Source organism: Tyto alba, unplaced genomic scaffold (assembly GCF_018691265.1).
Source record: "Tyto alba isolate M040663 unplaced genomic scaffold, T.alba_DEE_v4.0 Super-Scaffold_13, whole genome shotgun sequence".
NCBI lineage: Eukaryota > Metazoa > Chordata > Aves > Strigiformes > Tytonidae > Tyto > Tyto alba.
This window is the reverse complement of record NW_024881275.1, coordinates 3,985,728-4,129,906: the sequence shown is the minus strand read 5'-3', so window position 1 is coordinate 4,129,906 and position 144,179 is coordinate 3,985,728.

Here is a 144,179-nt window from a genome sequence, read left to right as displayed (position 1 = left end):
TGCAGATTCTTAGATGATGCAATATGTATCACACTTAAACCCTTTGCGTTAGCACCCACTCTATTAGTGATCCTGATGTACGATGGAAAACTTTGTGCTGCACTGCTATTGTCAGACTAATGTGGCAAAATGTTTCTGTGAGAGACAGAAACAATGCGGGCTACAGCATTAGCTGCTTGCAATACGTGTGACGGCTTCAACTTCATTGGATCATAGAGAAGCTTGGACAAACAGAAAAGCTAGATGATGTCTCCAAAAAACCTTCATATTCTGCTAGAGAGGGGAGAGTCCCGAAACCTTTGTCAGCCTTAATTTCCATATGAAGGAAATCGCCATGTAAAGAGTACAGGGAGAGCTCTCTAACAGGTGCTATAAGTGAGTATTTATTTTATTTTGTTGGTGACAATTGCAACGTGTGTTCTAGTCATACATTTCCCATTTCTTTAACAAAAAGGTTCATGCAAAAGAAAAAAAGAAATTGGCAGATCAGTATGTCAGTAATTGGTTATTCACCTATGTTCATTTATGTAACAGAGTCAAATCTTTGCTGCATTTTTAAGGGTTCAGTCGTCGGTTACACAACTGTCAGTATGTAAGCCTTGGTTAAATTTACGTTATGAATCTGTGATCCTGTGAATAATCAGATGTGCGCATAGATTTGTGTTGTAGGACATAAATGCAATTCCCTCCCCTCCCCAACAGTTCTTTGTGACATCTTTCCAATTTTAATTGATACCACAGCAATCAAAGAAAGACCACAGTGAATCAGCAGTGTTGACAATGTGCCAGGGTGTTTAGAAAATAGGCATAGCTAGGGAAGAAGAACATGTCAAAATACATTTTGAACATATTGGAATATGTTATGAAATAAAATGTGTTTACCTTTTTGAATGATGGTGTTGGGTAGTGCTGGCGACGCTGAGGAGGAGGAGGGGGTGGGTGATGGAGCCCTAGAACTGGACCACGTTCCCATTTTGTTATGCAAGGTACAAATACGCAGAGAAGGAATATGACACTATATGACAAATCGCTTCTCTAATTCATTGGACTTGTCAAACAAATTAACTTCAGTAAATCTACTCTGGTGGCGGTGGTGGTGGGAACATTAGTACGAACAAAATGTTGGTGGCTGCTTAAGTTCTGCCATCACATAGTTTAACCAGGCTTAGACAAGTTTAGACATCCGAGTGCTAAAATACAGAAAGATAGTAACATCTGCTGTAAAGCAAAACACGTGATGATGTTACCACTGGTAGCAATGAACTAAGACATTTGGCATGGTGAGAGAAAAGGCATCCGAGGCCCACATTGAAACATCTGAACACAGAAGCAAAGGAAGCCACCCCGCCAGCCTAGCACCCTACCTCCCCCAACCCCGAAATACCACACCCCCCCCCCCCCAAAAAAAAAAAGGACATAAAGGAAATATCCCAGAAACTGATGAAAGGAATGATGCTCTGAAATAATTCCCAAAGAAACTCAGTTACAGTATTGCTTATCCACTGGTAAGGTGTTGTTAAAAGCCTGAGAAACCACAGAAGTTAAGAATGTTGCTTGAGTTTAGGAATTCTTTGACAGGAACCACTTGTCATATTTGGTACCCACCTATATCAAGACTTGATATTTACCATCAGAGATAAAACAGAAGGAAAAAGTTCATAAAAGTCTTGTGTTTCAGCTTCTCCTTAAATAACCAACAAAGTCAGCCATTTTAGAGCCCAGATAGCCTTTCCTTACATTGAGTAACCATTAAAAACACCTCTTAAACTTTCTGATATTTTCTGCAATTTTCCTGCATCTTCCTCATACATTCATCGGCATAATTTGTCTAGACTGAGTCTGGTTTTAAGAGCTCTTAACCTTTTAATAAACTTTTGTCTTGTTATTGTCCCATCTCCCTAATTCATCATCTGTCGTATTCTGTAATCTGATCCTCAATTTGGAGACATGAACACATTGGAATACATACACCGTCTAACTGGTTGAAAATAGATATGCTAAATAAAACCCATTATTTCTGTAAACAGTGATACATGCTATTACTTCTCACTGTCTCTTTGTCACAGCTACGTTACAGCCATCGTAATTTTTTTCTTGCTGTTCTATTTATATAGCTAATGGAGATTATTATATTTTAAAATATTTTGACATCTGCATCGGTTTCAGGTATTTTTCGCATGATTTTCTCCTGCATCTTGATCCATAGTTTCCTGATAGGGCGTCGTGGGGTTTGGCAAGACATGCAGATCACTCGTGTCCGTATGCCCGTTTCTGCATGTGAGAGCCCTGCAGAGCTGCTTGGCGAGACGGGCAGCATCTGGTGAAGAGAGGACGAGGTCTGGAGCAGCAAGGGCAGCGTGGAGGGCAGGCTGTCACTTCGCCGGTTGAGCTCTGCTGCGATACTCATTTGGGTCTGGCTCAGAAACTTGTCTCTCACTTTCATGTCAGCTAAAATAGTTGCTTGCCTGCATTATGGATGCTTTTAGGCAATGCATAAGAGGTGAGTGTGGTACATAATCTTGGCCAATAATGCTTAATACTGGTTTATTGCACACCTCTAGGACACCAAAAGTCGTACTTGGATGCCACCAACTTCTTTCATCCCAGCTGGGAACACAGAAGGTGAATCTCGCTCTTGCAGTATCTGACATACCGTATACCAACTGTTGTTTTCCTGGGAACAAAAATTGAGCGTGCACCTTCTCACAGACTTAAATACAAATCTCTTTGTGAACAATGAAAGGAAAAAATATTGCTTTGCTCTGAGGAAGACCCAGGCAGGGATGAAAAGGTGGATCCAGGGCAGGCAATAGAGAGAGAGGAGTGAGCCCATTTTCAGCATCAGAATAGGTTGCCAGGGGAAGGGGTTACCACAAAATTCAGTACTACACTCGTGAAAATCCAGACTTTTCCATTTATTTCACTGAATTTAAATTTGGGCACAGATGACTGACATCTGGGAGTAAGCGGGGCAGTGGGGGGAATTATTGATACTGGTCTCCATGTCCAATCCTCTCTTTTTCTGACAAAACACTCAGGGCATTTAAATACTGGAGTGCAAATAACCAAAATAAGTAATGGTATAATTATTTGAGACAAATTAAAAATGTTGCTTTCCCCCTCAGAGCAGCCTGAAAATAGGACGATTCATTGGTTAAATTTTAATGGAACAATCAAAGAGCAGTTAGTTCCCCAGCATGGGGTACCCTTGGTGGGCAATTATAGGGTTAGGAATGCTCCGTCTCTGTGTTGACCTGATTGGTGTAAAGTCCCTTGATGGTTTGCAATGTTTGTTAAATTGGCGATAGTCTGTACTGAGATATACCCTATTAGCCAAAAATAATAGACAGTTTGTTTGCCAGTTTTAATGTTCATATGTTGCAATCAGCAGGGTTTTTTTTCCTTTTTATATCAGTGTTTCAGAGGTTAATCTCTGTTATCATCGTTTTAAACTCACTCTTATTCTTATCAGTTATATTTAGTGGCAGATTGCAAGCTTTCCTTATTATCTTGTTAAATCAGTAGGTGAAAGCCTTTCAAGGCATTTCTTTTTAAACATCTTTTATTAATGTTAATATGCCAGATGGGACAAATTAAAATGGTTCTGTTCTTCATGCTGCCACTACCCACAATTTTACCACATCATTTGCTGGTTAAGGAAGCATATGAAAATGATAGGTACAGAACTCCTGTAATAAAAGTTCAGAAAATGATAGTATAGCCTCTCTGGAAAAATGTTTTTTCAGTTAGATTCATACATAAAAAAGATGCCATTTCTGTGCATGCAGCAGCTTTGATTTTATCATAGCTGAGAAGTTCAAGACTCTTTTGATCAGAACAGTGTGGCAATATGCCTTTTCTGCGCTCATGTTGGGGTCAACGGAAAACTTCAATACCTTTATCATCACAATAGCACCTGTAACTGGTGCTATTGCCCTGGTGATCTTTGTGATCTCTGTGGCATCACGTGTCCATGTTGGCATTCCCATGGACCACACCGAAAATTAACCTGTCCATGGTCTCCTAGGCTGGGTCCCTAAGAAGGACAAAAGTAAAAATGCTTTTGGAAGCCATTAGTGTGTAATTGAATGTTCCTCCCAGGGCAGCCTCTTCTAATTTTGTTGATTGGTAAGGCACTTTGGGGACAAAACTCTTTGTCATATGTTTTTATAGTACCCAGTCACTGAAGAAAGCCTAGAGTCTCCCCGGAAATAATATTAATAATTTTAGCAACAATGATAGTGAAACTACTTATACAAACAAAATCAACTCATTGTTGGGCAGATGCCTCTTTTCTTTCTCCTGTTGAAATGCCCTTATGGGGTAAATGGTTCCCTTCTCTGCTTTCAGTGAGTTGAGATGAGACTTTCACCACCAGGGATCCTTTATCCCACCATCAGAATGGCAGAGCTTTATAACTGTGCTTTTCACTGTTGTGACTTCATCCAACTCTTTCTATGATGCAATATCCAGAGCAGTGGGGCTTCCTTAGTTTGCATGGAGAGCTTAAGAATTGTTTTATGTTTTTCAGTGATAACATCCACTATAAGACCACAAACCTGGACCTGGACATAGTCAAATATGTGCAATACAGATGTCTGGGTATTCCATGTCAATAGTCATTTCAGGATATTACCTGTACTTGATCAAATAGACATAGAGATGACACTTTAAACGAACATATGCAAAGATTGCAGTGGAAAGAGCTCTTTCTAGGAAGGGAGTGCCTAGGGATTAGTCCATCATCTAATTCTACTGTAAATCTACTTCTAATATTAAAAACAACTCAGTTTCTTTATCTCCCAGTACCAGCTAGAAGGATTTTAGTTTTCTCTATCCACTGCTACTTCAGGCTGCATACTGAATCTGATGTGCATGAAAATCACTTAGCATGAATATAATAGAAAATTAAAGTAGTGCTGAATTATACTTAGCTGCTAGAATTCAAGTAGGTAATGTTAGGATTTGCCCATTTAAAACATATCTGCCTATTATAAATTGCTGTAAACAATTTGTGTTTTTATAACAAAACATTGTATTGTTTAACGTATGTTCTGGCAATTTCAGGGCTGTTTTTCCCTGTAGTCTTCTTTGTGAGCAACAGTAGGAAAAAATAAAAACTGCTATACTTGCTGTCACTGGAGAAAAATGATATATATATATATAAGTGTATATATATGTGTGTGTATGTGCATGTGTGTGTGTATATATATACACACACACATAATTTTATATATTGTATCTAGCCACGTGCATGGATGGTAACGATTGTGACTAAACATAGGGTCCAAATCAAGGAAGCTGCAGATATAACAGGATGACTGGAGTTTTAAATAGGGGAGATGGGGATTGTGCAAGATTCTATGCAGGCTTTGTGCTTGCCACAGGCTTCAGGACCACAGATGGAAGCACAGAGAGTGGACTAGAAAAGAAAAAGGTCCAATCATGGAAATGCCTCCCATATTTTCTAAGATGCCATAAGCCACAGGACATTGTGGCCTTCTCTGTCTTACATGATGGAAGAAGGAGAACTAAAGTGGAAATATGCATTTATATGGCTTATCTCAGTGAATTATTCAGATCAGACTCTGAACCATTAATGATTAAGAGAACAGAGTAATAGAACTGCTCTGAATGAAATAAAAATTTGTTTTGTTAGTATTTCCCAGTAACTAGTTTTCCCTACAATGTTTCTTTTGATATTCAGGAAAAGCTTTCTTCACTTCTTTCTGTAGTTTTCACTCCATATTTATTTCTTGCTATACAAAACAGAAAGACAACTAGCAAAATATCCCAAGTATATTTTTTTCTATAGTTGTGTGATCTGCACAGGTTCAGAAATGTTAACAATTACATGGAAATTCCTGTTAAACTCCACCAGTTTTTATTAATTCCAAAGCATTTATCCGAGGAAATGTAATTTCTAGAACTTGTGAAATTTACTTGCCAAAGCCAGGTAAACAGTTTTAGATTTAACACTAGTTTATGCTCTGTTGCAAAAGTCTGTGGAGATGTTACCACAAACTTCAAAAAATAAGACAAAATATGTAACTTTTTTTAGGCTGCTGATTTTATGTTACCATTAACAGGTAATATATGGATATGCATAATTTAACTTGCCTGTTTAATCATTAGAGACCAAAAAATGATCTTGAAAGATGAGCTATGCCATTTGTTTCTCCCCATTATATTACTCAGATTATATGTAAAACATGAAAATGTTTCAGATGCAGCATGGACCACTTCTTTAAACATCAAGAGTATCTGTATACTAAATACACACAACACCTGACACTGCAAATAAGCATGGCTGTATAGAGATTTCAGGTAGAGAGGACCGGGATGATCACTTAATTGGCCTAGAGGTAATGGAGTTTCACCACAGGATCCATTCCCAAAGCATACAAAAGACCCGGTGAATATCTTTCAAAATCTTTCCATTTTGACTCAGAAATATCATATGACAGTGAACATTTCATTTGTTGCACCTATGGTTAAATAACTGGAAAAAAAAATGCATCTTCTACTCTGAACAGCTTTTAGTGACAGGGGTCTTGTCATGTCTTTGCTAGATTGAAAAGCCTTCCCTGGCAATTTTTTTATGGACTTTGCTCCTTAACCTTTTGTTTGTTAAGCTGGGTAGACCGAGCTTCTTCAGCCTTTCGTTGGGAAGCAGGTTTACGTATGTTCATTTCTAAATGACAGCGGTGTAGAAATGAATGTTTTTTCTAGGAACCCTCCCACTGAGGCAGACACATCTCAAAATTCAGCGCCTCGGCGGCTTGACTGCTATGACAGTACAGATGACTTAGCTTGTTGCTGGCTGAGAAGATCTATCTTAATTAAGATAAAAATAGTAAATTGCCTAAATATTGAGCACATGTAGAAGAATATATAAGTCAATGACTAATACGTGCTTTTGAAAGCCTGGATAAATGTTTAAAATGTTTCTTCAATTAAAATCAGCACAAAATCTTGAACCTATAAATAACATGATTAGGATGGGCCTTTGTTTTCTTTTCCTTTTTTTTTTTTTTTTTTTTTTTTTTTTTTTTTCCAGTGATGGATATTTTTTATTTGGCATGTTTTTTGGCGAATACAATTATCTGATGCCCAGCAGCATGTTCGAGAGAAGACAAATGTTTGTAAGGACAGAGAGAGATGCTGCACAGGATTGACTTACTGGAGACACCTTGGCTCTGCAAAGGCTTGGGGAGTCAGCCCATTGCTAGGAAGTGTCACTCCCATAGGTTTATATAGGAGATATATAGTATCACAGGCCATAACATGAGGAACTCTGTTATCATCAGGCTTTAAAACCTTGGGCTGTGCCTTTCCCCTCTGTTCAGCTTACTCCTTACCTTATGTTTCACCAATATTAAAGGGATACAGGTTTTCAACTGATGTATGATTTAGCCAAATGCAAACCCTTACAGGCTTCTTTGTGCTATTATAATATGAATGATAATAAAACAGGAAATCAGTGGGAGGAGTAAGAATAGCTAGTGCCTTAACCAGTGAGAGAAACTAAGGAGGTATATGGAGGTGGATGATGTGGCGAGAGGAATTATTATTACAAACATTCATCCTCTCTCGTCATTTTCACATGTCCACTATAAATATAACAGACAAATTGCTTCTAAATGTACTTGGGAGTGTCTGTGAGGAAAACAGGCTTGCACTTTTAAGTAGCATATCACTTCCAAGCTTGTGAAACTGTTAGCTTCACAGCACGGCAGAGTCGTTTCCCTTATACATAAATCTCACAGATGTATTTACGAGGTGTCCAGGGCTTACACCTAGGAGGTTAAAGGAATCCTATGTAATTCTTACACAGGACCACACCAAAAATGTAAGGGGATGAGAATATTTTCCCCTCTTCTTTGTTGTATGCATGCAAGGAAAACCAAAGCATTGCCCTTAATGTTTGTGATGACACAGTCGTTCTGCAAGCAACATGCTGTCTAAAGCTGTGTGCATTTTTTTCCAGTTTCGGTTCACACAATCATGAGTTTCATTTTGAGTTTCATATGAACTAAGAAACTCAAAGCAAAACTCAGCTGGAACACTCTTTTCTGGTTTATGGTGGAAGGTATGCAAAAACAGAGACAGACATCATTTCCACTCAAAACTAACTTGTTCCAGGTTTGAAATAAATTTAGCTTAGATCAAAACTCAGCACTCAGGTTCAATATAGCTTTTCAGTGAATCTAATTTGATTTTTCTGATTTATTTTTAAGCTGAGGGCACTCAGTTGATGACCTGGTAACATCCATATAAGGCTAAAATTTACTTGCATAACTTTGCACTGTTTCTTCAGTATGGCTATTAAGCAAAACAATAGATAAGTGAGAGAATTTTCTTGTACATAGAGAAAAAAATCACATCTATTGCAAATGTGTTGGCTCTAACTTGTTTTGTTCTCATTGAAGAACTGGGATTTTTCCTTTGTTCTGACCTCTGCTCCACAATGTACTTAATCTCCATATGCAGAAAATCCAGAAGGAACACCAAATTTCAACGGCTCATTGTGTAAAAAGGGTTTTTAAGCCATGATTGTGGCATGAATCACTGTTGTGCTGCCAGCCTTCCACACAGGTTCCACACAGTAAAAATGGAACAAAAGGTTTCTCTGCTACTGCTACCTTGATAAATTTGAAAAGCTGCCTAATTGTTTTATTGCTTACTGCAATATAAGAGTATAAGAGAAAGTAATTATATTATGTGGACCAAATATATATCCTAAACATCAGTGTACTTCAACTTGCACTGCTACAAACACTAATTAAGGGAATGCTAACATTTGTATATTAAAATTCCATTTACAGAAGCATATAATGCATCATTTAAACTTTGCTCTTCACTGAAACTGGTATCAGCAGTCAGGAAAGAAGCAATTCTCTTCAATACTTTTTTTCCAGCAATATTTTTCCTTTACCACTACCTTATAGAAATAGTAAAGCTTTTTCATATATAGAATTTATATTTGGGATTCTAATCTAAATCTCAGTGCTCTTAGTGGAATTTGTCTCATTTTACATCAATGCAAAATTCAATGAGAATGAAAATCCAGGCCATCATGTGTATGCATTAGAGCCAAACAGAGAAGTTAACTGGGAAATAAAAACAACACATAGTGTAGCTTTAATTATGATGTAGACACAGGAGAAAACCCTAAACCCAGAGACTGATGCGATTATGGCTTCTTGGTTACCATTACTTTTTCTAGCTCTCATTCCTCCAATTACTTAGATACTTACATACAAAAATCTTTAAGGAACACTTTTCATAGCTGTATCTCAGCTTGCTTTTAAGTACAAAAATAAGGATAAGTTATAGAATAACCAGTATCAAACAGTGAGATTAAAAGAAAACCAACACAAAAAGAGAATATTTTCTTCCTTTACTGTGTTCTTAGGACAAGATCAAAGTTGACATGTTTCTGTCTGCATTTTGCAGTTTCACTTAAAGTTTCCTCTCCTCCCTAAATGATTTTAGAAAATTTGAAATATCTGGGCAATATTAGGCACAGATGGCAACACATGGAGCAACACTGCATTTCCCAAGTAAAGGGGATTTCATCAGGGTCTGATGAAGAATCACATCCTAAAGTCTCATCCTGAGGAGCTTTTATCCTGTCTTTACTACACTGAAACAAAATCTTAGCTATATAGAAAAAAAACATATCTAGTTGTAATACCTTACAAAGAAAGACTGAAGCTCTGGTGGTGACAACATCAAGATGTACTTGAGTCTGCTAACGGCCTGGAAGGGTAACATCTGAGAGAGGTCTATTGCCTGGTGTCTTCTCCAACATTCACAGACACAACAATATCCAGCATGTCAGCAATGTCTGAGAGCACTCACCCTTCCAGAAGGGTAACACCATTTTGCTTTTATATTGTAATTAAGGAAAAAAAAAAAACGACCTTCCCCAAAATCAATACTGACCCCCCCACACAAGAAAACCAAACCAAAACAAATAACAGAAAACCAGGTTGTGCTCACAGGCAGTGTGCCAGCGCTGCCAGTGAGGAGAGCTGAATTCAGGGACCTGAATCCCAAGCTGGCAAAAGCTTGAAGTCTGTGGGAGCAGTGCGTTGAGCATCTGACAGAAAGTGCACTCTCGTAGCACGATTTTGCCAACAATTGGAGCAGATTGGCAGAACGAGCCAAGCAGAATCAGGCAGATCATCTGGGTGCACAAGCACATGTGTATTAGAATGACAAGCTCCAATAAACCCTAAATAATCAATATCCATTAATCTTTAATTATCCCATCCTGCTGATATAGTAGGAGAGATATATCAAGAAACTGCCTTCTACACGCGTTCATTAGGAATTCAAAGATTTAGTAGCTGGTGGTGATGTTAGGATAATTAGCAGCAAAAAAATGGAAGAAATGTAGGTTGCTATAGCAACACGTTCATCATGATCTACAGCATAAACACCCAGATTAATTTACAAGATGCCAGGTAGATATCTGCTTGGCTGACTGGGGTACACACAGACACCACCTTATTTGCTTTTATTAAGTCTTAATCATCAACATTAGAGCTTTCAAAGTACGTGTGCTATCACTGTCAATCACAGAGAAGCTAGATGATTTTAGGGGCAAATCCACCAGCACAGTCTGTTTGCTCCTCTGTCTGCTCTGCAGTGAAAGGGGAGGAAGAATAATCTTCCTCCAGAGACACTCTGAAGCCACTGCTGTGGATCTGGAGATGCCGTTGTTCCTGTGGGCCACCCATGTGGTATAGGTCATCATCTTTCTGTGTAGAAAGCCAAACCCAGTACCATGAATCTTAATGATATTTTTCCCTGGCAAGCTGTTGGGAAGATAACCGTCTACATGAAGCAGCCTTTGGTGGTGTTCAGTGGTGCATGATGAACAAGGGAGGATCTCTGTCGTGGTACATGAGAGGGGATATACACTTTGAGTAATCCAGGACTCCATAAGGTCACTGTCTCATTGAAAAAGTTAATTGTCTTTGTCAAAACTGTAAAATAGACCTTAGAAGCAGGAGAGTTAGTAGGACAAGCAGCTAACATTGTGCCATGATGAGTCCAATGGAAAAGCAAAAGGAGGAGAACTAGTACACACTGGATTACCAAAGCAGAGCTGTCCCTCCAAAGTAGCAGTTCATTGAAGGCAAAGTTTATAGACATGCTGTGAATAACACAGACAAAAATGAATGGCTAGGGTCTCTCTGTCACTGTTTTTCTTCTGCTAGTGAGGTCAACACTCATGTCCCAACCTCTTTTTAACACTTGATAAAAAAGATCTCCTGTTTCCACACTGCATTTCCAACATTATTCTATCATCTTCTCCAAGAAAGTACGTGATGGAGAAAATATTTTGGTCAGTGGTAACCGTGCTTAAGGAGCAACACCAGAGGTGACAAGATATGTTAGGAGGAAGACGGTAAGGCCCAAGAGCATCTGCTGACAAACTGTGCCTGTGGTCGGGACGTTAGGTCATGCTCATCCCTCATTTCACGCTGTTTTGCCCTGTCTGCTTCACCACTGGTCGCACGTTGCCTCCACCACCCTGCCTCCCGGACAAGGACGTGTGTTTCTGCGGGCGGCCCCAGCCACCATCCCATGCTGGCCCGCGCCGCTGCCTCCCCCGTGGCCCTGCAGCTGCGGGTGCAGCTGTGTGGAGGGCTGTATTGAGGAACTGGCTCAGCTGCATGACTGCGTGGCTGCACAGAGCCCTGCGGCAGCAGAGCGGCGGGGGCAGCACACGTGGAGTCTCAGAGGCTGAACTGGGTTGAGCAGCATCGCTAGGAGATGGTTGGCTGGGAACTGTGGGAGACGGAGTCAAAGCTCTCCTTGACCCCGTGGTCCTCACTTCCAACTGCCCATCCACAGGAGGTATGTACAGTCCTTCCTTTTAGGGTCTGTTTTCTGACACACGCCCCAAAATCCCCAAGCTCCAGTCCACTAAAAACCATCAGAGAATACTTGCAACCGGCCAGGAAAGACATAGGAAACCTGACAAGCAAGGACACCCGTTGAGCAAATGAAGACTAAAAATAGTGGGTAGTAGAATAGTAGAGAGGTAAATATCCTTTAACTGCTAAAAGAACAGAAAAAACATAGAACCTATATTTCTGATCCATCTCTATGTTACAAAGAACATAGCTCACTCTGCACTGGACACCCAAAGCTGGTGACACCAACATGGCAATTTGACCATGTTGAAATGAAGAAAATATTTGCCTTTTACTTCAATGGCCTCATGATTTAAAGAGAAAAGTCACTGAGGGACAGGAAAAAAATCCCAACAAACAACCACCACACAGAGCAGGGGACTCGATCTGCTGTGAGCATCCTTCCTCACCAGGAACCCTCATTGCGATGTAGGAGTTCCAAGCAACATACGACATATCCCCACCTGAGTTGCTGAAAAAATGCCCTATACACACAAGCTTCCTTTTTAGATATATATAAACATCTCTATCTATCTAGCATAAGCAGCTAGCCGTATTATAGTGGTGACAGTTTACTTTAACTGTCAATATATTGTGTAGTACCTACAGGGTCCCTTTTTTTTCTGGCTATTCTGAATTAAATAAACCAAGACTCAACACATGTCTTAAAACCACTATAGTTTATTTATAAGGAGAAAGACAGGCCATCAAACTTTCCACAGGAATTTAAAAAATTCATCAGGGAGTCAAAGTCTTTACTTTCTTTCCATTCATATAATTTTGGTTTTGGCTTAACACTTAGCACAATATCCAGTTCAAAAGAATATCCTTTGCATTTAAAGTAAACAATGGTTGTTATACAAAGACTTTTAATTTTTCTTCTCCTGCCCTTTGTCATTTTATTTCCTTATTACAAAGCTCTGCTCAAATAACATTATGCCTACTCCATGCCAGAAACAGAACCTGCTTTTCTAATTCAGCTTTTTTTTTCAAAACAGCCAGTTCAAGTCATTCCATTACAACTCTGCCTCTAAAGTTCCCCAAACATTTTACTATTTTAAATGGGGGTATAAATTAGATTTTAAAAATGGGGAATTAGGAGAGAAAATAAATATAATTAAAATGTGATGTGTTCTGGTTTAGAAAATGAAAATAAAATGGACAGATCTCACAGAAAATCAAGGAATGCTTCTCAAGCCCTGGTTCTAATCTGAGTCAGGTTCATAATACAAAAGTGAATTTGATATTTTCTGTCTAATTAATAGTAGAACTTAGCCCACAAGACACACACACCCCACCCCCCACCTAATTAGGAAACATTTTACTTAGCTCTTATTTAGCATTTCATAAACATTGGGCCAATTTCATCTTTGGGGTAACTTTATTGAAGCCAATGAATAAAGCCAAATATCTAATTAACTGTAAAACTTTGGCAAGTATACAAGTATTTGGCAAGAAAATATATATTCATCAAACAGTGCTGTGCATATGATGAATTACAGAATTATGTGATAAACTGCCTTTATTATGCCAATAAAACTTTTAGAAATAACTTTTCTCTAAAACAAATTACACTTTTGGAGAATAGATGACACAGCCGCCTGGTAAAAAGGTATTTCTGACATCTGGTTGAAGGGACCTGCCTTATTATAGTTTTGACATCTGTATGAACACAGCAGTTGCAAAGTCCTCCAGCAGAATATTTCTGTCCTATGAGAACAATTTAGCTGCAACTACACCACCAATTTGAATCCAACCCCTATAAAAGTCAGTAAAAGGATTTATGGTTTCTCTCCTCATGGTACAGATGAATATGAACAGAACAGGCCTCTACTATGTCAATTTTTAGAAATAATACCACACATAATTGAAGACTAGGTAATATAATATCAGTATGTACTTATTGATTGAAAGGATGTAACTTACAAGTGAAGTATATAATGACAATATTTTGGCTAGACTATATCACTGTATAAGAACTACTGTATTTCCTATCAGAAAATTCTCTCTCTGCTATGTCTTCCACTATCCTTCAATACCAATGTCTTGAAGCAGACTTCACAGACAGACCAAAGAAGCTGCTCTGAATTATAAGACTCTGCATGGGAAACTACCCACTGAGCCACGGGGAAGGTCTTGCGAAGTTGCTATTCCCCCACCCTACAAAAACTGCAATAACTATCGAAAACAGAAAAACTGTGGGCAAAGATATTTGCCTTTCCTGAAATCTGACCTGCAGAACAGCCAATTTTAAAAACTAAATGCAAAGGTGAATACAGTAATAGAAACCTCTTCACATTTGTAAGTACTAATAAATCTTCTCCATCCAGACAGACTACAAAATCTGTGGTTACTATTTTTAAAGGACTAGTGAAAAGAAAACATATACATTAAAAAGTATTAGAAGAGGTTTTCCTTCTTTAAACATTTGACATAAATATTTGACAACATTTATTCCTGATCTCACACTTTTAAACAGAATACAATAATGTTCTTTTGGTGAGTATATAGGGACAAACTAATATTTTATGGCCTCAGCTTAATTTTTGGACTTTATTGTGGACTATATTTACTTATTTTAAAATATTGTTTCTCTGCGTGAGCATTATCTTGTACTGCTGAAAGGACTGATTCACATACTGTTGAGATGGTGGTCATCCACATGCTGGAACTAAGTTAGGCCACAAAGGGTCTTTCCACTGACTCCTCAAGTCTACCCATGAAAACTTTTTTCTACAACAGGCAAATATTTGACTTCCAGTCATCACAAAGAAATATTCTAAGGTATAAAAAAGCTCCATACCTAATAAACACATGAGATTTGCATCTGTTCTGCCATACAGTAATGAGATGTTACGGGGGATTACTATTGTCAAACACCTGCTGTTATTTCCCATTGTTTTTTTGTGCAGCTCTTCGGTAGGGTAAAGACTAAAAATATCTGCCTGTGTTGGCCTGGAGAGACCCCATGCTTGTGTAGAGGATCCTAAACAGTAAGGTGTGGTTTGTGTACCTTTGTAATGTATGGATGCTCTTCATTCCCCCACTAGCCCCATGCTGGCTAGTGCAAGGCAGGGAGATGGGAATTGTCTCTAGCAGGGATTACACAGCTGTGCATCTCCTCAGCTTTGGGACAGGACTTGTGCAGCTTCAGTTTGAAGCCTGTCTCAAGTAAAATAGGGTTAGGGGGTCTCAGCAGGTGTGAGGATTATACCATTATCTCTTCACTACCCAGCCACGGGGCAGATTTTTGTGGTGTGAGGTGAGGTCATTATACCAAAGAGACTAAGATGCAATGCTCTTATCACCCACTGGAAGTGACGCAGCTGGGATGTAGCTCTGAAAACTCTCATAAAAGTCTTAGAATAGGAAATAAGTTACTGTGGTGTCACTTTGGTACAGCTTTTGTCTTCCCAGACATCACCTGCCATAAAATGGTTGATTTTTTTCGTTTCCTAAGATGATATTGGTTTAGGCTTGCTATGTATTTTTTCTAGTGCAATTTAAATTCCAATTTAGCATAATAGTTAATAGCAACATTTTTACAATAGTAACATTCTTTGCATATAGATTCCTATGTCAAGTGTATATAGCTAAGAGGTATATGTAGATAAGAAGTAAAATGGTGGTAATTTAAACTGTCAGCCAGAAAACCGCATTTGAGATTCAGAAGACAAGGGTTTGGCTTTTTTGTGTGTGAGGCAGTCCCACTCTGGAGGCAGTAAGAAAGGAAAAGTAATAATAGCATTGTGCTGCAACTACAGTATCTTTCAAAGATGTTGCACAAGAATAACTGATTATGACTTAAGCATCACAAACTATGTTGAAGATGCACAGGAAACCAAAACAAAATAGAAAAAAAAAAAATCCCCAATAGAGTAAAAAAAAATAATCATTAGAATTGATAGGTTAGATCCTAGAGATCTTAACAAATAGGTCCTAAAGCAAATCTGCTGAGTGGGCATGCATCTGTGTTTTGGTACTTTCTCACAGAGGTAAAAGTAATTTTCTGGGTTGAGTTTCTTCCTGTCCCTAGGGCCAAACTGTGTCTGCGCTATGGGTCTTGGGTAAGAGGCTCTACCTGCTCCTGTTGCAACTATCAAGACGAAATTTGGATGGCAGGTGCCATTTGGGACTGTTGGGAAGAGAACTGCAGCACAACTGCGTGTCATCCCGAGACAAATCAGGTTTCTTAGTGGCACTTTGGGCAGCAAAATCAGCACTTCACTCTCTTCTCACCTCCCTTTGCTGATTATTTTTTTTTGCCATTGGGACCAGCGGCCACAGCTAAGCTTGCTTTTTGATGCAGTTGAGTTGAGCAAGTATCCACCTCACCTTTAAACATCAACACTTTTTAAAATTCAGCTTAAACAATGTATTTTGTGTATAACAAGTGATTAAACATTAGACTCTAGTTCTGAACTCTTTGTTCTTTCCTCTAAATACTAATTATTAAGGTGTTTATCTGCAGAGACAAACATTTTCTCACTCAACCATACTTCATCTTTTTTTCTTCCTGACTGAAATCTTAATTCCATGTTTATGATGTTTGAAATTTTAGCTAATGGCATACAGTAACTACAGACTATGCCTCATAGAATAATTTGAAAAGTAATAATAATAGAGAAGAAAAAGAGTATGTTATCTAGGGCAGATAATGTGCATTTCACCCACATGTATACTACCTAGCAAGCTGCAGAGCTATACAAATAAATAAATAAATGGTAAGGCTGATAATAATAATATCTATAATTAGATAAGAGTTTAAGCACAGATATCTATATTTTTGAATTGAGAGAGGAAGCAAGAGACCTTCTGCAGTTTGTAACTGTGATATTTTACATTCATAGTCTTTCTTTTCAACAGTCCTGGGCTTTGACAGTAGTGGTTCTGTAGCCCTCTTTTCAATAGGTGACTCGCGGTGTTACGTTTTCTTAATGAAAGACAAATACAAATGTTCTAAGACTGAGAGTATCTTTTCAAAATGGTACATGGGAGGCATACACAAATCTTATTCACAAACACGAATTTATACAGTACCACCCATGCATCACCTTGAAAAGAAGCTAACTTCTTAAGCCTTAAGTACCTTATTTTGCCTTCTTTATTTTCTTTGACATTTTCCTATTGCTTACTTTAAAGTTAATGTATGAAAAATGAAAGAGCACAAAGGTTTCCTTGTGTATAAGATTCATCTGTATCAGATCAACTACAATTGAGCATTCAAGTCCCACGCTGCTTTTGTAATATGTATTTGATGAATCCACGTTAAAGCCTTGTAGGCAAACTTACTCAGAAAGGCAGTGGAGAATTTAATAAATTCATTCATCCATACCATCATCAGCTATTACAATGCCGCAGGCTAAGCCAGACTACTGAGCAATGTGAACTCTGGCAAACAGACAGACAAAATACCTTGTATAGTCTTAGCTGCAATCTCAAAGCTGTTCGGGTATTGGAAAATTTGTGTGCTTGGCTGTGAGGATGACAACCTGTGTTTGTTTAGCTTGCATTCTCTTACTTTTGTAATAATATTAACTTTTCAAGTATTTGTAGATCCCATCTTTGTTAAAATAAGTACTTTGTACAATAAGTAAAACATTAATCTGCACAATGATACTTTTTAAGTTTTTCCCTTCTGATATGGACTATAAATTAACTTAAACTGAATGTTAACCTGCCTGCCTCTTGGACCTGTTTTTAGTGGCTGGCCTTTGTGCCCCTTGCACAAAATTCTGGATAGGTAAATCTCAGACGTCAAAGCCCTTAAAAACACTTACAGAAAGGAAGCATTTCATATGTAGGGACTTGTATTATTGAAAAGCTCTAACACTTCCTGCTGTAACTGAGCATATTTAAGCATATACTGTAATTCTTGCTCTTGACGTTGGTATAAAGTAAAAAAGAAACACCATCACAAACACCCAAAATTTATATATTAGAGATTCAGACTCAAGGATATGGGGAGATCAAAGGAACTTGTTTGCCTCAATGGATCAGAGGGCTATCTTACTGAAAACGTCTTTACTCTCTGTAGAAATGTGCTATATATTTGGAGGTGGCCAACAGTATTCATAATGCCATGTGTGATGCGTTAAAGCCAATGGGCTGTAATGGAATATACTCTTTCTCTCAAAATTTTCTCTCTCAGCCAAGTTGAAAATGTAAATAATCCAACTGTCTTGAACAGATCTGTGCCAGTCTACATCAAAAAAATAATTTGTCCACTGTCTGCTAAAAGCTACCCATAGCCAGCTAGAGTCTCATCAAGAACTAGACAGGGACCTGCTTACTGTTGTTTCTGGGAAAAAAAAGTGATGGGAAAACCGGCTTGCATATGGCTTTAACATATCTGAAGGCACATTCTTGTATTTTCCTGTGGAAACACTGGGAACAGTAGTAGACAGATATACCAGAGTTCTTAACCCAGCAATTTCCATGAGTAGTAAATGCACAAAAAATACAGAAGAAAAAAAAAAAATCCAAACAAAACTCACCCAAACCAAAAAAAAGTCATCAGTAATGAAAAGAAGAGAAGCTGTTAGAGAACCAAAGGCTTGCTGAAATTTTTATCTTACCCTTGCAGTGCTTTTCCCTCTAATGGTCGTAACAAGCAAGAATAAAGGGCACTTACACCAGCCTGTGAAATATGAGTTTTATTAACTTACCATATGATGGGTGTCATACTGGACAAATCAACAGTCAAGCATATGTCTGATACCTTTGATAACTTAAAAATATTACATGCTGTTTTGAAAAGTAGATAAGTACCATATCAATAAATTAAGAAAAAGCATGGAGAAAATGAAGGGGAAAAAAAGGGAAGCTCTTTTTGAAGCCTATAAAAGCAAACTGAACATAATAACTGAAAGCACTGTTGACATGCACAAAGGAAGCATTTCTTAACAGGAAACACTGTAGAACTCAGTGAGTCAGAAACTTTGTCATGGGATTTAGGTTTTGCATATATATCATTATTTTGTATGTAAAACAGTATTGTAAAGCACCATGAAATACCCACAGTTTCACCTAACAAGTAACATGCTTATTCAGATCTTGAATTATCTCACTGGCCATCTTTCAGTACCTCAAATCTCATTCAATGTCACTACACCAAACAGTGACAGAAGGTCCAAAGCCAAATGGTTTTGCTCTGCTGTACTTTTTCCAGGCTGGACTTGTTTTTATATTATACAATAGCTCAACATTTGGCCCTGAACCACTTGTAGACTTTGAAAGAATTTGAGGATTAAAAATATGAAGACTGAATTGCTTATAAAAGTATTTTTTTTAAAGAACACTATAAATATATTTCCAGTATAAAACAAAATCCTTGCCTGCCCTCTGTATAAGCTTCAGCCTGACACAGAGCAGGGGGCTTATTAACTGAGATGGAAAATATCTGGCAATTGCTTCAGTTTCCATCTGATATTGTCACCCTCATTGGCTGAACACTATAAAAAATGTGAACTGCCCTAAGCAGCATAGCCTAAGAAAAGGAAATCATCAAATTTTGCCTCCTCCGCAATTCCCATTAATTTAAGGAAAATTTCTTATTAATATTTCTGAGGCCATAATCAAACTATGTAGCATCCACACACTGGATTAAGCAAAAACAACTATGGAAAAAAAAAAATAAACAAACCACTGAGGCAGAATTTTCCAAAAAGCCACCTTTTACCAAAATAATAATACTTCAAAAAAATAAAATGGAGTAGAGATGAAAATTGGAGGAAATTATATTTTTATGTAATGTTTTAGTGTTAGCTTTCAAAGGTCCCACAGCAGCTGCAGTTATCAGCAAAATGGAGTGGAGGAGAGCCAGAGACATGCCAGATCTGAAACACATTTTGAGAGGAAGAGAAATCAAGGAAATAAGGGTTCTGGTGATGCTGGCAGATGAACTGCACAGAATTTCATCATCTCAGACATGACTAGAGGACTGTACCTCAATCAGAAAATGCTGGATGTAGAAACAGACAAAGGATTATTAGAAAAAGGGATTCTAGGTTTTATTTATTTATTTATTTATTTTTAATATTTTGTGCTTCTAAATATTCTTAACATAAAGTTAAGAAGCTGGTAGGACCACTGTGAGGAACTTCAGAGGGTTTCTTGTATGGGAAAAAACCCATGAAGGAGTTTTACCTTTCCAGAAACCTGGAGGTAGGATAGAAAAGCAAATCCAGGTGAATGCTCGTCCATAACAGGTATCCATCCATACAGCCATCATACAAATAAAGGTACTACAAAAAGAAGGCAAATCCTCTGCCTGAAGATGGATTTCAGATACTAACATCTTGCCAACTGCAGTAACAGTATAAATTTAACGTAATGACTGGATCAACAATCACAGTGTTAAATGATTTCGTTAATGAGACTATACATCAGTTACTTCAGTTATGGGTCCAGTTAATATTTGTTCAATGAACGATTGATTTCTGGAAAATGCTCAGGTGCTTTCCTAAAATCATGTAGATAAAAGCACGATCTAAAACTTGGTAGACAGGGAGAAAGCTGATATGCTTGATGCTGGTACACTATCTTGTTAGCACAAGTTTAAACTAATGTATTTAAGGGAATCAGTTGGATAAATAACACTGAATCTCTTCTTTTTTTCCTTACAAATCATCTGGTTTCCCTTTTAAAGTTAATTATCCTTGTTAATTACTTCTGAATCCATAGATTGTGTCAAACTCATTGAACTTATTACTTTTTAATTCATCCACGTGGGTATTGCTACTTAGAACTGAAGTGGCAGGAGCAGCCCCCTTGCTCCTTGGGAAGCTCCGCTTGGCTGGCTTCCAGCCTTGCGGTTGCCAGGATGGGGGGGAGAAGCTGGAAACCCTCTTTCTCTTTGCAAATCCCATGTAAAAATCTGCCCGCAGCTGCAGAGCCCGGGCTTCGTGGGTCTACAGAGACTCCTGAGATGCTCCTGAAGCAACGGTTGCTCCCAGCTGGTGCAACTCAACCCGCTTTACTTCAGCGTTTCCCTGCCATGTGCTCTCTAGCCTCCAAAAGTGAGCTGGGCAGAAAACAAGACGGGATCTGTCATCGCGCTTGTGCACAGGAGAGATGCCCTTCGGATGAACAACGCTGCAACTGATGTCAGAGCATCCCGGGGTTGCGTGTTTATTGTGAATTTTCCTACATATCTACTTCAGATGCTCTTAACAAACGTGGACAGTGCAAGAAGCCACACGAAGCGGACGGGACGGGTGCAATCCCACCGCTCAGCGACAGCATGCAGATTGCATGGCCACCCTGGAGCTAAATAGAGAAGGGTCAAACTCTGGCTCTGTCTCTTTGCCTCCCTGTCCAGTCACGTTCGAGGCACAGAGCCTGCAACCTTCGCTCTCACTCTCTTCACCGAGGGCCCAATTCTGCCAGCCTGGCTTGCTGTGTTCAGTTGCACCTTACTCAACAAGCCTCCGCCGCCGTGAAGAAACAACACAGCCCTTGCAATGGGATTATGTGGAAAAGGAAGAGGAGAAATGTTTTATGAAAATCGCTGAGCACAAAGGTGATGTTTTAGAAAGTGGACACGAGGCTCACAGTGCTCCCAGAGGGAGCAGAGTGGTTCTTTGCCAGGGATATCTGGATTTTCTTTTATGGCCTGGTTATTTCTCTATAGCTGGTACTCTTAGGTCATGCCGTTCTGTGATTATCACTCAAAAATTCAGTATTTTTACTAAATATATATATACTAAAAATATTTTTAACTAAATATTCAGACTACTTTTTAAATTAAATATTACCAAATTAAAAAAAAAAAAAAATCACCCTTACTCTAATAGATTCAGGCTTATTTACCTGAGAATATTACATAGCAGAGAACTGGGAAATTTGGACTTGAAACAATATTGAAGCTAGTGATAAGCCAAAAAGCAAACCTGTTCTGAGGCTCGTGGCCACCTGAGTTCAGGTGAGGAAGAGGAGGATGACTGTGCTCTGGTACAGCAGGCATACCTTCCTCTGGATTGCCCAGAGCTGGGAAGAATGCTGGGGAGTGGAGGGATGGCTTCACTTGCCCTTGGCTCCTGCCTGGCCATCCCATCTTTACACAGGCATGATATCTGGGGTGAAGAAGTAATAGAACAGAGAATGACTTTTTCCTCACTCTTGAAAGTCCATCTGACCAGACAGATTTTTTGTACCTGAAAGTCAATTTATTTGGTGAGAAGAAAAGGAACCTGACTGTACACTGTTTTCTTCTTTCTGTCTGTTTTCTCTCTGAAGGTTTGTGACCTTACTTTGCCTGGTATTATGCTGACAACATCCTAAGCCATCCTTTACACTCATTTCCCATCAGACATATGCATTTTTTAAAAAGCTGATATGAAGCATGTCAGTAAGTACCTTGGGAAACTGCTTCTTTTCCATATGAAATAAGGACCTGATCCGGAAAATCATGCAAGTACCTAACTCATGTTTGATTTCAATGGGCTTCAGAGTAACAGGGGGGGTTAAACTCCTAAATACCTAGCTCTGGAACAAAGCAACTTCAGAGATACTCAGCAAGGTAACAGCAGGAAAAATAAGCAAAACATTTGTAAAAAATGCTAGCCTTTAAAAGCAGAATGAGAAGCAATGATGCCATGATCAATACAGCTAGGTTTAGCTGAGTGGATAGGAATTGGAAAGGGTTTCAACAATAAAGAAATGCAGGGGCAGAGTGAAAATGGACAGAAATGAGTGCTTGTCTTGTCCCACCACTCAGAATATAGATTCATGCCATCAAGTCCTTAAAGAAGGGGAAAAAACTAAAAAAATTTTTGAAATTAGAGGATTTATTTGGAACCAATTCTGTCACCCTGAGTAATGAGACGCTTTCTCTACAAGCACCTGGCTTAAGTAGGGTTACTAATAAGTGCAGATACTATTTTACAGAAGAGGAACAGGATCTGAATTGCATGTCACAGACAGAGGAGTTGCCATATTGATCCCACTCCCATTAAAGCCAGTAAGAGTTTTAGCATTGATTTCAGAGGGAACAAGGTCTTCAAGTGCAGCAAGAGACATCCCCTGGAAGCAGAAGGGAAAGGCACAAAAGTTTTTGAATGTCAAGGCCAAATATTAAGCTGGAAGATCTTTCTAGCCAAGAGCTCTGAGAGTTTTCACTTTTGAACTGCAGGCAGCAGTTCTGGTCAGCTGGGGCCAACATGCTCACAGTCCTTGGGTTCACTCAGACTTGGCCCCAAGGCAGAGATTTCTTGCTTGAGACTCCTCAGTTGTAGAAATTCATCCTGGAGGAGATCCACTGGAATGTCTCAGTGACTGTCATCAGTGCCTGCTTCTTGCCTCATTTATTTCAGCTGGCCTATTTTGTCCCTTTCTTACTATTTGCTGTTAAACCTTCTGCCTAGTCCGTTTTTCTTGCAACTTGGTGGCAAGGCAGTCTGGGTAGCAGCTACTTATTTTGTGCTATTTTCACTAGAGTTGCTTAATTTTTTTGTAGTTTGGGATATGGGAGGTTTATTCTGTAGTTTCTGGATGCAACTGAATACAGACGTGCTGCAGCAAGTGACTTACAATGGGTTCAATGCATGAATATTCTTAAAGTCTATAGCTTGGATCAGCAAAAGGTAAATTAAGAGTTGATGTAAACTGATACATAAAATCAGTTTCATCTTTCAAGTTCAAAATATTTTGTTCACTCTTTTTTCCCCTTGTCTTCATTTCTATGTTTCAGAAGGACTCCAAAGCATCAAGATGGCAGAGAATGATCTCACAACATTGACAATACTGTGAAAAAGTTATTCACATGAACTTTTCAGCTCATCTTTGGAAAAATAAATGAGATTGCTCATGGAAGTTACTGCTTTCTTGGCTTTGAATAGAATATCTGGATAGAGTTTATACTCCAGAATTTTCACTCCAGAATTGAAAGACAACAAATTCAAGGCCAACAAAATGCATTCATTTCCTTCACATGCCTTTCTTTATCATGCTGATAAATTAACAAAATGAAGATTTATGGGGAGACCCATTCACCATGTCGGTGTTTTAGTTTACAGTGCAATATTTTTATTGATACTTCTTTACCTCTTCTAACATAAAACGGCAGCCATGTCATAGTGCAATGGGACAAGTATGGCAGCTATTTTGCAGATAAGCTTGGCAGTTATCATGCCAGTATAAGTATCTCTATAAATATCCCACAACATATATTTTTTTATGAATTGAACTGGTATAATACTATTTTGTATAATAACTTGTTTTATGCAGAACTTAGAAGCTAATTTCTTCTTTTAAGAAGGTATGTTATGTATAGGTCAACAAAAAAGCTGCTGTCAAACTTTGTGAAAGCCTAATTCATTGTCAGTTAGACTCCATTCATCCTAAGAATAGAACACTAATCATTTCTGCCTGCAGAGACACTTGAGGATTTGGTTCTTAATGAAAATGAACCAAAAAAAAAATCTGAATATCTGGCATTTTCTTCTATTGAGTTCATTCAGGATTGACTTTCCATGTTTAGGTCTTGGCTTGGCTTTCAACAAAAAACCCAAACAAACAAAAAACATAAACCAACCAACCAACCAACCAAAAAACAACAACAAAAAAAAAGAAAAAAAAACAGATAGCTTTTTACTTTTTATGCCATATTAAAAACATAAAAATGGTATAAGAATAGAATCATGTTAAAAATGTAGATAAAAGATTTACAAGTCTGTTACAATACACATGAAACAATTTTGAATGATACAAAGGTCAGGTTTGACAATGATACCCACATAAGCAGTTTCCCCAATTATCCACCTTATTGGACAATTTCTCATCTATAACATTGAGTTACTTCTGATCTTGTCCATCTGCAGCACCAAAGGGAAGGCTGGAAGAGTCAGGGACTTCTCTTAAGAGTAGCCAAGTTAAGTGCTCTCATCATTATGATTGGTAACAAAAGTACTCCTTCAAGTGTTGTAGGCAAACAGCATTAACATCATGCTTAGAGGAGGCTCCATCTTTCTATGACTGGCCACTTGTCCTAAAAGGACAAGGAAAATGAAGTAAACAAAAGGTTGTTCAAACCATCCAACTGGTAGCTGCTGAAAGGCTTAAAACTGTGTCATATCAAGGGTCCCCTCAAGTTCTTAAATTTTCTTTGTCCCTTTGTGGAAATGATCACACCTGAGATGGAGGAAAATGTCTCTCCTTTTTTGAGTGCAGAGACTACATCTGTGAGGACTCCCAACGTATCAAAGCAGGTGAAGTTCTTTCCTTCTTTCCAGCACTCAACATCCTTTGTCATGAATGAGTGTGAAACACAAACCAAATTCACAAAGGGGTTGTGTCAGGTCATGCGTCAGTGACCTGCAAGACCTGAAATTGGTGTCTTAATCTTCTTCTACTGTTGCCTAGTCCAACTCATTTCATCCCTCACTGCCTCATTTACCCCACTGAGAAACACAGAGGATGAGACTTCCTTTCTCCTCCTTGATCCACAGTCAGTTGTCTCTCCAAACTCCTAAGACCCTTTTAGGAACAAGGACGATGTCCTCTGTTTGCTTAGCACAACAGGGCCCAGATTTCAAGCATTGTCCCTATTATAATGCTATTGATGGCATTCATTTTAGGGCAGATTTTATTTATTTATACATAATTACACTATTTTTTGCATAAATACTGCTCTTTATGCATAATAATACTAAGGCTGACTTTTCAGGATCCGGTTCACTATTCATCTTCTGTTCTTCTAATCTAAAGTTTAGGGAAAACAGAGTGCATAATATCTTTGTGTCTTTAGCTTACAAATGAGCCAATCCAACCTTTTGAAATAATAATAAGTATTGCTAATAAGCCTGAACATATAAAATGCTTCCCCATTGAGACACGGTGGGTTGCTGTACAATAAAAACATTATATAAAAAAACAACAAAAATATTATAATAGAAACCACCTGCTTAAAATAAAAAAGAACAAAATCCATATGCCAGCCACATTTAAGTCCTAAAATCATCAAAGAGATAAATGTACAGAAGCTGGGAGTAGAGGACTGAACCTAAGTCTCCCTGAAGTAATTGGAAATATTTTCACCGAACAAAACAGTGGCTGGGTAGCCTCCTGGGTGATGGCTCTGCCTTTGCTATGGAAAGACCCTATCAGGTGTAGCACGTTCAACTCTCACCAATTCTTGGGGGTAAGAGGACTGCACAGCAGCTATAGGCTCTCATAGCCACTGATGCAAGGCTCTGAGCATCCCTACAGAGCTCAGAAATCTTTAGTTTTCCAGACTTTTGATGAGTGAGCTGTCTCTTCTGTGAAATTAGGCTAGGATCATAATGAGAGGGAACTTTGCTAAATGTTAGAGAAGAGTCACGAGACATCTGTGCAGCTAAATAGTGTGATGAGGGAGCAGCAAGATAACTCACTTTTTCTGCCTAGTGCTGGGCAAAGCAAAATGGGAATTAAATGCAGTAAGGAGCAAAAGAAAAGTTCAGTAAACCTTAGACTTTGAGGGTAAAAGTTCATCAAATGGTTTAGCATCCTCACTTTAAAGAGCTTGACAGAGTTACCGCACTGCCCTAGCAGCCACTGCCACCAACTAGCATGTCCTTTACATGGCTGGTTTCAGTACTTGTTTTTGCACCTAGAGCCATGAGCTGAATTTTCTGAACCATGGCTTACACTGCAGAGGAAAAAAGCTGGTTTTGTTAGGAAAACAGCCTAACATTTACACAAAGCTCCTGAAGTTGTGAACTTATTGGGCATGTAGATTTTAGTGATGGTATAGGATGCAAAGAGGGGCCATTCTTAAAATTATATGTGCAGTGAGGAGGTATGACTTGAAAGTGATTAGCTGGTAGAAGATTAATCACAACCATTATAAGGAGGTTTAATAATTCATGCTGGAGCTTAAATGTAATATTTGCGCAAAGGAAGGCACTGAAGCTATAGCGTGATTAAGTTTCTTGATATGCTTCAAAAGCTTTCTGATGAGTTGAGTTGTTCCTACTAGATCCATAAGTCTTTGGAAAGCTCCCAGATACAGGAATGACTTCTTAGTTTGAAGTTTACCTTCCCACTAAATATTCACCTCATAAACATTACAATAAATCAGCAAATATGACTGTCTTTCAGAATGTCCGGATGACTAGACAGGGTTGTTTTTTTTTACTTATTATTGGCCTGTTACATAAGCAAAAAGATTTGATAGCAGGTGTTGATTTAAGCATCTTCTTCTTCCTCTCTGTTTTTCTTCAATAAGAGGTTTTCTAAGAGCTAACAGAAAAGGTAAGGAATGTCCTGGGGATGGGTGTAAACACTTTTGGTGAGTACCATCCTGAGCTGATTGGAAATAGTGTACCTTATACAGCCCTGTGCACCTGGAAAAGCTACCAGGAGCCATTTTGGGGGCACAGCATCCTGCAAACCTGAAGATGCACATATACTTCACATGGAGACGAGTGAACGTGATAGTTGGCCTGGCTTTTGTGCATTTCTTGCCCAATTTTCTGCAAGCCACAATTAATTTGTATTCCTATTAACAAAATAGTACTCAAGCCCACAAATAAATGGTTTCTAACCCTCACATTAGCATACAGCAGATCTTGTTGCCAGGGGTTGTTTGTTACTGTTTTTATTTTTTTTTTTAATGGAGGCTAAGGTGGTGTTGAACAACTACTTCCAGACTTTTTGCACCTGATGTTGTAAACATAAGTATTGCCATGCACATTTTATTGGCAAAGAGTAGGGAGGAATCTTACAAGCCTTAAAAAACAAATTTCTAATTAAAGTACACCTAAAATAATCAGCACAGAAGATTAGGATGCTGTTATTTCCTAACATCTTTTTGCTAAAACTAGATAAATGTAAAACAGTATCTACTCTAAGTGAATTTGGCATGATGGTTAGCAGCTGTAATAATCTGTAACAGAGATAGCATTATTATTACTGCTATGGTTTTGAAATATTAAGCAAAAGGTGTCATTTAGAGGGCAGGTACTATAACATAACTGCGGCTTTTTGTCCAAAAGGCACCAGTGCAATTTTTCAATATTAGTGTCACTTTTCAACAGCTGTGCATAGGAACAGCTACTCCGTGGGGAACCCAGTTCTGCAAAGCGTGGGCCCTTCCTGAATGCCTCGACTCTCCCCAGGCGCCCCTAACATTTTTCCTGCACCAAATCTAGTTGACACGGTGCGAGCGCCCTTAGGGGACCACGTTTGGAGAGCTACCCTTTTTACCCAGGGAAGGGAGCTGGCGGCAGACAAAGCACATCGCCGTGGTGTGGCAGGATGAAGAAGAGGTGAGGAAGGCTGTTTGCAGGACCCTGCTGCAGAGGGTGCAGAACCAGGCACTGCCCTGTGACCGGTTCCCCCTCGGCTGGGAGTGGGCTCCTTTTGTTCATCCTCCCGTTTCATGGCAGAAGGTGCAGCACCTCCCTTGGAATTTAGGTTTTTTTCCTTTTCAGACATTCCTAGCTATGGACCTGTACATGCCCTGGGGTGGCTCGTTCTGCTTTTGACAGAGACAATGTATATTTCTAAGTTTAAGGCAAACTGTTTACTAAGAGAAAGAGGTCAAAGCTGTTATTACAGTAAGCCTTCTCCCCAGAGAGGCAGCTGATCGAAAACAAGAGGCTGAGAAACACGGGGTTCATTGAGTTTCTAGTTTTGCTTTCCCTGTGCCTTCACTCAGACTATTCAGTTACTTTATTTTCTTCTCTTTGTTTCTCTTTTCATTCCCATTTTTATCTTACAAATTTATCTCATGCATCCCTATCACAAAAAGTAAAAAATATATATATTTTCTCAGACTAAGCATGGGATGAAACAGTGACGAGCTAAGGTTTTATTCTAAATTAAAAAAAAAAAAAAAAAATTACTTGGGAGAAAAAAAATAAAATAAAATAAAAAAAAAAGTAAAGCATGTCCTGAGCTGTCTGATTTTTTGGGAAACAAAGGAAAAAAATTGCCAGAATTTCTAGTGCTTCAGAGAAGAGCTCAAGCGGCTGAATCCTAAGTTTCCTCCCGAGGCTGGAATTACTCTTGTCAGGAGAAGGGATGTTATCTTGAAAAACCTGACCCAAAATGGAGAAGTGCAGCTTGAGGTAGGTGAGGGGGAAGAAGGTCTCAGGACAAGCTTTATCCATGCCTCAAACCTGTCTTAAAACAGCTGTTCTCTCATTTTATTTTATTTCAAAGATTATTTTGCATCTTTCTAAAACCTTGAAAGCTCAGTCGTTTTTAAGGGACAATGCTAAGAGACTGATTGTGGCTCAAGGCGAGCAGGAAAAAGCAGCAGCAGGTGCCTTGTTGCTAGTTTTTCTTTTTCTCAGGGAAGGTTGGACTACATGCGCGCAGCTTCTGTTTCAAGCCTAACAGAAGGAAATCAAAAGATTTTTCATCTTGTTAAAATGCAGTCAGCCAATGGTTTCTCTTTCCAAAATATTACTAGATATTATTACTGAATGTTCAGACTTTACATTCCTGACAAACAGGAAATATATGCTGCACTAATAGGATGTCAATCAGAAAGATAACACCAATTTTGTGGTTTCTAAATCATCCCCACCACCTGCTGAGCCTTTGATCATCCCAAACAATTAATCTAAGAGATACATGATTAAGAAATAAATACTTCCCAGTGAACCTGTGAGCTACAGTACATATTAGCAAGCTCTGATCTTGCCTTCAGTGATCACAAATCAATTGTGTACAAAGAGGAATAAAAGAAAGGTGCAAATAGAGTCTGCTGATCGACAGAGTTATTTCAATAACAGTGCAATAAAATATATCACTGTATTTTAAATAATATGATGGGCCAGTATGCTTTAGGGTTATATATATTTTTTTTTTCAGAAACTGGTAGTAAAACGGTGTTTTGCAGCTGTATTTATTAAAGTACATTTCTGCTGTGTAGAACATTTTGGAAATGTTGACTTTAAAATTCTGAATTGAAATTAAGATCCGGAGTTTGGCATTCCCATAGAACAGGAAATCACAACTGTTCTGTCAGAAAACTGAAAATGTTACTTCAGCATTGCCCAAACTCCTTGATGTTGTCACCTACATATCTTTGAAAAGGTACTTTATGTAAGTTGAAATTTCCTTCTAAGTAGTCGGTCTGTATTCATGCCTGTGTCTGCTGAAGACCATTCCTCAGTTAAAAATTAGGGAAAGAAGCATGGTTTCGCCCAAGAGTAAAAAACAAAAATAAAATAAAGTAAAACCCCCAAACTGTAAAAGAGATCCCAAAACATTTATGTAAAATGTTCTGGCACTTGTACACTGCCGGGCTTTGCTGTTCCCAGGGGTGGGGAGGTGGCAAGGTCCCCAGCGGAGACCAGGGACTCGGGGGGGCAATCAAGCCTTGATTGCAGCAATGGGGGAAGGAAGGGGGCTGCTGAAAACTCTCAGGAGGAAGATCGTGGGGGTCTCATCTGTGCTGCAGGTACCGAGCGTGCTCTGGGCAGCATCAGCCGCCACCAGCTCCCAGCGGGAGCACAGGCTGCCTGCACGCCGTCTCCCCCTCCCCGCTCTCCTTTGCAGGCTGCAGCTCTTGGTCAGAGCACCATGTCACTTTCAGACATTTTCCACTCAAGGGCTGCAGAGGCAGAGCTGAATTTTCCCTGAAATGGATCCACGCAGCAGCAGGGAGAAGGTCTGAGAGTCGCTTTGGGTAACCACTCAGAAGCCTTGCTGCTTGCCAAAGCCCATCCAGACCTCTGGAGTGGGAGTGAATAGAGACTTTCAGTCCTTTAGAAAGATCTCTGTTATTTTCTTTTTCCATCTGATTTGGAAATACTGTGAGCAGAGAATGTATTAAGCTGTCCTGCATGCCTTCAGCTGCACCAGCCCAGGCTGTAAGGACACAGAGAAGACGTACACCAGTATCTCAAAATAAAAGGAGGTCTGAGCAGTTCTTGTTTTACGAGCCTTCATCTTCAAACATCAACCCACAGAGCATCCTATCACACAATATAACTTAAGGTTGCAGCAATTAACGCACTGAAGACCAGACTCTACCTCTTATTTAAATCAATTAAACAGGAGATACCTACTTAAGTGTACTCAAGGATCTGAAACTTCCTTACACTTGAATAACGTTTTAGCAGGGATCCTGTATCAGTGCTGAACACAGTCCTTCAGCCTAATGCTGGGAGCTAATGAGGAGTCTTTCAGCTTTTATTGAAATGAATGGGTACTTTAATGCTCAGCAGCTTGCAGAATTGGGCTCTGAAAAGGAAGGAACATATAGCTCACCGGATGGCTGTTTCTGTAATGCCAGATCACAGGAAATATTTCATGCAGGCTCTTTACAATTCATACTTAATCATAATAGCATCCTTTTTCCTGGTTTTTATACTGTGTTGGACCAGTCTGCTTGTTAAAATACGTGTAAGATTTGCAGAGAATCAGAAGTTGGTGATACGAGGCCATTTACAACACGTGTCAGAAGACAGTATAGTGTGGCTATAAACACACGGTGTTTTGCATGCTGCTCCTTCAGTACCTACTTGCAAACGAATGTGATCATGCAGCTGGAATGCTGGAAATATATGAAGGCAAAAGTACATTTCAGTGTGGTGCAGAGTCCTAAGCAGAGTCATTCAAGTCGCTGAGGGTTTAAGGCTCATTATGAACCAACTCTGTAGAAGCAACATTATTTCCAGTTCCTTCCCGTGTGCTGTATGCTTTGTCCTTCCTCACATTGCTGGGTACTAAAAGGGCATTAAACTCAGAGAAAAGTTAGTTAACATTTTTGTTCAACACAATATGAGGAAGGATTTTCCTGCCTTTGAATAACATTGATGATATTTTTTCCTGCATCTTTCAAAGAGCATTAGAACAATACATGTCCATGTTTCTAAACACAGTTGCAGGGGTAGAAGCACAAAATTATTTTCTATCTACAATCTTATCAGGTCTCATTGCTTTTGGGAATATTTTTTTTTCTTTTTTATTTTAAACTCTGATGTCCATTTTACTTTCACTATCTAAAGAAAAATTTTCTCTCATGCCCAAACATCCATATGTTATCTTTTTTGCTTCCTGCTTACATAGATACAGTACTTCATTTAGTGGAAGTGCTACATATATTTAGGAGATCAAAATCAGTTGTCACAAAAGTTTAAGAAAACTGCTGAAAGGCATTCTCTCAATAGAGCCCATCGTCAGGAAAGGTACAGATTCCTGTGCATAATGCAAAGGACCTGGTACATAATATTTACTACTATACATCTAGTCATACAATACGCTTTCATCAAGGCTTAAACATATTGACTTTCTGTTAAAAGGCTTTTAACATAAATTACAAGTGATTAATAAAATACATGGTAAATAGACTATCACCAAAAATGTAAAGGTGGCTTTTAAATAGCATTTTTTACTTTGATGTAAACTTTAGCTAGACAGTTTCAACCACCACTTATTTTTCTGTGCTTTTATTTGATAACTAGAACCCAGTAGAGCAGCATATGGACACGCAGGAACTGAAATAGTTTGTCTTCATTATCTGGTAGACCTGTGCAAGCCTGGAGCCCTCAAGAAAAACCACAAGACTGTACAAACTGGCAACTGTGGGTTTGTCTGTTCTCTATTGATTCTATTTCTGGAAAAAAAACATGAACCAATGTGTGAATCATGTGACTACTGAACTGAGCAAGTACCCACCAGCAGATAAAGCTGCTCTGAGACCTTTTGTAGCCTGGTTTTGGTTACTACCTCAAAACCTTTTTCTATTTGTTTCTGAACCATTTGCTTTAATCTTTTTGATTTGAGGCTAGAGGGTGGAAAACAGCCAACTAAGACTCCTAAAAAGGTTTTGGAAATTGTAAATGCAATTTCTAGAATTGCTAACAAAATTTACTATTCTGTACTTTTATTTAAATCTACATATGAATTTAATTTGTTGTCTCTGGATGGTAGAAAGCATTCACATTTCTCTTTAAGCAGAGCTGTGTTGAACAAGTAACAACAGAGAGTGCTTTACAGTTCCAGACACATTGACAAAGGGGCAGAATTATGAGGTTAATTTTCAAAGGACCTTTGAATCATTTTAAGGTAATTTCTGTACAAATTATTCCAATTACAGTCTTTGAATTCCACAGTGCTGCACTCAAATTTGGAAATGTTTATTAGCAAGTGGTTATTTGCACTCAAAAATTAAATTCTGTTCATGTCATCTGCTCTGCCACTACATCACAGTGGATCCAGAATGCCAATTTTCAGTTCAACAAAGTTCTTCCAATAAACAAATATCAAACAATTATTGCCAACAAGAACTGCATAACAATAGATTCCTTAATTCCATATATCCAAATTTGATTGAAGGCTTTTGTGTGTGTGCCACAACTCCCTGCCTGCTTATTCAAAAGTCTTTCTTGAATACACCATCTTCTACCTCCTGCCCTCATTATTCTTAATTCAGCCCTGTTTCCCTTTCAGAAATCTCCTGTTTGCACTCATAAAACAGGCACCTCACTCTTCAGCACCCCATCCATTCTTTTCTTCTTATTTCTTCCTTTTTTTATAGCTTTAACCTGAATTATTCTTTCCAATAAAACTGATTTTGCTCTGATCTTTTTCAAGAAATTAAGCTACTAATGCCTTGCTTAATGTCCCTTTCCTCCTTTCATCTAATTGTGCCAAGTACACAAATATTTAAATATATATGAACATTAATTTTCAGCTCAACATCCTCCATGATTCCTACAAAATCTAATATTTATCTTCTGCAATGTCTCTCACAAAGGTTTTCACAACCCCACCAGCTTAATCTCTGCTCTCCTTCAAACCACCATCAGCTTTCGACATCTGTTGGTCTCCTTTAGGTTTCATGACTGTTTCTTCTCACTCAGTCAAAATAACCTTTGGTAGACCTTTTCCTTCATCTCTCTATCTGTCTGCCAGCATCACCACTGTGCCAGTGCTCCCCTCCTTCCACAGTGTGGGAACTCACTGAAATCTGTGGTGTGAGAAAGGAAATCACCTCCACCATCTCCACTGATTATCCTAACAACCCTTATTCTTCCTTTCCATTTAAATCACAAGCAAGAAAACAGTTGTGTATTTCAGTATTTTATGCAGTGGAATTATTAATTAACTTTGAAAAATGTATCACCGTGATGAAAATCCAGCTCAGCAAGCATGCGATGCTGCTGGTGGAAGTGATTGATGCTAAATGTGTGTTTTGAGGGCACCTGTTGAGGGGACAATTAGCAGATATAAAATACCCTTAGAGCTCTAGAAGATTCTTTCACACAGGTTTTAGTCTTTATTATGATTCCTCAAAAACCTGTATCTTATACCTCTAATTCTGCTCTGAGGGTGGTTCAGGGCTCTGAACAGACAATCAGACAAAAGGCAAAATCCACCCGTGCACAGGAGATAGAATGGAGAAAAATAATGTAGAAAGACAAAGACTGTACTGCCAATTTACATGTGCTTCAAACACCCCTGATTCTCTGCTACTCAGTTAAAAGAAAAAATATTTTTACCTCTAAAACTTCTCTCTCACATGTACTGTCCTTAAGGCTGTCACTCAGCAGAAGGAAACACATATGTCTCAAGAGTACTTTTGTGCTTTTCACAATTTTATCAAGGGAAAATATGTTGCACGTTCTCCTGACTTTCCCAGATTTTCAAATGCAGTTTATTCTAGTTTCTTACAAACTTTCAAAGTTCCCTGTTTTTCCAGCTACAATATAATCACTTTCATAAATGAAGGGACAAGGGAAAAAATAGAAGAAATGGTTGATTGATAGAATAACGGGATTATAGATGGATGAAAGAAATGTGTGACTTGCCAGGGTATATATCGGTGTGTGTTTCTGTACTCTAGAAATGTATAAAGATAGTAGAACCACCTACAATTCCACTGCTTTGCAATTTCTTTGGCAATAGCAAAAGAAATAGAGCATTTCTGCTCATTTAAATAAATTCTTAGGTGCTTAAATCTAGCTGATCATGTCTATTATCACAGAAGTTAGAACAAATTCAAGATCAAGTAGAAAAGCTGACAACCCCTATTCTGTTACCCAGATCATTTCCAAAATGAGTGCTCTTGCAAAAAATACACATTCTTCCACAAAACCTAAGTTTGCACAAGCAAATACACAGTTAAACATTTAATTGCCACAGAATCCACATAGGGTTTCTCAGAAATTACATAGCCCAGTTAATATTTCAGCACACCCCAAGCATTTTGCTTTCTGACACCAGTCCTGCTGATTTCCGTTTTTGTTTCTGAGTACTTTCTGGGTGTAAAGAGATTATAAGAGAAAATCCAAAGTAAAGAAATGTAATTTTAGAACGAATTGTCTAAAATACTAATTTTTCTTCCAGAAGTAAGCTCTGTAAGTCATGTTCTTTCTATTCATCAGTGTTGTTGTGTTTACCAGTGTTTTTCTAACTCTAGTTAGAAAACTCTAGTTAGCATCACAGTTGCTGCTGGGCAGTCATGGATTTAATGTTTATCACAAACTTTTTATTTTGAAAATATTTTTGCTAAGTCTGTTAGAGATTAATAAGAGCTGCTGAGGGAAATAGCCATAGCCCATGCAGCAGTACAGACCAAGGTAGTATAGCGGAAACTAATGCTGAAACTGCAAGCAGAAAATGCTTTTGATATTAGGATAGACTGAAGGTGTTAACACTGATAAGACAGGGAATGTGGGAAGACCAGGGTCTCAGTCAAGGCAGGCGTGTGCTCGCTGGAAAGGAGAAAACCAAGATACTGCTTCCACAAATGAGGGTGCCAAGGGGTCTCTTCCTTCCTTTCCTGCAGAAAACTAGATAATTCTGATTATCATTTAGGCTCGTCAGGAAATGAGTCGAAGGATGTTTGCTGGTCTTTCCCCTTTTTTTCCATAATAAGAATTGTTGTGGAGTAAGAACAACCTCTCTACTTTGCAGGGTAATGGTGTCTAGAACAATGTAACTCCACAGCTCATAAATTCAAAACACTGTAAATGAGTTTCTAAATATGAAAGGAACATGTGAAAATGAAAAGAAAAAAAGAGGTTAAGCAGCTGTGTGGATGGATTCTGTCCAACAGAAGACGGACACAATCACGAACAAGATTTATTTCTATGACTAAGCTAAAAACAACTACAATATAAGGTGTGTTTTAAAAAACTGGAATCAGTTATCTGCAATCCAGTCTCATTTTTCAAAGGGTATTTTTGCACATAAAGTGTACTTCACAGTGCATATACCTTGAAGATACTGAGTCCAATTAAGCCATGGTGATTTAGTTTTTTACTTGAATTGCAGGAGCCAGTTCAATCCCATGAGCAGACATCAATCAGCTAATCTGTGTAGTTGACGGAACCGTGCATGTGCATGAGGCACGCACTTGCGCATATGAAGTGTGGCTGAAATTCCACCACTTTAACTTCTATACAGCAGGACTATGCAGAGTGATTTCAGTACATTTGTAAATTGATTAGACTGTACTTGGCTGTACTTTTCAGATCTCAGGCATTCGGTTAAGGAGTTGTGCGAGTCAGGGAAGCACCACATCACCTATTCATGCTAGGCAAGGAGCTGATCCAAGTGCTTTCCTTGTAAACTGGTTACGTCTGTCACGTAAATCAGAGAGGGAGCCCAGCATCCCGGCATGGCACATTGGGAGATCATTGCTTAAGCTATAATCACATTTTGGAATGAAGAAAAAAGCATAAAACAATATAGAGATGGAAGCAGTTTCCAATCTGCTCTAGAAAAAAAAGGGATCTGGAGCCCACTTTGGCTCCTGTGCTACAGCAGAGCCTCAGGCTTTTCTCCTGCTTCAGCTATCTGGCTGATGTGATTTGTAAACTTAGGCACAATCAGTAGGATGATGACTGCTGAGTCTTATTTTAGATGGACAGTTTTCATGTTCAACATGTTTTTAAATGAAAGCAATTTTTAATCAGTCCTTTAAAAATAGTACTGCAGAGTATTGGCATCTGTCGTGTATTATGAGAATATATTTGTCAAGCATGCAAAACAACAAATGCTTTCAAGTATTTGACTGTCCACAGGCGATTACAAAAAATCCTAGACCTTTGTGACTGGGTAGCAGAGAGTTTGGTAGCAGGAGGTTTGCATCACTGTGTTGTAGTGGGGTTAAATAATTTGCACCAGATCAATACCCTGTCAAAGCACTTCAAGGGGGAAGAAAGTGGGTTATTTCAGTGCATCATGAGAGAATTTGAACTGCACTGAAACCCTGAATTGTTTCATTACAGTATCTACGCACCTGGAGTAACCTGGTGCTGAACTTGGGTTTCTGGCCACTGCTCTGTGAAGTGTTAAAAAAGCTCAGTTCTTTTTAATAACGGTATCTAAGAGCCTGATCACCATAATGCTGCATCAAAGTGGTTGGATTATCTCAGCACAGTATCAAAGAGCTTATCAAAAGCTTGGGCTCGAGCACACCAGCAGTGACAGCAGCTGCTATGTTTTAAACACATTCTGACTACAAGTTCATTTCCAGCTTTCCTTTCCCTCAATATTTGTAAGAATTTTGTTGGGATATACAAAAAAAAACCCACCTCATAGTGAGGCAGGTACGGCAGCAATACAATGCTCTAGCAGTCACAGGAGTTAAGCAAAATGCTTTTCAGATGTGACACATTTCAGAAAGTATAAAGTGAAGGGATAAGAAACAGAAAGACTATGTGATCCTCTTTTTATTCTCCTCCACTCCCCCACCTCCACCTCTCTGCCTTTCTATTGCCAGCCTTTAATGTCTGCGAAGACTCAAACTAACAGGAACAGGGGAGTGAAGGAGAAATATTTATGTCAGAGATGTAATACTTGGAGGAATTCAGTGCCTAATAAGATCACCATTTTTTCTGGTAGGCTTGTGAAGGGTTACAAATAAGGAGGGCAGTAGCACAACAGCGGCAGTCTGAGGTTAGCAAAGTCCAGACACGAGGATATTCAACCAGCAGCAGAGAGGGAAAACAACAGCTGGCATAAGCCATCATCATATGTCTTGATCTTGGCCAGGGACAGGTGGCCAAAGCAACTCCACACCCTTCTCCCTGTACGATGCTTTGGAGCCGGACACACAAGTATCTAGGCCTGGAATGCCGCTTTAATACGCACTTTCTTAGATCTTTCTGCTTTATTTTTGGAAACGCACAATTCCCACACCGCCGGAGCCTCTCCGGCTTGCAGCGAGGTGCTGAGACGTGAGGGATGGGGTGCTCCCCACCTCCGGTGGGAGGGTGTCTCCTAGCAGTCGGCCGTAGAGCAACGTGGACGTCTTCATGCAGTCTGCTCACTTTATCCACCGCCGGGACCGCAGCTGCTGCCGGAGGGGAGGGAGCGCAGGATTGTGCTGGGAGACAAATGTGGTCTGGGTGGATGGGGTGGGTGGGAGCCTTAGGATTCCTCTGCAGGACGGCTCTATTTATGTCTGTCACCCTCCAGCCCTTCCTGTGGGTCACATTGACACCCACCTCCCCTGCTTAGCGAGCGGCGCACACACATCTGTGCATGTCGGAAGAAAAATCGCCGGCCTCGCCTAACGAGTCCCGTGGGGCACACATCTAGGCTCGGCTTGCAAGCACTGTGTGCGTGGGCTCTGCCCTTCCACTCCGTTGCCTTCCAGTTTTGCAGCCAAAGTGGCCGCGTCGGGCAGGAGCAGCAGGGGCGAGGGGGCAGTCGCACGCTTGTGATTTCAGGAACCCAACCCCAAAACCATCTCTAAAAGCATGCCTCAGATGAGTCGTGATTCATGCTCCCAGTGAATTAGGATCAACTGTTCTCCAAAGACAAAAAGACAGGCTGTCCTGGACATGCTGCCCAGAGGTGGTTCTCCGCCGGCTTGTGCAGGCATGCATGGTATCACTCAACAGGAATCACTGTGATTTACAAATGAGGAACAACAGATTTTGGAAACTCTATTTGTGGTTATTGGGCAACATCGTCTAGCCCATAGCTCAAAACTTGACACTTACTGACTTTAATAAGGTTGTGTAATCCACCAAGATGAGAGGAAAAACCCCGCTGCAGACCCATGTGCGGTGCTTCACACGTGAGCAGCAAACAGCATCTGGGTGCCCAGAGGACTTTCAGCCTTCATACCAGCAAAGAGCGTTTTCCATCCTAATGCAGGGCAAAACACTAGGGTGAAAATCCCGGCTGTGCTGCAGTAAGTAGACGTTTTAACGCTGACGACAGTGGGACCCGGTCGTGCTCACAAATTGTTTAATAAAGGTCAAGGAAACAGGATATGAGAGCAGAAAATGTTACAGTTGGAGGGGGGCAGAAAGCCAGTCTGCTTTCTCTGCTTGGCTTTGGTAGATTTGTCTTCCCTGGTGTTTGACAAAGAAAGCAGCATAATAATGTGAGAGGAATAATATGTTCAAACCCATAAAGTTTAATTCATAGGTTTAAGAGGCATGTTTTGGATGAAAGCCTCAGCCACTTTAGCACAGATCTAGTAAATGGGAACTTGTTCTTGCTCCCAATGCTTCCAACCAAATATTGTTCTTATTAAAATGTATGTGTCTACTTATGGTTGTGTTAAAGCATTTCATTTTTTAAGATGAAAATCCAGTGCTTGAAATAAACTGTGCTAATATATGACTAAATATTAAGAGATACATAGATGGATAGATTATATAGAAAATTCTGTTCAGACTGACACAGTAACTCTTTCAGAGATGTCACGATCTCATTACTGGTTTTCCATTTTCAGAGATGAAGAAAGAGAGGCACAACAATTACACACAGTTAAGATGAACAGTAATATCACAAACAGAATTTAGGTATGCTAAATTGTAGTGTCTAGATCACTTGCCAGAACACATATGCATTAGCAGAAATCACCATTACCTATTTTCAAGTGTTTCTGGAATGATGGATTACTAATCATTATACTTTATTTTATAGTAAAAGTATTAGAATGACCATATAAGAATGAAGTTCTGGTATCAGAAACAAAGCGTCTGTTCATGCCTTATGAGATCCACATTTAAGAAGTCAGTCAGTCAGCTTTGGTACTTCTGAAAGAACCTCATCCATGCCTCACAGCAAAGGTATCTGTGCAGGTGAGACCATGAAGGTGGATGAAATTACCCTTGATTAGCAAAAATATCAGGGACAGATTCTTGGAGGATGAGATAACTTGATAGCTGAGTTGCATATGGAGAACATCTCATTGTGTGCTTGCCTGAGATAGCTGGATATAACCCAGCTCCTCCAGAAGATGTGCAGCTGGTTTAGCATTGTGCTGTGCCAGAGGTGATTGGTCACACTGATGACTAAGCATCCATACTAGGTCTGGATCCTGCATAGAGGAGCATGTGAATCTTTCTGTCACTATATACGTAGACCTACCAACCATCAGGTCATGTGCAGATCAGAAAGTGATATTTTTTCTGAGATTTCCAAATGGCATTCAGTGGTCAACTGTATATGGAAATCATGAATCTTCAAATATGGAAAACAAAACTCAATAAGAGGTCAAAACCATGCACTGATTAGCTAAAATCAAATCTTGTTCACTTCATGTCACACATAATCTCACCAATACTAACTAGTTTTATAAAGGCAAATATGTGTGTGTGGGAAAAATATAGTATCAAACAAATACACTGAAGAAATGTGTGAATTTCTGTGGACATACTAAATATTCAAAATACACAATGTTAGTTATTCATTCAGCTGTACTTGTGACTTGCCACAGGGAAAGTAGGGAAAGTGACTATGCTTGCCCTTTCCTTTTCCACCCTTCTCGAAGACCCCAGCCACCTCTATCTGCACCTCCACTGAAACCACAAACTCTTCTGCTCCAGTGGAAATTTGTGTTTCTTATCCTTGCAGCAGAGAAAATATTGAGCAAGCAGTAATCCAAGACCCTCAAAGTAATTGTACTTGAACGCAAAACTCAAGATGCACAACGTTCACTGATGGTTAATTCCACAAAGCATTTTCCAATCCCACAACAATCCCAAGACTAGCTTCACTTTATTGGGAATGCCCACTGGAGACACCTGCAGAGATTAATTTCTCAAGACAGTTGGAGCTGACTGGAGATAGAGTGCTTGTCTCAAAGTGTTTCTGATTGAGGACAAAAATCATAGGTTTGGGTTGCTGCTAAGAACAATAGGAATGAGGGGTCTACTGAAGTGATTTTAGTCATGGCTGGGGACATGGTTTAGTTTGCATAAGGGTCTTTCTTAGGGGACATTCAGATGGATGTAGTATTAGAGTGGTGGGGCAAGAGTTCTTCAGTACATTGAGTCTTGTGTTATTCAGTCTTGTGGAATACACATAAAAAAAGAAGACGACAGACCCATTTTTGTTGTTTCAGCTTTAATTTTCTTTCTCTAGGCTGAATTCTGTTTTCCTTTACACTGGGAAAATATGAAGTGACTCCATCAAAGCAAAATAAATCACAGCTATATAAAATAGAGGTGACTTTAGAAACAGGCTCAGTTTGTTATAAGGAATCAAGCCAAGAAACAGTAGTTCTTGAAATAAAAGCAGCAAGGTGGCAATCCATACTCCTAATCACTTCACAAGGAACCAAACCAAGTATTTCACAATGTTTTGCACAACAGAGGTGTCAAAATACAGCTTACAGAGAAAGATTTTTAAAACTTCCCCCTCCACCTTCTCAAAAGGCTTTTTGATGGATTCTGCTATATTGGTGGAGTGTTGCTTTTCCTTCCACTGCAGCAGCAAATCTGGGAGTATTACTTTATAAATGGCTTACTGGACTAACTACAAGATGACCAGGTTGACCTGTAGGTCTTTGGCTTGCTATTTGTTCTGCAGTAACTTCAGGAAAACCTTTACCATCCAAATTAAGAAGCAAATGTTCTCACAGAAAGTCATTCTTTCTTTAAGAAGTACACTCAGATCACAGGTGCATATTACCAGATTGGTTATCAAAGAAGTATTACCTTATTTACTTTTGAGCAGTCTTACTGCATGTCATATAGGGTCCAAGCAGCTGGAATATCTTAGATCCAGAACTTTAAAGAAAAAATGTGCAACTAGGGAAAAGCCAGGTCAAATAATCACCAAGATGACTGTTTTCCTTAAACTCAGTTAACAGTTTATGCTTTGCACCAAGGACTCAACCTAAATGCATTATTTAGCCAATAATGTGAAGAAAGCAGTTCAGAGCAAATTAATCCTCATTGTGTTCTTCCGCTATTGAATAATAGCAATGTTTGTGAGATAGCATTGAGGAGATTCCACGGGATTATGTGCACTATTGCCACAGCAGAACAGGAGGTTTATTTGCTTCTTTTGGTGCTGGACAAAGAAATTCAAGCAATGGTGTGTATCCACTCCTTTCCCCAAAACAAAGAAAAGCACTAGATTGTTTTAATAATTGAAAATATTATTTGTTGAAGAAAATAAGAGAACAAAGGATAGCTACTATGTTTAATTGTCTGTTTTTAATAGAATCTTAATAAGTAAATGACCTTTAAAAATAAGGGAATTAAGTGCAACACTTCCATAAATCATGACTTTAAAAAGAAAAGGAAGTAATATTTCAAGACTATAAAAAATATATAGCATAGCCATCATACAGCAGTGGAAGATCTTTTGATATAAGAGGGAAGGGGAGGCAGAATTAGCCAACAATAATATTATGATTAACGAAACAGTAACTGGGAAAATTAATTTTCTTCCCCTCCCACTCTCCATATTGAGTTTACAGCCTGTGCCATTTTTCCACACATTTACGTTCTTCCTAATACAGTTGTTACCTGACACACTTTAGAAATGAGTTGGTGAAGGGCTGAAAAACATCGGACGCTCAAGTATACCACACCTAGTCTTTTAAATACTACTTAAATATTATTTACTTTTCTAAAATACTAATTTAATGACTAATCTTTTAAAAAATCCATAAATATCTCCATAGGGTGTTGTTAATTTAACAATTAAAGTTAAGCTACACTTGGAATGTCACTCAGTATTTGTAAAGTTCATTCTTTTTGACTGTTAACTGATGCATTAACGTATAAATAACTTTTTTTTTTTTTTTTTTTTTTTTTTTTTCTGTGGCTTTCTACATCAGCTCACAATGCCCCACAGATTGATCCTCCTACAATTTGATCCACCCTGTTTCAGGAGAAAAAGCTCAGTGATTAAACAAAAAAGAAGGAAAATTATTAGGATGTGTCTTGCACACTCAATTACCTAGATAAAGTGATGGCAAAGTGGACAAAAAAGCCACTACAAAATGAGAATAGTCATACTTTGAACTTATTTTCTACAAATCTGAAAAAAACTTTCCCAAAGTTAAATGCATTGTAGAAATGGGTTCTTAGGAATCCAGTATTAAAATTGTTGTGATATTATAATTTCGTATGTTCTAATCTCCTGCTCACTCCATATTCTTGTATGTAGTTTAGCAACATCTGTACCATACCCACATATATCTGTTCATTCTTTTTATGTCAGTGTACATGCACTAAAGAACTTGAACTTAGTAAAAAAGGTAGAGGAAATACAGTATCTAAATAATTTATCACAAATATCACACCTCTTCCAGTGCTGCTACTTCTGGCTGCATTTCTTACAGCGAGGCAAGGAGAAGATTTTGGGTAGATTCTTGTAGAGCTCTGCCGTAGCTGCCTGCATGAACATGAAGCTGGGCCAGATGGGGCCTGATCAAGACCCCTCTGTAACCTCAGATGCTGTAGGCACAAGCAAATGAGTTTTGGCAGAATACATGATGTCTATTAAGCCACAGAAACTGGATGAGTTGATAGCCACATCATCACCGCTCATCGGGCAGATGTGCAATAGGAAGCCAAACGCCCATTGGAAAAGTCACGTAAATAATCCCAGAACAGGGCAAGACTGGCATGTGCTCTGAGACAGAAACCCCAGCCGCTGTGCTGGATAATACTGACCTTTTTTGTTGTTTCTCCCTGATGCACTGAGTTGCCGTTCAATGACCAGTGGAACAGCTCCAGCACAGCCTGATGAGTACTCTGTTCTATCCTACTGCAAATTGCCTATAATTTGACAGTTCAGCTACCCTCATGAGAGATATGGGTTGGAAACCTCGGAGGCTGAGAAATTAATTGAATCTGAGTCTCCCATATGTTGAGCGAGGGCTCTAATCACTGAGCTGTTGTGTAATGGAGATCCTACCATCTCCTCTTCCATTTGTACTTCTCATGTAATTAGTGAACCACTCTTCTGTTGTGGTTTTTGCTTGCGCTGTTTTTTGGTTTTAAATGAAAAAGCATCACTATAACTCTTCAGGAAAATTTTTTAAACTGTAGCACCTCTGTAGCTCTGATAAAGGCTCCTAAAACTTAGTGTGGAGCCACTTTGAAGATACCATTCTGCCCTCCCCCTCTTGGCTATGCTTAAGCACGTCCCCTCTCATTTTTCAGTCTTTTCTACCTGTGTGATGTACTGACCAAGGAGCTATCGCCTTCCTCAGAGTGAAGGATTCTGCTACAGAAGCTTAAAAATCAGGCAAAATGGTTGAACCAAAGTGGTTTTTTTTGTTTGTTTGTTTGTTTTTTTTCCCCCTCTGCAGAGTACAGAGATCAGCCAGGTGCTTCTGACGGTGATTTTCATCCCCTGGCAGCACCGTGGGGGGCAATAACCTGTTTGATCATAGCGGACACAGCTGGGCTTGCAGCAAGCGAGCTGCGCCGTGCAAGCTTTGCAAAAACCCCGAGAACGTGTATTTCACAACAGGGATCCCGAATACCTGCACGGCTTTGGCTGCAGGTGACAGATTCCAGCTTGGTGCAGCTGAGGAGGAGCCAACCGTTCACACACGGGATGGGAACGCCGTCAGCTGCAAGGGTCCTAGTCCGTTCACTTGCCGACAGATTTCTGGGTGTTTGGGGAAAGAGCAAGAGGCCACTTTTCTGTGTGATCTCTAAGACACCCAGGGCAAAGTCTGTGTGCTGCGACTGAGCTATGGCAAATAAGAGGCTGTTCCTGCAAGAGTATACGTGGTGAAATGCAGTTGTGTAGGTACCACACTGAAAACTTGAACTGATATATATCAGTCACCAACAAAGCAGGAAACTATACAAAATACAAGCAGCTTTCCTGATTTTCTTTAAATGATATGTCTAACTTTTGAAACACGATTTAGCGTGTTTTGTAGAAAGTTTTTGTTGTCCACCAGCATTAAGTGTTTGTTTTACTACAAAAATTCATGTTATTCTGTCTGAAAACAAAATGGGAACTACTGACAGTTGCTTGCTTTGTTTTCAAACATGTAAACTCTTAGGTTAAAAACTGAGCCACATCTTCTGAAAAATACCAGAGGAACTCTTCATCAAGCTTCTATCTATTTTCTTTTGACATTGATAGCTGAGCTGAGAGTGCCTGAAAAACTCTAAACTATGCGACATGGGTAAATTCAAGAGGTTATGCTTGTCTAGACTGATTATAAATATACAGAGCTAAACAAGTACTGTCCTTTCTTAGTATTTTTATTGGTTTTAATTATTATTTATTTCGCTGGAAAACATTGAAGTATTTTTAATTTTATCTTTTATTGTGACTCCCAAACTAAGATTTTATTTGCTAGGCTGTAGCCTTGAGAAAATTTTCATGGCTGGGATATAACTGAGGAATTGTATTTATAATGAAAGTAACAATGCACTTGAACCAAAAAAGTCCAAACACTTTTCCTGAATATGTAGCATTACATGCATATTACAGGTTTCCACATGAAAGAACCAAGACACTTAGAAACTGGGGAAGACCCATCTGACACTAAGCCTTAAGTTTGCTTTTCTGTCTAAATGCACTCATCATGAAATTAATAAATTTTAAGTAAATGTTCTAAATGATCTGAACTCTCACTTGTTTTTCTTTGTATGTTTGTTGCAATGGGACTTAATGTTTTAACTAGCATTTTTAATCCTAATGTCTCTGGGACAGCAATCTTGGTCTTCCATGTAGTGGCCAACATTCCTCTCTCCCACAGGGACCACAAGTATTTCAAGATACTTGATTTAGAAAATCTCCAGTAAACCTGAAGGGGATTTTGAGGCCAGCCTGACCTTATGAAAAAACCATTACTCTGGAAACTGGTAGACCTGAATTCTGTTCCCAGCCTCTCTACCATTCTGCTGAGCTGCTTGGGCTAGTTATCTATATATTTCTTTTCTCATCCTTTGCATGGTTTTTGGTGTTAATCCAGACAATATATAGTTCGTATTTTATGAGTGCTAAAAAATGTGATCAATTTTTACTTGACCTTCCATGTGATGGTTTAATACAAATAATGTTAATAATTATTGATAATGACTAATTAGTTTTTTTAAATGAAAGTGTATTTTATTATAAATCTGCAAACTGGAATGGTCAGATTTTCCCATCCCTACATGCTTGGGAATGGGAGATGACAGTTTCTTACAGTCTTAGCAGTATTCTGTGTGAAAAGATCTATGTCCATGGTTGAAAATCTGGCATTGAGTACCCATCTCAGCTTCCTAACTATGTGATATGTTTATATGCAGTGTTTTTTTTGTGCATTATAAGATCTTGGTCATGAAATCTGAATATGAAACACATCTTTGAAGATTTGTGAGAATTGTGAGTAACAGTTACGTGCAAAATTTCCATTTTTTGGCTGTTTTCTAGAAATAAATCTTAAATCAAGAAAGAAAGGTAAAAATCAAAAGACTACTACTTTCTTGCATCTTTGTGTCTTAGCCAAAAGACAGATTCATAACAAAGAATTGTAAGGAGTAGATGCTAAACCTTCAGAATTCTTTACAGATTCAGCTGTAAGAAATCAATTTGTCCCAATTTGAAATATGATTTGTGAATGAGGAAATATTTCTTATATTTGTAACAGTGGTTAAAAACTCTGAAGTCAGACTAATTCAAGGGACAATTTATGATATCCTAACACAAACAAGCGTGAAGCACCACATGAAAATATGTGGAAAGTATGAAATACAGCAGCAGTACAAAACACATCAAGTTTCTTATTAATACAAAGGCATTTTTTGCAATAAACCACTATTCTTTTGTCAACCAGATTAACTAAAAGCACCTCAGATTAATTTCCTGGATAAATTTCTTTCACTTGTGATACTGTTCATCTGCAATCTAGGAAATGTCAACATTGCAACTGCAGATAAACAACATCTCAATATACCAGATACTTTTGTAAGAAAAAGTTTGGTGGTATCCTGAAATCACTAATCTTAGCCCTGATTATATGCAAAAATGCACAACAGAGAAAAGAAACTGGCACTTGGAGTATTTTGCTGTTGACATCATTGATTTCACACTTCTACCCATAGATCAGTTCTTAAATGTGGAGGCATGTACACACCATGTTTTCCACCTGGTGATTTGAAGGTTTCACTCTTCACTAAGATCAATGCTGAAAGAAAAAACATATAAACAAGAAAGTAAAAAGAAGGGAATTTGAGAGCTACCACTATAAAACTCTAATGTTACACACAGTAATTGCATGTTGTGATATGATTTCATGCTAATTATGATGATAAAGATACTCAATCTCAAAGTATTCTCAAAAGTTTCCTCAAGTCCCAGCCAGAAACAGTATTTGGATGACCACCATACATTGCAGTGAACTCAGGCTGCCAAATACAGATTTAAAAGGCGATGAACACAACATTTGACTTATTCCTCAGTCTGCACAGCTGACACACAGTTCTTCCAGGAGTACATGGAGAACATAGAACTGGGCTGGGGCACTGTGCTCCGGTGACGGGTGCACGCTGTACCTGCTCTTGATACAGCTGTGCTCCCATCCTTTCTGAAAATACCAGTAGTCTACAGGGAGATGGAGCAAAGAAAACTTCCTTTCCTTGTCATACTTTTTTCCTTGTTTTCCCCTTGTCTCAATGATTTACTGTAGATTTTATTACATGCTAAAATATGACTTCAATGCAAACTTTAAAGCAAGCCCTTTACAGTTACAAAGCTTAGTCGTTAACAACAGGCGTGGGAAGCTAAACTCTCAGCAGCTTTCTGCGATGCCCTTTACACAAGACACACTGTAAAATGATATGATCCAATAGCAAATGAAGAACTGATCCCAGTGGCCGGAGTGCAGACATGGCTTTCCGTTCTGTAATGTGTGCATGAAAGCAGAATATGGTTAAAAACTTTGGCGGTGGAGAGTTACAGGAATAGCTGGCACTTCCAGGAATGAGAGCATTCCTAATAAATCTGTGAACATTGCATTTACCACAACAGCAGGTTTTCTTACATTTGTGTCACAGACCATCGGAATATGCTTTTTATTGAACTTCCATAAGCCCTGCTAGTGGAACAGGACAGCCAGAAAGTGAGAGAGCATTCTGAAACATCACCTTGGAAAAGCCGCTGAAGAAATATTTGTGTGTTTAGGGGATACTGTGCTTCCACTTGCCAAATGTAATTTTGTGAAAGGATTCGAGGAGTGCAAAAATATAGTCTCTAATGACATGGCCATGTGCTTACTACCTTCCAAAACTAACAGTACCTGCAGAGAATCCCAATTTCCTCCTAGTTCTGCTTTACTTTCCTGATTGTAGTAAAAACATACAATCCAAATGGGAAGTTGTTTGTATTTTTTTTTTTTTTTTTTTCACTGCTCATTTACCAGTTTTTATAATCTTCTTGTGGATTAACACCAAGTCTAGCATGCAAAAGTATCTTTCCACAGGATGTAATCTGCTTAAACTGAATGGTTTTGGCCTACGGCAAGGGTTGAAAAGATAGTACAGCCTTCCTCAGGCTCTCACATCTGGCTTGTGCTCATGGAAAAAAAAATAAACAAGAAGAAAAAAAATCCCAGAAGACTAGATGCCCTATTTTGTTACTAAATATTGCACACTTAGAAGCCACCTCATCTTAGAACTTTACAAATATGTAAGACTGCCTTCGAGAGCTACACATTTAAGCCATTTATGCCAAGAATCAAAACACAAGTTTCATGTTAACTATTTAAAATGCCACTTCTTTCTGTAAATTATAGTTATATCCTGATTCTGGGCAGTAAGGGATAAATGCTCATGATGCAGCTGTGTTCGACTTAATTTGGAGACAAACCAAGTGAGCATCTGACCCTATATTTCTGGCACAGATATGCCATCACCTACATTATAAGAGTATTCGGTGCTATTGAAAGCCTTCACGGAAGCATTGGCAGCTCAATTAGTAGAGTTTCAGTCCAGGATATGGATACGTTTACCTTCTTCCCTAAATTTCTGCAGCAGAGGCAAGCACACATTAACCCTGGAGGTGCTCATCTGTAAGAATCGTAAATAGCAGTGGAGACGTCAGTTCCTGCAGCTCGGGCAGATCCATCACAGCTGTTACCACGGCCCCCTCGCCTTCCCACCCCTCTTGTGCCGAGTGACACAATGGCACCAGGATGGACCTGCAGTCACGCATCCACCCCCAAACAGCCACGCTGAACACGTCTTTCAATAACCAAATTATACAACGGTGATGAATGCACATTTATCACTGCACTGCTCCAATGGTGCTACTGAGTCAGCTCGAGACCACAAACAGTAAAGCCCTGTTTTAATGGCCAACACCAGACATAAAATTTATGCTTCTCTGGCTGCCTGTGGTTGCTGTTCTAGCTGCTGAATAAATGGCTCTATCTTCAAAAGATCTGGTTGACCTGATGATTTGAAACCGCTTCCCAGCAGCAGTTAACAGTGGACCCCCAGCTGAGATCAAAGATGGCCCTGTCTGTGTGCAAAAGAGGCCTTTTGAGGCGGCAGAAGCATGAGCATCTCTGCTGGGGAAGTGCAGCCTGAAAGCATCCCGGCTGCCCATCTCTGGCACCAAATAATTAGAGCCTGATCCAGAACCCTGCAAGATCCCAGGGAGGTCAATTGCAGAAAGCACTGCCCTGGCTCCTTGGTATTGCCTGCAACATTTTATTTAGAAAAAGAGATAGAAATCACTTGTCTTTCAGCTGTATTAATTTATTATGCTGTATTCAACAGAGTTATTAGATGACCGTATTTTGTTTTGTTTTCCATGAATGCTGCAAGTGCTAGGTCTTCTCCAACATCTCCCTATCCCCCTATCTTCTGCAGACCCAAACCCCTCTCTGAACTTGGCTCCTGGGAAAACTGTATGGCTGTGGCAGAAATAAATCCAGGGTTGCAGTAGCATGGATGTGATTAAACCGAGTGCTTCTTATGAAAGTTTTATTTTAACCCACATGCAATTTTCCCTAGCATAGTCTGCATTGATACAACTCTTCTCTAATGGGGTGAATCTTTAGTGACTTGGGTTAATTCAGATTTTTATGAATCTGGACATGTTGCTGTGGAGTACAGGAGGAGCAGGAATTAAATGACTTTTCTTTTTGTTGAACATTTTTGTGAAATACATTGGCTGAAATTTTGCACTTTTAAGAACCAGCTGACAAATATAGAAAATAATCTCAAAATAGAAGGAAATTTAAAAAAAATTCTAGCTATCAAGATAGGCAAAAGTAACCTGCAGCAAAAAAAAAAAAAAAAAAAGACTACACTGCCTCTGCTTCAGTCAGAGATTGCAGACAATCAGAAGAATGTCTGAGATGTGAACATGAGTTTTCCATTTGGCTGAAAATACCCAGTACAAAACTTAAATGTGTTTGTGTGCATGTGTGCATGTGTGCGCGCAAAAATCTTTTATTTTTTGTGGCAATCACCTATGTCCTCTTTATGGCATTTTTGAATACTGGAATAAATTCATAACGGAAACATTTAAAATTATGTAGATTCTAATCCCAATGTTTACCATGACTGACTTTGGGACAGTTACCTCAGTAAACTTCATGTCTCAATATTTGATGAATCTGACCTCTGAAGAAATGATATATTTTATAGCCTACCTCCGGACTGAGGGTATCAAACATAAATAACCATCAATACATACAATATGCCCACTACCCACTTCTAAAGTTGCCACCAAACCACTGACCTGATTTACTTTCAAGTGTTCTGTTTATTTTTATTCCATGGTCTTTTTATTTATGGAATGCTATAAATATGCTAGCTCGGACATTAATTTAAAAAAAAAGTACTCAATGAATGATTTTTTTTTTTTCTTCGAAGTTTCTGCATTATCTCATAAAGCTATAGAAATAGAGGTACTGATGGTGTCTGCTCAACTTTCACCCTAAAATGGACCAAGAATGAAAGTGTATTCTTATGAGTGTTCATGCATGTCAGGAGGCCACTAATGGGCTGCTGTGATTGCCTCCCTTTGATCATGGTAAGTATTTGACTAATGTTAGCAGAAGAACTGTGAAAGAGGGACACTGTAATTTCTTTTAAGACCTAGGGACACATGGACTATACCTTGCTGAATTCACAGCTGGTTTTTTTTTTTTTTTTTTTTCTGGGGCTGGGGGAGTTACTCCACTAAAAGGAAGAGGACAGACTCTGGAAATAAAGTTGAATTGGTTTTGAATGTCCATTCTCATCATCTTGCAGTAGGCCTCCTTTCTAAACACTGGAAAAATTTTCCAGTAGTGTTTGTTTCTGGATTCCAAACCTCCTTGGAACATCAGTTCATTTTTCACAATTTGAAGATCTTTAAGTCCAGTGTGGTGGATAGAAGAGTAGCATCTGCCTATACAGATTGGAAATACAAACAGTCAGAAAAATAATATGCATGTTGAAAATAGAGGGAAATAAAGAATATACCCATGAAACTCTATTTCTTTTCCAGACAAGAGATTGCCTAGTTTCAGATATTATAAGTGTCCACAGGCTTTCTTTTTGCAAGACTTGCATCTTGTACCATGAGGATCATACTCATGGATCACAACCTGGCTGGCTTAGTTACTTCTCTTGGCACGTTGGTTATAAATGTGTCTAGCACACATTGCAAGAAGTACTACATTTGTCTGCTTCCTGTTCTTGAGGTGTATCACCTTCAGCAATAAAGGCCTTAAAATGCACAAAGTTATTAATAACACTAGCTGAAAAATATGACAACAAGATCCTTGAACCATCAAAATCAATTGGCATTTTGCCATCGAAAGAGGGTGGGAGAGAGAATAAAAATTTTATATAAATATAATCAAAAGTTTAGTAATCATGGGCCAAGTAGTAAACTAAAATCTTCTCAAAATAGGTACTTATAATGGAAAGTACTAGGCAGTTTATAATGGAAAGTATTAGGTAACCTTTATTATATGAATCACTGCCAGTTCCTCCTAGAATAAGAGCTTAACCTACCATATTTACTCTCTCTTCTTAGGAAAGCTTCAGCTGGCAGTGTGCCCTGAAAGTCAGGACACTTGAGCTCTGTTGGACCAACAAATAAATTAATTCCATAGCTGAGGGTGCTCCAGTGAAAATGCCCTCCCTTTGCTCCCATCAGACAGACAACAGTCACTAGACTTGCCGTACCGAAAGCACTGCTGTTGGGTGGGATAAGCAGACAGTTGAAAAGGGAGGTCTTTTTAGAAGGGCAGCCAAAATCTTCACTCATGTAGTGGATGGACCACGAGGTAAGGTGCCTCTCAGTGCTCCTCTCAGGAAATTTGGCTGGTAGTTTTGCAGTTTTGCCATTAGTTCAATTTTTATAAATGCACTCATTTAAGTGCTGTATTTTCAGTGTGGACAGGCATGCACTGCTTAATGTTCACCTAGCTCCACTGAAATAAAACCCAAACAACCAAACAACCTGAGTGTTACATTTCAGTCTGACATTATTCCCTAAGGAAAGTAAGGCCCTGAAGCATAGAGGTGAAGAGAGGTTCAGAGGAATTTTCTTTGGTAAGTGTTTTTTCACAGAGCAAGCTAAAGCTGCCAACACCCAGAGCTATTGGGAAGTCTGTATGTTTCTGAGCTTGGGTTGCTACAGCTTAGGACCTTTTTGAGCTTGGGCAGTTGAAATTCAGCCTGCCTATTGTGAAGTTAATTTCAACTGCACGGTGTAGGTTTTTTAAGACTTATTTAATTCTATTTCCTCTACAAACTCACGATGCGCTGACAGTCCAGATGCCTAAACATACTGAAACTTGGGCAGTCCTTGAAAAGGACTCCAGTACTCCAGGACAATGAAGCTGACTGCTGCAGAGCCATTTTGCTTAATCTGCCATCTCAGAGATGAATGGAATTACTTAATCAAACTTTTTCTTCAACTTAATTTATATTTCTGTGGGTCAAAGTCTGTGGGAGTGACCCAAACCTGTTGAACGTAAGGCAAAATCTTGCTCCTTTACTGCAATGGATAAATCAAGGGGCAGTCTGAGAAACTATATTTAGGAGACATTAATTCTGCAGATCACCTTCTTATGAAGCTTATGAGGCTGTTCAACTTCTCACAATAATTTTCTCCTCATCCATATTTTTTTGTAATAAATACAGGTTTTGACAGCATTTGTTAAAATGCTGCAACTATGTATCAATATGTGAAGAGAAAGGATCTCCAAAATTTTATTCCCAATGCTCAGACTTGTATAATAGATATAAACATAATACATTTATTGAAGTATGGGATGGGTTATATTTATTTTTTTTCAAATAAGGCATCCATCTATGGGTGGATGCTGCAAGCTCTTGTATGCTTAGTTCATTGGAGCTGCCTACATTAGGAGGATAAATAATGGATAAATGTATGCACAGTTCTGTTCTAAATGTTAAATGGTATAAATAAGCCAAGTGTAACTAGGTAGGCAATGGGTCATTTTTCCCCAGTTGCAGTGTGGTTCCTGGAGAAACACCAACACCAGCGTAGCTATCTAAGGCAGGATCATCTATTCAGTGATGATTGGATATTGGGATTCTCCAGCCTATACATACTATACTACAGTAGCTAAACATTTCTCACAGTTTAATATATTTGTTTTCACAAGTCGGTGAGATGGAGGAATGATTTTCTCCTTGTTTCATAGATGGCAGTCTATACAGGGACTTATAGACTAGATTCAGTCAAAAAGTCTATCCAAGTACTACCTAAATTTGGAGGCACCTAGACAATTTAAGTGGTTTGCTTTTCTTTGCGGCTCACTCTTTAGTTGTCAATAAGAACTGGCCTTGAGCAAAGCCAGATTTAGGAGTTTCAACCATTTTCTCCCAGTGCTCAAATGTGTGTTCTTTCGTGTGTAGAGCCTTCATGATGAAGCACTTGATGCACCATCATTGCAGTCTGTCATCAATTACATCATCTCAAATGTACAATAAACTGTAGATCAAATACTTTTTGTGACAAATTTAATCACAGTCAGACTGTGATGAAACATTGTAGATAGCATGCAGAAGTTAATTCAAGTAAGTGGAAGCAAGAATGCCCCTTGCCAAGACAATTTCATTCATCCGTCTAAACAATCTGAATCATTTCACCATGACAAAAAATCCCAAGTTGCTTTTATCTGCATACTTATAGTCTGGTTAGACTTGTTAACTTGTGGATATCTGTCAGTATACACTGCACAACTGCAGTATAAAGCATTATAAAGTATAACGTGATGATGATGTGTTCTACGGAAAGAAATTTAAATCTCAGGTTTTGGATGAGCTACCATGTGTTTCTGTGAATAATATTAACAATTATGAGAAAGACTTAATAAATGCAGTGGTCTTTCTAAACTTGTCAATTGCTCTAGATAATTAAGCAATGTTACCTCTGTCTTCACACATTCTAATAAGTGCAAATATTTCTTTAATATTCTTCTGAGGAGTACTACAAATACTGAGGCAATGTGAACTTGGGGCAACTTGAACATGTTACTGTCACAGTAATATGTAGAGACCACCTGGTGCTAGGCAGACCTGCCTAGAAATCTGGGTTTCCAATTTGCAAGAAAAGCTGTTTCTTTTTGAAATATCATTTGGTCCAAATCACACTAAAACAATTTTTATTAATTTGAGCAATGAAACAAAGTGATGGAAATAAAATATCTCCCCAGACCCTGCAGCTGCTCAGTAAAATTTTATATTCTTGTCTTTTTCACTAATGCTAGGAGTGGTTACCCACCTCACAGGATCTGGGGCTACCATCCAGATTGACCAAGAGGACCAGAGACAAGCTGATGATCAAATGTTTTTTGGCTTATCTGTGGGTACTTTGTGAGAACACTGAATTATTAGTTTAGGAAAAGTCCACCAAACACATCTCAGGAGCGAGAACCTATAATGTTGGTGGTGGAGCAATTTTCCAGGTATAAAAGCAACAGTTTCATGGAAATGTTACATGGGTTAAAGTAAAGTTTATTTCAATATTTTTAACCATGTAGTATGGGTTTGATGAACTGGTGTTTTATAAGAAAATATTACTTTATCAGAAAATAAATAACTGTTAATCCTGCCTTGTAAATGGAGGCTGCATGATGACTTCCCAGGATCAAAAAGAATATATAATTTAAGACCAAGACTGGCATGATGGCTCTGTTCCCATCATCCTGAAATGAAGGAGTTCCTCTTTGATCTACAGTTTTAATCATCAGAATACAGACAAAAAGCTGGGCTGAAAGTGACTACCCACAACTTCATACAGTTGTCCTATCTGACAATTTTCATATGCCTAGAAGCAGACATTGCCAGTTGTGTTCTCTTCTTCAGGTAAGCCTAGAGGTTCACCTCCTTCACGGTGAATATTGTGGGTACTCATAAATTTTCTTCCTTTTCACATAGCTGTAAGATCTACCAACAAAATCCAGATTTCGTTTCTTTCTAAAGAGCTTTTCTCCTGTATGCGATACTGGTCACAAAATGTATTCAACTAAGCAGTAACAATATTACTACTCTTTTTAACTTGATTTTGACTATTTAATGCTCCGGCAAAGGAAAAATAAAATCAAACAACAAACCAACCCTAAATCCTGACTTAACCCTTAAAACCCACTCTCTGTAAATTTTCATTCCAAATTAGAAAATTTAGGAGATTCACAACATCAAAAAAATGGCTCCAACTGTGAGAATGGGGTAAACAAAAATTACAAGATATTAAATGTACGTGTCCAGAACTGCTGTAATTTGTGAAGGGGAAGCCATGACAGTCAACCGTGCTCTTCTTATAGCTGCCAACAAGGAGAGTTTTTCCAAAGGCGGAATCTCCCAACCAGTGTTGAGAAGACTCATTCACTTTGATGCTCTTTGTTCCTAAAAGATGCCTGGTGCTTCTAGAAGAGAGATGTAATTTTGGTTTCTTCAGGGCTCAGATGTTAGGTTCTCCCCTCAGTTACTCATAAATCCATTTGGCAGGCTGTAATGCAAATGTAAAATGTAATATAATATAAAGAGTAATGGCACAACTACATTGAACATTTTACTAATAGCATGCAAATACGGCATTTCAGGTGCTTGCACAGTGTATGCTGTGCTTTATTCTGGCCAAGAATGCTCACTCAAACAATCGCTGAGCGATAAACTGCTTTATAAAAAAAGATCTTCAGTTAAATAACACAGAGTGAGATGAAGCTTATGAAAGCATTTGGAGGAGGATTAGAATGACATGAAAAGATTCGAGGCAGATCAGTACTGACATTTTCTAGCCAGTGCTTGTTGTGTAATGAAGCACTCTTGGAACTTGCACAACTCAATAAGCATTTCTAATCAATAAGTAAAATAAATACGGGGATTACAAATATATATTGGAGTGGTGCATTTCCTCTTAAATCCTTCATACCTTTGACATTCTATCTTCTTTTCAAGTGTAACTCAAGTATATTTAAAGTGATGAGCAGGATGAAAACTTTTTATAGCTACACATTGCGCAGTGTGTTAGAAACAATGCTTCACAATGTTCTTCTAAATTTGCTCATTTTTTTCTGACATTCATTATCTTATACTTTACATATTCTGCATATGTATGGGCAACAGCGTTAAACTGCTCACTCCTGTGGTCTTTTTCCAGGTGCTCCACAGAAGCTCAGATTCAATTGCAAAGCAAAAAAGTTCATACTGGCCAAAAGTCCAGCAGTGGAAGGTTTATTTTTATCAAAGCATAGCGCACCCAATCTTTTCTTACACAACTCTCAAAATTGTGAGGACCTTTCAAGCATTGTAGCTGTGGTAGCTATAGGACCTTCACTGGTTGAGCACTTACTCCCAGGAGGCTCTCTTAAAAATGCCTCCTGAACCTGTATTGCATTACGGAGGTGTATTTTCCAAGGAGCTATGAAGGAAGAGGTGGGAGATAACCAGTGTGAGGGAAAAACCTTCTGAAATAGAAGTTTAGATTGGAAGCGAATCTGTACAACACTAAGATGTCTCCAAATGTTCTTAGACCAAGAGAAAATGTAAAAGGGAGCCAATGATCACAACAGAAGGAATAGGGCTCCAAGATTGCCACAGTAAAGCAAATGGTAAAATGGAAGGATTGTCCTGGTTTTAATCCCTGTCACAGAACGAATAATTACACTGAAATAGCAAAGCTGAGATCAGAGCAGAGGTGGAGTTAAGAAACCAGAGATTGCTGTTTTCCCCTGAATTGTGCTGGGATGTTCTTAGGCCCCTGAAAACGTCTGTCACCACTGAGCAGGGTCCTAGGCAACACACTCGGTTTTAGACAGTCATTTCCTCATCTCGAATGATTCTCTGATTTCATTACTCAAGAAAGATTAAAATGCTCCCCTTTTTTTTTCTGCTTATTCAATGAATATTCATTGAGGGAAATTATTTATTTAGAAATTTATTCAGAAATCACAGACTTAATGGCCTATCTCTTTTAGGGCTGCTCTAATGAACCTAACCAAGATTCGTTAGAAATCACCGTAGGCCAGCTGCAAAAGGGTGAGTTAACATATGATTAAGGACTGTGATCACCCAGAAGAAGAGACTTGCACTGGCCATCTTTTGTAGTTGTGGCCATTGTTATACCATTCAGAATTCCTTGGAAGAATGTAGCAAAAATGTAGGAGTGAAAAAAAAAAAAAAAAAACAAACAACAGTATTTTTAAGGACTTGGATATGAAATGGTTGTGTTACACACATGGGAATGGGTCAAGCAACAACCTGCTTTCTGGAACTTCCTAACTGACTCTCTGGCCTTTATGCACAGCTACACCCAAGTTTTAATTCCATTTTTATGTGCTACACAAACAGAGGTGTGTAGAGGTCTGCTCACTGAAGTGAAGTGCAGTAACATCATAAGTTTTGTGGTGCATACAGCCATGGACAGAGACCATTGCCATGAGAAAATTGGAGATAGTGTGATGTTCAGCTGAGGGATCCTCAGTCGACTCATATGTGATGCACAGTGGTTAGGTGACCCAGTTCACACACCTGCTGAGCCGCCTCACACTGAACAATGTACTTCCCAGAGAAATATTTTGGAAATGTTTTAGAGTGTTTCATGTTGCTGGAAGCATATTTCCTAATCTCTCTGTAAAATTAATACACTTTCCTGAGAGTAGAGTTTTATAGGCCCTAAGTTCAAAAAAGTAGAAGTATGAGTAATAAATGTTAAAACCATCTAGAAATGGCCTAACTCAGCCTTTCTCTACAAATAATGGTGTTACTTCAAGCTCCTTTGCTTCCTAGTAAGCTTCAGGAACAGACAGCTAAACACAGACCCCCTTCAAGAGGACTTTATGGATATGTCAGATTTCCACGGGTTTTTGCTGCACATGAGCTACATGGTAACATAACTGGACATTCCCATAAATCACTTCATTACCGGTGCCCACTCTCTACGCTATAAGAAATAGCTGTGTTACATGTTTTAGTACTCTCAAACCTGAAGTGACATGGCTTAAAGTTGAAATTTGATGTTTAATGTCCTTAAAGGCCTTTTTAAAACTAGCCAGCTTTACCAAAGCATATAAATTACCACTGCTTACTACAATTTGCAGTAATTACAGTTTGTTTAGTGAGATGGTTCTTAATTGCAGACACTACTGCAAGAACAATCCAACAAAAAATACAGTTTCTGCAGTCATTCTTTTTAAGCTAGAGGAAAGAAACTGGTGGGGAGGAAATTAGATAACTTATTCTGGAGCGTTTTCAAAACAGCTGTCATAAGGGAGCCCTGATGCTCTGTCTTCTTTGTATAAATCAGGAGTAACCCACCCATCAATAGACTTATAATGACGTAAAGCCAATGTACATGAGAATAAAACTAAGATTCATTGTTTTCAAATCAGTAGACCATTAATCAGCTTTGCTAAAGATGTGCAGCCCTACTTACACTTCAATACATGGGACTATCCTCAGTATTGGTCATGACAAAGTTGGTCACAGATATTTCGACACTGTTTTTTCAGCAAAGGAATTCTCCATGGCCAAATTCAACAGGAGACTTCAGCATTCAGGTAGGACTGCAGCCTTGGGGATCCTCAACCACTGCCAAATTTCACCCTTCTCAACCTCATGCTATGTGAATGCTGGGGCATACACAGGCTGGATATGAATGCTCTTACCCCTCCTGTGAAAATTACATGAAGAACCCAAGTAATCTGTTCAGTATAGGACAGAAATTGCCACTTTAAGCTTAATTGGAACAGGGTAAATGTTGTGGTTTGAACCATGCAGCTGCTTGCTCACCTTTCCCCCCTGAGGTATGAGGGAGAGAATTGGAGGGGTGAAGAGAGACTTGCAGGTTGAGATAAAAACAGTTTAATAATTGACATAAAATAAAATAATAACAGAAAGTACAAATGGATAATGTACAATGTGATTGCTCACCACACACCAACTGATACCCAGCCTGCTCCTGGCTAGCCATCCTGGAGAAGTCAAGATCCCAAAACCATAATCCCAGAAGTGAGCGAGAACTTCCCCTTCCCGGCCGCCCCTCCTCTATATGCTGAGCATGATGTTACATGATTTGGATTATTTCACTGCCCAGTTTGGGGCCGGTGCTCTGGCCGTGCTCCCCCCCAGCTTCTTGTGCACCCGTGCACGGGCAGGACGTGGGGAGGTGGAGAGTCCTTGAAATCTCAGCAACAACTGAAAACGTCCGTGTGCTATCAGCGTTCTTCTCATATCACATCCCATACCGAGTCCAAAGCACAGCACTATTCCAGCTCCTGAGAAGAAAAATTAACTCTGTCCCAGCTGAAACCAGGACAGTAACCAGATTCACATCTTCAGAACATTTCTTTGACCATTAGCCTGAAGAAGGGGTTGAGAGTGGTGGGACCTTGGTCAAGTGGAGACTGCAGGAAAACATCTAAAGGGAAGAGCACAAGCAAAGACATCTGAATGCTCAGGTGGTGTGTAAAATTGATGCCTTATATGAACTGAGTGGACACTGTGTACTGGAAGTCACCCCTTACTAGTAGAGGTATTCCCTGCTGCACCTTAAGGCTAGAAAGCCAGGTTGTGTACCACATCCCATCACTTAGACCAGGCAGGACAGCCATCCTCTTCTAAACTCTTATCCCACTTTTGCTCTTCTTTAAAATACTTGAAGAGTGTTATTATGCGGTGTACAATATCAATATGATATAATTTACAAAAGATCTCAACAGATTCTTGTGGGAATTTTAGAAATAATTAACTGCTGATCACATTACTCCATGCAGAAAAAAATTATTAAATCCAATATAACACTAGCAGTGGAAAGAAGGCTTCTAATGCAGCTGTGAAACACACATGTGACAGCAGAAGAACACCTTAGCCATTGGATAAATGTTCAGGTCTCTGTTAGAAATGGTGCTGGAACACAGAAACACAAATACATGGGACACGGGCCTTGTTAGTTTAAATTCTTTTATCCGTATCTATTGAATCACTTGTGTGCAATTTTCAGCAATCCTAAAAGAAAAACTAAGGCTGAGGTGAAAAAAGAAAAAAAAAAAAGCTTGGTATTGTTGCGTAGGTGGTTTTGATTAGAGTTGGCAGCAATTTAAAACGAGATGCATCTTCCAGAAGAAAAGACAATTTTACTCAGGGAAAATACACGTGATACATGAATAAGACCTTTGACTAGTGACGGGCAAATCTACTGAAAAATGTAAGTGCTTATTACATGCTTTTTCAAACCTTTGGAGATCTCCCTCAATTTCCCTCCTCCTTCTCAGAGGCAGTATGGGGATTTTCAGGTGGATTTTTTTTTTTTTTTTTTTTTCTGCTCTTCTTACACCCACAGCATCCCTGATTACAGGTGATTATTTGTGCCAGAGTGCATAGAACATTCAAAAGGCTGTTGAGATGATTCAGGAGGCACAAAAGATTGCCCCATATGGGTAATGAAATGAGTGTGGAGCATTTTTAGTTTTTTTCCTGGCCTCCTGCTATGAGGGGTTCCTGAAACCTGGACCAAGCTGTGTACACTCTTCCTGCTATGTTAAAAAAAAAAAGTTTTTGTAAAGTTGTCTGTCTTAAGAAGCAACGTGTCAGGGACCCACTGATTCTTAGACAAAAGAGCCTATTTATTCCGGTGAATTCTACACCTTTCAGAAAATTCATCTTTCTCCCACAGCCACATCACCAGCTATTGATATAAATTTTAAATTATTTTAAAACACCAGTTTTGTGCTTCAGGCTACAACTATGAAAAAAAGGATGAGGCTTCTCCTTGGTGCAGGTGGTGTCAATCCTGGTCTTCAGCAGCAGCAGAGCCCTCATTTTGCCTGCAGTCCCCCAGCACGCGCTGCCTGCACCCTGAGCTAAGTGAAGGCTCCGCAGCTGCAGTAGGATGGTGCTGAGCCTGAGCAAACACGTCCTGCCTTCTCAGCAAGGCTTATTAGCTTGGGCTGCATGCCTGCTAACTGCAGCTACAGGGCTCCTGACCCCAGGCCAGTTTGCATCTGGCTGGCTAGAAGCACGGGAAGAGCAAACTCGTGCCTGCTCCCAAAGTATCTCGTAGATGTTCTGTCAATTCGGCAGGGGAAAAGCTGAGCCTAACAGGAGGGGCCCCGTGCAGCCCTCCTGAAATCAGAAGAAGATCTGACCTTGTGCACATAGAAAGAAGAGAAAAACAGGGGAATATGCAAGGTTCCCAGAGAAATTTGTCTTTCAGTGGATGCTGCAAACTTGCTTAACCCTTCCATTAGCTGATTGCTCTGCTGCATCCCCCCGCCCCCCCCATTCCCTTTTCCCTATCTGCGAGTATAAATTACACTCATATTGTACTCCCACTAAATGCCAAGTTGCTGCAAGTCGAACAGCTCTGGCACTTACACCCACATACACCTGTTTCCTGACCGACAGATACACGACGTGTAACTTACAACACTGCTAACTCATGAGTGAACTCAGAGGTGTTTTCTATTTATTTATTAATTTAAGTACTCTGTGGTCAATATAAACACGTATGCTCTCCTGTTCTGTTCTCTCTCCATTTAATCACCCTTCCCTCTCCGTGAGAGACGGAATGGCTGGATTTGCAGAATCTCACAGGGATGACAAGACAGACACTGTTCATGTAGTTTAGCCATGGGGCACGTAGAGTTAGTGATTCAATACACATAACACAAAACTGGAAAGCCAAACTGGTGTTTCCATACACCTATTTACAAGTGGGGAACTAGACTGGCCAATTCAGATATGTCTGAACAAAAGTTGGCAGGATTAAAAAAATGGGAATAATTGTGACAATATAGAGGAGTGAGAAGAAGAAATACAGCCCAAGGAAACGTCTGCTGGGTTAGTCCTGAATCAGGGCAGAGTATGGGACAAGCTTGGAAAAAGCAGAAGTTGTGGTGAAAAGATGGGAAAAGAAGAACCTTAAAATGTTAAATCCAAGAGTTTGTTTTTTGTAGTATATATATAGCAAACAGCCTTACTGTTTTGTTTCTTCTGTGTGTTATCATGCTTACAATTTTCCATTCATATGAGCATAATGTTTCTGGAATGGATCGGTGCAATCTATTTAAAATAATTTTCCAATCAAGCTATATCCTAGAGATGGAAGTTAAGTCTATATTTAAATAAAAGGATTTGATATTCATCAGTGCATAAAATATAGTAGTTCCTGAAATATATTTTAAACTCAATTGATAAACTTCACCTTTCAACCCCTGTTGAACAACCACAAAAACAGACATTTAGCTTTTTTTCATGATTCCATGTGAACTCTGTATATAGCAATATGCATGCGTTAATACACAAATATGCATACACATTTACCTGTGGGTGCATAAGCCTAGTGTAGGTCATCACGGATTGTATGCAGGGATGGCTCTCACTGTTTCACCTGTCTTGTTTCTGAAAGACATTTAATTGCTGCTTCTTACATTTCTTCTGAATGGAGAAGATTTATCATGGTCATCAATGCGAGTGAGATTCACCTAATCTCGTCTTTTTTTTTTTTTTTTTTTTTGCAGTGAGAGACAGAAATACTGTCTCAGTACAGAAGAATCCTGATAAACAGAAAGGGCAGGTCCCTAGGTGTGCTTCAGCCAGCCACAGAACATCAAGAGGAAATATGAGAAGCTTTCCACTCCTTTCATAAATCTGGTTACAGCCACGGGGGTAAAACTGGCCTCCAGAGTAGAATAACATCAGAATTTCCCTGGATTATAGTAGCTGTATGACCACCTAAATGTTGCTTTCTGCTTGAATCATATGAGCATGTCATATTTCAGGCATGGCTTCTTTCCTGCAGACGTGCTTACCACATCTCATTTGTGGTGCACTGCAGAAGTAGGAGGGATGGATCTGCCTATACCACATGGTTGTCCACACCATTGTAACTCCCCCCAGGGATGATTGTGTCTACTTCTGGTCCCCTCTTTGCTGGGCCTAGACATCAAAAATGTGTCCTGATGCCAGCTATAAGTGCACAAAAGCTGTCTTCAGCCCAGAAGGACTCTCCGGTTTTCCCTCTACAGTCAGTGGTTCTTTTCTGGGCCATTTTGCACCCAACACAATCACCCTTGGGAGGACACATTCTCTCTATTCACTGACTGGGGACAAATGGGCCTCCTCCAGGCTAAAGTTATCCTTTGCAAATATCTTTTGAAGACGTGGATGCTAATCAGGCAAAGGCAAAGGGTATCTTGAAGGACTTGTTAGCACTTTCAGAAGAACAGCATCAAAACTGGAAAGCTATTTTACTCTATTTCATGCAAGAATCTCTCAAGAAAATAGTGATTCAGCTCTTTAGCCCTTGCAAAGAGAATACTGGCGGACTAAAATTAAACACAAAAATAAATACACAGATTGGATAGGAAAAAAAAAAGGTTTTTATAAACTCCATGAAAATAATAGCTTGTTCGTAAAAAAAGATATAAGGCCATAGCGACTGTTTACATAAGCCCACGTGATGAACGATGTCTGGTTGTACTAGAATTACACGCTATAATCTTACTATATCATGCACTGAATTGACTAATAAGAGGTATGAATGTGTTGGTATGGCTCTGAGCTGAGAAAGCTTGCTTAGACACGGCCTAAGTTGTGTTGCATGTAAGCAGCATGTGAATGTGGTAGCCCAGCTCTTGGCCCACGTGAAGCCTGAGCAGGCATGGCCAGACTTCATGTGCAGCTGCCTGCCGTGCACAGCACAAAGAAAACCAGTGCCAGGTCGGCAGTGTTTCTCAGCACGCACAGACAACCCTCAAACATTATGGTTTCTTTCTTTCTGGAAAGAGCTGTCACTGAAAAAGCACTTTTGAAGGGAAGTTCAAGAGTTTCCTTGTTCTTCCCCCATCTGGGCAATAAGGGAGTTGAAGGTGATGGGAATGAAAGCAATAGCAGTGGAAGCAATTTACAGACCTATGAGTGCTCTGAAATATGTTTATGACCAGGTCCTTATGTTGGAATTGTCTGCTTGTGCTTCACAGTAAGTACATTGAAATTCTTCTTGCCCAGGGTGTAGGATGATGGCAACAAACAACAGGCTGCAGAAATCCTAGTGTGTGAAACAGACATGGGCTCTCTTTGTAGTATATATTTAGAGGTTGTTTAATAAATTATAAATTACAAATGTTTTAAAGAAATTACAAATTACCTCTCCTGCTGCTGGTTTTGCTGTTACAATTTCAGTTGGGTTCAGTTCAATTATATTTGGCATGACAATCTTTACAAGTGTTTCCAATGTGTAAAAACACATGGACCCTTTGGATATCTTTCAGGAATAGGTTTCCATTGAGGACAGGACTATGTGATTTGTTTGGAGTTTGGTTCCTACAGAACATTAATATTGCCCTGCTCCAGGTCAAATATATTCACCATTGCTTCCATACTGGTAATAAACTTATCTCTGACATTCTATATTAACCCTCTTTTATCCTGCAATCTGATCCACTATAATCCAAGTCCTATTATGAAAAAGGAGAAACAAGGAGAATTTTTTAAAATTCTTGGCTATTCCTGGTGCCTCTGGCTACAACTTCGTTGTCTGTCAGAGATCAGACAACCTAACTGGCAGCACCGATGTTCCAGGCAAGTTTGCCAGAGGAGAAATACAGCAAAACTCACTATTCTCAGAATGTTAACGGTCTTTTTTTCAAAATTTTTCAAACCGATCTTTTTACCCAACCTTGTCTTATTGCCATATATTATGATATTTCTGTTTGATGAAAAGCTATTTTCTCCTGTACTGTTGTTTAAATACTCAGAAATCTCTCTTTTTTAAAGCTAAGTATAGTGCATTTACTCACTTCCCCCCAGTTACTTCAATACTATGATTTTCAGTAAGCTTCTTACTTTGACTCTGAGAGAAGAACAGATACAAAGAGCTTATTTGACGAAGTGTTTCTTGATCTGAAGCCCTGACCATGTAGGAGGAGATGAAGCATCCAAACACAGTTCTGCTGCTGTGCACTGGAGTTACAGGGGCCACAGGAGGAATCAGGGAGAGAAGGAAAAAATGGCTCATGATTGCAAACCTGCCTCAGTCTCAGATGCTGACAGAGTTAACGCCATGCTGCAATGAGGTGAGGAAAAACAGGAGTTAAGATACACACATAACAAATTTGGGGTGTGTCTGGGGAAATAACAAAGAAAAAAAAAAGAAAAAAAAATGTCTAAGATTGTATCAAAATAAATTACGTTTATCACACTGATGCAAATATCTGTAGATGATGCCGTGTTAGGATGTGACACACAATATACTTGTGTAAATTTGGAATTCTTTATTCATATATTAGTTCAGGGCAACAAGATGAGAATGACTAAGAATTATTCAGGGAAAACTGGGACTTGTGTTTATCCTGCAGAATAGAAAGAAGATAATAATACTCTCTGAACTAATATATAGTGTTAAATCAGAGTGTATCAGACCATCTTCTAGACTTTAAGTCTCAGTGAAATAATTATATCATACTTTTTCCCAAAAAGGCAACCTAGACAGAAGAAGTTGATTAGGCTGCTCCCTAGTCAGACAATGAATCAGTGGCACAGCAGGAATATAGCTCTGTAGTCTTGAGATCCATGTACATACTCTGGTAATTGGATCAAACTCCAGGAAAAACATCCAGAAAATGAAACACAAGTAAGTTAGGTCTTAACTCTTTGCATTTCTGTCAGCTGTATAAATCTCAAGTGCACTCCTTAAAATTACCCTTTTAATTTTGTTGTTAGTTGTAGCATTTTAATTCTTCCCTTCTCATGGTCTCTGAGTGTCTCTGCTTTGCTCACAACACACTAGCCAAATGGGTCTTTAGGAAAAACAAAATGATAACAATCCTATAAACCCTTTAAGCCAGCCAAAACACGGAGTGAACAGCAGAAAACATTCCAAGGTCTATTTGTACTAGACCCTTCTTGTTTCACATCTGGGATCCCACTTAGTCCGGGCAGCTTTGCAGCAGTTCTAGTTCACTTTCTCTGCACCTTAAAAGTGTCACTAGGACTTCTCTCTGCCCCAACATGTCCTTGTGATCCACAGAAGTCTCCATGAGCTTACAGAAAGGAAATCCATCTGAATTAAAAAATACATAGTATAGATCCTCTTTGGGGTACTTTCTCTGGTTTTGTTATTTCTTTTTCCTTTTTTCTTTTTTTTTTTTTTTTTTTTTTTAAACAAGAAAATGCTATTGCCAGTGGAAGCATTTCCATCACTAGCACAGCTGCCACACAACCTGGCAGTCCTCTTGTCCTCATCTTTCACATTAAGATTCTTTTGAATCTGAAGTGATGGAAAAGCACCTTTACACCAGAATTTTGACACTCCATGAAATTGAACCCCAGCAGCAGATCATTCATTCACTGTGTAAAACCAGCCTTTATAGGGTGTGCTGCTGAATCCTCTGTGTTAAAATGACCTTACAGATCACTGTGCCTTCACCAGCTCTGGAGGGGCTATCCAAAAATATGACATTCTGAAGGAAAAATGACGTTTTGTAAAACAGTGTCTTCCCTCCCTGCCCCCTCCCCCCCACAACCTTTTCCAGCTGTATAGGAAAAATGTTTTCCTTTTAGAAACAGAGAGGAAACTGTGGAAAAAACCCATACTTTTGTTACCACTCTCTGTCTAGACATAGAGCAAATTGAAGATAATAGATAATCATTTAAGAGTTGACACAGACTTAGCAATTTGGTGGCCTGAGAAGCATGTGTGTTTGCACTATCACTCAGGACAAGCCTTGTACATTTTGCTGACTGCTACAACCAATTCTTTGTTTAAGGATGATAAAGCATGGGCTCAATCCATACGTGAACAAGTATAGGGACATAAAAGTAGAATGAAAGTAATTGATCCCTATTCAGGAGGCACTTCACAAATTACATGCTGTCCAACTCTGGGAAAGGCAGTTTGATGACCTATCCCTTGACCTGATTGCATGAATCTGAAAAAAAAAAAAAAAAAAAAAAAAAAAAAAAAAAAGATGGGGGCTGTTAACAAACCTCACAAGGCCAAGGACCAGATCTACAAAAGGGAGCTAGGTAGCAAGATGCTGAACACTGTAGCACCTTGCTGAGTGAGTCTAGCCACCTCATGGAATTTTAATCTCCAAATTAAAATCTCAGGATGAGAAGTCAGTCTTTTTTTTGTTGTTTATTTGTTTTTTTGTTTTTTAATAAGGGCAGCAAAAGCAGAAGGTCATAGTGCATTTGTTGGCCAGTGGACTCAGGATGTGGAAGACCTCATTTCAGTTTCCTGCAGTGTCTAAACCACATCTTCTCTTCCACCCCCAGAAAACCCTCTCTTGCCACCAACATGGTTTTCTAAACACTGGGAAACTGGCTAAGACGTTAGGGGCACCATCTCCTTCTCTGACTGTAAGTAATGTTTCTAGTTCAGGCTAGGAGATGGAATTTAAGAATAAGTAAATATGAAACTTGTTTGGGAAGATAAATGGGCAAAACATAAGCAGTGAGGTCCTTGCCCCTTTCATCCCCACCACATCTGTAGATAAGCACGGAAGTAGAGCTCACTTGCTCTGATGGGACTTCATTGATAAAATCACAGACGTGCAGAGACTTTAGATGCCTCTAGATATGAAAACTGATGAGTAGGAGTTCTGAGGATTTGAAATTTGGATGGAAATGCTTAAATTGTTTGTATTCAGACATTTTGTTCTCTCCACACGTATCTCTTCATAAACTGAGCAGCCAAGTAGCACGGAAAGGCATTCCAGCCCTAAATAGATCCCTAGGCATTGTAACAGCTTTTGATCTCATCTGACTCCTGCAGAGAACAGTGAATGAAGCTTTTTTGCAATAAATCCAGCAGATGCACCCTTCTTTCTCCTAATTTCTGATTCTGACTTTCTTCAAGTGGTGTGGTGGGTGAAGAAGGGGATTTCTGGGAAGCATCCACCAGCGGGGACAGCTGCTGGGCAGAACCGTGCCCCAGAGTTCCTATGGCTAAAGAAGTGAAGCTATCTCCATGAACATTACCTAACCACAACTGTTTTTTTTCTCAGTGTAATTAGGTATATTGATCTCATTTTCAGGATAATTATAGAGCTAGTAAACATGGTATCTGGGTGTAAAACAAAAGACTTGTTATTACAGAAGTCCCCTTCTAATTGCATTTCTATGACTATAAGGTATCTCTCATTTTGCATATTTACATTTCTTCCTTCATCTTCTCTCACCCACCATTTTCTACTAATCTTTCATCTGTCCAAGGCAGTCAAGTGCTCTTTACCCCTGTATTTATGTAAAAGTCTTGATTAAGAGGTGGGCCTTACAATAAACTTTAAAGATGATTAGGCTTAGTCTTATCATGATTGCTTAATTAAGGCTTTCAGAATTTTTGCTGTTAGACCTAGACAACCAATTTTGAAAATGTTTTGCTGACTTAATGGCTGCTGAACAGATGCCATCAGCAAATGATAAGGCTTATTTCCAGGTCAGTTCACTGAAGGTCACTTTCATCTTGCCTCATTGGAACTTGAACCAATGACTTTATTCACAGAATGGTTGAGATTGCAAGGGACCTATGGAGATGGTCTAGTCTAATCACCTGTGTCCAGGACTGCGTCCAGATGGCTTTTGAATATTCCTATGGATGGAGATTCCACAACCTCTCTGGTCAGCCTCTGTCAGTGTTTGACAACCCTCACAGGATATTTTTTTTCTTATATTGAAATAGAATTTCTTGTATTCTGATTTGTGCCCATTACCTCTTGTCCTGTTACTCATTACCATGGAGACTCTGGCCCCATCTTCTTTACTTCTCCATCAGGTATTTATATACATTCACAAGATCTCCATGAGCCTCCTCTTCTCCAGGTTGAACAGTCTCCCTTCTCTCAGCCTCTCTTCATATGTCACATGTTCCAGTCTCTTCACCATTTTGTGGTCATGTATTGGTCTCTATTCAAGAACACCATGTTTTTCTTGTACTTAGGAGCCCAGAACTGGACCCAGCACTCCAGATGTGCCTCACAAGTTTTGAGTAGAGAGGAAGGATCACCTCCCTTTAACTGTTGGCAATGCTCTGCCTAATGTGACCAAAGGGATTGTTGGCCTTCTCTGTTTCAGAGGCACATTTCTGGATCATGGTCAGCTTTGTGTCCACTAGAATGTCCAGGGCTGTCTCTGCAGGGTTGTTTTCCAGTCTATTAACACCTGGTGTGTGTGGAGTTGTTCCCCCCCAGGTGGAGGACTTTGAATTCCCTCTTTCTAAACTTCCTGAGATACCTCAGTCTGTCCAGGTCCCTCTGAATGACAGCACACCCATCTGGTGTATCAGTCACTCCTCCCAGTTTTGTACAGTCTACTAACTTGCTGAGGGTGCACGTTGCTCGATCATTGAAGATGTTAAAATGCAAGAGTCCTGAACTCAGCGTCAACATCTGGGGCACATCACTGACAACTGTCCTCCAGCTGGACTTCGTACTGCTGATGCCAACCCTCTGAGCCCAGCAGCTCAGTCAATTCCAAATCCACCTCACTATACACATATTTCATCTCTACTTCATCAGTTTTTCAATGAAGGTGCTGCAGGAGACAGTGTCAAAAGCCTTACTGAAGATCAGCAACATCCTCTGTTCTCCCTACATTCTCCAATCCAGTTGTCTCATTGTACAAGGTTATCAGATTGGTATTCACATGCCTGTAGCGTGACTCACTAGTCTTTTTCAACAGAAGAGAGGAAAGTTCTCTCCATATTCTGAAAACAAGAGATGATCCAAGTCAGCAAATAAATTCTTCTGGAAGCAAACTGTTTGACTGGAAGAAAACAGTCTGACTGGAGTGAGTGAAGGCTAAGACAGAGCCACAGCATCCTCCCATCATGATGGGAAATGCAGAAGCATACCAGCACAACCAGCCACACCGAGGCTGAGAGCTCGGGAATGACAATGGCCACAAAGAAGTTATCATCTATCAGCTAACGTCACAGCCCAGCTATGTCTAAACCAGACCAGAATTCCATCTTCAGGCAGGCACTTTTAGGGTTGATATGCCTGAGGACTCAATGGTTGGATAGAGGGACAAAATATCAATGGCATTTCAATGATCAACGTCATTTCATCAGCGAGTTTAAAATTGCCTATTTCTTATCTGAAAGTGATGATGGGTAGTAGAAGTCTTAGACTTTCTTGAGCAAAAAGATGAGAGATGTGGCATTTTAGATCTGCCTAATCACTTCCAGAGCTCCTTTCTCTTGTTATTGTTGAGGCCAACATCACCAAATTCAAACTGCTCAAGAATTATTTTGTTTTTGCTTGTGGTTATTAGCAAAATAAAAGAATACCTCATTGATAAAAACACTGAATCAAATTTGGAGAAGATAGCTGATTAAGTAGTTCACATTTCAAAATTATTTTGAGTCTTGATTTTGCAGCATCTGTAACAATTGTCTGATTTCATTTTAGCACAGCATACTTGTGAAAGTTCCTTGCTGTTCATGAGATTCAGAGCAGCTTTGTGGCCAAAGCTGCTCTAGTCTATTTTAGATGTATTTCGTAAGATACTAATGAGCTGAGGTTGTCTATTGTGCTGATGAAATAAAGGAGGCACACAGAACTAAGTTCAAAGGAGAGAAGATGACTGGGAATCGATGCTGTTGTTCACTTTACATGAGTAACAATAGATGTGTTTAACATCTTTCCTTTTGGATCAGGATACTGATCCCTCCAAAATGCTGATGTCACATAAAGAAGTAGGATCCAGTCCCTATTAGACTGTGTTGACTGGAATAAGCAATTTCATTCTCTGCTATGAGACAAAGGTTTTTCAAAACAAAAAGTACAGAATTTGCCTTAAAAGCCAAGCTACAAATCAGTTGTGTCCTATCTCTGGCAATGGCTGAAGGAAATAAAAGCCTTTCACAATCCACCAACCTAACAACATGCAGTTCAGAAGAGGTCAGGAGTGAAGACTCTGCTTCTCTTTTTTAACCATTACTTTCCATGTTGAAGAAAGAGGTTTTCTACATGCAATCTGAAGAGGTATTGATCATAGTTACCCAATATTGTTTTCACTCTGGCCTTTAGTGCACTGTTTATGTCGCGACAGTGAATTTTACAGACAGAAGCAGTGTATATATAGTGAAATACTGAGTATGCAATTATTGTGAAGCCAACCACCGTTTAAGTTTGATGGAGCACTTCTATAATGCCAGGTGAAATTTAAGCCTTGTCTTTATTGCCAAGAATTAAAACCTTGATGAAAGCAGGGGAATTTGCATTTTTCACACAGTTATCATGTTACTGGCTAAATTATAATCCTAATCTGACAGAAATGACAGATGAGCAAAATCAAGCCAGTGGTGTTAAATGGTGCCAAAATGGATCTAAACAGGATTTTAATTGAGGTGAGTAACTTAAAGGGGAAAAAACTTGTTTTTTCAGGGCTGGTGAAGGGAGATCAAGCGACAGGTCTGCCGTGCTCTGAACACCTGCGCTGGGGCCCTTCACTTCTGCACAAAGATGGTATGCCATTTACTCACACTGGAAAATAACAAACTTTCTGCAGCATTTTCACAGATGATTAATCACTGTTGTTAACAGGGGCGCTTCCAGCTGTATTTCCTATTGTTTTCCTTTCTTTAATTGTTTATCAGAAGCAGAAAGCTCCAATATCAATGTGAACTTAAAAAGTTTGTACTTTCACAGATTCTTGGTACCAACTGTCTATATTCAGTGAAAAGTATAGTTCAAAAGTAGATTAAAATAAGGGCTGTGCTAACACCATCTTGATTCTTTATGCTTTGCATTGATGTAGAGACAAAAGAGAATGGTTGCTTTAGTAAGTCTTTTTCCGTTTTTGCACAATGTTCATTCATTCTATGCTCCACCAGATGTGCTATGTTTCATTTCCAACCAGGTTCCCATCTGTCCAGAAGGCTGGAGTTTGAAGGATCTCATTACTGTGAGGATAGACTACTTCTTATTCTGCCCATTTTGAGTAAAAGGTAGGAAAGGGTGAAAGTGAGAAACGAAGTAGAAATAAAAAACCCCACAACCTCTTTTAAACATTTAAAAAGTAAATGTAGAGGATTGTGAGCAATATTATAGGGAGACCTCAAACAATATATGAAATTAGGTGTTTGGTCTGAATTCAATGAAAGATAATGAAGGGTTTTGATATGATAATCCCACTTAAATGATTATAGAGTGGGGGGTGTATGTGTGTGTGAGCTGTGAGGGGAGGAGGGGTGTTACAATAAGCTAGCCAGCCAGTTCTGCTCTCAGTAAAGTGTCAGATCGGCTGTTTTGCTAAAGATAAATTTTTCATGTTCCAAATATTCTGAGAGAAAATAAACTATACTAATAGCAAGATGCGTAGTGATTTGCACATTATCCAAGCCATTGAGTTATTCCTGACTGTCCCTATTCTAGTTCTTGATTTGCAGGCCAGCTACGCTCTGCAGCTGGAGCAAATTATATCAACAGAAGTGCTGATGTGACCACAAGTTGACAAAAGGACATGATTTCTAGTAGCAGAAAAGCAACTAGATTTTATGAAATTGTATCTAATAATGTTGTTTAACTCATGGATCTTGCATCTGACGTCTACTTTTTATCCAGTCCTTTCAGCAGCCCTTTGTTAGCAGTCACTCAGAAGAGGAAATAAAATGTAGCCATTGAAATAAAAATTGCTCTACGCTTTTTAATAGCTCAGCTGCAAGCTCTATTGTCTTATTTAATGGATTGTATAACTGAAGTCTTTCCTCATGACTATACTCATTTGGCTTCCTAGTTTCCAAACTAAACTACAGTATCTCGGGGTTCCAAGTAAAGTATAGAGAGGGAGAGAAATTAAAGGATAAAAGGGTCTTTATACATGTAAAATGCAAACTGCTGGAAGTAATGTGGATCAGGAGTCAGAACAGCGACTGAGAGTCAAGAATTTCTGCACTGCGTTCCCATTTCTGACATTGACCTGCTCTATGCCCTTGGTTATTAAACTCAGCCCCTCCGGCTCTCAATTTACCAGTCTGAAAATGGGTGTAACAATATCTACTGAATCCAAAGGCATGTAGTGAGTGCGAGTATTTGCACTTCCAGGGCCTTGTGTAAAGTAGAGTCACAGACAAGTGAAGTATTGTTCCATTAAATTTCTACATCACGCAGGAAAAGGTCTCTCATCACCCAGTGTTTGTTCAACTAAGCCAACAGTATCATGCAGTTAAAGAAACAGAAAGCAAAAGTAAAATAAAGGGTAAAGAAAGCATCAGCTTGCTGTTCTCTAGCCATTTAACTGTAGGTACAGGGGACCTAAATTTCTCTGACAGGTCTCTCACTGCCCCATTGTGTAACTTTTCCCACACCTGTTTTTTCCTATGGCAATTTCCTAGGGGACTGTCATTCACAATTTGTACAGAGCCTGGCACCATAGGTCTCAGCTTCAAACAAGGCAGCTATCTGATAGCAATATCAAGAATAAGATCATACTATCGGTAACATGTGATGAAAAACCTTATTTTCTGTGACTGCATTAGTGGTAATCTCAGTGTAAAAATTTGGGGAGCTGTTGTAAGCCAAAAGAATTCTACAGCACTGTTGAGAAGAGAGAAATCCCTGTGTCACTGGTAAAACATACAATCCATTTTGACAGAGAACTGAGAATGGCAAACATTCATCCAAGATTTGTAAAGTCATTTTCAGCCAAGTAACCCAAAGCATCTTAAAAGTTAATTGACAGGTAATATGAACTCTGAGTGGTGATGAAGTAATAAAACCAGAGAGAATCAATCATCACTTTCAATATCTTCTGAATTGTCTTCAAGTATCTTAAACTCGAAAGAATCTCAGGTTATCTTTGTGGCCTTTTGAGACTGTTTTTCAGAGTGTGTCTTGCACATGCTCTTTAAAGAATTTTGGAAAAGCTTTCTTTTTGCCGTTGTCCCAGATGTACTTGTGCCTTGTAGGCATGTTCAGTGAAATGGAAAAAAAGGCCTTATTAAATCATCAAGTGCTAAGAAGGCTTTCAGCTGTGGAAGATACGCAATGTACATTGCAGTTGAAACAAATCATACAGTATAACCTGTTAAGGATGTAATTGAGATACATGTAATCATTAACCTTGGAACAGACTGGGAATCAGTTAATGAATCAAATCAATACCCTCTCCACTGATCCATAATAATTTGAAAGAAATGAAAAATTTAACAGTTGCTGTATGTGAGGTTATCATGGGCTGCAATTAGCTAGCCTCCGGGAGATTATGTTACCTAGTTACCAGAGGGTAAGTGTAATTTCCGTAGATCTTTTGGAAAGATTGTTATAATGACAGGTGCCAGACAATGAAATGGGTCAGAAAGAGACTTTAGGCGCTGGCTGCAGCTAGGTCAGCTTTCCGTCCCTCCAAGCAGCACATCCTTCTCCTGACATTTCGCACTCTCAGTTGGTGCTGCTGCCTGATGAAGACGTTCCAATAGACTCTCAGCTGAGTGTGTCTGTTACAAAAACTAATGAAATGTTATCTTTGTTTTATGTGGTGCTACCTGTCTGGAGCTCATTGTTTTGTGCTTCTTTCAAGGTGCAATTGAAGGCTACGCTATAGGCTTAAAGCTGTGCAATTTTCACAAAGAGTGTGAAGCTTTTAAATTTCTGAGTATGTGGAAAGGCACACTGGCCAAAAGAATAAATACAAATGAGAAACAAGATTCAAAAATACATGTGGAATATACGTGCCTAGATGGCAAATGTTAACGAGCCTATTTTATAACACTAAATAGGGTAGAGGAAGGGAAAAAAAACTGTTGTTTGCCTCCACAGCATGTACTCAGTGATACCCGTGCACAGTAGGATAGTTAGTTAGCTACCACATGCAAAGCAGAAAGCAGATGGTATGGTTGATATAGATCACAGGAACGTGAGTATCTGTGAGTGTGCATGTCTTTGTATGTTCGTGTGTAAATCAGCAAGGAGTTTGACATTGACATACTCCATCAAGTCTAGTTTATAAGGAACAAGTAGTGCAACATTCTGTGCATCTGGCAACATAACTAGCTCTGTCAATCTGTGGATACTGCTGACATTGTACTATTAGCGTCACTTCCATCTGTTTTGTTTATACAGGGCTTGATTTACTTTCACCATGTGAATCGGTAGTGGGTAGAATTGTCCAAAAGTCTCTGGTTCCAATTAAACCTGCAGTGTATCGTGTTGCACAATATTATCAGAAAGGGGAGTATTATTGCAAGGGTTGCTACCTGTTTCTTCAGGAGGAAATATCAATGTACATTATGGAATACAGAGGCATGTAAGTAGATCGTAAAAGACTATCTCACCAAAACAAATTCAGTCCTTATTCATTTTCGATCTTCAGGGGTAAGGAAATTATGTTTGAGGCAGGAGGCTGTTCTAGTAATATATAGTTAGGTTAGTCCACCCTGTGTCAAATGCTTTTTACTCTTTTCATCTCCTTGGAGCCACTTGTTTAAATTAAACTGTGGCAACGTTCTCTCTGCCAGATACTGCTGCCCAGAACTATGGTTGGAAAATCTCAATCTCTTTTTCCTTGTCTCCTCTGTTACTCTAAGCGCAAGCAGATAGTAAAAGTGTTCTAGTTTAGGCACAACTTCTAATCTACCCTAGGAGTTCACAGCACCTGCCACTGACTTTATCTACCCCTAAGGAAAATCAAATGTATTGCTTAGAAGTATAAATGGGGACAGAAAATGAAAAACGTTATACAACTGAAATCATAAGGTGGATTAGATGGGCATAATATGACATTAATCAACCTGGAATTTGAGCAGGTTAGGTAACCTTCATTGCATGTCACAGGATCCTCTCTGTGCAGACATAGTCAGGTCTACACTTTTATATAAAGAAACAACCACAATCCTATTTAGGAGAACTAATTAATTACTTACTTGGAGGGCAGACTGACATCTGTTGAACAAAATCCTGTTTCCTCTGGTACCTGATCCTTGATTAAACAGCATCCTGTTCAATCTTATCTTCAGAATTACACAACGTACCTTATTAGAAATTTAGCCATGTAACAAGGTGTTTATTGGAAACCCTGTAATGTGATGCTCTTGACGTTGAAAAGATGGATTCAAAAGTAGCTGTTATGAAACCACAATGTTCCCCGTGGTATTTGGTAACAGATCGCGATTTACTAACAGGTTCCAATATTCAGAACTTATTTTCTGCAGCTCCTAGGTTTCGTAAATGCCAATTAGCTGCCCAGGAATATTTTGCAATACAGAACAGGAAACAGGTAAGAATAATTTTAAAAGTCAGAATACCATCTATTTGGACAAAATAAAAATGAGTGACTTGAGTCCTAACTGTTTTCCTGATCCCCAAGTTAGCCCGAAAAGCTAAAGGTTTTCAAACTATGGCAATAAACCCCTCTTCTTTACTGATTTGGTGCACTAAGTTTAACAGAATAACCTTCTGTCAGAATAACCCAGTGTCTTTTCTCCCACAGGCAAACCATGATGTCATCTAGACCAGCTAGTTCAGCCAAGTGCTCACAGGACGTATCTTTAGCCTGAGAGTCGATACTAAAAACATTGCCAACGCTCTGCTGTCATAGTTCAACCAAACAACCTGCAGGCAAAGATCACGGCCTTCCCTCCCTGTCCTTAGAGGAAGGAAACAACAAGACCTTTTTTTCTATGGCAAGGAGTTTCTAAATCTTGAAGCTTCAGACCCAGCTTTCCCAGAAGAATAACATCGTATTTGTTGCTAAGAATTCAGAGTGAATTATGACTCTCGGTCCGGTGGCTAAAAATGTCACTGTGAAAATTATCGCAGTGGAAAAAAGAAGAAAACCCACCCTAAACAAAAGATACTCAATGGTTCTGCTGAAGTCCTATCTCAAACACCAGGAGGTGTTCAACCTGAGGTCTTTCAAAGCTATGACAATTTTGAGATCTGGTACTCAAGTGCAACACGCTGACCCAAACTGGAAATGACAGGTTAAGTGCAGGAAGCCTGAACTGCATACATTTAGATATCTAAACAAGATTTAAATTATTCAAAACATTTAATTTTCTTATTCCTGTGTTTGAAGGCACCCAGAGCTCCCACTGTCTCAATTTCAGGCAGTGCAATGTGGTATGACAAGACTGGGACAAAGTTTCCTTCTGGCTGTCAGGTGTCACACCAGAAAGGATCCTGATTTCCTCGGGTTTCTTCACTTAGTCATTATTTCACTTCAGCTATTTACAGAAACTGTTCAGCAGGAAAGACAGCCACTGCTCTGACTGTCAGGACATAACAGAGTTAGTGTATGCTCTATCCATCACTCCACCATCAGTTGTAATGGGGTGGAGAGAGAAAGCAGATACTCTGTTGTATTTACTTCATAGGCTTGCTATTGGTACCTGATGGACTGGAGGTAAAAATTCCCTTCCACTATTTGAGTATGAATCTTGCAGCATATCTCAATAGCCATCAAAGGTATACAGCATGCAGAATGGAAAAATATGTAGTAAATACAACGTAGAGGGGCTTTTCTCCATTGGCATCAATCCTTTCCTTTTTCACAGGTAAAACATATAACTGCACAAACAAGAACCTAACTGCAACATTCAGGAACTTTTTTTGCACATGCACATGTGCAAGGTGTTCAGAATCAGGGTAGGATTTTGTAAGTATCTCTCTATATATTTTTTACACAGCTTATATGGTGTATAAAGTTTTGAGAAGATGGGTAGTTGGTTGTATTTGTTTCTGTCATCCCCAACATGATACCCGAAAAGACCATTTTAAAAAATGATTTTCCATATGAATGAGAAAAATGAAGCTCAAACGCCTATAAAATCATTAAATAATGCACACAGGTTAAGTCCAACACATCTATCCCTGTAGATGGATGAATTCTGTGCAATGAAACAATAGACACCTAATGAGACAGGAGGATGTAACATATGGTTTAAGGCAGCCACCCTGGGATGAAAGTCGTGGGTTGGGACTTTGTCCCTGGACATTCTGTTCATTGTTTGTCTGTGTATGGAAGTGTACAGCAACTCTCATGCACTGCTTTCCACTGGTCGATCTGAAAGCACTTTGAAAATGTGGTCAGCAATGACCTGCTGAGGCAAATTATATTCCTGCTTTGCCACCAGTGAATGGAGAGCTATGCCATCACCGTGGCTGAACGTGAGCTATGGCTGAAGCTGGGAACTGCTGAGCGGGTGTGCAATGCCTGATAGCCTCCTTGGACCCAGAGGTGGCTCTGGGCTTTTCATGGGTGAGACACATGCGCCATCCTGATCCTATTTCCTAGCTGTATACTGTGCAAAATATAGCTGAACAGGACTTCCTTCCAGTGTACTAAGTAGCAGTCAAGACAGGTTGGGGATATGGCCGTTGTGTGAATCCAGGTCCTAGACCTCTTTGGGCAGAAGTTGCAGGTACTGGGGGAAAAATCCAAATGGTGCTTCTGGGGTTTTATTTCTGGCCACATTTTGAATAGTTAACAATTTAGATAGCATCTGAAAGTGGAGTACATCTTCTGTTATTTTGATGTGTTTCATTTGTATGGTGTTTCACTGAGTTGCAAGAGAAGAATCCAGACTATCTGAACCAAACTGCTTCTTCAACCAAAATCTTCATATGTGGCATATGACGTGACTCCTTTATTTCTTGGATGCAGTACCATCAGCACTTCACAGCTGTTTTTTTCCAGAGAGGACAGATAGCAGGTAATTCAATAAAAATCAATGAAAATACAAATTTAATTACATTTATTAAGAAATATAGAGGGTTATAACTCCCTGAAAATCAAGTAGTAGCTTAGTTGGGGCACCTAGAACTGCAGGCACTTAGTGTTTATGAAAATATCAATAAATTTTGCCTTTGCAATTCATATTTAAAAAGGAAAAATTAATACTTATCCTACATTTCTGAGTAGTAGATTATCAGTAAAATTGTTTGAGGCCTGCAGGTAAATTGTATCATAGGAACCCAACAAAATATTTTTAATGTACCATTATTGTTTTATTGTGTATTATAGCCAAAATAAGCACTCATAATCTGAAACTAGCACAGTTATTATTTTTCATAACTTAATAATGATGATGCAGAGCATATGGCCAAAAAAGGCAAGGAAAACAATTTTTGTAAAAACAGAGCTCTGTAGATGCACAATATTGAGTTTGTTGTAAAAAGAGATGTGCGTCCTTGCAGTTTCTAAAGCATGAAGTCCAGGATTGTATTTATTCATCTGTTATTTACTCCTACTACAAGCCACAGCACGCCATTAACCTACCTCCACTCCTGCATAAGGGTACGCCATTGCTGTTGTCTCTCCTCCACAGATGGTTACTGCAGAGATGAGACATTCTGTGAATGCTTCTGTTTTCTTCTGAAAATAAAGAAAAAAGAAGTCTGGTACCTCCTGCAGTAAACAGCTATGGGAGCAAAGGGTGTAGCTCAGGACTGGAACCTCCAGTGTGAGCACCCTAATTAATAGACTACAAACAACAGCAGACCACTGTGGGTCAGTGGCACATCATCATGACAAGAAGGGCAGTGTGTCTTTCTGAAAAGTGCAAAACTTGCCATGAAAAGTGTGTGATGTGATAATCAAGGTTGTCCTTGAAGAAACAGCAGATGAATTCCTTCATGAGCTGACTCTGGTCTCCCAGGTCAAGGGAGTCTTTCTGCTGAACTTTCTCCTCTGACCACATTTTGAAAGAAAGTAGCAACACCTCTACATTTTCCGTTGTTTCTTTCTGTTTTCAGAAAGTTCTCATATGTTTTAGCCCTTGGAAGGAGACATTTTGCTTGTGTTATAAGCTTGATATGGGCAGACGGCTGCTTATACCTGCAAGATGGGAAGTATTGCATCTACTCAGAAGGACTTAATTATGAGGATGGAGATATAAAAGGTAGCTGCATGGACTTTATAGTTTGATATTTGCAGAGATTACAATGGCAGCTCCACGTGGGCTTTTATTAGGTACTGAGTTCTTGCTGAAGCTTCTAGAAGAGACTTTGCCATTGGAAGTTTTACAAACTGAAAATTTTCCTGTGTATAACAGTACATTTGAAATTGGTCCATGTGTGTATGTTTCTTTCAAATGAGAAAGACAGGTTACTTACCTGTAAATGGAGCTGACTGCAACAAAGCTTTTAAAGATCCTGAAAGATCCCAGGTAAATAAAAGTGACAAGTTCTAGAAATAAACTAGTCACTTTCAAAGCATGGACAGTTTGCAGAGCTCCTGTTGATGGAAAAAACATTTATGGCCAACATGTCAACCTCTGAACCTGGTGGTGGTCAATGAGTGGGAGAAATGTCTGGCTACCACACCTGTGAAGGCCTCAGGATGAAGGGGACCTGGTGACATTTGGCCTTGCCAGTAAGCTCCTGAGTCCTGTAGTCAAGCAGGATGGAAACTAATTCATCAGTCAATGTATGTTTAATCTGTTTAAACTGTTCATGTTTAAGCACACGTAAATGAATTTGGGAGTCTTTTAAATGAAAAAGAATAAATAATTGAAAGACCCAAGCTGTATCTGGCAACTGCTGATGTTATCCTGATGGATAGCAAGGGTGCCTGCTGCCATGGGCCCAGGAGCATTCTGTCTGCATCTAAAACACATAAATATGTTTTTGAGGAATCAGTAGAAAGTTCTAGCTATATGGGAGTGTACTGTAATTGTACTTTTTTTTTTTTATATATATATATATATATTATTTTGTGGCAGATTTGACAGAAATATGAAGTGTTTGTGGATAGACAGTTTGTATTTTTGACTTTATGGCCATAGACGTAAAGCTGTCATAAAAACATCACCTTGGACCTCTAGTCATGTCGTAACAATTTGAAACAACCAAAGCTCCATGCAACAAAGCATTTAGAGATTCTGGAAGACAACTCTCAGGTAGCACGTACACTGGTTACAACTCACTCTGGACTTTACCGATTAAGCTAGAGTTACTTTGATTTTTCCTGTGGTTTATAGCACAAGTTCCCTAATGACAAATATGTTTTAACGTCAGGACAAAACAGGCAGTGGGTGATAAACAACTGGTTTTACCTTGAGTTTCAATCACTTATACAATTGAGTTGAAATGTTTTAAACAAGCCTCTGAGCTCTGACACAACAGGAGCATGTAATAAATTAGTGCTGCTTATGGTCTGAAAAGAAAAAAGAATCTACCCTTTTCACATTACCACTACCAAGTTACAAATATGAGGCAGGAAGAAAGGAGGTGGAGGGGGAAGAGGATGCCCTCTCCAGGTTGTTCTTTTTATCCTTTTTTTTTTTTTTTTTTTTCAATCTAGATTAATTTAAATGTAAGAAAAGACTACCTTTCCCCGTAGGTATAGGTCATTAGTTCACATAATATGTTTTGCAACAGCAGTGTACCTCTCTTCCATTTGTTTAAAAGCTTCTCTGTAAGCAATAATGGACAGACTTATCTGAGCATTTTCTACTTTAAAAAGTCTAATTTGTACCATCTCTGAAACTTTAGATGCATGATTTCCAAATCTGGTAAAATTACTTCCTCTGTGAAAAGTAAGAAATATTTCTGAATTACTGTCACTTTTTTTTTTTTTTTTTTTTTTTTTTTTTATCTTCTATAACCCATTTTAACAAACATTTATGAAAGTTTTTAACTTTACAACATGCTTGCAAGCTTTGGACTGGCTTGTTCCAAGATGTCTGCATGAATGACTCCAGGGACTCTCAACTTGAAAATTCTTCTGAGACAAAGTGTGTAGATATGTGTAAGATAAAGAGAGGAGTTCTTTTTAATTGTATAAATGTGCTGGTTGATTAAAGCCAGGAGGGTGTCCTAGTAATTTTAGATGATATTTTTCATTTAAAAACAAAGAAAAATGTTGAATAACTCAAGATTTTAACTACTGACTGAAACATAACCAATCTACTTTATTTATAACTGATTTTCTTAGGCCTGAGATTCCCCACAGTGTAAGCAAGAATGTGGTAACCCAGCCACATTCAAGCAAAGCAATGACCATTCCAGCTATTTCTAATATACCTAATTTAGTGAGTTCACTAGTTACTTCTCTTGATTCATTTTATTAAAGTGCATCTTAATTTGGAATTGATTCTCATTTATCTGGTCATTACTTAAATGGTGTGACCACATCCATAGATCTCATTCACTGACATAGCAACCAAGATAATCTTTATTCTTAACAATTACAGTTTGAAATGTTATTTCCCCTTTTGATCACGTCTCTGGATTTTTATCGAAGTTTGGATTTTGAAAAGACACTCTAGAGATTCCCCTAAAAATGTACTAAGATATCATAAAATTCTAATTTTGAATTAAAATGTCTTGACTTTGAAGTTTGATTAAAGCATGAATAAGAAATGTCTATGGTATTAAGCTGAGATCCATCTGATTTCCTGATGGTCTCCTAAATTTCTTGACAGTTTCTTGATGTACCATTAGGTGTTTAAGGCATGACCAACACTGAGACACTGGCTGGCTTATTCTGACAGCCTCTTCAGTCAAAATCTCCCATATCTGAAAGCATCTCTGGTATTCTTAATTTTCTTTTTTATAAAACTAACAAAAATTCAAAGAGACACACATGGCTCATCAAAAGAGTGATGACTCTCAAATTAAATACTGGTCATTTAACAAAGACCATGGTTTCTCCCACAGGATCATGCTGTGTCAGCCCAGTTGGCAAACGCCTGGAACTTTTGACTACAGGCATGACAAACAAGCAAACAGCTCCCTCTGTTCTACATCACTGAACTGACAGTCCCACCCTTTGTTTTAGATCAAGACTTCAACATACTTGCAACGTGTGTGTCATATGAGTGTGAGTTACTTCTCATCTACACCCACTCATACTTCCTTCCTAATAGCAAGTTGTTCCAAAATATCTCGTCAGCAGCCCCTTTCCTGCTGCCTCAAGAAAAAAAAAAAAAAAGGAAAAAAAAAAAAAAAGATTGAATCCATGGTCCGTTAGTTCATTTTATCCAGTGAACTAAACTTGTTTGTTTTGCCCTTACAAGGCTAGATCTCCTTCCTGTTTGTGAATGAAACACTCATCAGCACAATGTAATGTGACTTCATTCAGTAGCAGCAGCTGCAGGAGCAGCCAAGAATGGAGTTTTGGACATTCAGAGGAAGACTGTGCAAATATTTAGCTTTTGAGGATTAGGAAGAGGAAAAGAATTTTTTTTATATTTTTCTTCTGGGAATGTTTTTATTTTGACATAATTTTTTTAAGTTCAGTTTTCTGCATCAAATTAAAAAAATAGAAGAAAATATTTTGTTTAGATTGAACAAAACACATCATTTAACCAACAGGAGACACCACTTATATTTAAATTTAAACTCACTTAAAATGCAATTTAGTTACTTTTTATATAGGTTCAAAGCAAGAACCTGATATACTTGATTTGCAAAATATGCACGTTTCCAAATTCTGTTCTGTTTCATTCTTTGAATCAAACAAACAATTGCATATGCTGCAATACCACCCCTGTACTTCCTGGTACCACTGCATGGTGCTGTATAGTATTACATATGGTCAACTTTGAAGCAAAACAGTTTTACTCATTTTTAACTTGCATCATATTCTAATTCAAATAACACACTGGAGAATATCTTCTATCACTCCAGTATTTTTATCCCAAGGTTTCTTAATTTCAAACTCACCCAATAACTACCTTTCTATTCTCTGCCTCTGCTTGCTTTGCCCTTTTGATATTTTGACTCCAACTATTTTTTTTTCCAATTCCTACCCCCATTTCTAACTTAAATAATCCTACTACTCCTACATCAAAGAATTAAATGACTTATTCTGCCATAGCACTGTTCATATGGGTTGAAAGATGCCAATATATCTACCTTGTCTGCCTAGACTATACAGTTCCACTAATTAAATTTACATAGGTGTCTAATCTTATAGTTGATCCTATGACCTTAGTGTGACTCAAATGCATAAATTCACAAGGTTTTGTGTCCCAGGTCTTTGTGTAGGGGCAGTCTCAACTGCTTTGTTAGTACAATGGTCTCAGCTGGTTCATCAACATGAGCACAGAAACCCTGACTGATAATAATTGTGACTATTGTGTTATCTTTGTTAACATCATCACTTAGTGCAAGGCTAAAGACAAGGCTTTTGCATTTCATGACTTGACTCTTTACAGATAGACATAGCAGGGGAAAAGAGTTTCCTTCCAGATGTTTCTCATGTCATGATTTCTATAAAATGACCATACTGTACTGCAGCTTGTGATTTGAAGTTTCCTGACAGCCACACCCTGAGCCATGCAAACGAGTTCTTTTTCTACTGGATTTTGAATGAGGTTTCCACTGCAGTTTCACTGCAGAGCCATGTGGACATACTGTCCACTAATCCTGTTTTCCAAACTAATGACAGCTGCCTGAATTTAGTAGTGAGAGATGGGATCACCATTTTACTTTCTGATGTCTCATTTTGCTACATTAAAAGTCCATGTAAGAGAATTTCTGTCACTGGGCAGATGTAGAAAACTTATTCTGAAAACTTGTATTGGGAAAAGTCAGCTAATTTAGCCTTTCTTATAACCATTCCAGTTCACATTGCAGACTTCAGGCCCATTCTTGACATCCTTATCCAGACAGCTTTGCCTTCATGTGGATTTTGCCTGAATAAAATAGGCTTTAATATTGTCTAAATAATGCGATGAATCTAATGTGCCAGGGGAAAAATAATAGTCCTAGCTATACCATTTTCACAGTCTTACAGATTTTGCATATTTTCTCTTTTCAGTATTTCCGTTACGATTCTCACTAATGCTTTTGAAATTCCTATATTTATTGGACAAGCAATAGCTCAATAAATCACTTAAATCAAATACATTTGACTTTTAAAATGAAACTATCATGCAATTAAATTTATATTTTCTGAATATTTATTCAGCTGATGTCACAACCAGCACGGTGAAGAAGCGTACGTAAAACATTAATGACCATTTTCTCCAAATTATGTTTATGATAATGTAAAAAATATATATAAATACACCTTGAATATAAGACCTCAGCGCAGATTCAATTAGCTGGCACTCTCGTGACCAGCACGATACAGCAACAGCAGCAGAGCTTCTGAGATGCAGGCTCTGAGTTTCAGTCACACTACAGTTTCTCTCCTGGTGAAACTGTGGTTTTTCATCAGGCTGAGAAGAATCTTCTGCTCTGATTGACTTTTTCCTCAGAGGTATTCATCACATAATTGTAATCAGGAGAAGCCATTGTGTGTTGTTCCTGCTGAAGTAGAGCATTTATAGCATTGCAATTAAGAAGGCTTCATTGCTAATACACTGGGCATTTGCCTTTTCTGCAGATTTAATGGCACTTTGCTGTGTGATTGAGTTCAAGAAGGATGTGGAACACCTCTCCGAAATACAATGTTTTTCTTCAAACACTTGGAATATCTGCTGGCTTTAATACAAGGGGCCTGACACCCACCTTCCTGTGGTGAAATTTCACGTCAGCTTTATAATACTACCCTGCTCTTAAGTTGCACTGTGTTTCAGCAGCTTTTTGCAGTCACCCTGGCAAAAACAGGTTGTCTCATTTTCTCATGCCACCTAACTTTCTCATCTGAATGTAAAAGTTTTCCAGTTTTACAATAATCACTGACATTTGGAAAAGTCTTTGCATCTCAAATAATATTAGAGAGTAGAAAACTGGCAAATAGAGAAACAGAGGAAGGACGATTGTGCACAATGCAGTAGCTCATCTTGAGCTTACTTTGTACATTTTTATTCTATAATAATTTTCACTTCTAAAAATGATGCTCTAATATCTAATAAAGTAACATTTTAAAATCTTAAAAACTTAATCTCTGAATGATTTTTGAGTTGTTTTTAATGGTTTTCCCCATAGCTTTTTAAACAGGAAACATGTTGCTTGCCTGAAAGCAGATTTATTTCAAAAAATTGCCATTTTCCTTCCTCCCTCAAATGTTTAACTGAATGATGTTACAAATGCTTTTAGTTGTGCGATGTCATTACAGAGGCAGGGAGCCACTTCCAGCTTCCTTGCATTGAAAGGGAGCCTGGAGGTAGCCGGATGCCCAGCCCTTGGTTGCATTGAACCCCGCTGCCAGTGGGTCCGGTTCCCTGGGAGGATCATGTACCGAGGACACAAAGTGTGGCAAAAGGGGCAATCAGGTAAGTCAGCCGCTGTTTAATACTCTGCATTTCCTCACACTCCGCACAGACATACGCAATGCAAGCCTGTGTAATAGCTGCCTAAACATCCCTGTGCACGCTTGCCTTCAGCTTAAGGGTGCCCCCAGAGAAGAAGACCCATCTGAGCCCAGGCTATTCAGGCATATTGACTGCTTGATATTTGTCACTCCTACATAGCTGCATGATTTCTTGGTGCTAAACTCATTTGTGAAGATAGAGGTATGGTGGGAAATGACACCCACTGGTAACAGCAAGTGGTAAAATTCGAAAGAGCTTTCATTTACTCATTTTAGAGTGTGATGTATTGGGGTTATGTTAAGTTATTGATATATTTTATTTGTCTCTTCTCTTTTTAGAGGTTTGTGTTGGGTTGGGTTTTTGGTTTTTTTTTTTTTTTTTCCTCTGCTGCTATGTAACTCCTTAGCCCCTTCCAGATGATCTTTATTCCTGTGACAAGAAAGTCACGGTAAAAAAAAGGCAGCTGGCATGAGTGCTGATTTCCTCCCACCTCACTCAGCCTGAAGTCAAGTTCATTCTGGGTCATCAAGGGAGTTGCAAGGAAAGGCTTGTGAGCAAGGATCAACAGGACTTGTGTGGCATTGGCTCATATTGTCACCTTTCTCTCCTGAGTTGTAAGTGATCTTCAATTTACCAACAAATATGATCTGGCCTGCCTTGCAAAAATGAGACCCAGAATTTATTGTAGCTATTGTTCGATTTCAGCTTTCAATGCTGTATCTGCAGCAAAGAAACCCAAAGAAAAAATATGTAGGCAATCTGCTATTTTATACCTTTTTTTTTTTTTTTTTTTTTTTTTTTTTTTTTTTTTTAAATATGTGGCTCTTTCTTTAGTGACACATCCTTGCCCAGTGTATTCTGGCTATTTACTACTCATGGGCAATTGTTTGAGTTCAGCAGCACTGTGCACAGGGACTGAAGAAATGAGGAATATGCATACAGAAGGCTAGATTTAGGAAGAAATTTGAGGGAAGATCAATGCACTGAGCAGTGCACAGGGAAGTAGGGAGCAAAAGTAGAAGATAGGCTGGTTGTATCATAGTGTCAGCTACAGTTTTAAGGATGTGCTTTTGCGACAGCAGTAGATGTGAATCCACTACAGTTCCTAACTCTACAGTCATCTGATGTGATATACCCCTGTATTGTGTTTCCAAAGACCCTACTTATATGACCTCCTGAAACTGCCATCATCTCATGACTGTAGGACACAAACACCTTTTTTCTAATGATTCACTATGGCATGGGGAAGTGCTTGCGCTCTGGTTTTGCAGACAGGGAACACCTCTGGAGCACCGGGTGGCTGAAAGAAGTGAATGCACAAAAGGCAGTAAAAATTATCTAACCCTCCCATTCTTAACATCACAACCTCCCACTCATCCACAGGGAACATAACCTTTCCTGCCAGCAAAAATCCAGGCATATTCAGAACTGCCAAGGTCCTAATCATTCACAGAAACTAAAAAGCTATCTCATGCCTCAACAAGAGGTCGGTCTGGATTTTGCCTGATTATCTTCCATGGTCTGTTCTGGGTCTTGTCCAATGAAAAAGTAGAGCAACAATCTAATTTTCTCAAGTACGGTAGTAGTAAGAACATTTGCCTACATGAAGTGAGGAGGGGGGGAAAAAAAAAAAAAAAAAGCAAACAAAAAACAACCAAACAAAAAAACACCAAAAAAAACCCAAAACAAAAACCACCATTCCTTTTCTGGATATGTTTTACAAGAAAGGACTGGCTCTACCATGTATTTTCAGGAGAAGGATCAGAACCAAAATCTTAGCAGAAGACCACTACCTCCTCATAGCCCCAAATGAACATGTCTATCCTGCCAAAGTATCCCTACTTGACAGGCTCATTTTGGTAGATCCCATTCCTAGGTACCCGTTCTATCAAAAGCACCTGATCCACTGCGACAGTTTCCATCTGGCAGCTAGACCAACTTCATTTTGCAGGCTTGTCGCTTGCCCAAGGTTATACAAGCTGGCTATGATGGAGGTGTGAAATGAACCCAGCTCTTCCAAGCACAATCCAAGCCCCAGAGCATCATCACTGTCTTTCCCTGCCTGGGTTGGAGCTGTGGTTACTCTGATTGCTCCAGAACAACATTCCTGCCAATCTTGTCTTGGAGTTTTCAGTGCAAAGAAAGCTCTTTTAAAAAGGCACAGACAGGGCTCTATGGGCAGGAGGTTTGCAATTTCAGCTGGAAAATGACACAGAAAAATGTGTTTCAACTGGGAAATGACAGTTCCCCTAAAATTTTTTGGCACAACTGAGGAAAAAAATCATTATGAAAAATTCCAGTGCAGTGAGAAGTGTTAGGATGAAGTAGCTGGTAAGTCGTTGGTTGCAGTGATGTCAATGTTGTTACTCTTCAGAATGCCTGTTATTTTCCAAAAAAAAGGTTCACATGTTAAAAGACCGGAAACTCTTTTCATTTGCAGTTGCTACTGTTTTGTACAAAGACTGATGATCAGGTGCGTGTGTATTAAACAACTTGGGGGTTATTACAATAAAACAGGAGCTACCACACTGGGAGATTTAAAAAGAAAATAAAATGTGTAAAAACACATTGCAGATTACCTTTGCCTGAATGTGTAAGTGTATGCACGTGGATAAGCTTGATGTGGTTTTAAAATAGCACTAACAAAAGACCAAATTCAAACCCCAAATCACTTAAATTGTTACCAAAAGAGCTGAGATTCACATTTTTACACAATGACTTGTTTCTTGTGCAAATACAGTCATTTCATTAGTTTAATATTATTCTGACTCTTAACGGTTTTCAAGCTTTCTCATTTGTTTGTTTTCTTCTTTCCCTCATTTATAAACCAGCAAAAAACATGTAAAAAATTTGAGTCAACACTTAAACTTAGAATAAATGGCTAGCCTTGGAGCATTTCTCATCAATGCTAGAAATTCAGTTTAGGACAGTGAAACTGACAAGTCACTCTCCGTGATGACAGATGAAGACTTTGAAAATGAGAAGAAGAAGAGCCACTTACCAAGCTTCTTTATTTTTGATGTAAACAAGAGAGGTCATATCTCTCTAGCCTATATGGACATTCATTCCTGTTACAATCTCATCTGTGAAAAGGTTACAGGGAAATATGGATGGGGAAGAATATTCACTCTGTTGCCAGGGGAATGGGAATAGTTGGGCTTATATTTGATCTTTTGTTGTCCATCATACCTCATACTTTTCGTCTGTGTCATGCCGCATCACACCAACATGACAGAGAAAGCTGTCTGAGCACCTTGACCCAGCTATTGCTGTCCCTCCACGCTCCCCTGCCCGGTCACTGACAGAGACTTTTCAGAGGTACTGTAAGCAGGAATCGTTTCAGACAATTCTTCGTGAGGCTATTTATAGAGCAATTTGTTACAAAAATAGCTCTGGAGCTGACATGTATTTTTCTTCTCTAGGGTAGGAGATGACCTATCCCTCCCTGCAGTGCTCTCTGTGAGCTGATGCTTCCTGAACTGCTTCCATATTAGCACAATTCCTGGACTGTAATCCAAGTTTTACTGTAATGAACACAAAAATGCATGTTTTACCCTCAATAAGCATCTCTGGGGCTGTTCCTGCAACTCGTCTCGGTACTTGATGGAGGCAGGAAATCGTGTGCTGCTGTATGACCGAAACACTCAATAGCTATTATCTCTCTTAGACAATTAGAAGGACAACAATTTATAAGGATGTTTATGACACTAGTCTGTGATTTTTCTATTTTCTTCTATAACAAATTTAAAGATTTAGAGATTTCCCAGCTTCGCCTTACATTCAAAGATTGTTTATGGAGTCCACTTCTGAATGAGTAAGAGATGGCTATGAAAGAAGGATTTACGCGTGAAAAAAAAAAAGTTACCTCAATTTATAGAGCCAGATAATTTCCCTGTTCAGGAAAGAGCAAGTCCTACTTTACTTTTTTTCTGACTGTACTTGCATGGTCCTGACTGCGTGGTAGTATCTGAAGACAAATATGATGTTATTCAGTCTTCCATGTGCTAGATCTCATGGAAGATAAGCAACCTCTGCTTCTCAATGTTTTTTACCAGGCATTTGAAAACCAATACAACATTTGATAACAGAACATTTTCAGTGGAAGGTGTAATAACTCCAGAACTTCCTTTCTTCTGGTGATTGGAATTCCACATATGACAGCTTCAGATCCTATTGATTTGCTCAGATCTTACTTAGCTAGTAGGAATAAGTCAAAGGAACTCTTCAATGCTCTGAGATAATAAAGTAAATCAATCTGAGCTATGCTATGATTTTTTATACTTTCTTATACACAGATAATCATAGAAGTGTTGGTTGAGTGGGACTTCTGAAGGTCATCCAGACTCTCACTTGAAATGGGACTATTGCCAACACTAGATCAGGTCAGCGATACATTTGTCTAGCTGAGTTTTGAAAATCTCCAAGGACAAAGATTCCTCAGCCTCTCTGGGTAGCTTCTAACCTGCACTTACCTCCCGGTGAAGTTTTTCTAATATCCAATATCTTCTGACCATAATCTGTGGACATTTCCCTCTGTTAAATAGCCTGGCACTACCTAGAAGAGTTTGGCTTTGTTGCCCTTGTAACAGCTCTTCACACAGTTGTTGGCTGTAATTAGACCATCCTTTGCCTCCTCTTCCCCAGACCGACCAAGCTCAGATCCCTCATCTTCTCCCCATGTGTGATGTCCTCTAGGCCTCTGACTCTTTTGGTGATCCTCCACTGGAGCTCTACAGCTTCTCCACACCCGTCTTGAACTTGGGACACAAAACCAGACACAGTGTTCTGCAGTCAACTTGCTGGCCACATTACTCCTAATGTAACTCAGTATGAAATTAGCCTTATTCATCATGAGGGCTCTGTCGCTTCACCTTTGATTTGGCCTTCACTTCAACCTCCAAGTTGCCTTCACCAGGCAAAAGGAAGTAGGATTTGTAACTTCGCAAGACAAACAGGCAAAATCAACAAAATTAAGTAATCCAGTGATATATTCCATAAAAGTTAACATTTAGGGGACTCTTACCTTAGCTCACCATTTTCCCCTCCCCTTGTATTGTGCATGGGAACTCATTTTTCTGTCTTTTTTTCATCCAGAAGCAATAGTGCTACTGAAAGTGACCTACATTTACTTCTGGTGTGCTACAGGAGCAGCTAAGGCTACTCTGGTTCCAGCACATCATCCAGAGGTGCCAGCAGTACCCTGTGCAATAGCAGCCATGTCTACTGATGCCTGAGGAGCCAGGGCAGATCCACACGTGGCACCAGCTCCTCCAGGCCTCTTTTTCTAGCACAAGTATGGGAAGAAGTAGGAAGAAGGAGCAACATTCTTCTGTGCAACAGCATCTGGCATCTGTGGCGTCTGCACAGATCTCAGTGCTCCTCTGAATTTTCATGGCCTTTTGTCTTGTACTGTAATTAGGTTGGTTGTTCGGGCGACTTTCAGCTCTGCATACCTTACTACTTATTCTGTATCAATGGATGTGCTTACTGATAAGTCTATAGTTATATTCAGGTCTAGGGGAACATGGTCAGTAAAATTCCTGTAAGGCTCAACCCAGCATTTGTGACTGCAGGAAGAAAATTTCAGACAGCAAGACATATTCATGTTCTCTCATACAGATTAAAGGGAGGACTAAGTACATTCTGAACAATTTCAGAGTCAGGCATTCAGCAGAATGTCATGTTCTCTTCAAGCCTCAGATAAGTGTTACATGCAGAGTATACCTGTTCTTGGTGTTTTCACATTCCTCCCTTTCTATTCCTTTTCACAAGAAGAAACTTTAGTAAACATAGAAAATGGGGTTCATTATACTGTGTAATACTTTTTAAAGAATTCTAGCAGAAAGGCTGTCTATATTTATGGTTCTATCAAAAAATGTGGCTAAAAATAGAAATGGTTTCCTCTCATCAAGGAATGAATCTGCCAAATGTTATTGCTATAGGAAATCTAAGTCACATTGGATTACCACCTGGCACTATCAAAGCTAAACTACTGTCAACTTTAAAGCAAGAAAAAATGATCAAATTATCACGGGTTTATGAAATATCTTTAGAACCATATTAACTCCTTTCAATCCTTTCATAACATAATGAAAAGGAAAAAGTTACACATTAGTGGAGGAATTTATTGTAGCTCAAAAGGAGTTAAAAATTAAGAAAATCAGAATAGTTCAGATTCACAACTCAAAGATCAAGGAAGGAGGATAGCAATGAGAAGTAGAGGATGGAGTGAACATTTTGATACAATTAATGATAAAAAACCCGAATGTAATTTTGGAGTATGATTGGGCTCAGATTTCTAAATTTACTTCTCATTTCACCATTGAATTAAGTTTTGCAAGATGATCCAATCAATTTTAAAAAGTGTAAGATTCTCTAAACTTTATAAAAGGTCAGCTCTGTCCTTTTAAAAGGCCTTTGTTGATCATAAATAATCTGGATAAATTTGATCCTTTTTATACATAATTTACATAAATAATGTTCAACCAATATACATATCCAACCTGCTGGGAAATAATGAACCAGAAACCATAATGCATAAAATGGAAATAACATCCCCTATATATATATTTATATATATATATATATATGTATGCACACATAATTTTATGTATTATATAAATTAAGCCACCAGTTTTGAAAGTAATTTATCATAAGTTTTTAGGCACCCACCAAACAATATACATGTGGTCTTCAATTAATTCCTCCAGTTTCGTCAGGATGTCTGCATTTAGCTAAAGCTGAGGAGCAGTGTCTGCATTTTCTAAATGCTCAACATGCCCTTTGTTTATTTGGACCTTGTCTTCTTGGCAGATGGAGAGGCTGCCTCAACTATTTGGAGAATTTAAGACAGGGAAGCTGGTGTGGGTGTCTCCATGAACTCTGGGAGCTAATGAAGCTTTGAAGGGTGGCCCAAATTGCTTTAGGATTTGTAGATCTCAAGTTATCACCATTTTACAGACTACATCTACAACTGAAATTTACAGGATTCCCTCAATTAGGAGCAAGCACAGTCAATCAGGCATCATCCTGGCCAGCTAACCATAGTTACTGATTTGAATTCTGGGACTGTGTCATATAGTGTCCAGCCTAGTAACTGGCGCCTGATAAATATCTGGTCTAAATCTGTCCCTGAAGCAACATGGTAGCAGCCAATAGCATTTCTACAGGAATAACATGTTTCATGGAACAACAGTGTTAAATGTGAAGTATCCTCTCAACTGGTCACTATTGCCATCCCAGCTAGACCAGCATAAGGTGAAGTAACATCTGATCTCTGATGCAACATCTGGAGCTGATCCATAAAGTGTTAGGACAAGAGAAAACAAAATTGCAAAGCACATGTTGGGCATTACAGTGCTGTGGTTCAAATTCAAAATTCATTTGTGTATTTTGCTCCTATACCTGTTTCTAATCAGTTGATATGTGTTGCATGGTGTATCTTGACTGGGAAAAATTAAGTAGGTTAGAAGGAAAAGATGTCTGGAAATTATAAATGCATTCAAGCTGGTTCCCTACAAATCAAGAAATATATTCTCTCACTGATGATGGTAAGATTATTTTTTTCTCTGCTAGGAACCCCCAAATTCTCCAGAAGAGAAGAGTCCAAATATAATTAAGACTACACTGTCTAATACCAAGTAGAGATAACAATATTTCCCAACATTTTTATTTCCTTTTTTTAGGTCATTAAGAGAAACATGATGGTGTTGACTTTGTTCACAAAAGAATCAACAATAAAACTTACGATGTTTTTAAGGCACAACAAAATGTCAATAGTCTTATATTTTTAATAATGATCTTATCTGCTGTAACCTTGACAGCCTTGATGCATATTAATTTCATTGCTGACAACATCAGTGGAGACAAAATGTTTACTGTAGGTGGGTTCTGTTGAGTTTAAGTGGAATGTGTGGGGTCACAGTATATCTATTTCTAATTTTAGCATTGTTGTTTGGGGACCAGTGTTGTGTGTGAATCTAATTTGCTTTAAGTTTGTAGTAATTTTTTTGTGAGAAACTACACAGTCGCACAAAATTAATGTTTTTAACCAAGTCTGTGGCTCTTTCATACAATATTCACTTTCACCAATCATTCGCATCTTGCTGATGGAGTGCTCCTGCTGTTAATGACAAAACTCCTGTAGATGCTCCTAATAAGAAGAGAGAAGCTCTTTGGATTTATGGCAAGCATGGGGATAACTGGTTGATTTTTAAGGACCTGACAAGAGAATTAACGCAGAAGAAGGTGGAGAGGCTTGGACTGACCTGCTCTACAGAAGGCATCTGCCTTACACGTGGGTGATAAAAGGGCAGGGGGATGCCATGCAGGTAATAATTTTACTCTTTTACAGACTGGTGATTCCTTTCTCAGTGGACTCCCTTAAAATAAAATTGAGACGTACTGGAGAGAATTGATGGTGGTGGCAAGCATGAAAATCACCCTGTTGCTTCCTTCATAAAGTCCTAAAAGGACAAAACCCACCTTAATGAGAGAAAGGAGCATTGCCACTCCTTTGATAATAGGTAAATCTGACCTGCTGTTTTCAGCAAGGTACATGTTACTGGAAAGCCTTAAGAGATTTCAGCCCAATGTCTTAAGTATTGACATCTTTTCCTTCCCGTTGTCCTTCTGAAGGAATCTGTGTGACTTGTTTTCCACAAACTTTTAAGTAAGGAGTCATAATTCTTTAGGATTCCCAGAGAGCAAACATTGTAATCCAAGGAGTCCTTTCCAGAGAGCACAAAATTCCCAAAGGCTCACTCATCCTAAAAGTTGCTCAAGACCTTAGATGTCATAGTAAACCAAACAGTGAACTGTGTTCACTAACCAGCTAGAGTTTTTTTTTTTTTTTTTTAAATTATCAGTTATTCACTACAGGCAGCTATTAACAGCACTTCCTTTGTAAATTAAACAGGTTATAAAGTCTAAATCCTGTGAGATATGGTTCTCAGATTTTGTCCCCACTTCTGTCGTTGCTCTAATATTATATGGACTTGTGCTGGCCACTTGAGAGCATTTTAAATGCTTTGATGTAATCTGTTTGGCAGAAACTACCATCTCTGTTCTTATCATAATTTTCTGGGATGCTGAGCTCCTACCTCCCCTTACGTTTACTCTGAAAACTGTTTATTTAGGTGTCTATGTAATAACATATTTTTAATGTCTGCTTTCAGATTTGCCATGCTGAAAATATTGCCTTGCAACTGGAGATGTTGAAGCAGTTTTCCTACATTACATGCTGGTAAGGCCTTAGGAGACCCAGGAAAATAATACTGAAGGATATTTTTCAATTTCATGTATGAAGTTGAGACCTTCTTACCTCATTGGGGCAAAATAAAGTTATCATAGCAGCTGTCCTTCCTGCTTATAGTTTCAAACTTGTCCCCTGTCAGACTGGACAGTAATTGCAACCTTATAATAGAGATACCCCTGAGGAAAATCCTTTTAAACATCAAAACATTAAAGCAGCAGGGTTGGTAGATTTCATTTCAAGCACAAAACCAGAGGTTTTGTCTTTGAACCCCATTTTACCCCTATAGTAGGTGTTAACATGATTTTACACCAGTCAAGGAATAAAAGGTGGCATTTTTGATTCTTGCCTGCACTACCTCATTTACCTAGTGGGAAAAGAGCATTTTCCATGCAAGCCCATGACACTTTAGGGATACAATTTTGTATAGTTTTTACTACCTAGAGAGTAGAAGAGAAGCCTGCAGACTGCAGAACAGCTAGCATAGGGCTGCAAGTTAATGTATGCCCCTACAATGTTATTGCCAATGTAATTTTCAAATTACATCACTTGAGCCCTGTTTACATGCTTATGCTTTACCAAATGAACCTCTGTGAATCAGAGGCAGCCTGTCTTTCACCGCCTAGCATGCCCCACTGGAATGCAACTCACCAATTTTAGCAATATATTTTTTAATTTTGTTTTTAGCATCAGACTGAATATGATCAAATCCCCTCCAGCTCCCAAACGCTCCTCTATCTGTTCGCTGTGTTTTCCTGTCGGAGCCACAGCCTGATGTACATTCTCAGACTTGCTGATGAGTCACCCGACACAGGAGGATGCGGGGAAGGAGCCTTGCCCACTGGCCTGCACAGCTGAAAACCAATACTGGTTGCTATTTAGATCAACGGCAGAAATGCCAGTGTATTTGCAACAATTTCAAGGATGGTTCAGGAAGCTAGAAGTCGAAAAAATATTCTCCTTCCCTGGTCTAAAGCTGGATTTGCAGTGTTTACAAACAGCTGTTGCAACAGCCCCAAGCTCCAAAGAAATATGTGACACATCTGAGAATCTGACAGTCAAACCCAGCATTTGTTCCCATGCATCCCTTCTAAGGCTTGGCGTAACAGGAGACGTGGTCCTCCTGGTATTTGTCACCGTGGCAGCTGTGTGCATGGCCGTGGCAATAGCTATGCGGTTACTTGCTCTGCTACTTACTGCAGCAAGTAGAAAGTTAACCCGCAGACGTGGGAATTCAGACAGCCTTTGCCACAGCCAGCGAAGAGCGGGGAGCGAAACCCACTGCAAAAAATATAATTATATAAATAAAGGAACACTTAAAAGGGTTCAGCAGGGGTCCTTGTAACAACGTGGGTATTGAAGGCAACAAGACAAGGCTTGAAAACAAGGGTTGCAGCGGCCCCATTTCTTGCTTCAGCAAGGAAAACAGCAGCCCCACATTGACCCGTACCCTGCACCTCCGCTTCACCATGGGTGTTCCCCCACACACTTTCCTGATCACTCTGAGATCCTGCAAAGAGAATTGGCATTTGCAATCCCTGCTGGGGATGAAGGTGAATGCAAAGACCTAAAATCTCCTCCCTAGAGAAGTACACTACAGTGTTAGGAGCAGAAGCAGTCACAGGAGCAACACCTTTTCTCTTAGAGGAAATGTACTATACAAATGATGCAAAGTGCACACAAAACTACACGGCAGCTGTTTCATTAAGAAAACGCTTCAAAACAACTGAGCCATGTTCAGTCAAGGGATGATTTTCAGTGCACAGAATGTGTTAGGAGGGGAAGTGTCTGTGGACATAAAAATGCCAGATCTTTCTCAGCTGTTCCCGACAGCAGCTACAGGGTCAAACCTTAAAGTTATTGAATTATATCCTGTTGTTCTAAAACACTCCATATTAATCAGTGGCAATAACCCCTGCAGGTAGTCTGAATTTTTATTTTATTTTATATTTTGGACAGGGCTCTTAAGATACCATCTTAAGGTTACATTCTTTATATAGCATTGGTGGCTTATGTTTGCACTACCAGTGAAACACTATAGCTTTTAAAACACATGGAAAAAAAGATGCCTGGCATTTTTTACATAAGTAAGGTTTAGAGCAAATAGATGTCAGGACTCAGGGATATTTTCACTTTTATCCCGTTAAACTTTACAAGTTTTAGCTCTGCTTCTGAATTCTTCAGAGAAGCTTTGAAATTCACAAGTTCATACAATTCACAGAGCATCTGTTGTGAAAAATAAAGAGATTGTGACTTCCAATTTAAATAACTAAGATTTCCATTATTAAAAATAAAATCCTTGTTATTTAAAATAAAGCCCAGAATAGTCAGCATGGGAGCAGCATTAAAAAAAAATCTATCTTAGAAATTTCAGAATAAGAGGGGAATTGATATGAATTGGAGGACTCTTTATAGTCCATTAGAATTATCTCTATGTACACGTGCAACATGAAATTAGAAATCAAGCATCTAGCTACTGTTGAACCCTACAGGAGTTACTCACCAAGGCCTGGATCCCTAAAGGACCAAAGCACTTATTAAAGTATCCTTTATAGTAGCTAAATCCAGATAAAAGCAAAACAATTAAATCCGTTTCAAGAGCTGTACCTCAATGACCTTTTGGGATCCCAAAAATCTCCTAATTTTAAATCTTTTAACTGGGTATCAGAAGAAACACTTTTAATAGATGGAGACCATAAGGGGAGAAGAGGATGAAGCGAGGGAGGCTGGCAAGGAGGGACAGAAGACCTGCTCTTGGCAGAGGAAACTTCTGAAGAGGAGACTAAGAAGTCTGAAGACGTGGGTGACAGTTGGTGACATGCGGATGTTTCAATTGCATTTGAGGTTTGTTCAACCCTTTGTGCGCTGAAAATGAAGAATAAATTTGCATGTATCAAATTCAGTGTGAATTTTGCACAGCCCTAGTTCAATAATCTAAGTTTCCCAAAGCTCGTTTTTGTTAACAGCCTCTTGTTGAGCGTCTTTCACACAGAGATCTCAAAGCTTTATAAATGATGATTGTGAGGCTGGCTTCTCTTGACAGATTGCAAACAGGGACGCAAAGTGATATGTTTTTGATCTTGACTTCCCCCAGATTGCCCAGAAGGAAATAGCACAGGTGGGACACTGTCCTTCCAGGGCCTCACAGTTACAAAATGACATACCAACACAGACGTCCTCTTGACAAGGTGTGTTAGGTAAAGTGTATTCCCATTTACATATGCAGAAATAAGCTCAAAATAAGATAACGGTCTTAGTAGAGGTCACACATTCTGGAGTGAATTAATAAACAAGAGGTCCCTGTTTTTGCACTATTCTTTGCCAGCTGGGCTATTCTGACAGATTTCTTACAGGTATGAAGAACTAGGCTTTTATAAGGCTTAATCCATATCATTTTTATTCTTTCTTAAATACTCGTGTATCACCAGCAGCTTTAGCCGTGCTAAAGGCATCAATTCAAAACGAGGTGATGGTATGCTCAGGCGTGTCACCTTAACAAGACAGGGTCTGCTGGTTTAACAGCACAGAGGAAGTTTTTAGAAAGCTGTTTTAAATGTATAAGTGGACCGAGGAACACACCACCCTAAAAGGATAGGGGACAAGAAGCTTGTGGTCAGCTTAAATATGGCTTTGACTGCAGCCCACCTTTTTTAGAAGAGCCTTTTGAATCATACAGAAAAAAAAGCCCATTCTTAAAGCCTCTTATCATTTGAAGGAACAATATCTAAATAAAAGTGCCAGGCTTTATTGCTGTTTTTTTCCATTTTTGCACTTTGTATAAATCATTCTCTTTGTCTATCCTGTGAGCAGAAAATTAGGTGAAGAGTTTTGCCCAGGGTTCCAGGGGCATCTCTGTATGTCTGTCGTAGCTCTACCAAAGCTTCCTATAGTGAACCTATAGCACTCTTTTCTATTGCCAAAATCTGTTGTAAGCATAGGCCTCTGTGTCTCTATAAATGTCTCATGTCTCACTCAGGCCAGGTGCCCACAGCAGAACACTGTCCATTTCAGTTGCTGGATATTTTTCAGGTTGGAGAGATAAACTTTAAATTTTCAGGGTTTGGACTGCTTCATTATTGCTTCCTAAGTTGTCATGGTTATCTTTGACACCCTCTCCAAATTCTTTTTCTATTTAACAACTCTTGTACTCTCTTTTTTTACCCTGAATAAACAGGCTGCTTGAAACTGGAAGGGGCGGGGGGGGGGGGGGGGGGGGGGGGAGAAGCGAACATTTGTGTGCAGAGAAAAACGTTCACAAGGGGCTGAAAGACATTTCTGACCCACAAAAAAACCCCACAGACTAATAGACTGTGTGCCGTGACCAGAATGTCACTATTTTTAAGGTGTCTGACTTATACCTGCCTCACATAATGGTCACTCTGAAAAGGATTTTGGCAGCCAGTTGACCACTAAGTATGAAGCTGATTTTTTGTATTATTTTTATTTGTTTTACGTTGTGGTTAGCCTTTCAAACTTTTTCGGGGAGGGGGGGTGGGAGGTGGGGTGGGTGGGGGAAGGGTAGGAAAGACAGAGAGAAGGAGAGGAAAAGAAATAACTCAAAGAGATGCAGATAGATAGAAAGTTAGAAGGAAAATTTACACACAGAGACAACCCACACAGGCACACCAGAGGATTCAAAAATAGGATAGCAGAGAGGATTCATAAACAGCCCCTTGAAAAGTGTGCTCCTTTTTCCTTAGGAAAACACGCCGTCTCTCCGAGGAGCATCCCGAGCACAGAGCACTGCAGATCTGTCATTACAAGGTGTGCTGGTGCGGTGACTGTCTGCAAACTTGGCTCCGGCACCGCTCAGCCCGGCTCCTCTCCCTGTTAGCTCAGCAATTTCCCAGTGGTCAGCCCGTCTTGCCATAATCACATGCTGGCGCCACAAGCGCGTTTCTTAACTGTACGCTGTGCCTTGTAATGAATGCGTACGAAAATATACTAAACCGCTCCGATTCTGGGGCAGCCATGACCTCAGACTTGACAGCTCGACACCATATTTGCTTGTACAGCGTACCTGATAAAAAGGATGCGAGCTGCAATGAATGGGGCGTTTTCTCTCTCTCTCTCTCTCTCTCTGTTAGTTTTATGGTACATGGAGTATGAATTATTTCACTCTCATTCCACTCTTTCAATGGGCTTAAGCTGGGAGCATCTCTGGGTTACCAGTAGTTAGAACATGGTCTATGTGAAACGCGTCTGGCCAGAAGAGATAAAGTGCACAGAGGACAGATGTTCTGGAAAGAGCTTCTCTCGGGCAGAGGAGAAAAGTTTTTATTTTTATTACAGTTACATACTTGTTCTTCCAGCACATGGCTTATCATGCATCCAATTAGGAGTGAGTTATGTTAAATTACATAAAGGCCCAATCTCTCTGTCAGACTTTGCTGTGACTCATAAATAAAGCTCCCTGAGCTTTAGAGGCCCCCACCCCTCTCCCCAATATCAATTAAGGATGATTTTTCATTTCATAAAGTCTCAGATCTCACAAGCCTAGTTCAAACTCAGCAGGACTCTCTTTTTTTCCCATTGCTTTCATATTATCAAGTGCAATAAGCCACAATATCAAGGCTGTACCGTATGTAACAATTAAAAAAACCCCACAAACAAAACACACAAACCACACCAAATCCAAGCAATGATGTGCAGAACGACTGAGATTAAATTCAGGTAGTTTTCTGCAGCTGTTCGGTCATGTTTTGCATTCAGCTAACATGAGGAAGCTTTGAACCTAATTTTCAAAGTATTTCTGTTTTTTTTTTTTTTTCTTTTTTTCTTTCCCACAGCCGCGTGATGGTAAAAGAGCCATAATTCACAAGAAAAAGTTCCTAAAAGCACCTTGCATTTTGGTAATATTAGCTAGAGCAGCTGTTATCATAATCATAGAAAAGCAGTAGTGATTTGTCATCATTAAAAACAAAAAGGTTAAGGAGTCTTTATAAACCTGCATTCATGGTATATTTTATAAGATAATTTTATCTACCTTTGATGGAACACTCAAAATGCATTAAGCTTTTTGCTTTGTCTTGGTCTTGAAGAACAAAGTCACTTTCCAAGTTATTTTACAGGCCTTGGAAAGGACAATGCAAAGCACAGCTTTGCAGGGATTCCCATCAGGTGGAGCATAGTGTGGGTCTGCACACCTCACCTCACCTCGGTAGACCATTTTGTTCTCAGTAAGAAACTCTTGCCAAACTTTCTCTGGTATAAAATGCACTGCTAATTTTTCTGCTGTTTTCCCTTGGTGGGACCTGTAGGTTTACTGCCAGTCTTTTTCAGTTTAGATGCTTCTGATGTTGTATTCTCCTCACGTGAAACCCATATCGGATATCTGAACTACATTAATCTGAGCAGGCAGCTGGGACCCAAGTCTCTTCATTTTGTAAGAAAGGTTCACAGCAGAGGAGTCCCTCTTGATTTACAGCCACCTAAGGGAGAGCGAGTTCAGACTGGGGATCTTGGTGTGCCTTGGCATGATCCTGAAGGACAAAGACGAAGTGGCTTCTAACTGGGGTGGCACTGCCTTTGGTCTGTGAGGTATGAATTTTCTAGGCACAACTGAGAGGGCTGTCAGCCTTTCTGTAAGGGGTTTTGGGTGTTTCTGCCCATGGGGGACAGCTGAAGTTGAGCCACCTCTTGTCTGGGAGCAGCCTGGGTAGAGCAGAAGCTGGTGGTCCACTTTTTTCATTCCATCAGTGCAAAGCTGCAGCAACTCAATTGAACTGGCATTAGAGCTTCTTTGTACGTGGAGGCAGACGGTGGTAAAGAACCATTCTGGATGCCTTTGTTCATTCATGCAACCTGCTTAGGTCAGCAGAAGGACTGTTTCGGTGAACATAACTTAGGGCAACCTCATGGTGGAGGCAGTAACTTTAACTCTGACCTTCCCTGCCTGACTCCTTTGTGCAAGATAGCTCAACTGTGTCTCACGAACGGTTGGAGCTTTTTTTTTTTCTTTCTTATTTAGATACTGAATTTAGGCAGCACAGCAGAGTGAATGACATTTATGCGAAGTGATATTATTTCTCATATTTTCCCTAAACTTGAAAATTCTGGCATTGATTCCTTGCTCACTTCCCACTGCACTAAACTGGTACTTCTCAGATACTGACAGCCATGCACATAAGGTGAATGAAGATTGAGACAATTGTCAATCTATCCGGTAGAAGTGCTGGTGCTTCAAAGTTTTTTGTGCAGTCTTTATTCTGATGCTGGTAAGAATTGCTATTACACTCAATTAAACATTTTACTGACTGGCTGCTTTCTCACTGATTGCTTTCTATTTTTTTAGGGGGACATAAAGTAAAAATAATTATAAAGTATCTTTTAAAATGAACACAAGCAGCTCTATTTGCATGTGAAAAATTATATACTCAGGGGAGAAATAGGCTGAGGTTTGCATTGACAATCTATTTTGGCACAGACCACGCAAAATCACATGGAAGAAGTTTGTATCTGTAAAGGAAAATTTTATAGACACACCAAACTCAAGAAATTGAGTTAAATATCCACAGGAGAGATGTAGAAAAAGCTCAGTGAAGACACAGGATAACCGGAGCCTTCTCAGGACACTGTGACTCCACAGCTGGAGGAACAGGAGCAGCACAAGGACATTGGTGCAGCCAACGACATCAGACTTTTGAAATCCTGACTTTGGTCAACATTTCTAAAGTCGTGGGGTCTTGTTCAGCAATCTGGAACAGCTACAGCACCTCTAAAAAGCCTGCAACATGCTATGCAGATGGATCTGCATGAAGTTAATGCTGAATTGAATTAATTTGCATAGCATTAGTTCTCACAGACTAGTAAGTGTTTTTCCATTCCTTTGTACATTGTAATTCCAGCCAGACACTTTTTTTTTTTTTTTTTTTTTTTTTTTTTTCAGCTGCAACTTCCCTTCAACACAGCCATGGCTCCATGTCTGACCATCACTCTCTAATGAACATCAGTTTTCATCATTTCTATTGAGTCAGCAGTCAAGATCAGAACCGTCAACAAAATCTGGACTTTTCTGTGTTATTTCTACTTCCTTTATCACATATGGTACACTGTGATTGCATTACTCTTAATAAATGTCCCCCTCAGCCTCAGGCTGATGTCCTTTTAACAAGACGCAGCTAGAGAGCTGCATGGATCTGTTCCAGGGGAGACAGAAGGAAAGGGGAAGAAATGAGAAAAGAACAAGTGAAACTTTCTGCACAGCCAAGCAGTGAGTTACTTCCCCTCATGCAAAACACAGGAGAAGGCCCATAACTGGCTATGGTCCCCCACCAAAAATTAAAGGGAAAGAGATTAAAGAGAGACCCAGTCTATGGACAGAGCTGTCAGGGTGCTCCTCGCACAAAGGACGGGCATGAGATGGACAGTTAGGGCAAAGAGACCTCCCAAAGAGAAGGAGCCAGTGCTGGATGGAGGTATCAGGATGACAGGGCTTGAGGTCAGAGCTGCGGAGGTGCATCAAGGAGGTGAAGGTGCCAGAGAAAAAGTCACCTCCTCAGGAGCAGAGGGAATGGGAGAAAGCTACTTTAAAGTCATGGAGGCACATGGAGGAAAATATTTGAAAAACAAAATTGCAAAAGAGCAGATGCAATTTTTCAAGGACAGTGGCTTTAATGTTTTCAATAATCTCTTTGAAAGGCTCTAATTTTGCCGATATATGACAAATAGTTATCTTTCCTGTGTGCAGCCACCCCATTTATTAGTAGGAGAAAGAGCTATTGAGTAAATACCCTGAGTTATACTACAGGCTATGAGATAGAGATGACTTGACTGATCAGAAGGACCTTTAATGGACACTGAGAAATTAGATGTTCATTGCCAAAGCTTGACCAACATGTACAGGATAACCTGGATGTGTGAGGATCAGCACCGGCAGAGAACCACGCTCCTTCCTCGCCTCCCGAGGAGCTGCCATAGCTGCAGCTAAGGCTAAGCACATGTTGCACATGTTGCAAGACAGGTCAGTGAGAAATCCTGGCTAGCCAGGTCTGTCACCAGAGCTGCAGAGAGCATCTGACAGACGTGGTGATGCAGGGGATGATGGCCCATCTCTTCAAGAAAGGCAGCCATTTGGACCACCCCCCAGCCCCGGCAAAAACCTGAATTAGAAGATGTGGGAAGTCAGGGAGAGAAAGTCAAACAACATAAAGGAAGAGAGAAACAGAAGGTTATGCCTAGTGCCAAAGGGAAGAAAAAGACTAAGCCTTAAGCTAAGAAGGGGGGAAAGGCCAGGTCTGTGTTCACAGGGAAGAAAAAGAAAAAGGTTTGAGCACAAAATCAAAAGGAAGGAAAAGGACAAGCTGAAAGCCAGAGGGGGAGAGAGGGCAAAAATAAAGTCAGAGAGAAGAAAGGAGTACAGTGTGTTAACGGAGAGCCTGCTGAATAGGAGGCAGGATAATTCTCTCAAAAGTTAAAAATCTGATCTCCTTGTGTTTTCAACATAACCAAGCATTTCTGTAGTTAAAAATGGGAACTGGGCTAGAACGCACAGAACATGTTATAATCTGCTTATCTCAGTACACTTGAAAGCAAAGCAGCCGTTTGTGTCACTTCTATGACATTACTAATACAGTGTCTTTTGTATCCACAAGCAAATCGTGGCATGGCTTGGCTCTGGCTTGAAGCACAGACACGAGAAGAAAATTTATTGGGTTTGCAGACACTCAGAAGTATGAGGAGTTATGTTCCTAGAAACCTGGATTTTGTTGGATCAGTGGCAATGTGCTTAGAGTAAAATAGTAATTTAGCATAGGGGGAAAAATAAAATATTATACAAAACAATGACAACTCAAATATTTACAGGTGAAACAAGTAATAAAGGCGGAGATGTTGTCAGATCTAAAGATAAACAGAGAACCGACAATTTTAAGTGACTAACATAAAATTACAAGAGTAAACATTCTACCTAAGAAGTCTAAATTCATCTCCTGAAAAGCCAGGAATATGTAAGTACTGCACATGCTACTTATGAGCAGTCTATTTATACCTAAGAAGAGAATACAATAAAGTTCCTAGATGCATGCTTTATCCTGGCAGAAAATAGAAGGACACACAGCTCCTCTGGATCTTTCTTTAGAAGATGACTGCAAATGGTTTGATGAAGGCATGCTAACCATCAGTTTCATTTGCTGCTCTGCTGTTGAGCACAGTGGACAGAGTGGACAGACCAGCATTATAGAGCAACGTACAGTAGGCTTCACAAGAAACGTGTCTTTATCTTCAAAGTAGCAGATTTATTGATTTTAATAAGTAGAAAATATCTACCCGGACATTAGACAAACACAGACTCAACACAGACTGAGAAAAAGCTGATAATTGTATTAAACTGACTGAGTTTTTGTTACATGTGTTTGGGAAATTTCCAGTAACACAGAGTGCCAAAAGGCCTGCTTGTGAGTCTGACAAAAATCCCACAGAACTAAACAAGATAAATACTATATGATTTTTCTCAGACACAAATTGTACTGCACTGCATAAGGGCAGGTTTCTGCAACCCTTGGTTGGGCAAGGTAATTCTTACCTTTGTGGGTAGTTCTGCTATTTCCAGGATTGATGTCAATACAACAGGCGCTTTACCTGAACATGTGCAGAACATATCCCATCTACCGAGCTGGGAAAAATGCTGTAAGGTTGTCCCCCAGGAGCCATGGCCATGGCTGCAAAGTCTTGTTTCCTTCAGAGTTCTAGGTCTATGTCTAAAAGCAGGCTTGATGGATTAGCATGTTATAAAGCTCTGTAGGGATGGATAATGAGGATTTCTGCTCACATTTCCAGTAAGTAATAAGAGTCTAACAAGGTTTATGGAGCTAGTGCAAGTGGAATTTTAGAAGCTTTTGCTTTAGTGCATGACCAGATGGTGGTGAGAAGAAGAGTGGTCGGGCTTCCGTGGTGGAAATTGTGACTGACTGGGTGATGAAATAAAAGCATTTGGGAAAGGAGAGTGGGAAGACACTGGACTGCGATAGCTCGGAACCGGAGGAGTAAGTTTGGGGTAGAGGCAGAGAAGTTTGCACCACTATAGCAAACTTCAGGAAACTGCTAAGTGTAGGAGCTCTGTTTCGCTGGTGGCACAGCTCGAAAGTATGTACTGCAGAAGGCACAACTCTGAATTGTGGGAAGTGAGGGAGGCATAAGGACACATGCAGAACAAGGAAAAAACAAAGCATCAAGAGGCTCTTATTAAATAACATCCTTCCTCCAATCTACTAAGTGAGGTGGAAGTCAGATGGAAAAAAGAAGTGATCATGCCATTAAGTCAGTACCATAGTGTGCCTATATATATCCAAGGGGATTGAATTCAGTGTGAATAAGGTGTCTCAACTCTTCCAGTGCCTCACTGATGATCATTCAATATTTTGAATATCATGCTTTTTATGAAGCCTACATGTGTGTGTGTGTGTGTGTATGCATGTGTCATTAAGTGTAGAGTAAGATGCCCCAGACATCCAGAGGCATCTCTGAGAGCTGATCCAATGGCTCACTAGATCTAGTTCAAACCTTGGGACTCAAGGAATAAAAGGGAGTGTACACACTTGCTGGTATACATACACATGCCATTGTACTGGGGTGTGTTAGTCAGTGAGAGTTTGGTCTGCACACTGAGGACCCTTGGCTGGGATGTTTGCCCCTGGCTGTTTAGGGACGTAAAAGCATGGTGCAAATGGAAGGAGGTTTAAATCCAAGACTTTCAAAGTGAAGGGTGCCTTTAATCTTAACTCCTGGCTTTGGTAGAGGGAGGAGGCCAGATGGTGTGATTAAAGGGCAGAGAGTGTCAAGGTCATCCATAATTACCATAATTTTGCATTTTTGAGCTATTTGTGTCACAACATTAATGTTATTTAAAGTACACTCATTTGTTTGCTTGTTTGGTTTAGGAAAAAAAAAAAGATTAAATTGTAAATTTAAGAAATATATCCAGATTCTTGAAATATTCAGACGACTTCAGGCCTGCAACTCCAAGCCAGCCTCTGAGGAGGTAGGACCAGCAAGGCAGGCAGACTTTGAACCAAAGCTTTGGTTTGGTTTTATACCTCCTCTTTTTTTGTCTCTCTCACAGGAGCATGAGTAGTGGATAGGATTTATTGTTCTTTCTTTCTTTTTAGAATCACTTAACTGCAACAACATGAACACTTAAATTCCAGCTAGTTGTTTTCCAGGGCTTGCTCTTTCTACACATTCTCCGTTTTGTGTTTTAATGCATGTTAAAATGTACAGCCTTGACATGAACTATAAGCATGTGCACCTACAATTTGAACATTTCACAGTGCTTGTTATGGAAAAGAGGTTTTACAGATTTTGTTTATTAGGTAATGCTAGCTTTTCCTTTCGTGGTGTTGAGGTCTCTGAGCAGGGCTCAGCATCCTTTGCGTGAGCGATCATGCCTGTCACAGTGGTCCTGTCCTTAGCAGGTGGTGGGGAGTGGGACGAGTTGCTGCAGACTGAGATTCACTGGTCTCACTCGGGCCAGGAAGCAGGTCTGTGGGTGGAAAGTTGAAATGGTGGTCTTCTCAGCAGAATAAAGGAAGTCTCACCAGAAGACAATAACTGAAAGGAAGTGCATATGGAAACATCCCATCACCCACACCGAACTGCAGTAAAACCTCATGCAGCTGAAGGAGGTTTATGGGATCTTTGAAGCATAGCCACCCACAACTGTCATCAGACCAATCTGTGTGGGTTTTTTTAATAGTACTTTGGGGTTTTTTCCCTCCTTTTTTGATTGGCAGGCATAAGCTCTAACCTTCATGTATGTGTGTGTTTATATATATACATAAAGAGAGAAAACATGCACATTTTTGTCCTTTATCCTGTCCATGTTCTAAAATAAGATGAAGAATATGTTCCACAAAATAATTTTACTGACCCTAAAACTGAATGAAAAAGTCCCCAAAGATATCCCACAAGTAGTACTCTTGTCATGGTCAAACATTTAAGGGGAGTTGCGTCACTTTCATGGCTTGGCTCATACAGAAATCCTGGTTTTGCTTCCTTGAAGCAGATAGCCTAACCTCAGCTGGCATCAGCAGAAATACAATCAAATTCAAGTGAAATTTCACTCTTACAGCCTGGGGCCAAATCTTCATTTGTTCTTGTTTCTTTTTGCAGTTTTTGTTTAAAAGCTGACCCTTGGACGGCTGGATACGGGGCTTGGGGATTGAACTGCTGTAGCTGGATGAAATGTTTTCAGCTAAATGTATAGCTAACCTGCGTTAAGTTTCATCTGAAGAACACCGCTCAGGTGTAGTTTTCAGATAACTATAATCCCACCTTTGATGAATTTGAGTGTGGTATACAGAAAGCATGAGTTGTTGACATTTCCTTGAAAAATTTGCATTTTATTTAATATGTTTTACCCTCTTCCTGTATTTTTTGTGTATTTGCATTCAGTGCATCTTTATTTACATAAGGTCCAGCTAAAAATGGATTTTTAAATCATTCTATAAGAAACTGTTCCTGTTCAGTGAAATAAGAAATTAAATGAATGAATGAAGTGCTTAAATCTAACAGGTATGCACCTTAAGTGGCTTGTTAAAAGAGACATGGCCTCAAAAGCACAGTTATAAAGAAGAAACACAGCATGTTGCCATCCATCCAGAGACCAGGAAAGCTGCCATCCGACAAGGATGCCTAACATATGACAGCAACAGCTAACACTAACACAAGCCATCCTCTTCTCTCCATCCTTTCCAAGTCCCTCTGTCTGCCACTGCACATGCCCAGACACAACCCAGGTCCTCAGTCATGGACGTGTTGGTTCCACAGCCTTGCTCTGCTCAACATGGTAAACTGTGCTGCACAACTTAGGCAATAAGGGGAGGCCACTGCAGTCACCTATCAGGAGATGGAAATGCATATTGTGGGAAAGGATGGCAACAGGTCCGGGATTGTGCCTTATGTAGAAATATGCAGTCTCCTCAGACTAAAATCATATCTGAAGCCCTTCGATATGATGCAGCCCAATTCATGAATTGGACTGCAATGTCTGAAAGGCACCATCAAATAATGTTTTTTTCTTCATTTATTTAAGGTCATGTCAATAAAAGACCAAAACCACCCGAAATTGCCAACAGGTCAGGTCACTCCAGTTGTCTTAAAACAGAACACGAGCAAAGCAGAGGAATTTGGTGTTCAGGCTGAGTCTCCACTCTCCAACACGGCAGGCGCCTTGCACCCCGTCGCCAGTCCCTGTTCACAGCAACGCGTGTGAGCCCGTCCCTCTCCCTCGCTGCCCGCTCTCTTCTCCTCCCACAGCCCGCATGTGCCTGTGCCAGGCGCTCTGCTGGCAACGGATCTGATGATGCAAGCAGAAGGAGCAGGTTGGTAGTTTGAAGTTAGGGGGGGGTGGGGGGGGAAGGGGGAGGGAAAAAAAAAAAAAAAAAAAAAAAGATGAAAAAGAAAGGTCTTCCAATTGCTTACGATTTTCAGTTTGCCAAGCAATAAACAAAACCCCCAGAGCCGCCAGCTCCTTCAAAATTGCCATTTTTATCCGCGCTGCTCCACCAAGCAGCTCGGAGCGGTACCCACAGTACCCTGACACAAAACCACAGGAGGGTGTGGTTCCTGCTTCTGCTGGGCGCAGAACAGGGAAGCTATTTATTTCGGGTGCATCTCTGCTCTGTGAGTCATGTTTCGACTGGAAAATTGGCCACAGCTTTCTCGCAGATCTTTGTTGCCAGCAAAGCTGGCATGTTACCCAATTCCTCCCAGCTCCCTTTCTCCCCCCCCCACCCCCTTCCCCAGCTTGGGCTCCCTGTACATTGTTAAAGCCCCCGTTTAATAATAGTCATTGTTCCATGTTAACCTTGAGAGTCGGGGAGAAAGGACAGTGAAGGGCGTAGCTGTGTGCTATAATGAGCATTTGGTGCTATAGCAGGTGGGAAAGGCTTTGGGGATCTGGGCAGATTAGAAAGAGAGGGGGCTCTAGCAGATGTTGAAGCAGGATGATGTATTGCTGTTCACTCTGGGATTCAGACAATACCAGCACAAAAGTAGAACAGGGAAACGGGGAAAAAAAATTGATCCCTTCTGATACAAACTGGGCTAGAAACCAGACATGCTTGAAAGTGAACATTTAAAAAAGACAAATATGTTTCCAGGCCCAGCACCTTCTCCACTCTGTGACTGCCAGATTTCTCTTTTAAAACACCATCTCAGGTTTGATTTATTTTACATTAACTTAAGCCTTGAAGCGTTACATACAACTTCTCCTTCCCTTCCCCTCCTCCCAGGCAGAAACTGGAAATGAATGAATCTGAACTTCGTCCTCTGCAACACACACCTCACAGTCATCCAAGACAGGGCACATACAGCAGCTGTAAATAAGGTCTCACCTACATACCAAAGGTCAACAGCACTTAGAAATCCAAATTGCTTTCTTCAGCTCTTATTGCAACACTTCCAAAATATTTTAACGGCGTGATCCGTAGTCTTGTTATCCCATATAGCATAGTCAACCTCAAAAGTAAATGGTGCACAATTGCCTATTACTTAGACACCTATATGAAAAAATGTATGTTAAGAGGCCTAAAAACCAGATCTTAAATGATGAAACTTTGTCCTGTGGAGGACTAACACCTCAAGAGGCAATGGCACATCTGTTGTAATAAATAATCTGCAGAAGATGAAAGAAAGTCAGGCTTAGCTTTGACCTTGATTTTCTGGAATGTAAATCAAAGTAAGATACTGGGTGCGCAGCACACTGAAAAGTTAAGTTTTTTAAGGCAGATACCTAAATATGGATATAGGACCTTAGTTTTGGAGTCCCACTAGAGTTGAAAATCTAGGCCTAATTTTTGTTTCTGTTTGCAAAAATGTTGTCAAGAAACTTGCATCTTTCTGAAGTTTATTAGATAATTAAAATTGTTCTCTGTGAAATAATTTCTGATCAGCAGATCATCTGCTTTTGCATTATTTACATGTGAGTAATATACAAAATCTGGGTTACTCGGTCTTGACTGTCACGGCTCTGTTCACTGACTAATGAATGCATCTGAAATTGCTGCTGTAAAGGAGTTTATCTGCAGACTGTCCCATGGACAGCCGTGGGTCAGGACAGCGGTTGCTGAGAAACAGTTGAAGCCAACGCTTTCCATCATCCTGGAAATCCTTCAGCCATCCCTGATTTCTGACTCCAGAAAACTGTCAAAAACCCCAGCAACAATAACCTTCCCCACCAGAAGTAACGCAATAAAACAACGTAGGATATTACTACATACTATCCTTAGTGGTGTTGTCTATCAAGGGGGGGAAATTTTCTGATACCTACAGGTACCAGCTTTAATACATAGATGGTCAAAACCCAGCACATAACAGGACTACATGGAAATCAAAAGGAAGTGGAACCTGTTGGTAATAGTTTATAGCAGCCTCAACAACCTGTAAATATGAAATTGAGCTTGAATTAGCTAGGGTTTTTCTGAGAACCATCAGCAAAAGCCTTCCTCCTCCCGCAGACCTGCCTGCTGTCCTCCTCAGTCCATGCTGGCTGGCGGAGGTTGTGGGTTGTGCTGGTGCTCGGGTTATCACTGCTGCCCCGGGGGCTCTGCGGGTGATGGCAGGGAGCACCCTCCACTTCCTTTCACCTGGGGACAGAGGGATGCGGTGTCGCTCTCCAGCGGGAGCAGGGGGTGAAAGTGCCAGTGAGGCTTTCTCCCTCGTTACATACCTACGCTTAAATAAAATATCTTTTGTGAGTTTACTTGGCAAGAGCAATCCCTTGCCTCGATTAGCCGACTCCAATTAAATAAAAAAAACCCTCCCACCAGTTCAGAGAAGCTCATCACCATATTTACAACGACTGCCCTGTTCACCCCCCACCCTGATAAGTACCAGTGGAGGGAAAAAAAATAACTCTCTTCCTGCTACTCATCCCTTTTGTGGCACTCTTTTGCATCCACCAGTATTCTCACATTTTATATGTTTTGTTTTTTTTTTTATTCATGGATGGGAAAAATTACTGAGCTTGAAAATGAGGTAAATTAATAATGCTTATTAATGCTTTACATGTCAGTCGTGTTTTTTTATGAGCAATTGCATTGCATGATGAGCAGCACCCAAAGGCACAGTCTCCAGAAGACTCTGGCTGTGCCTCCCCCCCCCCCCCCCTTGTCTAAACAGACAAGCCCCTGAATAACAAATAGGGTACATATGTGACACTGAGGAGTAGCCAAGCACTCATGAGAAATGATAATTCCTTTCTTCTTCCTGTATCTAGATGCCTCAGGTTTGGACTGAGGGTTTTGCTAGTATACGGCAAATCTAATTGCATCAAAACGGGAAAGATCAGGGGAAAATGATCACCTCATCTTGTTCTAGTCATTGGCAATTATGTGGCTCCAGGAACATCACTGCATTTTGGTTTAGGCACCAAAATAGAAATCTACTATTTTCTGTTATCCTATATCTGCTGACCATCAGCCTCAACAGAGGTGGCTGAGGCTAAACGCCTCCTTCATTCCAGACCAGATCACCATCACTGCTGGGCTCCAGCAGTTAGGAAGGAAAACACACAGACACTCATGGGAATGGGTGAGCAAATAAAACTGAAAAATTTGAAGCAAAATTACAAGAGGAGAATTATGGACTCCACTGTCACAGCAGCTGCATGCTGCATGAAGAGCTCTTCCTGGAGTCAATGGTCCATGGATATCTGTAGAAGTCACCATTTAAGAAAGTGAAAGGAAAAAGGGAAGAGGTGACTAACAATGATTTTTAATTGGATCTATGGACACAGCTAAAATAATAATAATGAAAAAAATGCTTGAAATATGGTTTGATTTATTGGTATGCAGGATAAGCTTTGAGCAAAATAAAAAAATATCTCTGAAATGAAAGGGAAATATGTTTCACAGTGGAAAAAAAAAGCACACCACAATCTAGAAGTGCTGACTGGGAATAACAACAAAAGCCAGATGGCATAAAATGGCATCTTTAGGGATTATGTGGCATAAGGAGCTGTGCACAAAAGCATGCTCTGAGTCCTTAAAAATCTGTCACTGCTTACTGGGCATGCTCAGTGTCCTTAGATAGCCACATTAACTTACTTAATGTGCTCTGGCCTTAAAAGCTGGACAATCATCTCTACCATTTAAGCTCTCTGCCCTTAGTTATCCTCAGCAGTTCATCAAGCTTCTTCTGCTGTGCTGTTATATATCCTCAGCAATCCAGGATATTCTGCATTATCAGAAACTTGAAAGAGGATCCTTTAGCATAGTTAACAACACAAATCACACCCCCATAGGCACAAGACTCCTCCCACTATGTTGTTCATTTATTGGGAGTGGTAATGAAGTCCTAAGGACCTCACTTAAATTTCTTCTAGACAGATCTGCAACATCACTGAAATGTTTTCCCATCATAGGAAAATAAAGGGGTAGGAAACTTATTTTCATCTACCCATCCAAAATTATGCTCTACTGGATGTGAGTGCGAGATTGAGTCATTAGTGAAACATCCATTTAAACAACTCATTAACTTAATACTCTAACCACTACTGAACTTCACATTTGTCAAAACTGAAGTTCTCTCTGTGTTTAATTCCAAGAAGACCCTGCCTACTCCTTTTCATCTTTCCACCAACAAGGAAATACTCTAACTGCAATCAAAAACAAGCCCAGTATCATTTACATTATAATCATAAAAAGTCCCATCAGTAGTTCAGACATCTAGACACTGTATTCCATTTGCTTATGAAGATTTACAAAAATCTTCTTAACAGTAAAGAAGATTTCCCTCCTTAGACCATCAGCTTCTAAACTCAGCCTTTTCTCTTTTCTTCAGTGCAGGATTTATGCATATATAAAGAAATAAATGAATCAGCTTTTTCTAGTTACACAAGAACCCAATGCTTATTTGGATCAAATCTGTAATAGAAGTGCTGTCCTGTAGAAAACCTCTGTAACAAGTCTGTTGTTTTTGTAGACCTTTTCTTTAAACATACGACAATATCTTACTTGTAATAATACAGTCTGTAATGCTAATTTCAGGACTCAGGCTTTTATTTCTCATTTATGAACAGAAGACATACACATATGATGATTCAGTTCAATATGCAACTTCCAGCCAGTTTTGGATCCTATTGGACTGCAAACCAATATATTCAGGAATGGAACAAATGTTCCCAGTATCACTGAAATTCTACACATCCTGCCGAATCCACCTTTAATTAAAAGTTAAATTCTGCTGGCCTTATTTTGAAAAGCTTAGATCACTGTGAAACATTACACTACTTTTTTTTTTTTTTTTTTTTTTTTTTTTTTTTTTTTTTTTAAATGGTGTGTGAATTTGTTACTCATGAAATGTGCCAGATTGACAGTCCTCAACCCTCCTGTATCCACAGAATGGGTGGAACAGTAACATAATCTCCTGAATGTTTTCTGGCATTGATGGGAATAATTTCACTTGGCTTCTAATTTCGATAGAAATAGTCAGTCCTCAGAACAGGAAATGAACTTTCACAGTATAAATCCTCCCAAAATACTACTGAAAGATATTTATTCTAGTAACTGTGAGACAGGTACTAAAAGTATCTGGGAGTGAGGGAAGGGAAAAATAAGCACTCAGATTCTGTGTATATATCTGAAAGGTGTAAAATCACTACATATCTGCCTGAAATTACCAGTGTGAATTTTCCCACAGTGAGAGAATGCCTGACTGGTATAGAAGGGGTATATCCCACTTTTATTCCCCTCCTATGGATCTTGGTACACAGGGTGCATTATGAATAACAAAGAACATAGCTGCTCTCCACTGTCATCTATGAGTGGAAGATGACCCTGTAGAGCAATGTTAATTTTGTTCCATTTGCAGACAGCCCAGAACTCCCATGTATTGCCTTAGAGTGCCAAACAATTGACCTGGAAATCACCTCTGCTGGAAAATTAGCTGTGACTAAGTCCCTTGTACCTCTTTCTTGAGAATCAAGAGCAATTGAAACATGAAAAATATTTACATGGGGATTTATGAAGTCAGAACTGCCCTGATTCAGTTAAACTGAAAAAAAAAAAAAAGAAAAAAAAAACAAAAAACACCAAAAACAAAACAAAACAAAACAAAACAAAACAAAAAAACAACAAGGAAATAGCAAGGAAGTTAAGAAAAATACAGCTGAATTTAGGCAAAATGTGGTGCTGAATACTGTTAGTTTCAGAGACCCTGTCTGACAGCAGATTTAACAACAGCAACACTACAGTATTATCCTCTGAGTCCTCCACAGCATGGCTGCCCATTGTATCATTTTGAGGGCAAAACAGTTGAAGTGGATATCCATGAGAACCCCATTATCAGAGGGAAATGATTTTAGTGCAAGCTAATGGAAACCACATTACAAGAGTAAATTATTTTACTACAAGCCTATGAAAACCACATTTCAATGGTCAAACAATCTCATTTCGAGTCCACTGAGACCACATTAATAAAGCCATTATCAAAGTAAAATAATTTCAAGTGAGCTCTATGGGGATTCAGTTTTAAATGGCAACAAAATTTTAACACGTCTTGCAAAAGGCCCCTTGAATGTTATTATGGTGTACTGTCAAATGTACAAGCGAAGTTATGGGGGGCTAGCTACATGAATATAAAAAAATGAGTACTGTCTTGTCCAAAATCTATTAATTTGACTAACAATTTGCTATTAATTACCATTCATGTCCTATTTATTGCTTCCTTTCTATTGTGTTACTGAGTTCATTAGAAAGCAATATATGCAAAATGAATTTTAAAACATTTCAAGGAGTTATTATGACAACCCAAAAGGCGGTAACCTCATTCAACCACTCGAGACAAGCATGTGTACAATATTTTAGAAAAGAAGAAGCTGCAATAAGTCCTTTTCCCTTCGCCGCTCATGAGCCAGGAGCAATAATCATCATGGACCACATGCTGAGAAGAGCACAGGACATGTATCTGAATTAATCTGCAAAGTAGACTATTTGTAGAAGGAGGAAAATGGAGAGCCTACATGCTCCCTCTCAAAACTGGGAAGGCTGTACTCATATCAAACAAGCTGTTATATTTATTAGTTACACATGCATCTGTGTGCACACACCCACACACACATATAAGAAATGACCTCAAGTGATGCTTTCACCTTTCTCCTTTGATTTGTTCTCTCAACATCCTTTGTGTTCACTCCTGCTTAGGAAAATAAGCTTTTTCCATCAAAAGCTGAAGAAGAAAACATTTCGTTATGATTTTTAGAGACAGTCCTAGGCACTCCTGTGTGATGGATCGGTCCAAATGTTAGCAGGACCTTTTCACTTTGTGGAGTGACCAGCTATGAAGTTTAGAGTGCAGCATGATCACACTCTTTCAATCTCAGTGCATCTCTAATGCCCATCTGCAAAGGAAAGGAGATTTGTCAGAGTAGACTTGAGTCTGCTCTCACCAGAATAATCTGTATTTTCTTGGCTAAGAAAGTTCCCAGAAATGTGCATTTGAATCTACTCAAGCAGGAGCTGTTTGTCAAATGTGGCTCCCCAGTATAAAGTAAGACAGACTCATATGTGACTCTAGGGACACTGGTCTGGTGCCTGTATGCTGAGTGTGTTCTGAAACACAAAAGAGGCTGTATCAGAAGAAACAGAAGAAATGTCTTGTCTACCCTGAGTCATATATCCTGCGTTATTTCTTGTGGTTTCTTCCAGCCTTCAATTTCCACGAGTCTGCAATCAGGCTTAGTAGGTATCAGCTTAGCACCTCAGCTTTGCCTACTAAATTAAAACCTTCTGCATGCAGAAGACAAACAAAAATTTAGACATAAGAATAATTCTGTCTTAAATTCTTAGATATCCTTGGGTTTAAAGCATCTATAGGGTCTGGTAACAGGGTGAAAGATTTTGCTCTGTAACTTTAGAAACTCATTCCAAGTTTACTTCAGCTGCCAAAATTCTTTTGTAGATCTGGTTATGGGTCTCTGTACTCATTATTCAGAGAAATACTGAACAGTGATCAATTTCAATGGGTATCTTTAGGTATACTGTTGGAGTATGACACCTTTATAAAATGACAATAATAATGAAAGAAGTAATATCTCCTCTGGCATAGAGGACTCAGCTGTGTTGAGTTTTGAGATCATGTTGATGAAATAGTAAAGTATGACCGGTTGAAAATTTTTTTCTATTCAGATGAGAAATCAAATCATGATCCATAATGTATCTTTGTTTGTCAAGATGTAGTTAAAGATCTTTTAAAAATTTACAATAAAAAGTACTTTAATAGTATTATTAGTTCCAAAATATTGCATTCCTAGGTTGCAACTGTGGGGTTTTGAGCTGTTCACTAAGACTGATTAGAAATTAAAAAAAAAAAAAAAAAGAAGAGAAGGATCCCTTGATATTTCTGAGTGGCATGTTATTGACAGCCAACACAAGAAAAAAACAAAATAGGATCAGGTAGAGTATAACATGAAAATAACCTATTCCTCTAATTCCACCTTGAAGTTCTACAGAACTGTAAAATTACCATATTTGTTAAAACTCACCTAAGCTGTGTTTGTCCTTAGAAATATATAAATATTTGAGTTAATTCTAACTTTTGCCTGCTTTCCATTATGACTTATGGACATTAGAAAAGGGATATGCCACAAACATTTTAAAAATACCTCATTTTGCTGGGAGCTAAATCTGTCAATTAAATATGAATATTTTTCTAAACTACATATACTGGAATGATTGGAGATGTATTTTTCTGAATGAACTGCACCAGAGTAATTCAAATGAACACATTACATTGTGTTTGTAATGATTTGTAAGGGTCCTGTCCTCCAACAGTGGACCATGCATGATTCATTAGAAGAAGTGACACCTCTGGTTGTGGCCAGATTTAAGTCAGAACTGTTGATTTGCTCAATTTCTGCCCCACCCTTAATGTTGTTTTAATGCAGTTTTTGTCTTCATCTCTAACAGTGCTGCTAAATAAGTCTGATTCTCTGGAAAAATAATAGTTTTTCAAAATCAGCATTTTCCTGCTGATTTGCCAGCTGTTGCAATAAACCCCTCAAACTTACTAACTGGTAAGTCTGAGTGCCATCCACTGCAGTGATGTTCTGGGTATAGATTCTGCTGATCTCAAGTACAAAAATCTCTCTAATAAATACATAATTTTCTATCAAGCATAGGGTAGCTTTGGTGTTTTTTGTTTTTTTTTTTTAATATTTCCCAAGCAATCTCAAAGCAAATACGCACTGCACACCTTCTTAGGCAAATCCAAATATCTCTGAGACCATCAGCACCTTTGCTTTAATTTCTCTTTTTTTCCGTTACTGTGGCTACTATCAATCAACTAAAAACCAGTTATCTGAGGTTATTTCATTTAAAAATAATGCTAAGGTCTTGAGTTTGAACATGTATTTTTAATAGCTTCTTTACTGTTCTATAACAAGCAGAGGTGAGGATTTCAGATGTGCACACAAAATTGTAATCACAACACAATGAAGACTGCTAAAAAGAACAGTTGATTTCTCAAAATTCATTTGTGATGGAGAAAAAAAGGAAATGAGCCAAGCCCATGGTCTTACTCACACTCCAGGTGTATCACAGGACTGAGTTTTCATCCTTTTGTCATTTTCATTAACGTCTTAATTGAGTGTGCACAATTTTTTTACTTCCAAATGTTGAAAGAAATGAGAAATCAAGGCGGGTAACAACAGTAAGAACACAGCTATAATAAGTTCAGTAAGACAAGAATACTTATTGTGGGGTTATATTTAGAACCAGTTACTTTTACACACAGAAAATTCAAAACTGTTGATTGTTGCAGAAATAAATGCCTCCAAAACAAAGTTGACTCACTACATGTTTCGACAAATTTTTTCTTTTTTTAAAAAAAAAAAGATTTTTCCCTTGTTAATACAATGAAAGACTATGAATTTGCTTCTCAGAACCTTGTTCTCTTGTAATCCTGAGTGCACATATTTCAGCGTACTAGAAGAAAGCAACCACGCTTGTGGGTGTTGACGCTGAAAACTTCTGGTACGGATTCTGTCTTTTTTTGTTTGCCATTGATATGCAAAACTGTCCCAGGAGCTTCATGGTAGTATACAAATGTTGCAATAGCTACTGCAACTTAAAAAATTTCAAAATGCTAGAACTTCAGCACTGAAAACACTTCTGTCTAAACAGGAGGAGAGATCCTTTATCTACAATCATCGAGCTGTTGCACTCTCTAAGATTATTCATAGAGGAAACACATACAGTAACCCAGAAGTACAACCGAATTAGTCTCAAAACAGTAGTCCATGGAGGGAATTTCACTAAAATGCCAAGAGGATTCTTAAGTACTGGTCAGTCACTGTTGGCAGCTGAGCTGTGTGTTGGAAGTGAAGACACATAAGCAACTGTTTTGAAACTTGGTATTTCCAACCTGGAGGTGCACTGAGTAGGCACAGAGATTAATCTGTGCTAAAAGCAGTCCTTAGGCCACTTTGAAGATATGTGTTACCCTTACGGATTGCAAGACTGCAAAGAATGCCTCAAGTATGGCTGGAGAAGCCTCCAAAGAATTTAAGACCCTGCACACCCAAACATACCTGATGGATTAATGCACTGGTTCAATAGACCTACTAGACTGTAAGGTGGACAGAAAATAGGTGGAAGTGAAGCAAGCCACACTTACAGTCAGTCTTGAGGTTGCTTCTGAGAGTGGCACTGATCTATCCAAATAAGGGAAAAATAAAAAGAAAAGAGGCAGTTTGTTAAAACTGATAAGGTGGAAGAAATATTTGGGACCCAATACAAACTTAGACCTAAATCTTGATCTGAAACTCACCAAACTCTCTCTTTATTATCATCAATTCTTATTAGAAATAAGGATATATTTAATTGTCTTGATTTCAAACTCCATATTGATATTCCATTCTTAGGACTGACTCTTTGAAAGTCAACAAATCTCTACTCAAGACAATTAAATATTTTTAGAGGCTTTGATGTATTTCCACATTTGTAGACGTTGTGGCCACCACATGTGAGTCAAAGGCTGTGTCTCTTACAATGCTCATGAGCTAAAACAATGTAAGGCAAAGTATGGGGTTAACATAAGTGAATGGAGTCTGAGCAGGTGTAGGAACTACACATGCAGTGTCCTACTACCCATTAGCCAATGTCAAATCAGCTGTTTACTTGGGCCTCATTTCTATGTATTACATTAAAAAAAGAGGAAGAATGAGATGGAAAATAAATGAATTTGAGAAAACTTAAGCACAACTTTCAGCAATTCATGGCAATCTAAATCAGCACTGGTGCCATTGCATAGTGGCTTTGCTAAATTAAGCAAGTGGAGAATCCAGGCCAGGCTGTTCTTGCATGCAGATATGTCCTGGATTTGAGTGAGTAGTGGGGTTTTTTTTGGTAGCAGGGGAGGGGGCTATAGGGGTGGCCCCCTGTGAGAAGTTTCTCAAAATCCCCCCAGCTCCAAGTCAGCTCTGCCTCTGCACCAAAACTGAGCCAATCAGCTGCGCCTCTGCGATAACGTATTTAAGAAGGGACGTGGTGACGGGCAGTGGGACTGGTGAGGAGGAGTTGGGGCAGCTGCGTGAAAAGCAAGGTCACTGGAGGAATTAGTTAATGTATTTGATGCTAATTTTTCTCACTATCTTCACATATAGTCGCTACAGTACACTCCATTTGAAATGTTAATTTAACTTCATACATGTTCTTTTAACTGGTCAGTTGTGCCATTTTTAAAACTCCAATTACAGCAGCTGATCAGGGCAGATGGGAACTTCTGGAGCCCACCCCAAAAAATCCAGGAGTGAGTGGCTGTGTGGTTCCCAGTTGCTCTCTGAGCTCAAACCATGACAAGATATCAACCCCTGCAGGCCAATGTACCTGATAGGACATTCACCTTAACTTAAAGAAGTGTTAAATTGTCCAGAAAAAAAGACTTGATGAGATGTATTAATTCTTAAAAGTAAGAGATATTCAGTGCTCATGATCTTGTCAGGTTCTTCTCTGCATTGGCACACTGACCACCCCTCTGGTGTTAGAGTGATACTGGTAGATATCAGCATGGTTTAGGCTTTAGAAGCTCATTATATATTTATTGGTTACAATGTTTTCAGGAAAGATGAATGAAAGTTTAGAGGAAGAACATGTTCACTAGCTTCTCACTTCTTGGCATGTGGATCAAATACATAAAATGAGTTTGGCAACCTCAAATTGTTTTGCAGTCTACCACAGCTGAATCGATTTGCTCACAAAGAGAGACAAAAATCAAGAATAAACGTATCAGCAGAAGTGATGCCTATCTAGTTCTGTTTGTGGGTTCATACCTAATCTTCATTTGTTTATTGCTCTGTAAGCATCACATTTCATATAATACTTTAAAGATTATGTTCTTTGAATAAGATTAATATAACGCGTCCTGATTTCCAATGAAAGATGCAAAAATTTCATTTCTTGAATAACAAGGAATGGTCTGTTTTTTCATCTAATTTTTCCTTTCCTTTTATTTTCTTGTGAGTTACATATGCATAAGATCTACAGAATCTGAAACATTTGGTAAGACTGTACAAAATTACAGTTTAAACAGTATCACTTACCGTAAATTGTTGTCTGAACCTTTCTTTTCACTGATATTTCTTTGGATATAATTCTTCTGTATATCGATTAAAAAGAGCTGAATGGGAGTGCTCCCTTGGAAGAATTTCCTGTCTTCCTTGGGGAGAACGAGCTGTTTTCTTCTGGATGTCTGTTGTTCTGACCCAGCCAGTCTTTCCTTGGACTGGTCTTTGAAGTTAAAACCCCCTCTTCTCCCACCCATCATAAGTCTGACACACAGAATGTGACGACAGACTTTGAACTTCAAAGGTCTGCCCAAGCAAAATGGAGAGGTCCAACTAATAAAAAAGAAAGTGAGAGAAGAGTTAAAGAAAAGAAAAAAAAAAAAAAGAAACAAAACAAACAAATAAAAAGCAGAGATACTTTGTTTAAAAAGGGAGACTAGCAGGAGCACATGAAAATTGGGTATTCTGGTTCATCACATCACCTACACCATTTGTGCTATTCCTATTGCAAAGCACACCCTGGAATATCTCTGAATTAAAAGTCGGATTTTTTGGGGTGGTCTCCAGAAGTTCCCATCTGCCCTGATCAGCTGCTGTAATTGGAGTTTTAAAAATGGCACAACTGATCAGTTAAAAGAACACGTATGAAGTTAATTTAACATTTCAAATGGAGTGTACTGTAGCGACTATATGTGAAGATAGTGAGAAAAATTAGCATCAAATACATTAACTAATTCCTCAGATTTTCTGGGAATTAAGCATTTTAATACTCAGCAATATTGAGGATAATAATGATTCCTTTAGTTTCCTTAGCAGAAGAGTATGAAAAATATAATTTTTTAAGAAACACTAGTTATTCCAAAATAAAACAAACCAATTTTATTTTTTTTCATTGAATAGAAGGTAGCAAATACCTTTAAGTTATGTAGGTATATGAGTAAGCTACAACAGCTTTTATCCAAGTGACTGCCACTTTAAGCAGGGTTGTGATGTAACATGAAATTATTTTGGAAACCCCTCTCACAACATTCAAGCTTGATCATGTAATTCCTTACCCCATTTCTACTCTCACTGTACGGACAGGGGTTTACTTCAGTTCATTATGTGCCAACAGGATATGAAAAGTCAATGTCCAGGTCTGTAAATAGCAAATATGCTTATTTTCTGATTTGGGGTCCTCTTATCAGCCTGATGCTTTCGATAGCAGTAGAACTGGAAATTTCATTCACCTCAGCAGGCTCCCCATCACTAACATGTCCATTTTTGTTCATCTACATGGAGAACAGTACATAGACAGTACATTTCTTTTCAAGCTTTCTTTCAAACTGAAATGCATCCCACTCAGCTACATAATATCCTTATCTTTCTGTCTTGGGATACAGACAGACAAAACACCACAAATGGTGTTTCCTCAAATGGGGGTAGGTCTTTATTCCATTGAATAGATAGAAAATATAATTCAAGATGGACCCTTCAACAAATAAATGTTGGGCAACAATTTCTGTTTTAATTAACTGAAGCAATAGAATATATCTAAACCAAGAAAAATTTTACCTATGAAGTAGCACAAAACAAAAAACAAAACTGAAAAATGGGTTGTATAGTGCTGATCTAGAACAGGATATTTCACATTTATAAATGGTGTCCAAGGTCAAATTTAACCGAGAGAAAAATCTGACCTGTGTTTGACTTCAGTTCACAAGGGCTATGTATTACTGTGTTCAGGTTATTTCAACTCCTTGTTTAATATGAATTTTATAAGTAACCATATGCCACCATGATGCCTTTAAAATGAATATAGCATTAAAATAAATATGATGAAACCTCTGCATATAATTACCTACCTGGATAAAATGTTTTAAGTCTGATTCCTTGTCAGAAAGAGATGGAAATTTTTGCAATTCAAAGCACTCAGTGACAATATTCTGCATATTTAAATACTTGAGTATTTAGATGCCTAACCTAATGAACTTTATCTAGATAACTCTTTAATAATCTGACCCATATTTGCAGGTTAAGTGCAAATGGGGCAAAGCTCACACCAAAGCCCACAAGGCCCTGTGTTAGATTCCCACCAGCACTCATATTTGAACTTGTCAACAATTCACAGTCTTCATTTTTTTAAAAAATTTTCTCTTATCTGTTTCTGTTCAGGATAAAACACTTTTTTTTTCTTTTTTTTTTTTTTTAATTAATTAATTTTTAAAAAATCCAAGTGAAGAACCCCATGTCTCCCTGTTCTTCATGTCTGCTCCAGCATACATAGTTCCTGGACACATAACTCTTTTCTTTTGTCTCTGATCTGTTGCAGATGACAATCTATTTAAAACTATAATGCTTGCAGGTTTTACCAAGACATTTTCCCCTACATGATGTTTACCTTGCCCCTTTGTAAATACATTACTGATGCTCTTTATTGTAGACTATGGCTTTAAACTTCATCTTCCTCTATCTCCCAGAACAAAGACTCAGTCTTTGGCTGGATTCCTGGGGAGGTAGAATTCTTTGCAAGGAATCATCTCACGCTGATATCCTGTTTCTATGTCTGCAGGCAGCTGGTATGGGGATGACTTAGTTGCTGCCATTTCTCCTTCAGCATCTATTCAGAAACCTCCTGTGCTCCCACTAAGCCTGTTCCTTTTCCTCCTTGATCAGTCCTGTACCTATGAAATACAACCTGTCTTTTAAAAATCAGCAACAATAATTATTTTTCAGACAAACAATCTGTTCTTACAATTTTTCTTAAAATGTCATATCTGTGCCTGGAAAGGATGACCTCTTCTTAAATAATAGTCATGAATCATACTTTCTTAGAGGTTAATTATCTGTTCATTGAACTTCTTCTTAGTAAAAATACGTATATTCTGATCCAAATATACAAGAGGAAAGAATGTTATTTGAGTCATGTTAAAATCTGGCCTGGGAAGAAATTTCAATAAATGACCATATCACTGAGACATATGATAAAGTATCCTCAGGGGTCGGTGTTGGGCCTGACACTGTTTAACATCTTTGTTGGTGACAGGGGCAGTGGGATCGATGCACCCTCAGCACGTTCACCCCCGACCCCGAGCTGTGTGGTGGGGGGCACGCTGAGCGCAGGGGTGGCACCCAGAGGGACCTGGGCAGGCTGGAGAGGGGGGACCGGGCAAACCTCATGGGGGTCAACAAGGCCAAGGGCAAGGTCCTGCCCGTGGGTCGGGGCGATCCCCAGCACAGACCCAGGCTGGGCCCTCGAGGAGCGGCTGGAGAGCAGCCCCGAGGAGAGGGGCTGGGGGTGCTGGGGGGGGGAAAACTGCCCGTGAGGCAGCCCCGTGCGCTGGCAGCCCAGAACCCACCCGTGCCCTGGGCTGCAGCCAGAGCAGGGGGGGCAGCAGGGCCAGGGGGGGGATTGTCCCCCTCTGCTCCGCTCTGGGGAGCCCCCCCTGCAGTGCTGGGGCCAGCTCGGGGGCCCCCAACAGCAGAAGGACCCGGAGCTGCTCGAGCGGGGCCAGAGGAGGCCACGGAGATGCTGGGGGGGCTGGAGCAGCTCCCCTGGGGGGCCGGGCTGAGAGAGTTGGGGGGGTTCAGCCTGGAGAAGAGAAGGCTCCGGGGGGACCCTGAGAGTGGCCTCCTGGGGCTTAAAGGGGGGGCAGGAGAGGGGGGGGGGGACTCTGGGTCAGGGGGTGATGGGGATGGGATGAGGGGTGATGGTTTTAAACTGGGAGAGGGCAGATTTAGGTGAGATCTGAGGCAGAAATCCTTCCCTGTTTGGGGGGTGAGGCGCTGGCCCAGGGTGCCCAGAGCAGCTGTGGGTGCCCACTCCCTGGAAGGGTTCAAGGCCAGGTTGGACGGGGCTGGGAGCCCCCTGGGCTGGGGGAAGGGGGCCCTGCCCGGGGCAGGGGGGTGGGACTGGGTGGGCTTTAAAGCCCCTTCCAATCCAAACCATTCTATGACTCTATGATTCTATGATATGCACTTCTAGTTTAGCATTTAGTTGTTTTTTTCATTTAGTTGTACTTGTATCAGGTAGCTGATCTGTCGCTGTTAGCAACGTGATATTTATGATTAATGTGACTGTGTATGATGTGAGCATTAGAGATTACCTGGAGTTTTGGCAGGATTCTTGTTTTCTTCTGAAAAATCAAGTGACATTCATAATACATAAAAAAAATGAGGAAAAAGTGAATAAAAATATAAATACACCTGAGCACATTTGTACCATAATTTGTAATCATGGTTAAGCACATATTGAGTTAAACAGTGTTAAACTGCTTGTAGATAAGGACAACAAAAGTGAACTACTACTCATGTTTAGCCTTAGAGGGGAGGATTGGTGCCAATTGCTTTTGTTTCCCTTGTCAGACACAGAATCAGTAACAATGCTTACAGCTATGGGCTCTCTCACACTGGAGCTTGGTGTCCTGCTTTTAGCTGCAGACAGAATGCAGATAACTGGATCAAAAGAAAGAAAAGGTGGGGGGAGGGGAAGAAAAAAAAAAAGAAAAAAAAAGAGGCATGTTTTCCAAATAATTAATAATCTCAAAAAAATACTGATTGCAGAGATGCTCTGCAAGTGAGTGCAGGACGAGGTTTATGTGTTACACTGCAGCAAACACTCTAGAAAGTGTGAATTCATCGGCACAGTCATAGCTTATTGCTGACCCTTCACCACTATGTGCTTATGGAGAACTGATTCTTCAGAAAATGTTTCCTACCTCACCAGCTCCACTGGGGATAAACAGCTCGTTAAGGGACTAAGGCTCCTTCCTACAAGCCAATATTTTCAGAACTGGGACCTGTACAGAGACAGCTTGACAAGCATTGGAAGTTGTTTTCTCTTTTGATTGAGTGCATTTTCTTCATTATATGAGGAAGGAATTTGTTCTCAGCATTTTTATGTGGTGCAGACGTTGAGATACTCTGTCACAGATTTCAAGGTTTAGGCAGATTAAAACCTTGTTTAAATTGTCTGGTAGACAAAGGCAGTTACAAGCAACCAGCTACTGAAATGTGTAGCCCTCCTGAAAAGCAGGAGTTAAAAGCCTAACTGCTTTTACAGATCTGTACTGGTGTGTCTCTGCTCATGAGAGCTCTTCAGGAATTACCTTGGGATCAGGACTCTGGTTTCCACTTCAGCCCAGGAGCATTCTGATAAAGGTGTTGCTCAGGGAAGGTACAGGACAAATGCAACCACATCCACCGCAATGGACACCTGTAACCACATGAAGCTGAAGATGAGCAAGGAGAGACTTTCAATTTAGACTTCTGTGGCCTCAGAAAGGATCTGTCTTGGTAAAGATGAGGCACGAAGATACCCAGCTTTCCAGTGAGGGAACTGGTGTGCTGCTCTGTCTCTTAGCAAGAGGTAGAAAACTTTGCTATGGTACTGACATGAGGACCTGTAGTTACTATATCCCTTTTTTTAAACAGCTTTAATTGACTAAAAAAACCTACTTCCCTGACCCATTACTTTGTCTGATCTCTGATACCTCAGGGTTAAGTGCACACATTTTTGGACTGTGCAATCTCGAATTCTTTCAGATCTACTTACACATGTTACAGATATTAATGCAGGGGATGTATTGAGTTAAATTGGTACAGCAAGAAGCGTGAATTTTGTGATGTATTTTAAACTCTGTGTTCATGAATTGTTTTCTTCTGAGTGGGTGAATAATGCTATAAAAAGTTACATTATGTTTCAAGGTCTGTCTCAGCTTGAAAAAATATATATTTACTGTATATAAACATTAAACAAAAATGTCTTGAAGAGATGGAATAGGAATATTATTACAGCAAAAGATATTTCTCTAGAGGACAATGTTGAACATTATTGAAATAAATTGTTCATGGACAACAAAGCCAGCGAAGCTTTGTTTCATATAAACTTATTCTCTCTGTCACCACACGTTAATATCAGTTCTACAGTTTTCCTTATGACATCTGTGTTGGGTGAGAGATGGCCATCCTGGAGTGAAGTGGTTGTTACCCTGCAGCCAGAACATACAGGTGGACTGACCAGGCAACTGTCGTTGGTAGGATGTACAGTGACTAAACTCAGTGCAAAGCTGAGTATGTTTTAACTTTAATGTCCTGCTTGCTGTTTCAGAGGTTATTTAGCCCTTTCCTCCTTAAACTCACAGGAGTTTGGACATGGTTTCAACTCACTCGATTACCTGGATGCAATGTGAATTTATAACACTAAGAATGAAACAAATTACATTCATACGTAGCAGATGTTTTCTAAAATTGAGTTATCAGGTTCTATTTAATCTAAATAAAACTGTATTTGGGCCCTTTCAAATAGGGTCTGCATAAGAGGCAGTTGCTCTGTGGATGGGGTACCCAGTCAGGGCACAGAAGGTCTCTTGGCCGAGGACACGGTGCACATGGTGTACCATGGACTGCAGATGTGAATAGGTGGTAACGTCAGTGCTTATGGCATTGCCGTGCATCCACCAGTGATTGGCAGATGGCAGCAATTTAATTAGGGATCAAAGATGGATTTGCTAATCTTTCAATGTTATTACTTTTCTTTGCTGGAGACAAACTGCTGTCTTCAGGGGTGCTGCATCCCACCCACACACCTGATACCAATTTCTAAATCCATTAAGACTTCTCTTGGTACTGAGAGAACCAGCTTTCTACATCCATTTCAGAGGTCAGGTCAAATCAACCTATGCTCTTTAAGTACATATTTGGATTTCTTATTTTTTCCTGGCTTAGGTATCTAAAACAGCCTAATACTTAAGTAGAAAGATAGACATAATAAAGAACAGAAAAACACAGGTGCGTGTGAGCTTACAAGCACTTTGCCAGAATGAGACATTACACAGAACAGAAATCTGTAGGGGAAATTCGTGTTTCCAACAGAGAGGTAATGGAATTGAAGTTCTTTCAAAAATGTTATTTTAATTGTATTTCCTGTCCTAGCCGCATGTGGTGAGTTTAGATTGGCAAACAAAGTTGTGTAAAAATTTTTTTTAGTTCTGTGGAGTTGAAGAACATTTTCTGTTCTGGGCTATAGGTTGAACAAAAGTTGGTATTTCAGTCCATCAGAAGAAGTCCAGATCTCCTTTACCAGTGCAGGGTACCTGATGTATTCTACATCTAGTAGTTTTTTCTGCATGGGAGTCATCCTGACTTGATATTATATTTGGAGTAGCCTTCACGATATATTGGTTGTGTGTTTTGTCCCAGCTTACACGAATGTTTATAATGAAAAAATATGTAGTGTGGCATAAATCCTATTCTTTTACATGATAAAACTTTATTTTTTTCCTCTCAAACATCTAAAAAACGTTGAAAAAATGTAACCCTCAAATACAATCTTTTCATTTTGCAAAGATAAAAATCTCAAAATTAAAAACCAAAAACTGAATACAGTAAGCATTATTCAAAAAATATCCTACATTTTAAAATGATAATGTCATGAAGGCAACACTTTACTCCATTCTGTTCCCATAGTTCATAAAAAGTATTTTATTGCATTTTTCATGGCCAGGTTGAAACACTGCCTGCAACAGGCAGAGAGAGAACAACTTAGAACAACCTCATCCTTCACAGCAAGCACCATCCCAGCTCCTACTGCTGCTGCAAGATCTGGCCTCTACTCACTAGTCTTGCAGAGCATCGTCACCTGCAAACCAGACAACACTAGGAAATGCTCCTGGGCACTGAATCTCAAACATCTATATTGTAGAAGCAGTGGCATGGCTTTTCTCTCCCAAACAATAACTGGGTACAGTTGCAGCGTTAACATGGGCAAGGAAAAATTCCAGGAGGCAATTTTTAGACAGTCTACTGGTTTTGGAGTCTCGGAGAGTTTAATGGTATGGATATATATTTTTCCTTACATATTGGGTTCAGTGCTAGAGACCAGTCCCAGACATTTTTAATCTGCAAGTATAAATAAATCTACAGTATTCACCTGACCCCACAGCATGGCTCTTCAGTAACAGAGTAATTTGACAGAGTAGCTTAAAGAGACTTGCCTGGCTCCTGCTGGTGTCACAAAAGGTTTATATGGAGGGGAGTTCTGTTTCTTTTGCTTACAGTCTTATTTCCAGTCTGGTGCTTTTCACCTGCTGAACAACCAACCTCACTTAAAAAACCAAAGAAATATATATATAAAAAAATATTATTTCAGTAAGATTTTGTGGCATTGATAGAATTACAGTCTCTGAGGCATAAATAACATTTTTCTATGTAGGTTCTGACAGCAGAAATGGAAATTTCCCCACCACTGGCTTCATTTAAAGTGCAATATTTTGCACAATTCTAATGAAAAAGGTAAGTTTCCACTGTACAGATCATATTGTGGTACTTGCAAAATATATCTTCTAAATTTTTCTTGACATTCATAAATATTTCACATGCTCCTCCAAAGGGACTGGGTAGTACACAAATTGCTGAGATTGTAACAAACAAAGTGGTGTGCTGAACGAGAGATAAAAGCAATCTGTGGAATGGTGTTTTTGGACGTCTGGGATATCAGAAATGGCTGTTTCTTACAACCATCCCTTGGCAAGCTACTTAGGACTATCTGCTCCACCAGATAAGCAACGGGGGCAAGATAAAGGGCGAAGGATTTGCCCTGCTGTGGGTCTCTGCAGGATTCACCCTCCAGGTCACAGCCGCAGGGGGCTGAATTCAGCAGCAACGTCTTGTCCTTCCAGGAGCAGTGGCCAGGCTCTGTGGGCACCACCACGCTCTTCTGCAGCCAAGCCCCGTTTTTTCGGCTATAGCGGCTTTTAAAATAAAGGTCATACGCCCGTGGTTGTGTCTTCCTGACTGCTTATCCACTCTGCACCCTGGCAGGCGCAAAATACATCAGATCTATGCTCAGGGACTGGTGGTGATGATCAGGCTCCTACCTGTCCTTTCCCAGGGGATTTCTCTTTAGGCTGCCACTGCACACAGTTTCTGCCGAAAACCAGGTCAAGTCACTCTCTATGCGTCTCCCCCAACAGCAAAACAGTGGTATTTAAGTCAGAGGATTTTTATGTTTATTTTATTAATGCTGAAGATTTTTATTAATTTCCATATTTTTTTATTCTTTCAGTTTGTGTTGGAATCACACTTGAGAGTAAACATTTATGAATGCAACTGGTAACCAGCCCACAATCACAAAATGTATAAAATCAGTGTGATAAGCTTTGAATATTTTATTGTAAAATAGCCATAAGTTCTCTGGAGCAGAGACCAGTAGTTCAAGACACAAAACAAACAGTATCATGGTCACAAATGCTCACTTCAGAAAGTAAGATACAGAAAATCAAGATGAGATAAGGCCAGTATCAAATTCTCGAGTCCTGCAAAAATTACCATAAACAATGATATATACTGTGGAGCTGATGAAAGATTCACAGAACAGGTACATTAGCATTTATCGCAGAGAACTACTAACGTAAGAAAAAAAGGAGAGGAGGAAGAAAGATATGGACAGATATGGAAAGAGGTAATTTCTACAAATTAGTGAATTTGAATTAAATGAATCTCAGTGGGCCAAGGGAATTAGATATTCGTCATCTGAACCCTGACAGCTGGTTTTGAAAAGTCACGGAGAAAAGGGAGATGACAGAAAAAAAGTAGAAAAATGTATAATTTTATCCATTCTTGAAGATAAAACTTTTAAAGAAGCTGAATCATATTAAAAGGGAAAAACTTTTAGCAACTGCATGGTGAAATAAACAAGACGTCAAACATATATATAAACACTGATGAGGACTATCCTGAACACACTGTGTACTTTGTATGTCACAGCTCAATTCAGGCATATTATTCATCTATCTTTTCCTTTATTGATAACAAAGCAAGAAGAAAATGTACCAGAGAACTAAAGCAAGGATTCAATTTTCTTTGATTGCAGGTCAAATGCAACCCAAGCTACTAGGTATGGTCCACAGGTCAAATATATTCTTGGATCCTCTTTCAAATTTCAGGTTTTGGATCCTAGTATCTGTGAAAGCAGCTCTTTACCATGCTGTTTGCCTGTCAACAACTTTGTCACCACGTCAGGGACGATGGTCAGCTATGGGGAGATTCATCATCATTCTTATGGATTATATCAGAAAATGCCCAACCTCTCCTCATTAAAATGGGTACATGTAGCTTATCAAGTGATTTTCAAGCTGTGAGTCCTTCTGGGCAATTCAGTCTATGGCTTGAAACTCAAACTCTTGTGGTGGACTGCCTTAGACAAAGGATGAAATTGAGAATTTTTCTTTTAAAATTAATGATTCTGCTATAGCTGAATTTTCTAGAAAAAATGGTGAAGAAAAGAATGGGAATTCTGTCATGACAGGATTCATGACAGGAATGGTCTTTGAGACTTATTTTCTTCACTTTATACACAAAGCAATTAAAGGGTATTAATTACAGAAGAAAACGGGAAGAATAGCAAAACCCTACCAAAACAAAATATTCCACTACAGAACACTTCTCCCAGAAGGTCTGAATGGGTCTTTTTAATGCCCATTTCATAAAATATGAAAAGGAAAAACAAAACAAAACAAAACAAAACAAAACAAAAAATTCATGTTAGGGTTTGACATTTAGATTATATTATGAAATTTACATAATACTGCACTATCAACCTCTCTGTACACTATTTTAATAAAGTTTTGACAGAGGGTTTATAGTATGAATATCAAGTAAATATTCCTTAATTCCATGATGTCTGTTGACCTTTTAATTAAAAAAGAAATAGTAAATTATGTAGACATTATATAGAGACCCTGGCAATACAATGAGAGAACACTTACGAGTTTTAGGTAGATGTTATTGGGTGAAAATCTTTGATTTTCTGTTAAAAAGGCAGTCACTTTGGTAGGTCTTTCTGGTGTGAAGACAAAATCTGCAGGTCTGCATGAAACTTTACTGGTACCACTGTAATTATGGGGTAAAATAATTCTTCCTGTTTCATAGACCAGAATGCAGGTTATACAGATTTTTCAGAGTTTCTAAATATAATTACCAAGTATTATGCAGCAGACACAGAGCTGCTTATGAAACAGTGTTAGGGAGAAATAACCACAATCTTTCCACCATATAATATTAAATACTACTGGTTAGATTTGTGTCTTTACATTTAGATGCATGGAATAAAACCAAAAAATATTACTCTTCAGTGTTCACCGTATTTATAAAAATCAGTTATCTCATGTACTCAAGAATCTGCAGACAGGCTGAGTCCTTCAAACACACTGATTTTGGCCTGACTGTGGAAAAGGTCTGACATAATAGTTCCCACCCCTGTGTATGGTACTTGTAGTAACTATGGGCAACATTTAGGAAAAAAACAGTTTAGCACCAGGATTACACTAACAACATCTCTCCTATCTCATCCTGAACAAGTAAAGAAGCTCAGACTGTGCTGTTTCCTGTGTAGTTTTATTATTGCAGATAACTTTTGCAGCCGGTGGTAATAATTATGACAGCATGAGATGGTAATAATCTACTTTTGCACTTTCAAGTGGGAACATTTTCCTGTATTTCTATTCATTCTCAAAATTATAAGCCTTTGACTATTGACAGACTTTGTAGAAATAACATTTCGTTGTTATCCTAACCTCAGTTCTGAGAAGACTATAGCATAGAGCAGAGGAGACCTAACTTATGCCTGAGAGAACCTATTTGTATGCAACTTTTTGTATGTAAAAGAAGATAGCAGTTGTGAAAAGTGTTAGTTATAGAGTCCTAGACAGTAAGATTCTTTAATCAGAGAGCAGATAGGAAGAAAAACAGAAGTAAAAAAACCCTTTATCAACATGTGTCAATCTTAGCAAGGATTGTCTTAATAGACAAGAAAAAGTCAGTTCTTAAGATTGCATAATTCATGCCATTACTGCACTGAAATTGTTGCTAACTTTTTTTTTTTTTTTTTTTTTTTTTTTTTTTTTTTTTGTGGTTATAAAACAAGAAAACAAACAACCACTGTATACCAAAAGTTTGGTCTCCAGTTTCCTTCCCTTTTGGTTTCAGGACTCTTCCTTGCCTTATTAAAATCTAAATTCTCTCAGTATTTATTCAGTCCCAGTACCTAGAAGTTTGTTGTCTTCACTGTCAAAGAAGAGATCATATCGCACATGCAGTATACATAGGATGTGATAGCCATGCCTTTCAAATTTTCCCTCTGTTCAACTTCCTAAGTTCAAACTTTAATCATTGTCTAGAACACTGATGTTCATGTTGATGATAACATTGTCTCTGGAGCTGCTTCTGCAGAATGTTGTAATTATATTATGTCACTAAATTTGCTTTATATATATTTTTTTTTCTTTTTTTTTTTTTTTCTCTTCAGAAGGACCTTCTAAGTCAGAAACAAAAGACAAACAGCTTTGCCTTAACCTTTCCTTCACTTCCTTTTTATGGGATAATTGCTTTTTTCTGCTCATTGGAGTGGAAGTGTAAGGGATCTTGATTTCTGTTCTTCAGGGTCTCACTTTAGGAGCATCGAGCCTTCAATCCAACTCCTAAGCATAGCTAAGACAACTGCTCCTAGCTTTTCTCTCTCTGTCATTTTAAGTTGCTTAGACACTTACCAAGGCAAAAATGTAGTCCATTCCTGTCTGTTCATCTTGAGATAAGAGAGGACTATAATTATCTATTCCATCTTCAAGAACATTTTTGAAGATATCAAGTCTAATTTTATGGACTATGACAATTTTGCATAGACTTTTTTAGGTATTTGCATACTGTAGCACAGCTTTACATTGTCAGTTATCTTGGGGGCTTTGTGTTTTTTTTTTTTATTATTATTTTTTTTCCCTATTCTTCCATCTTGTTTTATTGTCAAAGATGTATTTCTTGTCACTTGCCTTGTCAATGTAGAGAAAAGTCTAAAGCCACAGCATTCATGCAATTTACTTCATATTCAGAATACTTTATTGCCTAACTCTTAGAATGTCTCTGTAAAGCACAGTGGGCATACAGAAGTGAGTTTGTCATGGCTACTCTGAATCTCAGTGGCAAATGAAGGGCTGAAAACCACTTTGTATCTCTTACAAAGCTCAAAAGAGAGAGTGAAAGATATTATGCAACTAATGAACATCAGGATCATATTTTCTAATTGAGACAAGGCTTCTAGAAAATTACATTAACTCAGTCCAGTGAGTGCCTTTACATTTAAGACATTATAGAGACACGGTGATACTCAAAACTCTACATTTTCAAGTAAGTATCTTCTGAAATAAACTCTGCAGACTGATTTCGGAGAGACTGATTTGCTCTTAGTTGACGAAAGAACTTCAAACAAAACCAATAATATTCCATGGTCCTAACCCAAGGTTTTTTTCCAAAGCACTAGTGCTTTCTGAAGGGGTTCCTTTTGGAAAGAGCTCATGGACACCCCTGTGGTTAAAATACCTCCTGTTATGTCCAGTTTTGCTCTATATGACTTCTTACTCTGCTCTTCAGTGGCAGGGGATGTCAGAGAGACCAGGAAGTAGTTCTACTTCAGGTAGAGGGAACACCATGAATACCCTGAAACATCTCTTTTCCCCAAGGAAAAACTTCTTAATGTAGCATAAAAGCACATTATCTCCTGCCATGCTGTTTGGCTGTAATACCTCTGATAATATCTACTATTTAATGAAACCCTATTCTCAAAGCAATCTCTTCAAAGACAGGGAGGTCTACTTTAGAGTCACAGCTTCTAATCACTGGACAGATGCCGTGTAATTTTTATAGCTTTGTTGTAGATTTGTTGTTGCACCTTTGTTGTTGCCTCAGGAGCGTGGATAACGTGTGCTGTCAACAGTTTCTGGAATTGAACCATTTTTCGTCTATCTGGAGTTGCTGGGTTATTCTTCACAGGAAAATGTCTTCTGAGGACCAGAAAAACTTCAAAAAAATAAAAATTTGTTCCTCTTTCCGTTATGCTTATAATCTGTCCTCAATGTGGAGTCGCTACCACCAAGTACCTCCTTTTCCCACTCCCCACCTCACAAGGAAAACTAGCTTTTTTGCAGTCTTTGGACTTGGAAATGTAGATAAGCTTCCAGTGTTAATCTCCAAACTTTCAGAGGTTTGCTAATCACAAGTATTATTAAAACAGGTTTCATGTTTAACAGTGTCAGCTAATGTAACGTAATCCAGTTAATGCAAGAAATGTTCCATTAATCCTACCTTGGTTTGGCGTGGGGGTGTGATTAAGTAGGAAGAGGGGAAGTTGGCTTTCTGAGATGTAGAAACAAAAACTGCCGGGTAAGATAAAGGAAAAAATTAAGAAAAAGCATACCATGAGTTATGGAAGGACACACACAGAGCACATTTTTAAAATGAACTATATATTTTCCTCTCTTTTTCTTAATATGTGCCTCATAAAAAAAGTATTTGTTGGCAACAAAAGAGGTTGTTCTTTCCTTGTAGGTATGCAATTCATTGCTAGGTTCACATTTATGTTTAGGTGTTGTATTTCCAACTTTCCAACCTAGCTCAGTTCCCTGAAGCAAGAAGAAAAAAACACACTTAGAATTTACATATTGTGCTTATGAATTAGGGTAGCTGTCTTAGAAATGCTCAAGGGAACTGGAAGTCATGAACACACATATACACACATAATGCGGTAAGAATTTTAAGCTGATATATCTGTTCTCCACTTTTATAGAGACATATTCTGCTTTCAGTGAAGACCTCTTATTAAACAATATTCAAATATGTGAAAGCGAAGATAAAGTCTGACAGACCTTCAACAGGTTATGGTGCATTCATACAGTACTGTCTATATCACTTTTTAATTAGCAGCCCAAATGCAGTGAACAGATTGTACAGTGTACTACATCAGCCTGGCTCCTACATTTTCTGTTGATTCATATTCATGTTTAAAGGGCCCTCTTCCAAGCAGAATTTTTCTCTTCCCCCTATCCTCCCCAAAACCCAGGGCCATCAAGTAAGTACCATTTCACTCACCAACAGCAGCTGGCTTTATCAGGTAGTGGAAAGGACACTTTAATCTACTGTTTAATGCATTTTTCCCTACCTGGGATAAGAAGCCAAATTGCTGTTAGCAAAAATGCCTTAGTCATTAACTGAAAGTAAGTTTTAAAAGCATTCCATTACTCCCCCAGTGGGAGATTTCTGACTTTATTAGCATCTTTTGAATCTGTATTAGAAGTACCTAAGTGCTAAAATCCTAGCGGACAAAGGACTTACTTTATTACATGAATTTAACTTGCCAATTCTACCTTGTGTTGCAGTGAACAAAAGAGGTAAAGAAATTCAATTTATAGTCATATATTGAGAGTAAACCTTACTTTGTTCTTAATTCAATATTCAAACAAACAAACAAATTTGTTTATGTTATTACACTTTTCTGATGTGTTCAAAAATAAATGGACTGATGTGCCTATTTTTGCATAGAACTGGAGAAAGGTAAACATTCTGCAAAAGTAGATAACTATATAGAAAAACCATTTTTTCCTCATTAGAAAAAGAGGGTGAATCACGCACTTTTTTGCTGTTATCTAGGGAAAACTTCTATTGGAGTCAACAGCCAATTTTTACTCAAAAATTTTACGGTTTGATTTATTATATACTACAGCATTTGTAGCTGAGAAGTTCAGAATATATATTCTAGTGAAAATCTTTTCAGAGGACTACTTTTATTATGGTTATGCCTTTTAAATTAATTTTTAAGGTGATTTAACCTACTCAAACCTTATAACAATTTTAAAGCAAAAATCAAATTAGATATGTTTAGGGTTAGAACAGTCAGATTGAGTAATTCCATCTCGGTCCCTAATCCTCAACAGATTTTCAGACTTTCAGCATCTCATTAGGTCTGGATATTGGGCTGACTGGAATTTGAAAATTAGATTATGACTTTAAGATATATCCCTTCATTACCTTCCATGGAACCACATTCCCCAAGAGGAACTAGTGAAGGATTTATGAATTATAGGAGTCACGGTCCCTCTGTATTTCTGATATAAGGGAGAACATTTAGGCTGCTCTGTCTTCTTAAGAGTCCGTTGGTTTCAGTGAGAACTGCCTGTTTAGAACTGGATACAGATGTCACCCATTTCTACAGTCAAATTTCATCTTCATTGAAAATGGAATCCCTGGGGCTTTCTTGTAACATCATCACTAAAGTGAATCCAGTTATCCCTAACTAATTAGGTGCTAAATAGCTATTTCTTGGTATGACGGAACTTTGCAAACTGAGTTCCATGAGAATCCTGTCTAAAAATTTTTTATATATCCTGTATTCTTTTGCCCATTTTGGAACAAAAAGAACTAACAGATTCCTTTTATTTTCTGTGAAGGATGTAAATATGTCACAACTTCTGCAAGAGAGCAGTATCTCAGTCTAGTATTATTAATTCAGACAAATGTAAGGAAAAGGCTATTAGATGCCTAGGAATAAAAGATTTTTCAAAACTATATTATGATGTCCCATTAAGGGTTTTTTATAAAAGCTGGATAAACCAATACTTCAGAACTTCATATGCCACCTAATAATTCAGACATTTCTATGTCTTCCTTCTAATTCACAATGCTCTTTCCTTTCTAAAGATGTAGTAATCATTACTGGTTTCCAGGAAGAACTGGACTATGTTCAAGAAGGCTAACAGAAAATCATATACATTACAAACAATGAAAAAAAATATACTAAAAAAAGGCAAGTATCAACCAGCACCCTAACAACTGACATTGTGTGGTCTATCCTTTAATTCATGGTGTGCCTACATTTGATCTTTCGAGTGATAATTTGGGGAGCAAGAAAGGCCTATGTCATGTTATATTCACAGAGAGCTGACCAGCACATTTCTGGTGCTTTGTAGAGTCTGGCAGATGGAAATGGAAAAAGATGGCTAGGTTTTGGGATGGGAAGGGACTCAAAGTGGCATGAGAAAGCAGCCCTCCAACCCCAAAAGCATGAGTCCATAGAAAGTACCTACATGTAAAACCCAAAAAGTAGGTCCCCTGGACTGAGAGCCATTTGAAAAGATGCCATCCTCTGAAACTGATCCCCAGGAACCTGCTGATGCTGTGAAAATGAAAAGCAGATTACAATGGTGTTTGCAGAAAGCACTTCAGTCCAGTAAGCAGAGAAAGCCAGGGACAACTGTCCTAGCAGCTCAGCAACTACTCCAAGTAGCTTTTTTTTAAAATTCAGCTGTAAACTGCATAAATCAAAAATACTGCACTCTTCCCTACATACCTTAAAAAAACCCCAAACTTTGGTGACAGGCAGAATCATCTTTGGAGATAGCAGCACTCCACAAATCTTAATTACTGTGCTAGTTGTTTAGAGACGATAGTGACAAATTTATGAATCTCTAAGACTTAAGTTAGGATATTATACAACTGAGTCTAAAGAGGGATTTTCTAAAGGAACTCCAGAGGGATTCCAAAAACAAGACCATTCTGTTAAACATCTGTAGAAGTCTATTTACATGCCTGTGCCTGGGCAGGTTGGTTCTTTGTTAGCTGTTGTAACCAGGGCGCTGTAGTCGCATTGCACTGTATACACACTGGTGAAGTCACTGGGAAATCAGTTTCGATTAGAGAGAAGACATTAAATCTGTACACAGAGAAAGGATTAGAAATTGCTCAATCTTCCCATGTGATAATATATCTCATTAATCATTTCTGAGTTCTGATAAAAACATTTAGAACTATGCATATTAGATAGCGAAGCTACTGCAATGTAATAGCACTTAGTGAACTTTTACAAATCAGAAGAAACTAAGCACTGTCTCTCTGAGCCAGGCAAGTCTAAAATCAGAGTGCAGCTTTTTTAATATATCGAACAAACAAATTACAGTTACAGGGGTTGAAAAAAAAACACAAATGAATCCAGCAGCTCCATCAATAGACTTCTGCTATTGCATAAACCTTCTGAACACTAAAGCCATTTTGAAAATGTTGTTTAGGCTGAACACTTTCCGCAGCTTAGTGCAGACATTATACGATCTTCCTGTATGCTGTAGTTACATAAAAGCAGGAATTAAATGTATTGCACAAATTGCAGGCTGGTTCTTCATTGCAGGCAGGGTGTGCACACCTTCACATCGATCATTTGACATGCTAATGTAAAGTCAAATGTAAATAGAAGGTGAAAAGCTGGTATTCTTCCTTACAATTCAACTCCTTAAAAGCAAGCGCACATGATGAAAAGGACCAGGGAAGTGACCTTGCTAAAGCAGGGGTCCAAGCCGTATAACAAAGGCTGAGCTTCCAGAAGCTATTACGGCTTCCCGGGGTGACAGAGTATTCTTGAAGGGACTGTGGGGAAGGACAAGTCCTGCCTGTCCTGCCTCTTGACAGAGGAAATAAATCACCCTGCACACTTGAGGATACCTTTCCAGGCTGCATGCTGGGAACTTCATTACACAAGCTGTGCCACATATTACTATGCATATTGCCACTGATTGGACCTAGCCTCAAATCCGTAGCCTATTTCTGTCATAGTCTTAGGGGGAAGGAATCTGTTTTCTGCTTAAACAGATACCGACTTGGAAAGGAAAGGGGAAGGAAAAGACACTGAGCAGCCAAGAGTTCTCAGTGGAAAAAGATCCCCTTGACTAATGATATGTCTAATCTACACTAACCCTGCCTCATGGTGCATGAAATACAGTCATATTGTCATGGTTTTCATATCCCCTTTGATCTTAATGCAATTGTTGTCAAAGTGAACAGCTACTCGCAGGAATCCCAGCTTCATTAGGAAGATAGAAAGTCCTTCCTCCCAGAGAGCTTTCTAATATGTCTTTGTTTTCATATTATAAGTTTATAGAGCTGCTGCATGCCTGTCAATAACTATGGAAAATATTAAAATAAATTTGCAAATGAAGAGTTCATTAGCGTTACGTGCGCTTCTAACATATAATCTTAACGCTAATATAACTTGGGCATGTTGGGTTAAATTTAAAGATAATATATATGGGGTTAAATCTTAGGCTATGATTTACAAGTTGAAGGGAGAGAGAGGCTGCCAACAAACCAACCAACACAAGGAGATAAAGAGGTGCTTCCTTTTGATGCCTGCTTTTTAGGGCATTGATTCACACACCACTGTAGACTAAGCTGGAAAAGATGAGGTAGCTCTTAGTTCCAGCTGTCTTTGTAGCCCTTCTCCTGGAGGTTACCACTCCCTCAGCAGAACCAAAGTGTCACACGACAGGCAGTGAGGACAGGTCGGTACACCTTTCCTTTCTGATGCCTCTCCTCAGTCAGTGAGACACCAAACACAAGTCAACACCTCTGCTTGCCCCTTTGACTTCCGTCCCACTCTCCTGCTTTCCAGCTCAAGCCAGAGCTGATTTTACTAATGCGCAATTTTTACCACTTATTAAGAGGCCACTGTTTTTGGTCCACTGATTTTGGTCCACTGTGTTAATGAAAAAAAAAACTGTAAATGACTGTCTCGTATCAACTGGCTGGAAGCACAGTGGTTGCTATAATGTCATCTTTGTAGTCACAACATAAAATTAATGAAACAAGGGAAACAAAATTAATGAAGACAATCATTAGCAGGCATCCTGTGGACTGAACACACAAGTATATTAGAGGTGAGATTTCACTAATTTAGGATATATTGGGAAAGGAATGGGAAGAAAGATAAATGGTAACTAAACTATGCTATTTTTTCCATTATAGAAATGCTTCTACAGCAAAGGGCCCTATTATCTCAATAGAAGTTGTGCCAGTGTGACAGGTGCTAAGTATATATATATATGTATATGTTAGTGTGCATAATATATGTACACATATTTTTGAAGATTTCTTTGCTGTTGAAACTCATTTTCACAAAAAAATTCCCTCTCTATAGAAAATAGGTGGATAAATAGGATTCTATTGTACACAGACCCAAAAGTAAAATTTATCATACCTTGCAGCAGTGTAAAAATTGTTTAAAAGTTACTGTGAATATTTTCATGTAACTACACAGATAAATAATCTTAAACAATTTTAAGTTTTGCATGGGACTCCTGCAAATAATGGAAATTGCACAGAAATACCAAACACAGCATAATTGTTTCTTCTTCCTAAAAAGGTTGCAGTAATTGTGTACAAAATGGCTTGGATGTGGCTTTTGGCAAACACCAGAGAAATCTGAACTGTAGCGGGAGGTTTTGAGGATATTAATATGATATATTAGCTCACGTTAGGAAATCTTTTACATTAAAATTGTGCATGTCTGGCAACACAAAATATAAAATCAAGTCTAAAAATTAACTTGTAGTATTAATACAAGATTGACTTACAAATCATGCATGTTTGCAAAGGGATTGCTACAATCTAAGATATTAGAGAAAGGGTGGAGCTCCAAGGGTCATTAACTGTATTATGAAAACCTTCCTCTTTAATAAGTCATTGCAGACTACTGGTAGCTAAAACCACATAAATCGATTTGCATCCTCTACTTGAGAGGAAGGGTTAATTAGGCTAGCCTTATTGCAGTTTGTTAAACAGACTGTTTTGTAGGCAGAAATGTTACATTTCTTCTTGTTTCCTTGAATAGAGATATCTGTCCTAAGATAATTCTCTATTTCTAGCTAGTATGGCATATTTAGAGCATCTGAGAATCCCAGGTGCTATTACAAAGTACCACCCAGACAAAGTGTGCATCATTTCACTGAAGTCTGTGGATGCATTTCCTATGTTATTCACTAGACTAAACAAGACCTAAATTCTGCTGTATGCTCTTTCCTTATTAGCATCAAAAGATAGATGTTCTAACAAGCCTCTTGTGTGTCGCACATATCCCACTCATTGATGTCTGCCTCTCAAGAAGATAGACAGCCATCCTCTTTTGATATGAGTTAAGCAAGGAAAATGTCTGAGCACAGACAACTCCACTAGTCTCCAAAGATATGTTAAATGCTAGAAAAGGTGATTACTGTTAACTTTCTCTGACTGCCACAAAGTGGGAAATCTGTAGATTCAAAAGGTAACGTTTGTTTCACTGGTATGTCATAATTCCTAGCCACAAGCACATCCGTAGAAGAGGGATGCACCCTCGTCTATTTAGCCTAGCAAAATTCTGACCTAGAGTTTCTGAACGAACATTTATTGATGTAAATTAGTTATCTACACATCTGTTCAACTTGTGATTACTTGACCTAAATCTGTAAGTAGCCACTAGCTCACACAAGTACAGATTTCTGCATGCACCAACTCTTTAAAGCATGAACTCTGTTCAAGTATTTGAGTTCCACTTATCTATCTTTTCTACTTGTGTGTGTTCACTAAAAGAGAACTGAAATAATAACAAAATGAAAAATTAAGAAAAAATATGCTGTTCAAGAGAAGGATAAAGATCAGGGTAAAATCTGCAGGGATGCTGTAAATAAAATACTAATTAATAAAGGCAAAATCCCTGCTCTTAAGTTGTCTAACAGCAATGAATCATGATGTGTTATCACAAAAAATTACTCAGTGTGGTTTAGAGTGGTGATCTCTCATGACTCAGCCATGAAATTATGATGGTAACACAGTTGATCGTGAACCCTGAATCACACAACAGCAAACAGTGATGCAAACTTTATACAAGAATCCAACTAAAAAGTGAGTTTTAGAAAAATATCTTGTATCTTTGAAAATCAGTATTTGAAAATCTGTTCCCTGTGTAGTTGTAAAGAGCACTCTGTCAGCAATGCAATGAATTTAAGACTCACTTTATAATTCATTAATCTGAAATTCCTAATATATTTATGTCCTGAAACTGTTGCAGAAGTGGCATGACTCTTATTGGTGGTGCTGACCGTTATATACTGAAGCTCCTTTTATTTGTCATAGTAGAAAATAACATACA